The 136,159-nt window shown below is 39.4% G+C and overlaps 2 protein-coding genes across 6 annotated transcripts; one reads left to right on the forward strand and one right to left on the reverse strand.

Moving 5' to 3' along the window:
* Positions 1-422: 422 nt before the first annotated feature.
* MICU3 (mitochondrial calcium uptake 3) lies at positions 423-79,907 on the reverse strand. 5 transcript variants are annotated; one of them, XR_012087652.2, is made up of 16 exons: positions 68,437-68,882; positions 49,332-49,485; positions 48,421-48,452; positions 47,342-47,420; positions 41,982-42,029; positions 39,610-39,692; positions 33,268-33,339; positions 30,938-30,976; positions 26,528-26,623; positions 22,909-23,009; positions 22,042-22,213; positions 17,845-17,953; positions 11,298-11,455; positions 10,375-10,417; positions 7,370-7,448; positions 423-5,308 (listed from the first exon to the last, which is right to left on the reverse strand). XR_012087652.2 is itself a non-coding variant. In XM_020789638.3 (15 exons), exons 1-14 carry the CDS (start codon positions 68,812-68,814, stop codon positions 7,377-7,379), a joined length of 1,593 nt encoding a protein of 530 aa, XP_020645297.3. In that variant the 5' UTR covers positions 68,815-68,876; the 3' UTR covers positions 1,065-5,308; positions 7,370-7,376. The 5 variants fall into 5 exon arrangements, 3 of the variants coding, with proteins under 3 accessions (XP_020645297.3, XP_072857417.2, XP_072857418.1); XR_013545817.1 differs by lacking the exon at positions 26,528-26,623 and having other exon boundaries at positions 68,437-68,884; XM_020789638.3 differs by lacking the exon at positions 10,375-10,417 and having other exon boundaries at positions 1,065-5,308; positions 68,437-68,876.
* Positions 79,908-83,183: 3,276 nt separating this feature from the next.
* On the forward strand, positions 83,184-100,639 carry FGF20 (fibroblast growth factor 20). Its single transcript, XM_020789658.3, has 3 exons — positions 83,184-84,006; positions 87,256-87,359; positions 88,980-100,639. The coding sequence occupies exons 1-3, from the start codon at positions 83,709-83,711 to the stop codon at positions 89,223-89,225; spliced, it is 648 nt and encodes a 215-aa protein (XP_020645317.2). The 5' UTR covers positions 83,184-83,708; the 3' UTR covers positions 89,226-100,639.
* The last annotated feature ends 35,520 nt before the right edge of the window (positions 100,640-136,159 follow it).

Genomic DNA, 136,159 nt, shown 5'->3' on the forward strand with positions numbered 1-136,159 from the left:
GACCATTCAGTCATGTCATCTTCTGTATCCTTAAAACATTTTACTTCAATATTCTTGCTGCAAATTGCTGACCCAAGTTATCAGAACTGAATCTGTTTTAGCATTTTTCATTTATGAATAATGTTAAAGCAGTGCGAAGCTGTTGTAAATTATGGGTATAATATTGCACACAGTTATGTACCCTGTAATTCCACTGATTTTAGCGAACTTGATTCAGAAGAATCTGCTCTGTAAGCAACATGTAGGAAAATGTCACCAATTCCTCTTCCTCTGCAGTATATTGAGTTCACTGAAAAGGTGATGGGCCGCAACAGCTTTCAGTGCTGATGGGCCGTTGTATCTTCACAACTCTTAAAAGCCAGTTTTCAGAGAGTATAAGCAGTTGCTAATCTGAAAGGAACTCAATGATTCTAATTCAATCATAAAGGCAAAGTATTTTTTATATAAGTACTAGAATTTCTGGATTAAAGCCAATGCCAAACTTCAATATTTGTACATTACTTCTTTTCTACTGAAATTATTAGGTTACTTCACCATTCTCACTTAATACTGATATACCTTCCTAGAACAAATAGGAAAATCTGAAGATTCTCTGTGCATAATCAAATAGTATACTTCTCCCTTTCCCCTCTTGCTATATTTCATGAGTTGGCTGTTACCCTATGACTGTACACACATTCATGCACTCCCAAAGTAGCAGTGACGAAAGGAGTGTGATTCACTGGCTGAGATCCTGTTGCTTATCCTAATAAGTCGCAACTAGAGTAGGCTCAATGAATCAATGGCACTTATGGAGGAGTTGTCTCACCAAATCCCCACTGATTTAATGGGCCTACTCTGGCCCCTCACACAGAGCAAGGCAACAAAGAAAACAACTTACTTAGTCGCAACTTAATTTGCTAAGCAACAGAATTTCAGCCACTGTGTAGCTGGATCTAATATTATACAGGTGAAGAGAGTGCTGCACATTTCACTCCATATAAAGAAACTGTCAAGTACAGTAAACGGATTGTAGAATAGCTATGTAAAGAAAGCTGTGTTCTGCCAGGATCTACTATGCAGACTTTAAAAACTATATACTATATTTATTACAAAGTCACAAAAAATCAGCATTTGGTTTGCAGTTTTATAATAGTTCAGTGCTTGATTTCCCATTAATCACCTCATAACTGAGTGTGTTAAATACATGGCACTGAGATTTATCTTCACAATGTTCTGTAACTAGCTATGACTAGTATGCAGGTACGTACTTCCACAGCTACAAAAACTGAAAATAAGCTAGGAAACAATTTAAAGTTGTTTAGCGCTCTATGCTAGTTATCTAAATTGACATTGCATCAGTATACTATGCCATGCATTACATGACTAAAGTATATTCAGGAAAATTATTCATTTGTCTAAAGTAAGATATTGAATAGTAAATCTGGTCAAGTCTAAGAAGCCTAGTAAGTGATGAGGGATGTTGCAGTCCAACATCATGTCAAGAATTGCCTGCCCGTGGATTTTAAGAAAACATTTAACCTTGGATCCAGTCTTTCCTTATGGCAAGCTGAAGATGCTTTTCCTCATGCAGGAAAAGATCTCCTTGATTCTCTTCCTCTTAAACCATAGTGTCCTATGATGCTCAGAAGGAGCTTCGGGCACATACAGCTTTGAGGCTGCAACAAGGAGAGCATATAAAAGTCCAATTTTGCACCTGGTACTCTACTCACTCTTGTTACGATCAAAGCTATTATGTCAGGGAGCTATTATTATACAGCTATTATTTATACAGCATGGAATGAATAAAATAGGCTAGGAAACACATTTCTATTTCCAATACTACTCACAATTACATAGTCTAAAATTAGCACACCTAGATTAACATATTTAAAATTATACTGTATAAGCAATATTACTACCATCAAACAAGGGTAGGGTAATCTCCAGAGGTTTGGGTGCCACACATGATTATCTTTTGGCTTAATTATTAAACCAAAGAGCTAAATTTGATTTAGTTCAAAAACTGTTAAGAGAAACATCAAGATCCAAACAACACTTCAGCTTAAGGGATCTGTGAACCACATTGTTTTTTTAAAAAGCAGGCAGGTGAACACTTTCTCTTCAGGCAAGCTTTCCCTCAGTTGATTGGCTGCCTGAGTGGGATTTTCAAATGGATTGCTACGTCTTATTGCTCAGAATGTGTGATTTTGGTGTTGCTTTTGTTTACCATTTTATGTGGTATTTGCGTGATCCTTTTTAGTATTTGTATACTTACTCTTTTTAGCTTTAAATACTGTATTTTAATGATGAGAGCTGCCTTAGGACCTTTTTAAAGAGAAAGGCAAGGTAAATAAATAAATAAATAAATAAATAAATAAATAAATAAATAAATAAATAAATCAATCAATCAATCAATCAATCAATCAATCAATCACAAGTGTATAATATAATGTTATCAATAATTTAAACAATTTGAATTTCCACTTAATCTGTAGTGCAAGAGTTTGTTTTGTTATAGTGGCTAAAATCCTGTTGTGCAACTTTACACCATGCAATGATGAAGACATCATCAGCTACAGCTGCTTTTGGCATTTAAATGTTTCTCATCTGCCCAAAGGTTCCAAGACTCCCTTCTTCTTTTTAGCTTATTTATTTAAAATATTTATACTGCACCCTTCTCCTCAAGAGGACCTAAGCTGGCTTCCAATAATAAAAACAATATAAAAAATGTAAAAACAATATCAAGCCAAACCCAAAGCCGCTGTTAGGCAGTCAGCTTCTAAGAAAAAAGTCTGCCTGAAAAGAAAGGCCTTTGCCCTGTTTGTAGAATGACAGCAGAGGGAGCCAGTCTGGCCTTCTGTGGGAGGGAGTTCCACATCTTGGGAGCAGTGAGGGTGAAGGCCCTTTCTTTTGTATGTGCCATTTGCCAACTATGAGGGTGGCAGGACTGAGACAAAGGCCTCCCTGACCATTTTAAAACCTGGACAGGCTCATAAAGGGAGATACAGTCTTTCAGATAACTCACATCCAAGTTGTTGATGGCTTTATAGGTCAAAACTAGCACTTTGAATTTTGGACCTGGTGATGTTTCCAAACAGTTTGCAAAGGCAGCTGTGTATAGAGTGCATTAGGATGTAATCAAGGCATGTATCACCCAGGCCAGTGAATGGGCGCAGTGGGCACACTAATTTTAACTGTGCAAATATACTTCTGGACACCAGTAAGAGCTGGATATCCAGGTTCAAGGATGAATCCAGAAGCACACCCAAGCTGTAAACCTATGTTTGCAAGAGGAACATACTGTAACCCCATTTGGCATAGACTGAAATTCTGTTTGCTGATCTGCTTTTTGACTGACCAGGGCCACCTCTGTCTTGTCTAGATTAAGCTTCAATTAACATCCCTTAAGACAGGGGTGTCCAACCTTTCACCTTCCCTGGGCCACATTAGAAGATGAAAATTTGGTTTGGGCTGCACATAAATTTGGTTTGGGCCGCATGGGGGGGGCAGCCCTAGCCATCCTCCGCAGCCCCGCTCCAAGTGTGCTTACTGGCAGCTGCGATCTCAGACAGCAGAGGCTGCCAGCTTCAACTCCGGCAGCATTATGGGGCCAGGAGGGGGTCCACCTATTGACGGGGATGGCGCAATACAGTCACACAGCTCCCCTCCCCTCCCGCTCCTTCCTTCCTTCCCTCCCCCCCCACTGTTGTGACGTGCCCCAGCCACATTCCAGCCGCAAGTGCCAGCAGTGTAACTTGAAACTTTGGAATTTCTTTAAAAATAAAAAATTGCACTGGGCCGCATTATGAGCCGACCTGGGCCACATGCGGTCCTCGGGCCGCAGGTTGGACAAGCCTGCCTTAAGACTTCTTTTACCCTGTTAAAGCCTTCGTGGGGGCATGGAAGGAAGTCTTTGATGTTTAAAAATTGCAACTGCTGGTCCCAGTTGCACTGTTAGTATTGAAGGTGGCAATTTTCAAACATTAATTACTTCCTATCTGTCCTGTGGCCCCCAAAGGCTTATCCAGGCCTGAAGGGATGCCAAGTGAGTCTCAGAACCTTTGTCTGTGTGTGTGTGGAATCAGAATTTTTTAATTCCTGAAAAACAGCTGTCACTTCTGATACCATCGATCTTAAACAGGTTAAAGGTAACAGCAGCATTCCAGCTAGTATTTCACAGCAACCTAAATGCAGATTTATAATTTCTAGCTATCTAACTGTCTTCTGCTTCAAAATGAATTTCATTTCACACTGCTATTTAAAAACATGTTCACATTATAATATGAAATGAAAATATTTCTTCTATACATGTTTTTAAAGGCACATTTATCGACATAACACACATACAAAGAAAATGGAATGGCATTTAAGAACAAAATAAATACAACAGATCTTTTAAAAATTACTAAAATGAGTTCACATTTTTGTGGACATTTGTGATTAAAGTAAAACAGCCCCAAGTTTGGGTGCTATGGGAATCTGTTCCTGCTAGAAAAAAGAATGTATAAGTTTTTGAGCATTTATATTGTGCATTTCTATATGTGTAGTTTCCTTCACTGATCAAATGTCTAAACTTTGCATGTGAAACTTTGTCAAAATTATTAGAATTACATGATTCTACTTTTGCAGAGCTGTACTGCTCTGTCCATATCAAAAAAGGAATCTATGGAATTTCTATATTTTCAGCAGTGAGAGCTGCTGCATGAATGGTTTTATCTTGTTTATTTTAATGTGCGTCCCTAAGGGACTTGAAAAGATAAAACCAGATTACCGTATTAAATAATAACAACATTGGTTTGGGAGGGGGCAAAAGGTTTTTTAAAAATATATTCTATGGCTGCAGTTCTAGGCATATTCAATTTAGAGGAAGGCTCATCAAATCCACTGTAACTTATTTCTGAGAAAACATGCATACAAATTCTCTACATTGATTTGAAAATAATTTCTAATCATTAAAGAACATCCTTGCAACAATTCGCATGAACGGGAAAGGAGAAGAAGATTAAGAATTATTTATAGATAGCTCTCATGCTACTGACAGTCCTCCTAATGGGATCACAGTCCAAGTTGCTATGAATGGAAGATATTTCACTCAGTTCTTGGTTTGCTGATTTCTGCATTCAGTTTGCAAAGATAAAAATAGAGTGGTGGTGGGGGGGAGTGGAGAAAGAAGAGCAAATTTTAATGATGACCAAATGTGGACATGTCTTGTTATTTATCTCAGTATATCACAATTCCGATATTGCTTCCAAAGTTCTGTGAAGTCTTTTCCTAGCACAGTCATCACGCAAAAATGGAGTTTTTTCAACCCATATTTTCGCTTTCCCTGTTAACAAATTAACATATATTAAAGACATATTAAAGACAAGCTATCTATAAAATATAAAGCAAAACAAGAAAATCTCTACAGATTACAAAAGCTAGATAAATGTCAGCTATCACCATTACCATGCAAGATTAAAACAAACAAACTCAACTTATGTGGCTGCATCCGATCTGAAAGACATGGGAAGTCTTTCTGCCTAATGTAGTATGTAACTAAAAATTCAAAGTGAGAATATAATTTTTTCTCAAAGGATTTCATGGCCGGGATCCTATGGTTGTTGTAGGTTTTTTGGGCTGTTTGGCTGTGTTCTGAAGGTTTCTCTTCCTAATGTTTTGCCTGTCTCTGTGGCTGGCATCTTCAGAGGACAGGAGTTAGACCTCTGTCTGTGTTCTGGTGTAATATGTCAGATAGTTGAATAGCTGTGGGGTCTGCTTTTTGTACTGTTCAGGACACTGGGTGATTATGGTGATCAGGATGTTTTTTGTTGTGTGTATTGTAGTGATAAGGGGGGAGAGATGATCTGTCACTGTGATTGATGGGTGCCATTAGCTATCTTTTGTGTGCAGTGATCACGGGTCCTTGTGGCTGGGTAGAGTTTGTTGACCATTTGCAGGCTATATTTTTCAGTGCTGGGAGCCAGGCTTTGGTGAGTTTTAGACGTTCTTTTTTGTTGAAGCTCTGTTGGTGTTTGTGGATTTCAATGGCTTCCCCGTGTAGTCTAACATAATGATTGCTGGTGTTGTCCAGTACTTCTGTGTTTTGAAATAGAATTTTATGTCCAGCTTGTTTTAGGGCATGTTCAGCTACAGCCATTTTTTCAGTTGTTTTAGTCTGCAGTGTCTCTCATGTTCTTTGATTCTGGTGTGGATGCTGCATTTTGTAGTCCCGATATATACCTGGCCACAACTGCAAGGTATCCGGTATATTCCTGCAGTGGTGAGGGCATCCCTTTTGTCCTTTGCTGATCGTAACATTTGTTGTATTTTTGTGGTGGGCATGAATATTGTTTGAGAAATGTTAGGAAGAGAAACCTTCAGAACATGGCCAAACAGTCTGAAAAACCTACAACAATCAATATAATTTTTGTTTCTAATATTTTTATTAAAATATCACCATAGTCTTAAGTTTTAATAAAACATATAAATATTAACATAGGAAAAATAAAATTATTGGCCTAAGTCTAATTCTAGGGTGTGACTATACAGGGAGAGACCCAGTTTGCTTCTAAGCTTTTAAAACTGGACCCCTGCTGGTTTTTGCAGGTGCTATCATCGTAGCCATCCACACAAATATGATAAATTGTGGTGTTGCAGAAGTCCACAGGGGCAGAGGTAGAAAACTGTAACTGTGAGGAAAAAAGCCATCTTTGAGAAAATCTATAATTTTCACATGGGCCACCATTTCCTTATCTTCTTTTTATTTTTTTCATTTTTTCTGAAGTGACATAGCACTTGCCTGGTATAGAGCTATCTTTGGCAAGCATAATTTATAAAAATAGAAAATGTGTTTGGTGGAGGGGATACAAAAGGCATTCAGTTGAGAGGAATTGATGTAATAGGGCTCTCACTGACAACTCTGTGCAACTGTCTCTTTTCATGAAATCAAGTGATCACACATGCCAGAAAGCGGAAAAAGTGATGTCAGCTGAATTGGAGCACAAGAAATGACTGCCTGCTGAATGAACAAAAAGAGATGATTCCCAGTGAAAAGAACTGGGCTTCCTTGTGTTCAGACTTAGACCATGCAATCACTGTTTTTCCCCTTTGATTTTATCTGTGCCAAATCTGATGCAAAACTGTTTACTTTTGTGCAGGAGCAATCAATCAATCAATCAATCAATCCCACAGCAATTGCTAGTTCCCCCCACCCCCAGTAGGTTGTCTCGGTGTGTTCAGACACCCCCTTTTTGTCCGAAATGAGACAAATATATGTTAGGTCCCTTCAATAAATGAATATAGCTAAAAAACAATAAATTCTATTGTTTACTAGTTATCAGTTGAAAAGGCAGCCATGAGACCTGCTTAGCAGAAATCATAGAAGTGCCATACAGAAGAAACATACCATAGTTTTATCTGCTGCTGTTAAGTTCCTTCCTCACACAGGATTTGAAAGTTGTGTATTTCTGCAATCTTTTATAGCCCTAAGGAGTAGAAGACAAAGAAGTGTACAGTGCATGAAAGCAGTGAGACAGGAACATTTGGAAGAATAACGTGAAGATACATGAGAATTTGGGGTTTTAGCCGTAGTATGGAAAGCTGAGCAAATCTAATGTTCATGCATCAATGATGCAATTATTTATTCCACTGTAGTGAAAACAATAATAATTTTGATAAATATCTATATTAGACATTTATTTTTATAATAAAATATCTGAAATCTCTTTTTTAAATATTTCACTGCCTGCTTTATTGTGACTTATTTATAGTTATTAGAGATGGGCATGAACCTTGGTTTGGAGGTTCATGCTGGTTCACATGCACACCACCACAGGTGCCCTGAATTCCCTTTCCTCACTTCCCCAGCTGGATTCCTCACATCACCAGCCAGTGTGAAAATTTCTCCTCCTCTTTGGCTGTTCAACCAGTCTCTTGCAGGAGCATGGATTTCCCTGCCCCATCTCCTTAGCTGATCACCCACTCAGACAAGGAGGCGGGACAGGCAAACCCTCGCTCTTGCTGGAGACTGGTCGAACAGCCAAAGAGGAGGAGGAGAGCAGCGCACTCTAAATAATGAATGGACAATTGGCTGGGGAGGCAGCCAACTGATGCGAACCAAACCAGCATGAACCTCCCAACCAAGATTCGTGCTCATCTCTATTTACTAACATCCATACTCAATATGAAGACAAGGGTACTGCTGTTACTAGACAATTAAAAGATAGTAACAATAAATAAATAGATGTCAACTCTGCATGGCATGGGTCTCCGTTTTAGTGACCAAATAAAGGTATCCCCTACCCTTGCCTTTGGATTGTATATACAAAGACTACGTGGCTTTTCTCTTTTTTATCCATACTCAGTTATCTGGCAATACAGTGACTGTCCACACGATGGCAGTTAAACATTGCATAGGCATCCTTCAGTCTCAAGAGACTATGGTAACATGCTCTGAATCGAGGAGTGTCCTCTCCAGAGCATGAAGCCCGGGTAGGTTAATATGGAGGATAGGCTGTTACCCAAGCAGCAGATCCCCCCTCTCCACATTGCTGAAATGATCCAATGGAAAGGCAAGAGCCAATACAACTGGTTCCAGCAATGTCGCAGGAGTTGGCAGAACGACACATGCTGCCTTCGGGACTCCAGCTCCGGATTTTGCCTCGAGGTTAACTCCTGAAGCCTTTTCCATGAATGGATATAGCCACAAGGCAGTGGAGGTTTGAAATCGGAGTTTTCCTTCTCCTAGATGGGCTGCCTTCCATGGCTGACGAGCCCCACCTACCCGGCCTGCTCTTTAATAGTGCAAAAGTATGATCTGATCCTTAAAACTTTCCTGACTCCCCGGCTTATGCAAATCTAATTGGCTTTCCTATTTACCATATTAAGGCCAGATACAAAATTTGAGAATTTTGCACAGGCCATGTGCTCAGGAGACAAAAGGAAATCCCAGGAAAAAAAAAAAACTCAGCATGGCATCCATGCAAACAGACCTGGCCTTCGCCCTCAGCCCAGCTTCCTAGGGAAAAGGGTCCTGGGTCCTGGGAAACGCTCTTATAAAGCAGGAAGTCCCACCCCTAGGCCCCACCCCCAGGCCATGTGCTCAGGAGACAAAAGGAAATCCCAGGAAAAAAAACAACTCAGCATGGCATCCATGCAAACAGACCTGGCCTTCGCCCTCAGCCCAGCTTCCTAGGGAAAAGGGTCCTGGGTCCTGGGAAACGCTCTTATAAAGCAGGAAGTCCCACCCCTAGGCCCCACCCCCAGGCCATGTGCTCAGGAGACAAAAGGAAATCCCAGGAAAAAAAAACTCAGCATGGCATCCATGCAAACAGACCTGGCCTTCGCCCTCAGCCCAGCTTCCTAGGGAAAAGGGCAGTTAAACATACCGGATGAAATAATGGGAAAATTGTTTAAATTTTAAAAGCACACTATTAGTATTTGCAAATGACAAATTAATATTTAGAAATATGGAAAACATCTGGGTTTCTTTAGAGTAATTCTACAGGCAGATGAAAAAGCATATTCTAATCCTCCACTAGCTATAAAGCCAAGAACAAATTTCAGATTTGAAAAATATTTGGACCACAAGGAAGAAATGAATTTTGTCACCATACTTGAAAGAAGCTGAATATTACAAATATAGGTGGATTACCAATTTAAATGCTAAGAGAGTCTGAATCAGAGATAGGTCAAGTAAGTAGATGGTGAGAATCGGTGTATCCATGAGACACAGAGAAAAATAGAAGAACCAGCTGATGGAGAAAGGGGTCATCAAATCCCATAATTCAGTAGGAGATGACCTTTGCATAGTATCATTTGGCACTGAGGAGAAGCTTTTATAGCTACTCTCCTCATCAGCTGATACACTCAGGAGATGCAAGGAAGGACAAGAGAATCAAAGACAACGGGAAGCTGTTGGGAAAGGGAAAGGCGGCAGGCTGATTAGCTGTTAAAACTGAACAAATCCATCAAAGTTGTTCAATGGTTTGATTGAAAGTACCAAATAACCCAACTGATTTGTTAGCTATGCATATGCAAGCTTGTTCATCCCAACAATTAACTTAATATCTTTACATCAGATAATCTATTTCATGCTTTAAATTAAACATCTGAATTACTGTATTTTTGATGTTTTAGATGACTGCATGTAATTTAAAACTGTACTTTTACGCAATTATACTATAGTAGATACAGAATTATCTAAAATATTTTTGTGACAAAATTAATTTCCACTGAACTACTTAGCAAATCTAGTATCAGCAGAAAGCAGTAAGGGCTACAAATCAAACCTCTAAATCTAACGGATATGCTGTGGCATACAAACACTTCTAAATAGCAACTTCCCAGTCTATAAATTTTAATGAAATATTACATCTGCTAGAACCACTAGATAATGAACTGAGGACCTACTGCGTCAACGGCAAAGTGGACTGGACTGCATCTGTAGGCATCACTATAGAAGAAAAGAATCCAGTTCTATAGGAGTGGTACAACTAACATACATGGACATAGCTCTAAACATGGTCAAGAACAACTGGGAATTAAAATTATTTTAGAAATAATCTTAGTTAATTCTTGTTGTAGTTTTAGAAGTGGTAGCCTTGTTAGTCTGTGCAAGCATATCAAGCAAAAACAAAGTAAAAGAAAAAATAAAGAAAATAAAAATAAAGAAGACAAAATGTTTTGGGACCTTAAAGACTAACTGTTATATTTTAAGGTGAGCTTTTGTGGATTAAATACATTTCCTCAGATATAAGAGTGAGATTACATGGAAAATGTTAATACATATGACAACAATATTCTTTTTGTTGTAGTTCTTGTAATTGATAGTACTAATAAGCCAAGAAGGAAAATTACAAAACCACATTTATGAGGCACAATTTTGTATATTCTTTAGAGTTGAAAATAGGATATTAATTTATCTGTGAAGATTTTCACCCATCCAGGTGTGGTTATGTGGAAGTTGAGTCATGGCAAGTGGACTTCTTTCTTGTTACGTTGGAAAGTTTCACTACTCATCTATGTAGCTTCTTCAGTCTGAGAAGAGTTGGTAGGACACATGTGGTATATACATCAGGATATATCAGGGATCTCCTTCCAACTCTCCTTAGACTGAAGAAGCTGCTTGGATGAGTTTCAACCTAAAAAGAAAGAAATCCAGTTGCCATGACTGAACTTGCAGGACATTAATTGTTAAATAAAATAAATACATAAAATAATTTTGAATCAGTTATGAAAACAGCAGTGCTAAAGTTGTTTATACGATATTTACATTATCAGGCACAACTGAAGCACAAATCTTTTATGATTAAAGAGATAATTAACATTCTTACCCTGAATCCTCGGTGCAATCTGTCTTTCATAATGCCAATAAATTCTTTGTAGCTCAGCTGGTCATCTTTGTCTACATCAAAAATCTTGAAGACTGTGTTCACTAAATGTGCTGAAAGTTTCAAACCTGTAGCTACATACACGGCTCGCTTAAATTCATCTAAAGAAACAAGGCAAATAAGCATACTGCACTGAACAATCACATAACATGTAAATTATTCTGAAAAGAAGTGCACTTTAATACAAAGGATAAATACACCATGCAGCTCAGGTTACTGCTGAAGAATCCATGGGACAAGATCTAAAGAGCTATTGAATAGAAGAAAAAAATATTGGGTTCAGAACTTATGTTTTATAAACAGTTTGCTTTTTTTAAACAGTAAGGAAAAATTAATGATGATAAACCTTTTCCTCCTGACTTACAGTCTATCAATACAGAAATGATTTTAAGTTATGAAAGAAGGGGGGAAAGAGAAGGAACCACTTACTTACTTACTTACTTACTTACTTACTTACTTACTTACTTACTTACTTACTTACTTACTTACTTACTTACTTACTTACTTACTTACTTACTTACTTACTTACTTACTTACTTACTTACTTACTTACTTACTTACTTACTTATTCATTCAACTTGAATGCCACCCACACTCTGCAAGAGTCTCTGGGCGGCTTCTAACATCAATTAAAACAATTTAATGAAAACGAACACACTAAAAACCAATACAGTTAAAAGAAAAACAATCTACAAAAACAATCTAGATCCACGACTATCAACTAAAATTAAAATTAAAACCTTCAATTAAAAAACTTTTGGAACAGGAAGGTTTTAACCTGGCACCGAAATGTCAGTAACGTCGGTGCCAGTCAGATGTTGTTTGGGAGGGCATTCCAAAGACTAGGGGCATCTGCCGAAAAAGCCCTCCACCTACAGGCCATCCCTTTCCCCTCACTGAGGGACAGCTATTTCAGGAGGTAGCTTGCTGGCTAGATCTCATTTGCCGGGTAGTTTCATATGGAAGGATGTGGTCCTTCAGGTATCCAGGGCCCAAGCCATTTAGGGCTTTCTATGTCAAAACAAGCACTTTGAATTGAATTAAAGCAAGAAAAGTTTTTGAGGTGCTAGGGAGCAGGGAAAAGTTCATTTCTTCACTGGATTCTTTTTTTATCTAAACACAACAATTTATCTTCTCTTACATGCTTGGGTTTTCCCTCTTTCCTTTTTGTGTTCTGGAAAAAAAAACTTTTTTCTGGAACACAGAGAATATGGAACTTTTTAAATTTAAACATTTTTATGAGTTAACATTGAAATGTCAAAGCCTCACACATGCTTCTTTTATGTCACCCACCCTCCATCCATAACATTAACCATATATGTATAACATATGAGATTGACACTGCAGCACAGGGAATTTTCATGAGAATGAGTTTTCCATAACCTCTTTACATGATTCCAACTGATCTTCATTACTTCCTTTGGGAGATTTTACTTCTGTGTTGTTAGAACTGTTGATTTTTCTGTTCACAGAGAGCTAGCCTTTTCTGTATGGATTTTTAATAGCTCAAACAACAGGAGTTTTTAAACAGCTAACTGGAACACAGAATATTTTTCCACAGCTGGATTTTTATATTGTAAAGTGCTTTGAATAAATGGAGTTTCTCCTTTCTTGCTCCTTTTACTATTTTTTAAAATGGGGTTCAGACTTAATTACTTTTTCATTTAAACTATGTTCCTTAATCTCCAGATGGATTAATTTTTTATTTGGAGTTGCCTGGATTCTTTTTCGTGGATTCTTTCCAACATTCACCTGAGCCCACCAGAATCTGTCTGTGGGATCTCCATACTAAGGATCTATACGGTTTTATCTTTTCTCCCTTCAATGTCTCTAACAAAGAGACTGTTTTTAAGTACCTCAGCTGGGATGTATAGGTTAATCTAGGTTAACATACAGCTGGTGCTAGGTTTTCTGCAATAGTTCCTGCACATAAAAATGATCTTTCCTGATACTTGAATATTGTTTGAGTCATGGCTTTTAATTTCCAAGTACAGTCTAGTAAATAGTAGCTAATTCTTTTCGTGTAACACCTGCTCCATCTTGTGGTTTAACACTGAATGTTCCCATCTTTAGTCACTGCATGCATTTATGTACAGTATATGTTTTGTTAGTTGGGATATATTCTTATTATATTCTTATTAAACTTCAATATTTTTTAAAAAATATTTACTTTGGAATTACCCATGGGTCCTCCTGCTCCAATTATCTTCTAAATGGAAAAACAAAACAATTTTCCTCCATCAGAGCATATAAAAATTATCATTCTGATCATGGGCTAATGTTATCAATATTTATTTCTTAATGTTTTCCCTTTTTCTCTGAGTGGTATGATATTTGAGGGTTTCAATTTACTTTGGACAAAGGTCACAGAGACTACAATAGATAGTCAAAATCACTGTCCCAAATTAGATCTCCAGAGAGGCAATTAACATCACAAATATTCTTGGACTGCAGAGAAAAAAACCCTCTCTGATCGGACTATCCTCTCCTTTAATCTGCCTCTCCCATCTTAAACATCTTTTCACAAATAGGTCTAGACAGCTCAGTGGTTTAGGCATCTGGTTGTGGAGCCAAAGGTTGGGAGTTTGATTCCCCACTGTGCCTTCTTAGTGGAGGCTGGACTTTGTGATCCATAGAGTCCCTTCCAGCTCTGCAGTTCTAAGATGATGATGACTACATCAGTCCTGTGTAATGCCCTCTAGCCACTTTTCTGATTGCTTTTTTCATAGAACATTGCAGAGAGGTCCCACATTAAACAATCACAGGGACAATGCCATCTTTGCTGCTTTTAATGCTGCAATCCTATATATTTCTATTCTATACTGCACAATCCTGCAGTTAGACTACAATGGTACATATTGTTAATGTTACACATTTACAAGTGCTGAATTACTTTTATGGAGCAATCAATTTCTGAATATTGGGGAAAGCCTTTTTCATGAGCAATATGGAATAACTGGATAATTTTCATTTTGGATCAATTAATTTATTTTTTAAGCTTTTATTGTAGTCTCTTTTAAATGAAGTAAGCCATCTTGGGTCCTTTTTAGGAGAAAGGTGTGATATAAATATTTAAAATAAATAAAAAAATAAATTACTTATGACAAAACATTTCTTTATTTGTTAGGTTGAGGATTAGAAATAATTTGTGAGTTGTTGCACTGACTGGAAATATTCTAACTCTTCAGTGTTTTCTACATTTTTGGAAATGTTTATTGGATCTCTATGGAAAAAGAAACTGTTTCCAGATATTTGCTGTTTAATAATACCTAGATATTACAAATGAAGGGAACATATAATTGAATTGCTTTTACCTAATCTGTGGTCTTAGTTTCTAAATGTGTAACATTTGCATATCTTAAGCTTAGCTTATGGAGCAAAAGCTATGTTCTGTGTACACTGTGTACACAATGCTTTTTCAGTATAAATTAAAATTGGCTATTTCTGGTTTTGCAGTACAATTGATATGTCTTTCAAATCATGATCTGGTTGTGTCCCGTTATAGCTGCTTTTTGGATGGTGGTTATTAGACATGTATTGGAGCCATCTTTGAAATTTGCAGACACAGATGTTCTCTCAAATTCTCTATGTATGTCTTGGAAACTAGATGGGAATGGATTCTATGTGTCCTTATTGAGGCTTAAAGACTGCTACGGCAACATCAGAAAGATATACATTCATCTATTATTCAAAGGATTGAGGGCTTTACAATGTTTTCAACATTTGAGTGTGTGACATAGAGAGGACAACTTTGTATGGAGACTTATCTGGATATTTGGCCATCTATATACTTCAGTTAATGCACAGATTTTTCCCCCTATTTTCTGTTTTTGTGTGTGTGTATGTTTTTCTATAGGGACTGGTTTAGCTTTTCTGTTACTTTTTGGAAGTGTGTGTTTGTCCTTTTATTATTTATGTGTAAGTATAAAATTAAATTCTACTCAAAAGTAAATTCCACTGAATTCCATGTACCTATAAAACAACTAATTTAAAAACAGGTTATACCTTCTTATACCTTATCAAGGATTTGAATAATAGTGTATATTTAAAAAGTTATCTTTTAAAAGTTTATCTAAAATTAGAGTATCCTAGAATTTCAAATAAAGAGGACCACTGTATATTGCCAAAACCATTTTCAATGTCTAAAAAGTTTTGGTGCTTTCTCAGTTGTTGTGGTTTAGTTGTTAAGTCATGTCAGACTCTTCGTGACTCCATGGACCAGAGCATGCCAGGCCCATCCTGTCTTCCACTGCCTCCCGGAGTTTGGTCAAATTCATGTTGGTAGCTTCGATGACACTCTCAGTACCAGTCGCATAATCTAAAATATGTAAATATTTTCATGATATTTGACTTCTAGTGACATAATTAAACATGAAAAGTCATGAATTATCAATGAGCTCTCATCCTGTGACTTAAGCTAGATCTCTGTAAGTGGAAGAAAATTTAGACTAGGGTTTTGCTTTAGATACCAGAACTTTTTATTTTCAGGTAGATTATTAGTGACAACAAGGCAGGAGATCGTGAATGTGAACACTGGGGGAAATGGGAGGAACAAATGAGAACAATTAAATTTCATTAGAAGCTTGCAATCAGATAACAAAGTTTACTGGGGGGGATTTATACCAGCTGCTATCCAAGTTTTTAAGCTCTATTATTATTATTATTATTATTATTATTATTATTATTATTATTATTATTATTATTATTATTATTATTATTATTATTATTATTATTATTATTATTATTATTATCATCATCATCATCATCATCATCATCATCATCATCATCATCATCATCATCATCATCGAGTGAAAGTTACAACAGTAACAACAACAATAATAATTTATTCTTAATTTGTTTATTTATTTTTTCATCTTATTTTGTGTTAAAAAATAAAAATAAAGAGATTTGAGAAGACTGGAATTTTTTAAACAAAGCTTTTCTTGTGGAAAACCTGATGCGGCCCAGCCTCACCCAGACTCTGCCTCCAGCGGCCCTCAGGTAAACTGAGTTAGAAACCCCTGGCCTAAACTATAATTTCTCCCAAAGTGCTAGGTATTTGGAGAATTTGATTATCCCAAAATATAAGCACGTCTTCTCAAGAGCCCGATTTAACTGTCTCCAATCTGCAATTTTTAATGGGCGATATTCTGGCACCCCTTACGAAAAAGATTGTGTCCTTTGTAAGGATAGAGAAACTGAAACTTTGAAGCATGTCCTTTTTGAGTGTAATTTTTACAGAAATGAGCATATCAAATTCTTCAAGTCCATAATGAATGCCTTCCCAGGCAGGACTCTGATTTGGCATATAAATTATTCATTAAGAGACACAAATAAGATAAACACTGAATCAGTGGCCAAATTCCTTCTCTCTGCTCAAAGAATACGAAAGACAATCTTGACCTCTACCTAACCCCGTCATAAAAAACAATGTATGGGTAATCTATTTTATTAATTTATACTGTTTTAGCTATCTTGAAATGTTTTAATTGCTTCCATTTATTTTAAATATTACATGTATATACCCTATTGGGTCTGAGATAGCAAATAAAGATTGATTGATTGAATCAGATAACACAGGTACCATGTTATTAACTAGACTCAATAGCCATGTTTAGATGCAATGTTAAACTGTGTTTTCATCTTGTCAGGAAAAAGTTTCAGGCATAGTCATGAGGAGAATGGAAACCTCTGCCTCCATTTTAAATCCACGGTTAATCTCAGCAACAGCTAACTGAAACAACTGAGGTTCTATGGCTTAAAGCTGGATTATTTCAACATATACTTAAGATCAACTATGGTTTGTTTACGTAGGTTCACATGACATGGCAAATTATTGTTAAGCTGAAACAGAAGAAAAAGTTTTCAAACCCTGCCTCACAACTATAATATGACAAAAGATGTAACCCCAATGATTGCAGTGTCTTATTCTAATTATGCTAAACCATCACAGTGTTACATCTAAACATGGCTATTCTGTGTTTATAAGAATTCTTATTAAAATGTATTATACAATTTTTATACAAGCAGTAACCAAAAGGCAGCCAAATCCTACCTTGCACATAGTTATTTTATGTATTCTGTGCTGTCATGTTGGAACTGACTTATAGTGATTCTCCCCAAGTGAGTTTCCATGGCTGAGTGGGGATTTGAACTGTTTGCCATCTCACTATTCACTACACCACACTGGGAATCACATAATTAGTAGATATTTTTTTCCACATAGTTATTAGTAGGTGAAAAAAAAACTTGAGTAGAGGTAGACATATGTTAGTCAGAAAGCCAACATGAGCACATTTTGGGTTGTTGTTTTTTGAAAGGCAGGTAGCAGAAAGGTAACTATTTACTGTATTACCAGAGAGGTTCAAATCTACTGGAAAAATAACTAAAACAATATTCAGTGGTCCCAAAATGTGAAAGGGCTGCCAAAAATAGCAGACTTCCATTAAAAAACAAAAACAAAGTAAGAATTAAATATTGATATTCTCACCTTGCCCTATTGAACGGTTTGCAAAATTATACATTTGCATTGCAATTGCAAAGTCTTCTAGATTGTTCAGAAACTGGAAGAATGATCTGAATTCATCAAATGTGATGCCCTGTTAAACAAAAGAGTGCTGGTGTTAGTATCACGGAATGAACAGTCAAGGAACTGCATTTTGAACAGAACACAAAACACAGAGCATGAATGAAGATGCTATATGTAGCTAGCTAAATGACTTCACAGTAAGGCCAGAGAATTATTATAAGCTAATTTGGGCAAACTTCAGTTCTGCAATTATTTTGAAGTATATAGTAAATTTCACTGATTTCCTTGCATTTAATCATCTATCCTTCGAGAATATCTGCAGTGTGGGGAAATCCCCAGGGAACCCTGCTTGGGGACCAGCCAAGCAGCAGTTGCATGAAAACCAGGGAGAGATCTCTGATAAATGAAGACAGACTACAGTCTTTAGTTATGATGCATGTCACCGGTGAAGAAGATGTCTGCCTGTAAAATGTCTCCAAAAATGTCTCTAAAATGTCTCTAAAATGTCTACCCTCTTCTCCGGAGGCATGTCTTTTTTTATTAAGTACCATCATTTACATAAAGAGAAGATTTAGCCAAAGAGGGTCGAGAAACTTATCTTTTCTACACATTCCACACATGCACAGAGAATCATAGAACAATGCATCTTTATACTACAATAACTTGATTATGCTAAACACCAGTGATGTATCCCTTAATAGCCACAAGATGGAACTTTAGACTAAAACTTCCCACACTGCAGATTTAAAAAACAAAACAAAAACAGTCATGTTCCTTCTGCTCCTTAACATAGTAGCTCTGAGTGAAGATAACAGAAGTGATGAGATAAATCTGCTCAACCGAAAGACAGTAAACAAATGCTTTCAAATAAAAAAAAAAAGGTTGATCAATTGATCTACCACTTTACTTCCTATCCTGTCAGCCTGGTTTAGCCACAGCAGAAGATAAGAGATCAATTTGCTGGGTTGTTTACTCCAACAAATCCATAGTTTTCCAATTTATTTTCTAGTGATGCATGATGGGTGTGGGTAAGAACTGGCAAGACTAAAATAACTGATGGGCCTAGGGAAATAGATGGGTTTGCAAATCAGCACATCCAAAGCCAGATCTTCCCTCACTATGTAACACTCTGCTCATAGATTACCATTGAGGGGAGATTTCTCATTCAGCTATACCCCTCAGCAGAAGGGCACTACATACCATCTTATTTCCTCCCTGATTAAAAGTGATGCGTTGGGACTGCACTCTTATTTGTTTCCTTCAGTTTGTTCTTTGGAGGAGACAGGGAAAAGGCATTAAGGAAGCATCCCCTACAAAGAGTCCTGTAGCAGTTAAGACTAGCAAGTTTTATGTGCCATGAGCTCCTGTGAACTCAGTGCATGTCCAGAATGGTATGAACTTAATAGCCAGTTGAGGTCAGAGAAGGACTGATATGCCATGTGGTGCAATCTTTATGTCCAAATGACATACTGACCTCAAACATCACTGTTTTTGGTATCCTGAAGTTTAGGAGGGAAAAAAGGGGATGGGTTCAGGTATAGCCGAGAAGGACAGATACCAGAAGCAGAGAAATACAAAGAGATAAGCTATGCATGGTGGTGCTAGGAGAGAAAAAGCAGCTAGTTGCTAGCCAAAAGCACACAGATATTGGTCTACCCTTTGAGCTCCCATTTGACTAGACTGAGTTTGCAGAGGGGGAGGAAGGAAGGGGGAAGCAGAGAGAAATGAGTGGGACATGCAGAAAAGGGGTGTGAGCAATCTCCCACTACCACTCCAATTTTGTCAGTAGAGACAAAAGAAAAAGATCCCCTCCTTTTGTACCTTGCATTGTCCACACATACACAGAGAAGAAAAAGAGACAGATATTGCTTGGAGGGTGTAAAGCAGATTTAAAAGAAAAGGGTATATGTGTGTCTGAACAAGAGACCCCCCCTCCTGCAACAGGATCTCTGTGTCCATGTAAAAATAAAATATTCTTAATGTTCTGCTGAAGATCCACACACATCTCTCCATTTGCACTTTGCCTTCCAGCTGCACTCACTTTTTCCACGTCTCTTCTGTACATAACAGACAAGCCCCCATGAAAAAAAAAAGATGAAAAAGGAAAAAAAACCCTCCTAGTTAGTTTTCTTAAGTGTTCAGTTTGTCAATATCTTGAAGCAGCTTGTTTATTAAGCATTTCACAATACCAGAAATGCAAACCTGAATGAGCCTTGGCAGCTTTGATAGCTGCAAACCACTATTTTAGTCCATTTCCAGTGAATGCACATGCTGGGAATGGATTAAACTAGAGTATGCCAACCCACACCAAAAAAGTAGAAGCCCTGACAGGGGCTCAAAAAGGTGCTGATAGAGGTGCCTGGGGGAAAATTGGTCCACTTGTCATGTGGACACCAAAATAGTGAACTAATCCACCCCAGCAACGCATCAAACAAGGGACAAATGACTATCTGGACATATTTTCAGTCTGTTTTTGCTACAACTTAGTTTTGCTGACTAACATGACTACCCCCCTTATTCCTGTAAACAGCATTTATTTATTTTCAGTTTTTATGCTTGATTATAACATAATGGTTCTCCATAACATCCTACTTTAATCTATAGTCGTTGAAATGATCTGTATCATAGTATGTAGCTATGCAGGACATTTTCTCAGAGCAAGTTTGGAAATAAGACTAATGGCTAAAGGATGCTTACAGCTTTTCTTTAAAAAAGTTCTTCAGCCTAAAATACCAACACTGTCAAGATGTACAGCCCTTTGAAAAGAAATCAAATATTTGTAAGTACTTAAAAAACTGTTAAACCTGAGCCTTCTACAAATAAACAAAGTAAAGTAGATCTAAAGTATCCCATGCTTGAAGGAGTGCTTGTAACATCAATCCTATTTATTTGCATTGATGCATTCAGATTCTATTAGACCTCTCTGTTGTTAAAATTTACCACTGGAAACACACTTCCTAACAAACAGATTAGTGAATGACTTTTTTTATCTAAGCAACCACGCTTAAGTTTTTGAGGACTGTCTGTTTGGGCACAGAAAAATTGCTCACTCAACTGTGACCTTCCACAAATGATCCTCCCTTAAGAATATCAGTGAACCAGGTAAAAGGTGTAAAAAAATTTTTGTTTCTCACAACCTTTTTTATTCAGGCAAGAACAGCGTCATTCATATGGTGACATTCCACTCAAAATGAATGGCTAAAACAATAAAGGTTATGTATTGTGTTTGTAAAGTAGAAATCAAAGTCCAACAAAGCTGTAAGGCTGTAAAAGGGTCACACTATCATCGGTTTTAGAAGAGGGAAACTGTGTTAGTCTGTGCTAGCATATGAGGCAAAACCCAAAGAAAAACGTATAAAAAATAAAAAAGACAAAAATCTTGTAGTACCTTAAAGACTAAATATTCTAATTTAATGTGAACTTTTGTGACCATATTGAAATGTAACACCTAGACTTTAAGGAGCACACAGTTTTTTTCTTTTTTTCAAAGATTGTCTTTGGGTTTTGCCTGATGTACTATCATGTAGTTCTTTGATATTTTCTTATACTGTATAGGTTGTGTATTAAGAGGTTAGAATTGTGTATTACAGTCTATCTTACTCAGGAAAACTATTTTAAATACTGTATCTAATTTTGCAAATTACAAAATAATCCAAAGGACATAGATGGGCAGATGGATACTACTGTAGTAATCATGTGGCACTGGAATTCTCTAAATATCCAGTGTGCAAATCAAAGCCTTAGTTGTAACAACCTATATTAAACAGACAAACTGGATACTTTATGGAACATTAGGCTAGGAAGAAGAAAGGGTATACATTTTAATCATGGTGCAGTGCTTCAGCAGATAAAAGTTCTGGTTACCCATTGTACCCTGTGGTACAGCACTGAAGGTTAAATCCATCTTATGTGAGATACCACTGGTCCTGAACTATTGACTATCACCTTTCAATCTGTGGACTCATAATCTATCCAGAATGTCCTGTGCATGAATTGCATTTTCCTTTTTTTCTGAAAGCCAGATGCTCAGTAGCTACTGTTGTACTTATGCATAATTGTTGGTGAACAAATTTAGAGTGGAATAATTGACATTTACATAAAAATAACCACATTCTATGCTAATTTTGTTGATGTTCAGATCCTTGTTTGAAAGCTTACTTGCTCTTCTGGCATGCTAGAGCGCACATTCTCCAGATAGCTTGATGTATTTTCCACATTTGTATATCTTAACAGTATATGAGCAAAGTCTTCTTCACTGATTGTGTTCATCCCATTAGAGTAGGAAAGGAATTCTATTTCAAGAACTTCAGTTTGGAGGTTATCCATAAACCTAAATTATACAAATATTAATGACAGATTTAGGAACCCATTTATGAGATGTAAAAAAAATCTCATACATTTAAATTCTAATAAACAATTAGCACTGTACTTGTAACATTGTGGAACAACATCAATTAAATACTAATTCAGATACAGAGTATTAGCAGCAGTTCAACTGTAATATTATCCAGATCAATAACTGCTTGGCAAAAGAGTTTTGTATCTGCGTACATGTAAAACAGGATGTACTATCTACGTGGTTTTTCCCTTACAAACTGTAAGCTTGAAATATTTTAAGCAAAATCATACCATATAAAATTTGTAATGGATAATGTTACATTATAGTCCTCTTTCCTTCTTCCCTAAGCAGTACAGACTGGAGTAAATTCTCATCTGGAACAAAGGCCTGAGACTACCCTTTGCACTGTCATAATCATCTGCATATTTTGGAAACTTGAGATGAAAGCAGAATAAAGTTATGAGTTTTTTCTTTGTTTTGTTTCGATGGTGTGCAAAAAATATGTTTTTCAGCTATTCAAAACAAATAATCCAAGACAGCTTTTTTTAGGTCAGAAAAGTATATCCCAAACAAACAAACAAACAAAGAAACCATGTACACATACAGATAATAATCAAAGCATGCATTATTTTTAATGTCATATATGAAAGCCTTACATATAACCAAGGCACAAAAGAAGTGCTCACCTATAGAAGTCTTCAAAGTTAAGCTCAGCCTTTCCTTTCTTTCCAAAAAAATGTATCAGCAGAGTAGTGTCAGACAGTAAATTGGTGATATCATCTGCACGCTTAAAAATACATCACCAGTTGACATAAAACTTTGGAAGTTGTAATAGTTATAATGACAAAACAAAGACTGAAAACATTTTATCAATGCATTCTGCTTAAAAATCAGAGGTGATTTTAAGACTGAGTGAATTCATGCATCAAATTAATATTAATCAAAACTGTTTATTTGCAAAAGCAATTAGTAATATATTAGGTATATAATATGCAAGTCAAGTTAAATCATGCTTCAGCTCAAACATACAACATGCCTACATGATATACCGAAGATGATTTTAAAAAGAGGGGGCTGGGAGAAATTGGCAAATGAAATAAGGTAACTAAAATAAGTTTGTAAATTCTAAAATTATTATGATGGAAATTTAAAAGATCATTGCACTGTAGTTTTCTCTCTGCTAGTTTCCTTAATGGCAAAAAGTTAAAGGAAATACTTCATTGGGGAAAATAAAATTATGGAAGCCTACCTCAAGATGTTAGTGCATTTTGTTTTTGACATTGTGCTGTTCTCTCTGCAAAAATTTGTCCATGCAAAAAAGTCAAAGATTCCACCTCCTATGAGTTAAAACCTCAAGTATGAACAGAGGAAGAGTGGAATTATAAGAAACTGCTTTACAGGAAAGAATGTAAGTGTACACATTGAGGTATTTTAATTTTTATAGCATTTAAAATAAATTGTACTATGCTGTTACTTAATATGTAATCTAACTAGTTGACTTTTGGTTTTGTATAGCTCACAAACAAGTTGCACATATCTGTTACTAAATTCTAAAGTGGTGTATGCTTACAGTGTTATAAAGGAACAGGGACTGTTTCTATTTTTGGACAAACAGCAATCAGTGCAATGCCCTCCACAAACATATTTCTTTGATTATGATATCTTTTCCCCTTAGAAAATGCAAACTTAACCTAAGGAAGATATCTGAAATAGTCAGGACCCCAAAGACCATGCAGCAGGACTGCACTTGATTCAGAGAAATAAAACTGACAGATTCCCATTACAGCAATAGTTCCCAAAACCTCTGAATTGCAGTTAGGCACATTCCTGGAGTGGTGCAAATTCAATTTACAAGGCAGATGTCTGGTGCATGCTAAGACTTACATTCTCCAGGTCAACCCAGGTGACTACAGCAATTTCTTTGATCTAAAATTTTTGTGGGTTGCTGAGAAACATTTATAGCTGAATTCATGTAATTTTTCAAAAATATCCAGATTTTCCCTATCATTAGCAAGCAGAGAAGTCTATTTGGATGAATCTATTGGGTGGCTTTTCCAGTACACTGTTGAATATGAATAACAGAGAACATTTTGCAAAGGTACTAATTCCAATCATGTTTTTATCAAAGCCAGAAACTGGAAATCTTATATAGCACCATCAAGCAAACACCCCTTTTAATCAAAGCAGAGCTGGATATCTGAATATTAACTGCATGCGGTGCAAACTTCTGCAATTTGATTCAATAGGAATCTGGGGTGGACTGCTTTACCAGGCTTCCATTGGCCAGGGTGGCAGATGGTGGCAGCAGCTTCCTCTGTTTCCCCCATTTCCCCCCATTTATCCTTTAAATTATTTTCTTTCCTTCTCCTCCCTTTATTCTTTAAACCCATTTGGCTAACATTAAAACTAAAAATGCAGTTCAGATGCAAACTAAACTTTAAATAATATAACATCCTGCTCTGTTCTAATTAATTTAAAACTGCAGGACAGTGTCACTTGTTTTTGTTAGGATACAGGACTTTTGAATCATGTTCTACAAAGTGAAGGTAAATTCAGAGATTCTTGCTAATCTACAAGCAAGAAACAGATATCACCTACCTCAATTAAAATTAAATCACATGCTCATGCCCTTGGGAAAGCTCATAAAAATGCTAACAGCTCCTTTTTGTGAATGTGGGAAAGCATTCTGATATCACTTAACACTAATAGCCATGCTTCTTTGATAGCTTCAGTACTGCTTTGGTCCTGAAATAACACACAGATGGTGTTAAGCTGCATCGGTCTCAATGCAGTATCATTACTGAGCAGCTCTTACCATCATGCAGAAAGCATTTATCTCTTATCATCACAGGTATGGGGTGGGAGTACACTACTCGTTATATGATCAGTTGCTCATTAAATAACCAGAAATAAAAAAAAACCTCCCCTTATTTCTGGGTATCTGACTTTTCAGCCTTAATCCTCCAACAACAGAAGTTGCTTCTATTTGGCCACTATTCGACAAGAATGATTCAATCCTTTAAATGTGTGTTTGGGTCTCTTGATTTGCACCTGCATGTTTGTATTTTAAAGGCCTTTATCACCCAGCTATCCATGTCCTTCTCCTTTACTCCAGGAGAAGCCAGAGGAAGCAAAGTTGCTGGATTTTAAGAACAGGGCTATGTGGGCACATTTATGTTGTTTATGCTTGCAAGGTGGTCTGCAGTCTGAATACATGATGCAGGGATTATGCAATGGTCTCATGAAGACTGATGTTCAGCACCTATCAAGTAATACATCTGTGAACACACTAAAATATTTGTGTGAATCAATATTGTTGCAAAAAAACTGAAACAGCCCTACATAAAAACTGAATGTGCCAACTGATTTATATATCCTACAACAGACACAAATATCACTGTTCAAATTCATATTTTGGGTAGGAGCCAGCCTACTGGTTGGGTGTACATGGTTTATAAAATGCTAAAATCTGATTTGTCAGATAAAATGGCATCTCCTATAATTCCTGTAGGCTCAAGACAGTGTTTATTAATATATTCATTCCTTTAATTAAGAAAGAAACAAGTCTAAATATTTCTATGTCTTTGTGTGGAATTTCACATAAATATGAAAGTTAGCTTTCGTCTGTCTGGGAGGTCTGCTGATCCACCAAGTATTGTTTCAATCAATCACCAGGTTAGATTCAGAGCTTGTGTGAAATATGTTTTCAACCTGCTCTAGATGCTCTGTGCTTTCAGTAGTTACATGCAAGGGAGAATTTTGGTAATACAGTTAGTTCTTCATACAACAGTGAGAAGAACTGCCTCATTCAGATTGCTTCTTGTACAGGTCTACTAGAACTGGCTGTGCTTCAGTGATCACAAGTGGACACCTTTCAAATTTAAAATGTGTATTACTAGGCAGGGGTGCTTCTTTAACTCAAACAAAAAGCTTTAGTATCCAGTGTTTCATTAAATGGAATGCACTGAATCAGTCCAGACCCTTCAAATGGAAAGGTTTAACTACAGACATGGGAGAAGACTAGGTGTGACTATGAAAATATTTTTAAAACACAAATCTATTTCACTTCTAATACTCTAAAATTCTAGTTTCTTAAAAAATAGTACTTCCAAATTTGATTGAAATGGTTAATAAACCAATGTGCCAAACAATAACAAAGGAACAGAAATACTCCCAAATCAAGAGGGGGGGAAAGAGTTAAAACATATAATATTTACAATGGAGGGAAACAAAACAATAAAAGTAACATGGAGAAGATAAGTAAATGTCAGTTTTTGGACCAGCCATACAGAGGTTTTATTCTACCTCTGCAAGGTCCGAAAAGAGTGCCTGGCTTGTGCTACGCCTCAGAGTATCCCAATAGCTTCTTGGAACAAGGTCTTCTCCTTCTGTTTTTAGCACCTGTAGAATTTCCAAGATGCACAGATTTTTGGGAAGGGGAAAAAAGATCAAAGAAATCACCAACAGCAGCTTACACACTGTTATATACTATTCTTCAAAAATCACAACATACAGTTTAAGATTATGATTTTGCAAAAATGTGCAACATATTGCATAGAACTAGAGATGGGCAGGAACTGGCAGTTCAGTGGTTCATGCTGGTTCCGTGGATGGCCAAACACATGTTCTGTGGTTCAGTGCCCCTCTCCCTCTGGCAGGTGTCCATTCGGAAGCAGCACTCTGGCTTCCCTGCTCCACCTGCTCTGGGTGCTGCCTCTGAATGGGCGCCCAGTGGAGTTTGTGGGGTGTCAAAGTACAGAACACCTGTTTGGTCATTCAGTGAACCAGCATGAATTGCTGAACCGGTGGTTCACGCCCATCTCTACACATTTCCATTTTCAAAGCAGAAATGCCCCAGGACGCACTTCCTTAATCACCATGAGTTGCAAGACTTGCAAGAAAGATAGACTGCAAAGAGGACTACAAAAAGTATAGTTCTGCAAATTGAACAACATGTAGTTTTGAATGGAGTACAGTAAGACTGTGATATTTGGGAGGGGGGATCAGCTCCAAGCCCTCCCATAGATGCTGGAAATAGCAGATAAGCAAAGCATTTATTTTCAGTTATTTTGGTGTCCGTGCATGGTTGAGAGAGGGAGTCCTGGCCCACTCTTATAAAAAGACTGGGTTTCCCGCTTTCCTGTTCACAAGGGAGGCTCTGAAACCAGCAACTACTGCCTTCCCCTCCTCCATTTCACCCAAAGCTGCTTCCCTTGGAGATGTCAGGCCATGAGTGCATTTCCATTAAATCACCTGTATATAGCATAGTCTCTGGTTCCATTTGGTTCCATCCAGTCCTGGTAATACAACCTGGGAACATGTATTCCTGGGATTGATGGATGGATTGATTGATGGATGGACTGATTGATTGATTTTATTTTTTCAGGCTGCAGATACAGGCAGATATGGTGGCCCTACTTTACTAAAGTAGAAGCAGATGTGAAAATGTGTTTGGACACATTTTAAAGATACTACTATATCTTTGTCTTCCTTGACAGGATGAAATCCTGTTGGCCTAGCTTACTCCACAGATGTGGCAGTTTTTCAGAAATTAAAAATTCCTAATTCTCTATACCTTTGTAGGTGATTTTCAGAAATGAAAAAATCTCCTCATTTCATGGCCCTCATGGCTGCCCCTCAATGAAAGCCATTAACAAGAGGTCCACCCTCTAAATAATTATATACAGAGGTTGGAAGTAACAGATTATGAATAACTAGTTACTTGCAATTAGTTCCTTTCCTCAATAACAAAACTACATTACAATTGTAACTTGACAACAGATAGCTTTCCTTTGTTTATGAAGTAACTTTATTTATTTACTCATATAATTATTAGGGGCACTAAACTGAAAAGGAGAAGTATCTCATGGTTCAATGGCTGCTCTGTATGAGCTTTCATGTTCCTGCTGTGTGATCTGGTGTGGCTATTGAGACAACAAGGTGGATAGAAGAGAATGTGTATGTTGCCACAGGCCATAGGCTTGCAATGTTCAGATTTTTTAAAAAATGTAATATAGGTAATTATTCTAGTTATTTTTGGAAAAAGGGAAAGCAAATAGTTATTTTTGACAAACTGTAACAGTAACTAACTAGTTGACATTGTTGCTTTGGAGGTGGATCTAATAATTTTTAAAAGTAGCTTTTCATGTTTTGGTTCTGTAGACTATTCAACTTTTGATTTTGTTATAATAAAAGAGTAAAAAAATAACAGGTAGTATACCGTAGTTTCCTTCACCTTCAACTCAGGCAATGATTACAAACATGTTTTCTGTCTGACATTCTGAGGGTTATGGCGTACTGATCTCTAAGGAACATTTAGATAAAGCTTATGCTAATACAACATATCTTTTAGAAGCACCTATAACACAATCAACAAAACAGGGAAAGTAGTTTTGAGTTCTGTCTGCATCATCCCACAACATGCCTGTGTAGCAACTGTTACTCAGGAGTCATTCTGAGTGAGAAAAATGTATTTACTTAAAATATTCTAGCAATGTTTATTCTTCTTTGAACTTGATTTTATCCATTCAATTCAATTCTATATTGGTTAGTATTTTTAATAATTAATGCTTTATCTACAAAACATTATACACTATATTACAGCAATTAGCTGTAATACAGTCTGCGATTCATAAAACACATGCAATGCATGCTCATTGGGTGCACCAGAAAAAATCCAGAGAATACACCATACAGAAAGGACAGAAGTTCTTCTATTCTACCTACAGAGCAACTATATCTGTTATATGTTATAACCAAGTCAATTTTAGCCTTCACTATAACAAAAGCTTTGATATTAAAAATGACTGTACTCGTACTACCAACAGCAGAAGTATAACTCCTACACAATTCATAAATACTTTCACTAATACATCAGAGTGTAAATTCTCTTTGTGAAGGCCAAATGCTTCTAGATTGGAAATTCACTAGGTGAGTGGAACTGGTAAAACCACTCCTTAAATATCTAATTGAAAGCCCTATTAGGGCACTATAAGTCAACACATAACAAACAATTATCATATACAGTGGTGCCTCGCTTAACAATTTTAATTGGTTAAAAAAAACATCGCTATGGGAAAACGTCGCTAAGCAAAACACGTTTTCTCATAGAGATGCATTGAAAACCAGTTAATCCGTTCCAATGGGAACGAATTACTGTCCTTAAGTGAAAATCGTCATAGGAAACATCGCTAAGCGAAACGATGTTTCCCCCATTGGAATGCATTGAAGCCTATTCAATGCATTCCAATGGTTTTGCGATGTCCGTTTTCACTATTTTTAAAGTGTCTTAAAATGTTCAAAAACTGTTTTAAATGCTTGGGATCGTTAGTGCACCTTGTAAAACCTTTGCAAACCTAATTTGGCTTTGTTCTGACTCTTCATTAATTTTTGGTCAATTTTTTTCTCCCCCATTGGAATGCACTGAACTGCAGGTTTGACCAAACCTACAGTTCAATGCATTCCAATGGGGGAGAAAAAAATTGGCCAAAAATTAACGAAGAGTCAGAACAAAGCCAAATTAAGTTTGCAAAGGTTTTACAAGGTGCACTAACGATCCTAAGCATTTAAAACAGTTTTTGAACATTTTAAGACCCTTTAAAAATAGCAAAAACAGACATCGTTAAGCGAAACAGGGGACCTAAACTGTCATCGCTAAGCGAGGCAAGGTCCCGAACATCGCTATGCGAAATTTCCCCATAGGGAACATCGCTAAACGGAGCGCAAAATTGCTCCAAAAACCTAATCGCTAAGCGAATACATCGTTAAACGAGGCAATCGCTAAGCGAGGCACCACTGTATGTCCCTGAACCATCACTGTATACAGGGTCTGACTACTGCCTTTTGAATTTCAATGGAAAGGAAGGAAGGGAGGAGGGAGGGAGGGAGGAAGGAAGGGAGGAGGGAGGGAGGAAGGAAGGAAGGAAGGAAACCCAAGCAAGCTGGGCTTGTCAGATTGCTAACCAAAAATCCTATCCACTCCTCTGAAGGTTCCGACTTCAGGGAAGAAATCAACTCCTATTCTCACCTGCTTCCACCATTAACCTCCTGTGCTCCTACCAGATCACTGTACAGTAAAACTGGTGCCCTGATGGGTGAAAGAATAGGGCAGAAGGTGCTCTGGCTGCATCTTTCCTGCTGCCTCAACACCTTCAAAACTAGGTAGACAACTTTTCAGGTTAACTAGTAGCTAGAGGGCCACTTTAAATTGCGTATTTATTTATGCATTTTAAATAATACTAAACAATAAATTATGCATTAATTAATGAAATTATCTACTGATATACTTAAACAAAACAACAATCAGGAACCCCCACCTCATTCATGGGCACACATACATGACAAAGGCTGTACTTTGCATGCCTTAGATGAGGTTGAACTGTGATTCCCAGCTGAAGCCAGCCAATCCAACAGAGATGTGTGTAAAGTTACAATCTTGCAAATTCGGCTCGAGATGCTATGGTCATACTGCCTAGAAGATTCTGTAGTCCAAAGAGGAATAAAAAAAACCTTCCAACCCCTGATCTGAAATGCTAACATTGCTTAAAGAGATAAAAAAGATATTCAATTTTCAATTTGATAATCATCAAGCATGTAGCGTCTCCTGAATATTTTGTTTTAAAACAATATTGCAACTAAGCAATTTCTTCTAGTAAATGCCTACATTAAACAGATCAATGCTTTATACAGCAAAAATATTCAGAATATAGCACATACTGCATTTGTAGGACTGTGGTATCCATAAAGCTGGAGGCGCTGACAGCCGTAAAAATGAAGAGTTCCATTTCAAATAAGGGGAAAAGAAATAGAAAATAATAGATTAAGACATATAAGCTTCCCATTGAATGCTACAAAAGGCACTTTGCACTTAAAGTTACTTTATTTTTAATAAAGCCTTAACAATGTTTAAATATCGCTCAATATTAAAATATTAACAAAATTTTATAATGTGTATTAATATTGTTTTAATATTAAAATCTTAATAGATTCCAGAAAGTCAACTCATATTACTGTCACCATAATAATCAAATTCAGCAATATTAAAAGACAGTGCATAGTTCTACTTCTATAGAATTCACATGTGAACCAGTTTTCCAACAGGGCATAGTGGTTCCATAGCAGTTTCAGGACTTTTTCCATTAGAGTTGGTGTGGAAAGAGAGGCTTTTGGAACAGAAGAAGCAAGCTGTTTCGAGCCTCAAGAGGTCTCCTTCTTTCCTTCCTTGCTGAAGAATTCAGATCCAACAAAAGAGAAAAATGTTATCTGTTTTCCCTTGCTGGCTCTGAAGAATTTGGGATGCAACATGCCTCATAACCTAGAACATCCTAAGCTAAAAGCCCCTAGTTTTAATGAAGTTTTAAAAATATCTTTCTGGATAACCATCTACTGCTTCTAAACAATATTAATCTAGTGATGGCATTTTTAAAAATAATCTCTCTTACTGGGGCCAAGCATATGAATGGGTTTCACAATCCATAAGGAAGTTTTAGTGGAACGGAATAAAATACCAATGCTATTTCTTTTGGAGGAATGCCCTTCTTTTTAAAACACAGGAACACAGAGATATCCATGCTGAGAAAAGAAGATTTTTCTTCACTGAACAACTTCATGTCAAAGAAATTTGTTTAGTGCCATCATATAAACAAAGAAAAGTTAACAACAACATAACTGCTTGAACTCACTAACATCCCCAAATCATTCTGGGCAGACTGCTCAAAATACAAACACACTCACAAAATGAAAACAAAAACACCAGCACCACCCACACAAAAGGGTGTTGTTATTTAAGCCTCTCTGTTAAAGAGTTTGGTACTGCACATTACAAGGTGTTAATCACAAATGACCCCCCCCCCCCACAACTAGTTGATGCGCTGCTCAATTTCTCCCCAGGAAACAACATTTCAGGATCAGACATATTCAGCCAAAAGCTGGTTCTCCTCATAGGTGAGAATTTTCATTCCACAATTTCCAATCTAGATTGTTCACAGAGAAAAAAGACCAAAGTAGAAGCTTCAAGCTTTCAGAAGGTGGCAAGTTTGAGGATTAGAACTACAGTTTCAGTTATTAACAGCTAAATTTAACAAGTTAACAAAGGGGAAAAAACACATTCTCTCTTATTAGTTTCTCTGGGGGAGATAACATGAAAACTGTTCATAAATCATAACTATATGGTGGCTGGATCCATAGCATTGTCACAATCCATAACATGAACTTAGTAGTTCTACCCATATAACATCAAATTAAATTTACTTTATTTATCCATTATTATGGAAAAGACTGATTCTGCAATTATTGTGGATCATGTTAATCATGGATACTCAGCAGTGGTTTACCATTTTCTTTTTCTGGAGGTGCTTTTAATTTCCAACTTAACTTGGAATGAATTTAAATTCTAACTTATTCCTACTAGTTAATGCATAGTTTTAATTTAAATAATACTGAAATCAAGTTAGCCAAAAAAACCTAACTGTTGGCTAACTCCCTTTATTTTGAAAGGTTACTGTCAAGCTTTTTGCAAAGGATATAGAGAAAGCATGATGAGATGTTATAGCCTTAACTATCCAATCTGCTGCTACTCCACTCCATCAAAAAACCCAAATGAATGAGAAGGTTACTGAAGAAGTACACCCATCAGTAGAACACACCAACTGTAATTCTATTTGTAGTTTACAGTGAACAGTTAATGACTTATTAACATTAGGCACTCAATTATTCTTTTATCAGAACACACGTGTTCCTTTCTGACTAGGGAGGAACAATTGGAAGCAATATGTGTGCTCAGGGTGAGCAGGTTCACACCCTTCCGGCAGCAACTATCAGTGACTTGTCTTGTGCCCTTCCAGCAGAAAAGTTTTTCGCCCCCTACATTTCGGCACCCTGATCAAAGCCCAGGTCATCCTGCCCAAGTTTCAGCTCTGTGTCTACCCCTAAATCTTATAGTGAGCTTATGGGTCTTATCCCATATCAAATTTGAGGTCAAATATCAATTAAACAGAGACAGAAACACAGTCTACAGTTTTTTGCAAGTTTCTCTCAAGGTTATTTACCACCATAGCACGTTTCTCTTCATCACCTCTTCTTTCTTTTTTCTCATTTTTCTTTCTGAATATGTCTTGCAACTGCAAAAAAGAAAAAAAGCCAACTGAATCAGCTATATTTGTCCTAATATATTCAGATAGAAAAAAATATTCAGATGATCACCCACCCATGTGTTCAAATACAACCAACAAAAGCTGTAAGCAACAAAGCTTAGGTCAAACTAACTTCTGCCAGATTATATTGTTAATATGTGGTTCACTTTTAATACATACAGTGGAGTTTCTACACACGTTTTCTGTTTTAAACGCTCTCCTCTCTCCTCTAGGTAAAAGCAAAGCAATATTGCAAAGGATATAGAGGCTCGCCTAGCACAGAAAAAGCCTCTTAGACCCAGTGTCGATCAGCTGAGAGGCGGGGAATGAGCAGAGATGACCACAAAATGGTTGCCACCTCCCTGCTGGTTGCCAACTCTCCGCTGTTTGGCATTCTTGTTCTGGCTGTTCTGGGGCTACAAAGGCACTGTGAGGAGCGGGGCTCAGTCTACTGTACCTGGTAAATGACCTTTTGCTGACTTTTTTTTGGTTTCTGACTTTCTCCCCCCATAGGAATGCATTAATACAATTTCAATGCATTCCTATGGGAAAACACGCTTTGCAAGACGAAATTTTCGATAGACGGCATTAACCACAGAACAGATTAATTTTGTCTTGTGAGGCACCACTGTAAATGGCAACACCCACCATACTGGCAGTCTAGTTAACATCTTGCTTTCTCCGCAAAGCCCTTTACTTAGTGTCATTGTAAGGTATTGTGGCATTGGGGAGACAGCCATCAAAATATGGTGAAAAAAATGTGGAAAAAATTCTGAAAAGCAGCCTTCTGTTTTAATGGGAATAAGAAAAGAAAACATCTCTGAATGTTTTCCAGGAAAAAAAAAAACAAGTTTCCACTTGTTCAGCAATTTTTGTAATTCTTCAAAGGTTCAGTACTTCCCCAGGCCTTCAAGTGTTACATTTTTGAGGAATTATTGTAGATACATTTTGTCTCCACAGCAGATACAGAAGGATCCCTGTACCCTTGGGGGATCGGTTCCAAGCCCCCCTTGTGGATACTGAAAAGTGCGGATTATAGCTAACAGTCTGTTGGATTCAGGACTTCCCTGTACCTGTAATTTTTATCTTTTGGAATCTCTCGTTCCTCAATGTGCTGAAGCTTTCTCTCTCATTCCCTCCCTCACACATAAACAATCTCAATGACTCTGCGGGTTTTCTTCTTTAGTGACAATTAAGAATGCATTTCCTTGTTTGCCTGGAAGTACTGAGAAAAGGGCTGGCTGGAAGGTAGGAAGAGCAAAACGTGGGAAACCTTTTCCGAGAGGCAGTCTGGCTTAGGTTAGTGCCCCTTCTCCTGCCTCATCAGCTAATCCAGCTCTGAATTTTACAACAACGCTGCTCTGGAACATAGAGGAAGCTGCCTCAAGCTGCTGGGAGACTCAGTGAAATGATGGATGGTTAGCTTACGTATAGTATATGGTATATAGCATAGTGTCTGTTTCCTCTAGTGGCCTGTTCTGACAATTACATATTGAAAATCCATACTGTATTTCTAATTTTTTATGTAATATTTTTAATATCTATATTTTCAGACAGGGTAAGGAAATCCATGGATACTTTTTGTAGGCATCCTTCAGGCTCGAGAGACTATGGTAACGTGAGGTCTTGGAACAGTGTCTAGTGTGGCTGAGAAGGCCAATTTGAGAGTGACAATTCCTTCCATGCCGAAGACAAATGCAATCTGTCCCCTGTCCAGCTCCCTGATTTTGCTGGTTTCAGGACTGCCTCTTTGCCTCGGCCTGCTGAACAAGTGTATCTTCAAACTGGGAGAGCCCATGCTGCACCACCTGCCTCTAGGCTGAACGCTCAGATGTCAACGTTTCCCATCTGTTGAGGTCCATTCCTAAGGCCTTCAGATCCCGCTTGCAGATATCCTTGTATTGCAGCTGTGGTCTCCCTCTCGGGCAATTTCCTTGCACTAATTCTCCATACAGGAGATCTTTTGGAATCTGACCATCAGCCATTCTCACGACATCCCCGAGCCAGCGTACACGTCGCTGTTTCAGTAATGTATACATGCTAAAAATTGCAGCTCGTTCTAGGACTACTCTGTCTGGAACTTTGTCCTGCCAGGTGATGCCAAAAATGTGTATCCCACAGATAAGAGGGTCCTACTTTAGTTATAATAGAGCTATTTCTTTGTAAGCCCTTGTAGCAGGTCTGGGGGAGGACAGCTCCAGGAAAACATTGAATCCAGTACAGTACTGCACTATTTTTCTTATCCAATGTTTAGAAAATGTATTTCCTTATGAAAGAGGCTTCTATTCTTATGCTTTTTTCTCAAGGCACTTTAGATCCTCTTGACACCTGAGAAGCAGCTGACATATAGAAATATCATGGAATAGCAAGAATCCTCAAGCTTGAGTGGCAGCAGGCAGTGCATCAGTGAAGTGGTTCTATGGTTGCCCCAAGCACTCCACCAGCTCAGGCAACTGTACCACTGGGGCTAATGGCAGGGCTGGCCTGCTTATGATGTTCCTCTGGGCCCTAACAAGCAGTGCTAACTTGCAGAGTCACTGATACAGGTGTGTGGTACAGAAATAACTGTACAATAAAAAATCATATTAACTCACATCCATCTCATAAGCCAGGCAAGCACAATGATCCTAAATATTACCCAAGGTAATTCTTCTGAACGTTCTCTTCCTCTGAAATTCTTTTCAAAGGATATTTATTTCTTACATACAAAGCTAATAGAGAGTGGGTGAAATTCTCAAGGAAGACATTTCCAGCACAGCAGTTACAATGTATGGGACATTTGACAAAAATGTCCCAAAGTTCCATGGGGTTATGTGTAAATACCAAAAAGGCAGATATCCTTTCCATCAATCCTGCCCTTCTTGCATTTATGACATAAATCAAGCCTTAAATGGTAGACAGCTCTAGAACATTTTAAATTAACTTTGTTGTAAAGCAGGGACTAGACCAGCAATGGCGAACCTGTGGCTTGTGGAGCCCTTTCTGTTGGCACGCAAGCCGGATCACTACTCCCCGCCCCCCATGCAGCCAAACCTGAGAAGGCGGCTGCAGCCGTGGTGCTGGTGCTTCAGCAGGCGGATCTGGAACACCTGGAGCTGGCAGAGTGGGGTCTCAAGGCACCTCCGTGCTGGGATTCCCCCTTTTGCTGCCACTTCTGGTTCTGCCACCACCACTCCCGGTTCCGCCACCGCCGTGGCATGCCACCCACTCCCCCCCCCGACCAACTTGACCTTTTATACCTTCTAATGTTGCTGGAATAATGGGTACCTTGCAACCTATATTATGGACAGGAAGTTACTGTTATGACAGTATATGGAGAGATAGGATGGATTTCTATAGACAAAGATGTTAGACAAAGATGCATTTTATCCCCTTATCTGTTCAATCAGTATGTAGTTCATAAGGAAAGCCAAACTAGATTCAGAGGAAGGAGGAGTGAAAACTGGTGGAAGAAACATCAATAATTTAAGATATGCAGATGTCACCATCTTGCTGGCAGAAAGCAGCAATGACTTGAAATGATTGTTAGGGAAAGTGAAAGAAGAAACTGCCAATGCAGGACTGCAGTTGAATGTTAAGAAGATCAAAATCACAACTGCAAAGAACTACAAAACTTTAGTGCTGAGAATGAAGAAATTGAAACAGTTAGAGATTTTATATATCTTGGTTCAATCATAAATCCAAATGGAGACTGCAGCCAAGAAATCAAAAGATAACTGAGAATAGGAAGGATAGCAATGAAGGAATAAGAAAACATGAGCAAGTGTAAGGATGATTTACTAGAGACTAAGACCAAGAACATCTATACTCTTGTATTTCTGACCACAACGTATTGGTGTGATAGCTGGAAAGTAAAGAAAGCTGATAGGAAAATAAATTGTTTCACTGGAAATGTGGTGCAGGTGGAGAGCTTTGCTGATACCCTTGTTTGCCAGAAAGACGAACAAGCAGGTCCTAGATCAAATCAAGCCTGACCTATCTCTGGAAACAAAAATGTTGAAACTGAAGCTGTCCTACTTTGGGCACATCCATGAGAAGGCAGGATTCTCTAAAAAAGTTAATAATGCTGGGAAAGGTAGAAGGCAGCAGGAAAAGGGGAAGACGAAATATGAGATGAACTGACTCCCTAAAGGAAGTCAGAGACTTGAGTTTACAATAGCTGAGCAGGACAGTTGAGGACAGGACATTTCAAAGATCACTCATTCATAGGGTCGCTATAAGTTGGAGGTGACCTGATGGTACATAATAACAAAAAAGTCCTAAATCCAGTTGCTAGTTTCAACTAAAATAGACCTATTGAATCAATGGTCAAAGTCCTAGCAATTTGAGACTGCACACATAGTAGCGGCACTGAGGCAGCTATCCCTGAAGCATTTCTACCAGTACATTGTGCAGTTAGTTGTCCCTAGGATGCATGATTAATTGTATGATTTCACAGCACAATACTTTGTTGACAGGCATAAGATTTAGCACGTTTATGCTAGTGTAACCTTTTGTTATACTGACATGAACTGGACACTTGCCTATGAGACATATATAACCTGCGACTTATCATTCTGTAATTGATTCAATGGATCTACTATAAGATTAGCACTTGGATTTAGACCCTGATTTCCAATGACTAAAGCCATATTGATATGCTACATCTTAATGAACCACAGTCTTGTCAACCCAGCAAATCCATTTCACATTATGCATCCATGAACAGATAATGAGACACAAGGAAGTTATTATTTTAAGGACCAAAATTTTCTAGCATGGCCTTCTTCTTGGCATACGAGTTTTCTAAGTTCAGAGAATTCTTGATGCGTAAACCTTGAAACATGCAAACCCCCCTGCCCCAACATTCTGAAGAAACACAATCCCAGGAGTATGGTATGTACTTTCTGAACATTTGAAATAGCTCAAACTGAATAAATGAAAAACCTAAGGTCAGTCCATCAAGTAATGGTAAGGTGGGTGTAGATAATTGAAAAAGCAAAACAATCTTTAAAAAAACCTCCATGCTTTCATTTCCCTTACACAAGATACGGGGAGGAAGATCTGGTTGCACTCATCAATAAAGCTCATTTGATCTTCTGGAAACGAACCTTTTGTATAGAGGAAGTGCTATGGGATACTGCAGAATACGGCAGTGAGCATGAATTAATCTGAGAGCACTTTTCATAGGAACATTGTCTGAAACAAAATAATGGGATTGACTGTTGAAAGCAGAAAAGGACAAAACAACATCTCTTGTATCAAGGGAACAAAATCCTTCTGTTCTTTGACCTCAAATAGATGACATAAGCAAATACAATTTTTATAAGAATTTGTACAACATTTGAAGACTTAATTTGGACAATTTTGATGTCAGGAAAGTGGGTGCTGTATGCTCGTTCTTGTGACGTTTCACATTCATTGTGGAATGAGTCTTAATATGGATCAACATAAAAGGAGTACCACTGATTTGATTACACTGATTTGGTTTTTATGAGTGCTCACTTTGAGTCTATTTTGCTTCTCAGCAAACTTTAAAAGTACAGTTCAGGTTAATATGGCCGATCTTGGATATGTTTGATAGATTTTGAAGGTTCTGACCATGTAAAAAATATTCTATACTGGCCATTGAAAAAAGACATGTTGTGAGCCTCCTCCCTTTTTGGATTCTGATCTGCTCATTTTGGGGTTTGATCCTCCCCACTGCTAGAATGCAGCTCTTGGCACCTTCTAAAATAAGGTCATTTTTTGAAACTCATTCTCTCTAGTTTTTGTTGAGTTTTAAATATTAATAGTGACAATACAGGTTAAAAGCAGTGTCTCATTTTAAATCATTATAATATTTAACAGCATGATTCCATTTCTCCCTTAGCATGATTCTGAAACAGTTGCACAGCTGGCCCAATAATGGACAAAGAACCACTCCTTCATATCTCCAAACAGTTACCCCTAGCCATATGGCTGCAAAGGAACCAAAATAGTGGTGGCTATTTTCTTTCTTTCACAATATGGAGCCACCTACTGTAACTGAAAAAGTGACCAAGAAAAGACCACAGTATGCAAGCGACAAGTAGCTATAGGATATATATGCTAAGGGGATAAAATGTACAGATAATATAGTTAAGAAAGATAATGAGGAATTGTGTTTGCTTTACTATTTCATAACTTCTTCTTGAATGGTTCTACAATAAGGCATCTCCCCCCCCCCCCACCTTTTTGTTCACACACCTAGTCTGACACTACAGAAACAGGCAAATGGGTAATGTATAAAATACGTACCACCAAGAACTCTTTTTTGTCCACCATCTCATTTCCGTCTGTATCAAACATGTTGAAAGCTATTCTAAAACCAGCATGTGGCTCTGCCAAGATTTTTTTTAAAAAAGTAGAGAAAGACAAATACAATTTTAAAGGTTACACATTGACATAAAGGACCAAATCAGATATAACAGTAGTTTTGTGTTTGAATGCTAGACTTAAAAATTGCACAGAAAGAACGGGAAGACATCTGATTTTAGCAGCAGAAGGAATTCCAACTCTTTCTGTGTCTAGTGTAACTCATTTTTTTCATTCTTGCAGATGACAACAATATATTTCAAATCTTTTGATCTTTCTGAGTGAAATTATGAGAACTACGCATTTTTGCAGAAGCAGTTTTTTCACAAAACACAGCTTTTAAAACGAATTACATTGTGTGTGCGCAAAATACAATGCTTTTTGCTAATGCTACTGCTGATGGAAAAAAGGCAATACCTATCCTCTTTGATACAAAAGCAAAAAATCCCTCAGGGGCTGAGGTTTTTTAATATATATATAAAGAGAGGCATCCTTATGTGTTGAAAACCTTTTTCACTGAGGCCAAGAAACATAATGAATATTCATTACATCTGTACCTCTGATACCAAGTATGACATCAACTCAGTGAAGAAGGCTATAGTGAGCACTCAATCTCATTTGAATATTGCTGTTGCTGCAAAAATCTGTCTCCTACCCCATTCCCATCAGTATTCAGTGCTTCCACATGGAGAACTGCTCCTATTACAATTAATTAAAGTACTAATTAGTATAATAGATAGTAGGGGGGAGATATCTATTTAACAGAGCAATAGACCCCCCAAAATAAAGCATCATCCACAATAAATCAGAACTAGCATCTCTCATATCCAAAATTTCTTTGATACACCAGAAACCATTTGGAATGGCAAATTGCAAACAATATTCTAATTAGAACAGTTTTATTGTTTTAATCAATCCCATTTCATGTCAGGTAATTTGGCTAGAGGGCAGAACACATGAAATTTTGGGTGTTCACAGGAGAAATCAAAATTTCCATAAAAGGCTTACAGAATCCCACAGTGTGCCTTTCTGACCATTAAGAGAGGCAGACACTAGTCGTGGATATAGAAGAACCACATCTTTTATTCATTACAAGCAACATGCAATTTATTTTTAAACTGAGAAACATGCAGAAGGGGTGGAAGGGTATTTTGTGCCATAACTTGTATTTGCACAAGGAACTGATGTGGTGATCCATACAATTTTTCCTTTTCAGGCAGTCTGTTATGCATGAGACAAGCATGGGCACCATCTTCCCACAATGTCATGAGTTACAAATACCTTCCCATTCCTGGAAGGAGACAAGTCACCTGTGAAGTGCCCTTACAGCTCTTCTTCTACTCTGGCTCTGAACAGTGTGAAATTCTGTCTAGTTTTATGATCATGCCAACTTCCTAGAGATTGCTCATTCCACAAGCAGCAGCTGTGGGCTCAATGATGGTCTAGGCCTTTCACACTTAAGGCCTTGCCCCTCTGAATTCTCATCCAGAAATGATTCAACTGAACTAGCTCTTTGGAGCTTGGACTGTTCAGCCACACAACACTCAACTCTGGGCTCCAATTTAAAAGCATATCTGGCATTTGCTAAGGAATTCGTAATACTCTGCTGTAATTCAGGAGAGTGCACTAAGCGTTGTAGAAGACAATTCTAAATAGCCACATCAAACTACAAATCCCAAGACTCCAATGATGGAGCCATAGCTGATAAAATAGTATCAAACTGTTACAGACATGTGGTGTATCTATATTAGATATTGCAAAGGGAGTATCCTTCTTTAGGTTCCAGGGAACAGAACAATGTGTGCAAGTACTGTATTAGTATGCAGGTAGATTTTGAGAGGGGGAATCTTTTAGATAAGTAATCCTCCACATATATTCAGTGGTTATTTTATTTATTTTTATTTTATATTATTTATTTAACTTATATGCCGCCCACACTACAGCCTGTATCATATTGAGACCAGCTCTTAATATGGGAATAAAGAAGACAGTCTGAAATTCATTCTGTTATTATAACAAACAAGGCTGTTTCACGTCCACTGTTGTAACTGAGCTACATGGCAACAAAGTTCCTACTCTTAACCTAATTAACCAAGGACATTTTGCAGTACAGCTTTCACAGTACTCATGTAAATTACCTAAATAAATATTTTTTAAATCATAAAATTATTCTAGTAATTATTCACCAGAGGAAAACAAATACAAACTTGTAACAGGAATCAGAAAAATATTGACTTCTGTATTAACAACCCAAGTGATAAGATATATAGAAGTATGTGACATAAATTTGACTGAGAAGTAATTTGAATACTTACTTGTTAAGATGCATAATAGAAACAGATATTCTGTGTATGAAATTACACCTGAAAAAAGAAGGTCAACAAATTTGTGATTTATTCTCCAGCCAGACATCATAATTACCAAAATTTCCCCTAAGAATCTCAGGATGGCTTATATATTTTTCTCCCCACAATTTTATCTGCACATCAGTCTGGGGTATAAGGCAGCGGTCCCCAACATTTTTAGGACTGCAGACCAGCTAAGCCTCTGAGGAAGGCGCCCCTCGCAGATGCACGCGGGTGTGTGCGTGCTCTCGGGCACATGCGCAAAGCAGTAGGGGAATGCCCAGCCGCCAGGGTCAGCTTGAGTGCTTCCGGGGGGGGGGGGAGATCTGTCTTCGCGGCCCAGTCCGGCTCAGGCCACGGACCGGCACCTGGTATAAGGCACATTACAACTGGCTTCAGTATTTGAGCAAAGATGTGAACTTGGATCTCCAGTATTAATGGAGCATTCTAGCCACTAACAGTGGTAATTTATGTACATGTAATAAATGAAAGATCAATAAACTCAGAGTATACAATATAGTGTGCCCATGTAACTGTTCCCATTTGTATGCATAGCAGGTATATGCACACATTGCATTTCCTATAATTACAAACAGCATCTTGATGAGGGCTAATATTTTGCAGAACATACTTTACTGTTAACAAAATTAGTTTAATAATGTTCATTACTATTTTTTTAATTGACAACTCATTTCTGTACATGTTTACTCATAAATAATCCATTAATGACATTTGCTCTTGGGTTACTGTGTACAAGACTGTAGCCTACAGCACCAAGTAACATACAGTAAATCCTACTCATAGCTACTCAGAAATACATTCACTGAGTTCAATGATACTCACTTCCAGATATATAAAAAACATCAGCCTCAGAGACTATGATTAGGACAGAACTAGGGAACATTTTGAAGATCACGTATGCCTTTAAAGTACAGCTGTGGAGAGCTGCCAAAAGCAAGGCTTTAATTTGTATTCTTGAAGGCTTTCATGGCTGGGATCCGATGGTTGTTGTAGGTTTTTTAGGCTGTTTGGCCCTCTAGAACATGGCCAGACAGCATGAAAAACCTACAACCACCATGGGCTTTAATTCTTAACACATAATTTTTTTTCTGATGGAACACTGACACATAGCACTCTGCTGCTATTTAAATTGCTTGGGGAAAATATATAGTATAAGTTGAGTTTGAAGATTTGTTACGTTGTCAAGTAAGTATTGAGAACAGTTTGTACCAATGAAACTCCTTTCCAAGCACTTTCCCCTTTTATTAATTGTCTGCGTCATACTATGTCTTGAAGAATGTCAGTGCCTTATACATTCAGCTGAACTAGCTCTTTGGAGCTTGGACTGTTCAGCCCCATAACACTCCACTCTGGGCTGCAATACCCAGAAGGAAATCATCACAAGAGAACTGGTCAAATATTAATACTCAAATTTAACCATAATTAAAACTTTATATAACTTATACTTACTGAACTTACTAGAGTAACTGCTTAACATAAGGCCCTCCCAAATGAACCAGAGACATACACAACACAGGAGTATATTAGAGAGCTTTCCTTCTTTTCTCCTTGTGCCACAACCACCACAAAATAAGGAAATCAAACACACACAAGAAATCTTTCATATTCACCCAAGACACCTCAGTTCCAAGATTTTAATATTTTACTGTAAATTTTAGTCACATAACTGAAATTAACCTTTCTAATAAATATATTAACTTATAACTACCTATTTTAGTTCATCTTATTCCTTCCATATGCCACAAGCACTATTTTAAAGTGTCTCCAAAGGATATTCCTCTGGATAGAGAAAACAGCCCAGATAAAGACAGTTTCTTGTAAACTGTACTGCCCATAAATTAAATCCAAGTATCTTCATTCATTCTTTAATGCCATTTTTATAGCTGACTAAAGGAAAGAAAAGCTCTCTCAAAACTTGCCAAGCAGACAAAAAACTGTTATCTATGAAATCTTAAACACATTCCTGCCTTTTGTCTGTATTAGTATATCCATCCCATTGATAGATAGCTCTGGATGACTGATCTCGATGTTCTGGGAGAAAGATTATAGAAGGGCTATAGCACAGACATTCCAAACCTAAAGTCTATGTGCAATTTACTGCCAAATCTATTAGTTTAGCTATACATTCCTGTACAGATACCATATTCAGCACAAAAGACCAGGAATCTACTGTTTAAGGCCATGTTTCCCAAAATTTTTGTTTTTATTTTAATAGTATATTGTTAGAAAACCATGGCGTCATTTGGACCATATCTTTAAGGGTATTCAAAGCTCAGTGCAGACATCATTTTCCAGTTCTAATCTTGATTAAGACATCAGACACAATCACATATTTGTGGGCTCTCCTGCTTGTATGTTTTCTCATTTTCTTCCCATAGAAGAAAATGAAATAGAAGAAATGCTGCAGTGATGGTAATGCTGCTAATCATTACCTGGAACAAGATGTTTTAAACTATGGTTTGAAGCTAAGCATTAGGACTCAGCACAAATAAAACATAGCACTGTGATTATCTATAAGAGCAGAAGAGGGATTCATGCTTAATATGGAAGGAGAAAGGAAGCAGCAGCCTGCAGTTAACTGCCAAAATTTCAATAAAAGTTAAGACAACCAAAAATGTTACACCTGAACCAGACCTAGACTTTATTTGTTGGAAAGCAACAAATACTTGTTCATAATAAAGTGATGATTTTAATCCCTGTTTGACCTCTGTGGGTACTCCAACTTGAGAGGACTATTTTGTGGCTTTCTCAGGGCCCCAAAGGGTGAAATAGAAATATTTATTGATTTTATTTATTTAAAATATTTTACCCAGTCTTTATCTTTAAAAAGACAATATGTAAAAGCTAAAAACAGTATGTATACAAATATTTAAAAAGAATTAAATAAGTATTATATTAAAAATGATAAATAAAATCAATACTACAACATTTAAAAACAACAAAATACAACAACCCATTTTAAAAACCCTCTCAAACAGCCAGTCATGAAAGGAAAGCCTGCCTGAAGAGAAGGCGCTTTCCCTCCTTGTGGAAGAACAGTAAAGCCTGGCTTCCTGTGAGAGGGAGTTCTAGAATCTGGGAGCAGCCACAGAAAAGGCCCTCTCCTGTGTCCCCACCAAGTAGACCTTTGAGGGTGGTGAGACCGAAAGAAAGGACTCCCCTGATTATATTAATGCCCAGGCAGGCTCATAAAGTGAGATGTGGTCTTTTAGATAGCTTGGACCCAAGCCATTTAGGGCTTTGTAGGTTAAAACCAGCACTTTGAATTGTGCCCCGAAATGGGTTGGAAATAGAGATGGGGGTATTCGTATACAAATACCACCACATGGGAGGACATTGCGAGGGTCTGCTTCCCTGGGGCTGGGCTGTCCACTCACCCTTCCACTGCTGCCACAGGCTCCGCACTCCCTTCCTATTGCTCTGGAGCTCAACGCCGACTAGCCACTCCTGGCAGGAGGTGGGATGACGAGCCTTCCCATTAGGTAGAAGAGTGGCTAGTCGACCGAGAGCTCCAGACCAATAGGAAGGGAATTTGAAGCCCATGGCAGCAGTAGAGGGGTGAGTGGATATGCCTACCTGTGCTGGGGTATTCATATATGAATACAAATACCCCTACCTCTAGTTGGAAACCAGTGGAGCTGCTGTAACAGGGGAGTTATATATTATCTGTAACCACCCCCCCCCCACCGTTAACAATCTGGCTGTGGCATTTTGGAGTTGGAGTTTCCAAACACTTTCCAAAGTCAACCCCATATAGAGTGCATTATAGCAATCCAGCCAAGATGTAACTAGGGCATGTGTCACCATGGCCAGATCGGACCTCTCAAGAAAGGGGCACAGCTAGTGCATTAGTTTTAACATTGCAAAGGCACTCCTGGCTACCGCTGAAACCTTGGCATCCAGGCTCAGACATGAATCCAAGAGCACCCTCAAGTTGCCCACTTGTGTTTTCAGAGAGAGTGCTATGCCATCTGGCACAGGCTGTATCGTTGTTTCTTGATCTGCCTTTCAATTAACCAGGAGCACCTCTATCTTGTCTGACTTAAATTTTATTTTATTCACTCTTGTCCAGTCCATTACTGACACCAGACACCAATTTAGAACTGAAACAGTTTTCTTGGATTTAGATGGTAAGGAGAGATAGAGTTGGGTGTAGTCTGCATTCTGGTGATATCAAACCTCAAAACTCCAGACAACCTCTCCCACTGAGAGGTCCACCAGAATCAACAGGAACACATTCCTCTGTTCAGTTCCCAGCATAGTCATCCACCAAGGTAACGAAAACAGTCACTGTCCCATAACTAGGCCTTAAGTCAGATTGAAATGGATCCAGATTTCATCCAGGAACCCTTGAAGCTCAGATAGCACAACTTGCTCCAACACCTTGCCCAAGAATGGAAAATTAGAGAATGGCTGATAATTATCTAATACCATGAGGTGCAAGGAGGATGTTTTCAACTATGGTTTTACTATTGCCTCCTTTAAACATGCTGGGATCTCACCCTGCTGCAAGCAGGTATTCACCACTCCACACACTCACTTGGCCATTCATAAACATATGAATTGAAATTTCCCAAATCTGAATGAAAAAAAAAATGAATAGTTAATCAAACCTTGAAGGTAATGATTAATAATTTGAAGAATGGATATAATATACATTATTGAGAAGGCATTTCACATAATGACTACCAAAGCAAACTCTCAAATGTCACAATTGCCTCATACTTCACCTGAATGATAACTGTACCCAACAAAGTGCTTTTCTAGTGTCAAAGCAGGGAAGGAAAATGGAGGTGCACACTGAAAAGCCAGGAGCAGTGCTGGGAAAACCTTCCTGTGGAGTGATGGCTGTTGAGGGCACACGAACAAACATATGAACAATATTTTGGTACATTTTTAAAACCCTTATGTAGATGTGCTCTTCAAGATAGCAGCCTTCATGATTAAGGATATGAGACTGCATTGGTCCAGAAAGGTATTCTGTAACATTCAAACTGCAGATGTGTCTTTAATCTCTCTTTTACAGGCACTTAATCAGTTCCAAAAACAGCAAATGAGACGCTTGAGAAATGTGAAAAACATTTTTACTTTAAACTATTGTCTTAGCTATATTCATCATAAAAAGCTACTGAAAGAAATCTGGATGTTTGATTCTTCATTCTGTTTCAAAGGAGATTCAGAGATGCATTCAGTTCAATTAAAAGCAATAGCAACACTTCCTATCATTCACAACCAACAGGATTTTGACACATGACTTTATAATACAAAACATGATGCAAGGATTCTGCGAAAGAAATATTCCTCAGTACCTCTCTCCTTAAGATTCCGAAAAAGTTTTGACGACCCTTTCCAAACTGGTGGAGTTTCTAAAAGTATCTGATTCAATTCCTGTAAAAAGATAGGGTGAGAGGGAAAGATGATATTTACATAATAATGATCAGGTGATGCTACCATTTACTCAGAAGTAAGTTCCATGACATGAATAGGACTCACTTCAGAAGAAATATGCAGAGGCATTACAATATACTTTAAAAAAAAAAAAACTGACTGATATAACAAATTAATCAGATGAAGTTTAATTAATGCTATTTTTTACACATAAACTTTCAGAAAAGTAGGGTAGTGGAAGCATTGTCCCTTCTCATAAAGATAATAGGATTGCACTGTGTGTGGTGGCAGGGGGAGCTTTGGAGCTAGCAAAAAGAGCCAGATTAATTCCCAGGCTACAAAACACTGGAAGACACAGGTTACAACAATCTAGAAACCTAGAATTTAAAAAAGTGGGTCTCTGCAATACAAGATAAGATATGCAAAATAACACCTTATACTCTTTCACAGCAACTCCATAGTTAACTCCATATACTGAAACACAGTACACACTCCACCATCAATGATTTCACGCATGGCTGAGAAGAGATTGGAACCAAGGACTGTCAATTTATACCTTACGGCATTCAAAAACATTAATTTCTTGTTTAAGTGATCTGTGCAATCTAATTTTTCTGGTACAAATAGCCTAATTTTAACATTCATCAAGTACTTAACATTATACTATTATACTATATTACACTATAACATTATAAAGATTGTTAATTTAATAATATCAGGAATAAGACATGAAGTATTATGTTTTACTTTAAATGTTGTTACATTATGTCATGTATTCTGTTGCGAGTGACTACTGGTCAGATGGACAGTAAAATAAATAAATAAATACATTTATTACATTCAACTAGAGCTAAATAAGACACTTTAGAGAAAAAGAATCAGAAATCCCCACAATGCCCCTGATCACACACAAAATAATTCACAAAGGTAGAGTCTTTCAAATCACATGTACAAAAGAAAATTCTAATTATGTGTGCATGGAAAAACCCCCGAAGCTCACCTGTTTTGAAAGTGACTTCCATTGTTTTGGTCCTGAAATAAATTTAAAAAAATACTCTTTGTTGCTTTCAAATATTTCTTTGAAATATGTACAGATACAGACTACATTTTTCATTCGCTCAAACAATTAATTAAAACACCCATACAGCAGTTAAAAGAAAACACTAATACAATTCCACTAACTCATGTTATTAAATATCCAAAAGAATGTTAGTTCATCAGTTACTTCCTTCTTCAACAATTATGTGCTCAAGTTCTGAGGTTTTCCTCTGAATTCTTTCTTAGGACTACATGCCCTCAAAGCCGGGGTGATACAACATGGGCTTTCTCAGCTTCTTTGAAATACTCTCTTAAGGAAGTCCTTCTTAGCACAGACTTCTTGTTTGGCATGAGATGAACAATTTTTAAATTCCCCCAGGTCTTTTAAATTTTGCTGTTTTAATTCACCATATTAACTTGGCCTGATATTGGCCTATTGTGCATGTTTCCAATCTTGCCTTCCTCCTTCAAATCAGTTCTCAAAACCCATATTTTCTATTTAGCCTGTGAGCTATCTTCTAAATTCTCATTCCTAATTGTATCCAAAACTTAAATATGTAATTCTTCTTCATTTCTTTCCTTGACTACTCATTGTCTTTTTCAAACTCTTGGGCAGAGACTTGTCTGTATGCAAAAGGCACCGTGTAACATTAAGATTCTATAGTATTTTTACTCTTTATAGAAGCTGTGATTTCTATTTTACATTGCTTTTTTTTCTTATTTGGTGAAATTAAGTGGCTTTGAATCTGAGAACACTCATGCTAATATGTAACTGCAGAGATTCAGGAAATCTGAACTGAACCTACACAAAAGAGAAAATGATAGTTTATGAGCATTAGCTGCAGTGACATATGGCAGCAGGACCATACTTACGTCTTGGCTCATCATTTGTAACAGACTGAATGAAATCATATGGTGTCATAAACAGCTGCCCTTCAAATTCTAAACTGGCAAACATGCGAAACCGCTGTTCCCGGGAAGTTGCATAAAGATCCAGATCATCATTATTGGGTCTATTTTCTGAGACCTTTTTAAAAAGACAGAAGAAACCAGAAGTATATTATCTGATCTATTTTTTAGTGATTCTTTTGGCATCCTCCACTACCTCCCTCTATCCCACATGCTAAAGTAACTCATTTTCCCCAATCTCAAAATTTTATTTATTTTAATTATTTTTCATTCAATTTCCTCACTCTCATATTTTTACCTCTTTTTCAATGAAAGTATGATAGTCATGTGTACATTCAGTTTTACTATAAAATCAATATATATTAAAAAGGACATAGTGACCAATATCATTTATCATTATGAATGTATAGCTTTCTTATATTTGGGAGGGGGGGAGAGATGGCTAGAAAATTGGCTAACAATGAAGCTGCCTTGCTAATCACAAAATGGTTAAAGCAAAATGTACTTCCCTCACACACATAAATCAGTTTGTAAAACAGGGCAGGGAAAGAAAGTGTCTCTCACCATGTATCAGATTCAAGCCATGAATGTGGCTTGCTGTAGGAAAAAATGGCAGAAGTGAGCCTAGGCCATGCAGATCTAACTGTTTTTGTGCAACATAATGGAAATCACACCTGACAGGCCATGCAATGAGATCCAAGAAAGGACAAAAGCACTGGTGAGGTAATGGATAAGAGTCAATAAGGGTCCAGTTTCTATTCTTACTTTTGGAGATTATCTGATCCAAATCTCTTAGTAATTAGCGGCAAACCTCAAAAACGTTCATGAAAGCAAATCCCTATCAAAAGATGTTAAGACCTGCGTTTACTAATCTTCTTGGCAATCTAACAGTGATGTTGTATCATGTTATAGCTCAGCGCCTTTACAAAACTGGACATAGTCATTTCTCTCAAGTGAACTGTCACAAGTCCCTAACTAAAGCCATTACATTCCTGTTGTAAACAGTAGATTTCAGTTTCGTCTTCGGATCTAGGATTTTTCAAAAATAATTGACACACACAAAGAAAAAAAGCAGAGACATATTTGTGTTACAGCCACCCAGAGGTTTTAACCTATCCATTTAACATTTACATAGCAAGAAAGCAGTTAATGTATTAGAATACCAAATCAAGGTCCTTAAAAAAATCTCACTGGTATGAACAACTTAATGTTGTGATTGTATTCATGCCTACTCAGAAGTAAATCCTATCTAGTTCAATGCTACACCCAGCTAAATATATACAAGATTTGCTGCTAAGAAACAAAATCATGCATTTTTCAATACAAATAAACTAACTTCAGTAACCTTATCATTAGCCCATTAAATGCAATGTTCTGAGAACATATTTAAATAGCAGATAAAACAATAATCATATCCAGCATTGTTATATCAAATGCAACAACTCACATGTACTTTTCAAATATTCTGTTGTGTCCAGACAAATTTAGACTTGAACAGGGCAAAACAGTGCTTCCATTAGCTTATACTGCCATAGAGACAACATTGTCTTGTCAGCATCCTGTATTCTCCCAGCAGAAGAGTTGCAAGTGAAATGACACCACACCATTGTATAATTATTGAAACAATTCCCATAGTGTCCTTGTCAAGAATGGAAAGGCATATGTGTAAGACCCCTACTTCCTCTATTTGTGAGGCAGTGAAGGAGTCAATGCATCCAAAGTGATGTCCTACCATAACCCATGAGTGAAGCAGTTGTCTGGAGCTAAATGCAGATGTTAAGGAGCCAGCAGAGGAGACATCTATCCTAGATTCTAGTGGAATCTGTGAATACTGCTGAATACTCCTGAAACTGAGCACCACATCAATAGAACCTCCTGAGTCTGGCTACAACAGAGGGATGGGTCACTATCCTTCAGGAGCTTCATGTTCTTGGGAACTAATAGCAGCCTCAATCCCAGCTACAGGCCAGGGAGCTGTCCCTTTAAAGGTTCCTTTGTCGAGTATAGAGCCTGAATGGAGCAATCCTCAGTTTAGAGAGTAAAAGTTTCAGTTCAGCTCCAGTTCAGCTCCAGTTCAGCATACAGTATTACTGAGGTAATATGCTTGCTTGGAGCTCTCCTTGGTGCTGTATTTTCTGGTTGCCTTGCTGCTGCACACAGTTCTTTTGAGTAACATGAACAGATCATGACCCTTTTGCCAATAAGAACAGGGCAACCAAAGACTGAAACCAGAAGGGGTTCTCACTAGAGCTTATGCTGTTAGCTCATTGGACAGTGCACAAAAATGGAGAAAACATTTAGTCCAGTTGTGTCTGACTCTAGGGCGCGATGCTCATTCCTGTCTCCAAGCCGTAGAGCCAGCATTTGTCTGTAGACAGTTTCTGTGGTAACATGGCCAACGCGACTAGACACGGAACGCTGTTACCTTCCCACTGAAGTGGTACCTTTTTATCTACTTGCATTTTTACATGTTTTTGAACTGCTAGGTTGGCAGGAGCTGGGACAAGTGATGGGAGCTCACTCTGTCGTGTGGATTCAATCTTAAGATGGCTGGTCTTCTGACCTTGCAGCACAGAGGCTTCTGTGATTTAACCTGCAGCGCCACCATGTCCCACCAAATGGTACAATTAAGACCCGGTCGGTATATGTTTTGCAAACTTACAGCAACATCCGTGTCTGAAGTGAAAGAGGTAGAGCATGTAGAGCAAGAACCTACAAAGCACAGCCCACAGAGCAATTCCCTTAATTACTCTTCCACAGCAACCAGCAGGGGAAGGACACATTCCCGGTTTGCTCAGTGGTTTAGGTAACTGGTTGCAAAACCAGAGGTTGGGAGTTCAATTCCCCACTATGCCTTCTTGACAGGGTCTGGATTTGATGATCCACATGGTTCATTCCAGGTCTGCAGTTCCAAGATTTATTATTTATATTAAGATTTATTCAGCAACCAGCCCACAGACCAAGCCACAAACACCAGGTTCAAAGGGGTTCCAAGAAGAGATTTAGCCCTGGAGAACGGCACCAGTCTCATGTTATAGCCCTAGATGTAATCTAATAGGAAGAAATCCATAAAGCACTTCTAATCATGCCAGACAGACACTCCACTAACCTACTGCCTGGCTGTCACATGGCCCATGCTGTCTTTTATTGTGCACAGCTCCTGCCAGTATAGCTTCCCATCCAAACATCTCCCACAATGTTCCTTTGCTTAACCACCTCAGTCTACTAATTACTGCTCCGGCAGCTTTTGTTACCAGTACCATACCCCTTCACAACACCATGCTCACTGACTGCACCTCCCCAAGGAAGGTTATGAACAGCAACCACTGCAAAATCTCACATGTCTATGTGGGGAGGAAGTTGAACAGGTTAAATCTTGGCCATAAGAAAGCTGCAAATCTTTCCCATTCAACAACTTATCCTTGGCCAGCTGAAGAGAAAAAGGTTGTACTGTACTAGAAAGGAATTCACACTAAACTCATTAATAAAGAACCAAGAGTTGTACAAAATAATCACTTTTCTTGAACAACCTAAGAAAGCAAGTACTGTATGTTGTAGAAACAGGTATAGCAATAGAGTTGCCAACCTTCTTATTACAACTTCACTGAATAGCCACAACAGGTGTTGCTTAATTTCTTATGCAACAGTCTCAAACAACTTTCAAGGCTAAAAGAAAGTTGGCAGCCCATCAGAGGAAGAGTTAAAATCACCTTAGCCACTGCTTCAGGTCTTATGTTTCACTTTTCATCGGTTTTACAATGAAGGTGGGAAATATCCTTGCTTCTGTATGTGTCTTCACTGTGGTAAACAAAGAGAGACACAAAGATAGCAGCTGCAACACATAGGCCAAAATCCTGTTGTTTAGAGTAGTAAACCACATTAGAGTAGGCCTATTGACTCAATAAAGATTTAGTAAGTCAACTCTTCCATAAGTTCCATGTATTCAAATGGGTTTACTCTAACTGCAACTTACTTTAGCATAGCAAGCTGCAGTTAGAATAGGTCCACTTGAACCAATAGAACTAATGGATGGGTTGACTCACTAAATCCGCATTGATCAAAAGGCCTACACTAGTGCTATTTACTATGTCAAGCAACAATATTTTGGCCACAGTGCATAGACATAAAAGCACAGTGATTGGGAATGAATGAAAAAAGACAGTGTTCTCACCTACCTGCATTTCCAGTTCCCTTTTCTTAACCTCCAGCCCTCTCTCTTGCATTTATCTCACTGACCTGTGGTGCCTACATCCATAAATATATAAATAATAATTTGGAGGATATAAGAAAGCCAGCAACAACATACTCAGTGCTGTTATTGAATAATCTTCTGATGCTATACAGCAAGGTATAAAATAAATATGAGGAACACCCACCCGATAACATCTTCACAACTCATTGTTATTTTTCCATAATGACTATGAGTATGGCCTAAATGAGAATATGTAATATATCCTGCTTTTTGCTTTATAAGACATAACTAGATATTATCTACCTGTATCTGTTACCATGTCCATTGTCTTGCTGAGTTACCAGGGGTGCTCAAGGCAAAAGAATACTTTTCTTTGTCTCAGCTACAAATATTTAGCAATCAGAAATACCTGTTTTTTAATTTTATTTTGCATTTGTCATTCATCATATCTCTAGTTTCAATCCACAGTTCTTCTGGTTCCTGCACAACTGAGTTCAGCAATACAAATCTGCTTTTTATATGGACTTTAAATTAATCAAAATATAATTTATTTTTAAGCATTACAGTATAATGATTTGAGTCTTCTTTAGTTTTACTCTGATATTTGATATTAACTATTTTTGGTCTGCACCACATTCTTGTGTTGGTAGAGAATATAGTTTCTCCATCTTCTACTTCCAGTTATGTTGCTACGTAAAGGTACCGGTTCCCTTTGACAAATTGTCCAGTTGTGTCTGATAGAGGGCGGTGCTCAACCCTGTTTCCAAGCCGTAGAGCTGGTGTTTGTTCATAGACAGCTTCAATGGTCATGTGGCCAGTGCGACTAGACACAGAACGCCGTTACCTTCCAACCATGCTGGTACCTATTTATCTACTCTCATTTTACATGCTTTCAAACTGCTAGGTCGACGGTAATGTTATGTTGCTACTTTAACCTTAATCACTCTCTCTGTGTTATTTGCCATTAAGCTTCTTCTGACTTAGAGCAATCCTAATAGGTTTTCAAGGTTATGAAGTCCATTTGTTTTCTGTTACACTACATATGTACTGTCACTTGTTTCATTGCCTGTAGCATGTATTTGTAATAAACAATTGATTGGCTTCACAGAATCCATTCTTGCTTCATTTCTGACTGCTTTATTTCTCACTTTTGCATTCCATCACCTAGAATTATCAGCACATTCTGCTTTGGTGTATGATAATTTTTTCTTGGAAATTTATATAAAAGCTTTTAATTTCTTCCTTTTCAGCACTTGCAGTCAGAACATAGATCTGTATGATGATTATGCTGATGGATTTCCAAGAAGTCTAATTGACATTACAGTATTCAGTCAGAATTTGTATGATAGCCTCTGCTTATGCTATGTCTTGCCTCACAGTTAGAGCCACACCATTTCTCCCAAGTTTGTCATCTGAAACTTTAAGCACTTTGGAACCATCTGGCTGAAAATGACATTTTTCAATCCAACATTTGATTGTTCCACTTTTTGCTTTACAGTTTTCACTTTACTTTGATTCATACTTCTCTCATTCCATTTTTCAGCTATATAAGTTGTGCAGCATGGGATTTTCCTTTGCCTCTGTGCACATCAGGAACTAGAATTTCTTTTGTGACAACTCTACGTGTTCTTGTCCTTTGCCTTTCAATGCCAGAGTCATCGTCCAGTATTTTCTCACATTTTATTATGAATTGGATTGTAATCAAACAATTTTCAAAGTATAAAATACAGTGGTGCCTCGCATGACGATGTTAATTCGTTCCAGGAAAATCACTGTTGAACAAAAACGTCGTAATGAGATATTAAAAAACCCATAGAAACACATTAAAACCCAATTAATGCTTTCCTATGGGCTTCAAACTCACTGTCCAGCGAAGATCCTCCATAGCGCGGCCATTTTCGCTGCCTGTGCAGCGAGGAATCCGTCCCAGAAAACAGTGGGCGGCCATGTTTTTTACCCGGTGGCCATTTTGAAACCGCCAATCAGCTGTGCGAAAATCATCACTTTGCGATGATCGGTTACCAAAGCAGGGAACCAATCATCGCAAAGCGAAATCCCCCCATAGGGAACATTGTTTTGCCATCGCTTTTGCACTATTCTGCACAGCACTAATATGATTTAGCTTAAGTGTCTCAGCTGTTGTCTGTGAAAAATCCTCCAACAGCATCACCTTTCACTACTGCTACTGCCCAGTAAATGCCCCTTTTCTCTCCCTTCCCTCGTGGTTCCTATGTGTGCATTTACTTGCTCAAGGTCCTTTATTCCTGTGGTAAAGCCAAAGTTCCAATCTATCCTCTTGACCAAAACAAAGCCCATTCATTTAACTTATACTCATTACTTTTCTAAAGTATCATATAATCGTAGAGTTGGAAGGGGCCTAGAAGGCCACTGAGTCCAATCCTCTGCTCAAGGCAGGAATCCAAATCAAAGCAGATTGACAGATGGATGTCCAATTTTCTCTTGAATGTCTCCAATATTGGAGCCCCCACACCTCCCCAGGTCATTGGTTCCATCACCATACTGCTCTAATAGTTAGGATGTTTTTCGTGATATTTAGCCTAAATCTGAGGCAGAAGGTGATCCAAAAGAGGCTTTGCCACCTGGCATGCACTTAACATCAGATGTATACCACTGGATCTTGGCCTCTACTTGCAATTAGCTAATGTATTAATTGCTTTTGGAACAGTTTGCATACCACAGACTCTTCATAGTATGAGAGAGACAGTAGAGCCATCTGGTCACACATTCTATTAGAGCAGTGGTTCCCACTCTTGGGTCTCCAATGAACATCAGCGATTCTCCCTTTTTAAAATATAATGGCCAGTCAGAAAGAACCCAAAGCCTCCTTGTTCCCTTGCCACCAGTTATGAGCCAGTTAGTACAGGCAAGAAGTTTAGGCAATTGCTATGGATACTTCAATATAATTCAATAAACCTGTGCAGCCAGAGTTTATGAAATTTTTCTATATAAAACAAGCATTTAAAATGTGCCATATCTTCTAAACAAAGGATGGATAAACTTCAAGTATTAAAAAAGCGCATAGTAGGAATTATTTCCTTTTCAGGAAGTACTGATAGGCATTTGAAAAATAAGTACCGAATTGATTAAGAGCTGAGAAAAAAAACGCTAGTAAAATATGATTATGGGTTGGGAAGTTTTTTTTTTATGAAATGGAAATTAGAGCTTCAAAAGCATTTGTCCAACTTTCTCCAAGTTTGGCACAGAGCAAGACCATGCTATCTACAATCACTCTGCAAAGTATGATTGTGATTAAAGAAGCTGTTCAGAAGTTACAACATTTTGTTTGGACTGACCCCTCCTACCAGTATGGTTTAAGGAATGCTCTTTTGACTGGTTACACAATCTCAGAATTCATTCCTGTACACCTTTAATGAATACCTTGTACACAAGATGTCAGGCACTAGTTTCAAATGCAAGTATGTGACAATTCCACATAGTATAGATCTTCTATACGGGTATGTATTGGTATACATGTGAGTGAATGGCTTTTGACTGACAGTAAGTTGGATGTGTGCCAGGATAATCTGTTAAAGCCAGATGGGAGGGACAGATGAAACACATTTCTTCAGAGAAGGAAGTTTATTTTCAGACAATGCAAACTTATTTTTCCAGTCTTCCAAGAAGTATTTAACTACTGCATTAAAATGTAAGCAAGCAACCACCAACCAATCCACCCACCCTGCATAAGGCTGTTGATATCTTAAGCTGGTGCATTTTGGGGAGGGAAATTTTAAAAATTCAGTTCCCTCCCCCCTGCCCTCTGAAGGTCCTGAGGCTCTTGTCAGATTCCTTTCATCATAGCGAAGCTGTTGGGGACTGCGGGACAGGTTGCACTTTTTAATTTATGAAAAATCCCTGTGGCCTATTACATCCACCTTAAGTGGCATACAGCAATAGTATTTCAACCACAATGTTATATTGACAAAATGTGACAACTTACAAGTTACCATTAGGATATTTATGACATTTCAAGCAAGCCATCCATTTTATTGTGAAATAGAACCAAGAGCTTTCCAGTGAAATCAGTCCTGTTACTAAGTTGAAACAAATACTGTATAATACAGAACCCAGGAAAGCCATAAGGGTATAATTAGGGAATGAATTATTTTCGTCTTGCGAGACACCACTGTACAATGAAACACTAAGACACTGTGAGATGGTTGGGAATGCAGGCCAAAATTTGTATGCTAGTGGAATCGAAGATCGTCAATACATTACATGAAGAAGGAATCTTCACAAAAATATATCTTCCTTTACCTCGCATACAATGCAGTAAGGCTGAGATACTTTGTAACCAAGCAGTAATTCCATTTAGACATAGTTTTGAGACTCTTTTGCATTTCATGGAAATTGATACTGTTCTACAGCACATGTTCTTCCCGACACTGATGGCTTCACAAGAAAAACTATGTACTAAGCACAGCTTTTTATTAAAACAAGAGGAAACATCAGATATCATGTCACCCTTTTTATAAGCATATCTCTGCTTCCAACATACACTGTTGTTGATTTTCCATCTAAAATTAGGCACATAAAAGGCAGACACTCAATCAAGTTTGAAGACATATTAAGCCTCAATAAGTAGTTAGTTACTGTTACAGTTTTTAAAAGCAACCCCTTACTTCCCATTGCTAATCAGCCTGAGGGAACCCTGATACCTTAAGCTGATACAACAAATTTGCTGTTTCCATTTTATCTCAGATCCTGACATTGCAAAATCTAGCTAGGATAACTTTTCGAGTATTTTGCTTTTCTGCCAATCCCCCCTTCCCAGCTCTGCCATATCTACCTTGGAAGAGTCCTGCCAGGCTCAAAAGCTTAGTTGCACATAATGTTACAATGATCCAATACAAGAGTTACTTCCAAGAGAAAAAAAAATCAGTGCAGCTGATGACATCATCAGCCTTATGTGACATAGCTGCACAAACAGGATTTCAACCATTGTGCTGGCAGTATGTTAACAGGTTGTGTTAACATTAGAAATCATAGAATTAGCAACCAAAAGGTATTATGATTTCAGAGACACTTATTTTCAAGAGGCATAGTCTGTCCTTGGCTCTCTTGGGAATTTCAGTTGTCTACTCCAGCATGTCACTTTCCAGAAATGTCCATGTACACAGTCTAATGGCTGGGGATGGTATGGCTTGTAGATTGACACATTTTTAAAGTATGTGGACAAAACTGTCCTTAAAGTGTTACAACAACTCTCTAACCCGTGCAATTACATTTTGCTACTGATCTACTCTTCCTCAACCCCAGAATAATGTGTTAATCACTCAACTTTCTAAAAGCATGGATTGTTATAATCATACAAATAGAAAGATTTCTGTCAAATGTTTCCATAAATTTTCTTATGAAAACATAAAAAGCCTTAGAATTCATAACGTGGTACACAAAGATAAGTAACACTGTTACTACTTGTTACATTTTTGAAAGTTGTCTCCATTACAGTATGCTGTCTATACCAAAACATTTTTGTTACAAATAACCATTTATTTATTTATTTATTTATTTATTTATTTATTTATTTATTTATTTATTTATTTACTTACTTACTTACTTACTTACTTACTTACTTACTTACTTACTTACTTACTTACTTACTTACTTACTTACTTACTTACTTCCCATCTCTGCCTTTAGGGAGAAATTGGGAAGGGAGATGAGGCCATCTATAGACCTTAATTTTTAATTCTTAAAGATTCTCCAGCAAAAAAAAAAAAAAAAGCTCTGGGAAGACCTTGTATAAATACTGCTGTAACTATTAGACAACTCTAGCAATTATTAGACAACTAGAAATCAATGTTATATGGAGGGAACACATGATAATTCCAAACATGTTTCCACTGGTCATTAAATTAATCCTGGGGCTTCCTTAAGTAGACACAGAGTGAACTCAGATGGACAGAGTAGAAAGCCAAATGACATGGAAGATTTCAAGCATTCATCACAGTTGAATACAGTGGGGTCTTGACTTGAGAACTTAATCCGTATTGGAAGGCGGTTCTCAAGTCAAAAAGTCTGTAGGTCAAGTCTCCATTGACCTACAGTGCATTGAAAACCGATTAATCTTGTAACAGGCTGTTTTTGTTCCATTTTGGTTTTTTTCTGGTCTGTAAGTCAATTCTCAGTCTGCAAGTCAAACCTAAATTTTGTGGCCAGAGAAGTCTGTAACTCAAAAAGTCTGTAAGTCAAGCCGTCTGTAAGTCAAGGGTCCACTGTACAAGGATGAGTTCAAGTTCTTGAATGACTTTTTTCTTAAAAGGTGCCTGGTATGAAGCAAAAACATGCCCTGCCTAGAATCTTCTGTAACAATGCATGTTTCAAAGTCTGTTTTAGTGTGTACAGCAAAAACAAAGCAACGGCCATATATAATTTCACCTTAAAATGGTAAATAATCTCACTGACAAAAATAGTCAGAGGGTGGGGCTGAATGAAATGCACATTATTAACATAGGGAGTTAACCTTCAGAGTGCTGATTACATAAGTATCCTGGCACTAGACAGAGCAATTAGTTACAGTAAATCATCTGTTGGATAATACACAAAATTAGATTGCTCTCTATGAAGTGTTGAAACACTGACCTCTGCTTTTAGAAAATAATCAATTGTGCTGAGGCCACAGTTCTGTTAAAGAAAACAATCTTTTGGTTATATACCAGGCTGCAAAAAAATATTCTTATTCAAATATAGACAGCACGTATATTGTTTGTACAGGGCTGTAGTTGCTCAAACAAGATGGTGAAACATTAGAATTAGAGATGAACTTTTCTTAATTTTACTGCCATTGTCTGTTTTACTACATTTATTTTGGTTGAAAAGCAGAATTGCTTCCTGGAATCTGCCTTGCTGCTCCATGAGAGAGTAGTTCACTGAGAAGCTGCCCTTCCCATGGAGCAGTGAGGTGACTCTCATCAGGCTGTGCAACTGAGGAGCATTACTTTCTGCTTTCCAGCAAAAGTATGTGTAGCAAAGCAGACAATAGCATTAGGAGGACCTTTAATTTCTCATTTTCTTTTTCTTCCCTGAGTTTCAAAATTCCCATCCTTAGTTAGAGTAAATGGGGATGGGGAACCCAGGATACGTGAAGAATAACTAGCAACCTTGTGGAGTAATCTGAATTTTAGTAATCTGAAGCCTAGGGATATGTATACTAATAAAGAAAATATGTACACTAGAAATTTATTTTGAAATCTAAGGATGAACATTATTTATTTATTTATTTATTTATTTATTTATTTATTTATTTATTTATTTATTTATTTATTTATTTATTTATTTATTTATTTATTTATACTCTGTTTAACCCACATTTCTCCTTAAAAAGGACCCAAGGCAGCTTACAATGGTTAAAATGCAGTATTTACCGGTAAGTTACTAAAGTTATAGTAAAGTATAAGTCAGTTTACAATCCTAAATGGGTCAATGAATACATTACCAAAAAACATTAGGAACACCAAAACACATCGAATGCAATAAGGTACAACAATCCATTAAAAAAAAACACCACTCAGGAGCCATTTGCTTAGGGAAAGCTTGCCTGAAGAGAAAGGTCTTCACCTGCTTGCAGGTGGGTAGTAAAGATGGGGGTCAGTCTAGCCTTCTGTGGGAGGGAGTTCCAGAGTCTGGGAGCAGCGAGAAGGCCCTCTCCTGTGTCCCCACCAAACACTGGACTGATAAGAAGGTCTCTCCTTATGATATTAACACTTGAGCAGGACCATAAAGGGAAATATGGTCTTTGAGACAGCTAGGACCCAAGCCATTTAGGGCTGTATAGGTTAGACCCATCACTTTGAGTTCTGCCCAGAAATGGAACAGCAGCCAGTGGGGTTGCTGTAACAGGGGGCTTGTGTTATCCCTGTGTCCAGTGCCAGTTAACAAACTAGCTGCTGCATTTTTGGACCTGCTAAAATTTCCATAGGCATCCCCATGTAGAGTGTGTTACAGTAATTGGCCAAGATGTAACTAAGGCATATGTCACTGTGAACAAATCAGACCCCTCCAAGAACAGACACAGCTGGTACATTAGTTTTAACTGTGCAAATGCACTCCTGGCCACAGGTGAAATCTGGGCATCCAGACTCAAAGATGAATTCAGGAGTACCCCCAGTCTGCACACCTGGGTTTTCAAGGGGAGCGTAACCCCATCAAACATAGGATGCATCCCTGTGCATTCTTAATCCATTAAGTGGTAAGATTATAATTTGTTCATATGCATGTCATTCTGTCCTATTAAATTCAATGGGGCTCATTTCCATGTTCACTGGATACAGAGCTGCAGTCCTACTTGCTTAGAAACTTTCTGATAAATTAAAATGGTGCACCCATTATCCACCAGTCTAATTAAGAATATATAATACAAATTCAATTTTCATAAAGGAATCATGATATTCTTGCTCATTTTCATAACTCATATTTTAACGCAGAATTGAAACTAAAGCCATGCCTCATATTGAGTTAAATTCCAGGAACACATGACATCACTTTTTCCTTCAATTAAAAAAGAAATAGAAGAAACAAATGGTTCATTGCCAGGAGTTAGTTTCATGTTTCCTTAAGGTCAGCTATTCAAAAGCTTCACTCCAAAGAAAAAATATATGTGATTTTCCCACGAAGAAAAAGCCAGTACATCAGATAAAAGATCTGGCTCATGGAAACTGATGCCAACAGTGGCTAAGAGATGTAACTCAACAATTATATCCATTATCAATAGTCTAAAGCATTCATTCTATTTAATCCAACCACCAATATTGACACATGATCATGTTAAAATGCTTCCAAGTCTAAGTTAATTATCACACATTATTTGATAGGGGGGAAAGAGAATTCAGCTGAAATTCTGATTGAGATCAGTATAATATGAAATGAAAAGTATGGCCAAAGAAGCTACTAGTTGTAACTGATTGGAAATATAGATAAGAATTATAGTTCAATGATACTGATTCAGGTATATTTCACACTTTTATCAAAAATTTAAAGCTCTATGACTGTAAAACATGTTCCCTTCAAATTCCAAAGGAAATTAGTATATTCACCTTTCAAGCCAAGTTCCTTTAACTTTGATCTAAATTTGTGATTAAAGCATTTCTTTATTTTAATTGAGCAATTTTCACATTCCATGATACAAAGTAAGTTTTTCTGAAATTAGTGTGATTTGCTAAAAATAAAGGAAAAGAAAACACTTTTAAAAAGTTGTGCTTTACTTTGCCCCAGGCCAACACTGTATGCTCCCAAAGTAGATAAAAGAGACACAATTTTGTTTGCATGTTGGGTGGCCAAAAGGTTAAACATCAAATTCTTAGTGTGGGAAAATCCCATAGCAGACAAAACTGTTTTGGTGCTTAGCAAACTCCATAGTATAAGGTACCACTAATTCTACTATTTGATCCTGTTGATTTAAGGTTTATGTAAATATTTAAAATGCAGCCAATTTTATTATTCAAGCTTTCTAACATAATTTGAAAGAGAAGAAAGGAGTTAAATCTAATCAATCACATATCCAGTAATTCAGAATTATCCTCCAAATGCTCTTGACCAGCCTCTGCCACATTTTCTGTAAATTTATTATACATTAATCTTGCACCAGGAAATTCTTACTTTTGTCGGGTTTCCAACAGAGTTTTGTAACCTTGCAATATCTGCACTGTTGTAAAATGATTTAGCACTTCCATATCATAACCACAAGAAACTTGTAATATTCAGTGGTCTTTGACAGCATATTCATACATATCTCTGACACTTTCTTGATGAGAAATCCGTTTTAATTTTTCAGAGAAGCAGATCTCAGGATGTTTCTAGGATATTTACTGTACGTATGATGAACCAGTGTTGCAAATAACAGTTCATTTCCATATTTGATTGACCATAGCTTGTTATGTTGGCTGAACCTATAGTTAATCAAAGCAAGCTAATGTCAAACCACTGACTCACTTCCACTAACTTCGGTTAAGAGTAAAACTTCACTTTAGGATTTAGATCACATATTAGCTATGAGTTAATCTAAAACAGTAGCAGAATCTTCCAGTTGTGTCTGGGCCAGAGGAAGAGAAGTGGGGGTTGCATGGAAGCCCAAGCTTGTTCTGCTCAGCTAAAGCAAAGTTTAATGTAATACTGTAGTAGCAATACAGTGGGGTCTTGACTTGAGAACTTAATCCGTATTGGAAGGCGGTTCTCAAGTCAAAAAGTTCTCAGGTCAAATCTGCATTTCTCATAGGAATGCATTGAAAACCATTTGATCCGTATCGGCTCTTTTCCGTCCATAGAAACTAATGGGAAGCTGCTATTCTGCCTTCGACCACTAGAGGGGGATATTTTGTTTCTTTTTTTCTTAGGTCAAGAAAGGTTCAGGGAAGGCAGGGAAAATACAGTCCAGGCAGGACAGTACCAGGCAGCCTGAAGACTGTCTCCCAATCCACTCTCTAAACGCTGGGAGGAGTGAGGAAGCAGACAGGCACCGTTTTCACTGGCCAACAGTTAACTGAAAGTTCAAATTTTGCACTTTCCCTGCCTCCCACGTGGTTTTTTTCAGTTCTTAACTCAAATCTAAGTATGTAAGTCAAGTCAGTATTTTCCTATTAGAGTGGTTCTTAAGTCAAAATGTTCTTAACTCGAGCCGTTCTTAAGTCAAGACCCCACTGTACTATGGCCCTGGGTAAGCTGTATGCTGCTCCTAGCACTTGTAGAATCCCCCTTTACCTCTAGGAGCTGCAATTCATGTTTTAAATAGGCCACAAATTTTTAATGCTAACAAACACCACATTTCCAAAAACAGAAATGGATTTACACTCTTGCTTTCATTTCCTGACAGTCTGGACAGTCCTCAGGGCAGAAAATTGCCTTCCCAGATGTGTCAAAGTTGTCAACCCCTGGTTTAGTGTTATATCCAAATGTGGCCAAGGGGAACACTTCTGGATATCTATCTGTCAGGAATAGATATAATTTTCTTTTAAAAGCTGAAGAGTCACATTGTATTTCATAACATACTGTTTTCATGTCCACGTACTATATTTCATTCAAGTCCCTGTGCAGAATGAAAAGGCAGAAAAAAATTCCAGTGTTTGTGCTTAATAACCTTTTCAGATATCATTTAATTTCATTTACTAAAAACAATAAATGTGTCTGTTCATAAAGCAACCAATACCAATCCTCCAAACTCACTTAACTAGTCAGAAACAGTTGCGGTATATTTGTTTATTCATTTTTTAAAATTAGCCTTTCTAATACATGTACTGTATTAGAAAAAAGGTATGCCAGGAAGGATAAGTTTGTTTGACTTATTTCCAGCACCATACCTGAAAATAAAAACATGAACATGATAAAATTAATGTCAAAAATACATTTTCTTCAGGTAAGCTATTCTGTTGTTTATTCAATTGAAAAGTTGTATCAGGTTAGCAATCATAGTTCAAAGCCTCATCTATTCAAACATTTTAATAGACTGTTCTCATAAACCGAGCAAAGCTGTAATTTCATTATTTGTCAAGATTATAAAAAAGTAAAGGTGATGGCATTTTTATACAGCCAAGCAGAATGAAATGTCAGATTATGAAATGGTATGCTTCATTGGTTTACCCAATATCTTTCTGCGGCTTTAGATGTAGCAATGTGAAGTCTACAAGGCAACTTGCTGTGCTAGTTATTAGGGACTTTGGGAATACAGTAGTACTTTCATAGCTTTCCTCAAATCACTAGAATCATGCATTCTCATTTTCTGCCAGTACCTGTTCCCATAGCTTTTGTGAATTTTCTTTAAAGTTTAAAAAAACCAAAAAATCTGAATATTATTTTCACTGACTCTACTTCATGCTTGTTGTTACCATTCCCTACCCCTGCTGCCAAACACATAGAGCCAGGCCTTTCATGTTTGTTTGTCCTTGAAAAAGATCCAGAAAGAAGGGGAGGGGAAAGAACTAAACATAAAAAGTAAAAACATAAACTCCAGCTGGAAAGTCAAATCCCATCTTGCTCCTTGCCCTGTGAGACTCCCAAACTGTCACACTTTCTTTGGTCTAAATTAAGTCTCCATGCCCTGCAAAAGCTGTGATATGAGAGAAAAATACTGATACTGTACATTTCTGTCTAAATGTTTTGCCAAAATGATCCAGTACTGATACTGTACAGTACTTTTCAGTCTTATTGTTAGCTAATGAGTGAAACCACTGACAGTTTGATAAATAACACTTTTATCAATATTTAATAAGAAGCGATGTTATTAACTAAATAATTAATTTCAAATTTATTATTAGCGGCAAGATTAATGGTATCAAGGAACTAGAAAATAAAATTTGATTTTCAATTAAATGAATGGTATAAAGAGGTTTGGAATATAGCTAATATTACTTAATCTGTAATATTAAATTAAAGAAGGGATTGATAAATAAGAATTTTTTGTAGATTTTAGGGGAATTTATTGATTTTGTATTAATGAAGGGGAAGGGACATGTATTTTTACAAGAGTCAATACAATTCTGAAAGGTGAATGGGGCTCCGTAAAGGGAGAAAAAATCAGTTACATCTCCTAATGATCCTGCTGGGGGTTGGTGGGTGGGAGCTTGTTTTGTACTATTGTTTTTGTTGTTTTGTGTTATAAGATTTTTTAGGTTTGTCTGTTTTTGCTTATATTTTTATGTATAATTATTCAATAAAAATTAAAATTAAAAATGGACTAAGACTGGGTTTAAAGGTAAAGGTTCCCCTTGACAATTTTTGTCCAGTCGTGTTCGACTCTATGGGGCGGTGCTCATCCCCGTTTCCAAGCCATAGAGCCAGCGTTTGTCCGAAGACAATCTTCCGTGGTCACATGGCCAGTGCCATGTGACTGGGTTTAGATCTTAATATACACACAACACCAACTGTAACACATTTGTAATGTAAAATCATCAACACCTTGGTTATTTGTTGTAAATGTAAAGCAAACAGAGATACCAGCCTCAGCTGCCCTTATTATTTATAGCAGATATGGCCAGTATAAAAAAGTGGATGAAAACTGTCCATCCTGTAGAATTTTTCCCTAGTCAACAAAATTTTGGTGGTTTGGGTGTGTGTTAAAATGGTAACTGGGGAAATACATATGTTTGTTGTTAACCATTTTACCTCCTGCTATCTGCTAATTTCTCTTCTTATTGCAACAAATTGCATATCTCTTCCACACTGTTACTCTTCTGCCTTCAGTCTGGTGACTTGCCTACTGTACACAGTGACTGCCACTCCCATGTGGCTATTTTAAGGGAATCAGCACATACAGACATGCCTGTGGCCACCAGAGCCTCTTCACCCCATATGTGATAATTCATGACACTACCATGCTCCAATTATGTTATTATGTCATTATTGCATCAGGGAAAGTACGCAAGTCAAATATACCATGAGGCCAGAACCTGGCACTGAAGTGCCAAGCCACATGCCCAGGGTCAGTCATATTTTACATGTTGCTTTACCAACATATTATGATCATATATAAAACCAATGACAAGAGAGGTAAGACTAAATCAGTACTGGAAATGCATGGATGTACTCAGGTTAATAAATAATAGGATTTTGTTCCCCTGTAATGAAGGCAACCTTCTGATGATGGGCAGGGATGGTGGTAACATCTAGGCAGACATGACATACAAGGGGGTGTATCCTTCAACAGATGATGACACCAACTAGGGATACCTGTGAAGCACATAATCACAGCCTGAAGCAGAACACACCCACTGGAATACCAAAACAAAATGTGATAGGAAAAACAAATGCTCCAAGTATAGTTCATCCTGTTGCTTTTTGACAGTTAAATAACACAGTGCGACAAAAAAGTTCATGGTATTTCATTGCAAAACATAGGTGTATGTCATCTGTCTTCCAGAAACCCTCCCCATACTTTGCAAGGCTAAAGTGTAATAATGCCCCCATCTGCCTTCCCTTACTGTTTGAATGTGCTAATGCGCACGGGCAGTTGACAAGTGAAAATACAATAAACTTTGACAAGTGACACTTCACAAGTGAAAATAGATTGCAACTGGGCAGACATTACTATTCTAAACATCATTTCAAAACACTATGAAAGCATTTTCTAAAATGGGAAGCACATCAAACTGCACACAGCATGCATACAGTATCTACTTTGCTGCGCTTGCAAACACAGCAGCAAAGCATGATCCATCACAAGCTCTCTTATTGTGTGCGGGCAAAACATTTGTGTAAACATCAAACGCTATTTTTAAAAAGGTGACACCCCCCCCCCCATGATCATAGACAAGCTGCTCTGGAAAGGCTTTTCAGCTGAAGAGTGGAGTAAAAAATCTTTCAATAAACTTCCTGTATGAACATGCTTCCTTCCCACCATCACGTCTGAAACAAGTTCGTGACTATTAGGGAGGCAGAAGGACTTCGAAACAACAAGTCTGTTTGTCCCATGAGCATCTACGCCAAGGCCACTGCAACCTTGCCAGGGAGTCTCCTCTGCTCGTCATTTCCCCCCCTTCTCTAACAGCAGCTGCCAAGAGAGGCGCTGACCCAAGTAATCCTCCCTGTTGCCAAGTGCGTGGGGGGGGGGCTAGGCCCTCCTTGCAAAGGATGAAAAAGAGATACAGTCGCTGCCTTATTCTCCTTGTGCCTTTCACAGGGGCAGCAGGACAGCGAGCCGCCATTCCGGGGCTGCCCTGGGGCCACCAGAGATGGTCTGTTCCTCTCCGAGCATCACTAGAGACAGACACCTTGCTGAGCCCCGCCCCTTGGGAGGGGGGGAAGGAGGGAGGACGAGGCGGGGCGCTCCTTCGCTCACCGTCCCTCTCTCTGACACACACACACACACACACACACACACACACACACACACACACACACACACACACACACACACACACACACCCCTACCGTCGTCTCCTTGGCAGCTGCCGCGACCGGGATGGGCAAGAGTCCCCGGCCTTGGCCAGGCTCGTCGGCTTCTCCTGGCCCGCTACGGCCTCGGCCCCCGCCTCCGCTGCCGAGCATCCGTGGCGGCGGCCGCCGTCGGGCTCCTTCCCGCTCGCGGGGTTGGCCGTAGAAGCGCTGGCACAGGAACCAAGCGAGCGCCCCACCGGCCGCCCCAGCGGCTGCGACGCTCAGCCCGCTCGGCGCTCCGTCGCCGCCCGCCGACCCGGCAGCCCTGAGACCCCATAACGGCCTGCGGTGAGGCAGCTCCGGGCCGCCCCTGCCGCCGCTGGGAAGACGACGGCAGCGTCGCCACCCGAGGAGCCCCCTCAGCGCTGCCATAGCGCAGCCTACGCAGACTGACAGGACAGGACCCTGGCGCTGAGGCAAGGCGCTCGCTGCGGCGGGCCGAAACCTCGCGAGAGCTGCTGCCAAGCGCGAGACGCGGACCCTAGCTTGCCAAATTCCCGTTACTCCCGCCTCCGCTCTCTTATTTCCACCCCCCTCACCTGTTTGTCTCTTTTCTCTCTTCCCTCTGTCACGTGGGTCAGGCCGCGTCTTCGCGCGCCTCTCACGAATCCCGGTCCTCACAGGTGTAGGTTTCAACCGTGGTTGGCCAAGGAGTCTTACAGTATCCAGGGGCCAATGCAACAGAGGACAGAGGGCTCTTCTACCTTAAGGATGAGGAGGGGCTTCCAGCTGATGTGGCTTTTCAAGTTGGTTGACATTTCCTCTTCTACACACTGTTAGGAGCCCTGCTTTTTTTACTCCTTTTGCATCTGACCACCCAGAGGATGATGTATCTTTTCGCATTGTTGCAATGCTCCTGAATGTGAAGGTTCCATTCGCTGCAGGGAGTGACTCAGAAGGAAAACCTATCCCTGAATTTGTCAAAATCTGAGTTAGAAGCCGTCTCATTTGAGAGCAAGATCCACATGAACCTTTGTTTCAGTACTTCAGTATCGAATCCTCCTGTTTTCCAACCTTTGTACACATGATGCCTGTTTCCATGCTGCTAGAGCCCATGGAGTCCAGTGGGACAGATAAAGTATTTCTGGTTTATTATGGTACAGTATTCACTATGCATTAACAACCCAGTGTCTTTATCTAGATTAGATGGAGCCCATGGATCATTTGGCAAAGCCTGGGAAGGGACTCACCTTGCAAAAGGAGCAAAAGCCAGGTAGCAGGATACATTGCTCAGTAGGTCTCATCAGTGTTGAAATCCTGAAGCAGTAGAGAACAATTCGAGCTATAAAAGGAAAGTGTCCTATACTTTTCCCTGAGGAAAACATATCAATAGTTGCAGGAGCAACATCTGTATCTGGATGTTCCTAAGACCGTCCCATTGAAAATTTTGTCCAAGAACAGAAGTTTATTTTAATCACATGAGATTCTAACTTGATTGTAGATACTGGCTGAAATTCTTTTGCTTAGTGTAGTGAGTCATAACTAGTGTTGAATCCCCATTGAATCAGTGGGGATTTGGTGAGTTAATTCTATAAATTTCATTGATTCAATGGCCCTACTCTATGACTTAATACACTAAATAACGATTTCATTCAATATATGCCACTCAAAGTTCATAATCGAAATGAAGCAAAATGAATTCTTGAATGATTGTTAGAATTGTTGTGAATGAGGTCCGAATGAGAGTGTGCCGTCTCGGGAGACAGAGGGAGAAGTGGGAGTATTGGAACAGGTGAATATTAATGTGGAATGGAACCCAAGGGAGAACGAGACTAGAGAGTGAGAGAGAGAAGGCACGGAGAGAAAGGGGAAGGTAGAAATATGTCTAGTAGAGGAGGGCAGGAATCAGAAGGGGGAGGAGCAAGAACTGACCGTTTGGGAGGAGGGTATAAGTACTCAAGGGGAGTAATGGTTTGGGATGGAACTAGACAAGTGGAAACGTAAAAGAGAGCTGGAGAGACTGCGGGAGTACAAGAGAGTGAAAACACAGGAGTTATTAAGAGATTCCCCAAACCTAAAGTTAGGGGGATTGCTACCAGATCCCCCACTTAAAGAGGCAAGAGACACTAAATATGAAACTTTGGAGTGGACGGTGGTTGTATTCCCAAAGGGGCAGGGAAGAGGACGGCAAGTGATACGACCTCATTCAAGATTTAATACTCCTCCACCTGAGAGAGATTGGGCCCGGCACCCATGCTGTGGCACCATTTGTGCAGTGAGGAGCGCACCCCTCCAGAGACCCACCAACGAGGAGAAGTTTGGCCCAGCCCCCCTGTGAATTTAACAAACTTCGGGCAGGAGTTCACTTCTGACAGTTATGGCTCGTTGCCGGAGTTAAGTTGTTTTGACCTGATGATGAACAGTGTTGATCCTTGCGTAAGCAATAAAGATGTTAAAGTTAAGACATCTCCTGTGATATTTCCTGTGCAAAATGAGTTGTCAAAATTTGAAACTGAACCCGATCACAATTGTAGTTAAAGAATTAACAAACCAGCAACTGAGAACAACCAGTGCTCCCATAATTTTAAAACAATGAGATATAAATATATTTAGGAATTCACACATCAACTAGAAGTAGAACAAGCTGTTGCAAGAAAAACATGGAGACTCGAGGTTGGCTGAGGCACAAAACTGTCAGTCCTCAAGATGTTTGTGGACTACATTTCCCATCATCCAAGATGCCAGGTCATGGCAGTTGGTATTGCTGAATGTGAAGTCCAACAACCTTTGAATGCTATCCATATTGTTATCCTGGTTTGGGCTGTAGTAGATTATGCTACATTGACAGGGTCTTCATTTGGCTTGTTGTGTTGCAAATCATGTTGGCCCGTTTTAATGGTTAGCACTTTGCTTTTTTGATGGACATGTGGATTTTTTAAATCAGGGCCTGTCCATAGATAGCTTCATACTACTGTGATCCCTGGTTTCTGATGTGCTCTTGTTCCTTTCTTAGTTATCTATGCTCACTTGTTCTTCTTGTTTCTATTGCTGCAATCTTTTGCCTTTGGTCTTTCCTCCCCCCCACCAATAACTTTTCAAAACTACAAGTCTTTCATTCTTCATCATCTTTCCCTGCTGGTTCTGACTACCTGTGTATTATGGATGACATGAAAAGTCTAGCGCTATTAGGATATGCAGAGTTATATGCAAACATTCTGTGGGGATAAATCCTTGGCAGTAGCATTGCACATTATATGTTTCCATTTTTTAAAAACAGAAGCAGGATAGGTGAGACTCCTTAAGTCAAAAGGAATGAAATATTCGCCAGTGGGTCATCCAAGAGGGGGGTAGGACAGGCTTATCCCTACCATCTTGGGTTGATGCACCCAGCATTCAAACCACAAATATCTAATTTGACTAACATGGATATCTTTGTGTTCATGCTTTTGTTTCTGGCCTTTAGCCTCTTAAAGAGTACTTTGACCATGATATTTAGGAAGTTGAACTTGCTATGTGTGCAGTTGTTCACCCATAGCTTTCTGTTACTTACTTCCCCAACAAATACCATGTTTGGTTGTTGTGGGATTTTCAGGCTCTTTGGCCGTGTTCTGGAGGTTCCAGAACATGGCCAAACAGCCTGAAAAAACCCACAGCAACCATCAGAACCCGGCCATGAAAGCCTCCAAGAACACAAATATCACGTTTCTTCTTTTCCATTCAGATGTCTGCCATTGTCAAAGATACCATCTTAAAGTTATGTGATGACATTACAGCTATAGGTATTTCAGTTGTCATTCTACAAATTAAGCTTTTCCCCAAAGAATTAACACCATCAAAGCTACTATCCTCTTCTATTCTGAAAATAGTCACTAAATCACCTTTGAGAAAATACCGTATACTATTCTTAGAAAACATACAGATATGCATTGCCTGTTCAATTCATACTATTTACTAGCTGTGGATGTTGTAAAACAAAGCAACATAAACCAAACCTGGATCACCAACATATTTATTCAATGCTATTGAAGATTTCATTTGAGGAAGTAAAGGGAAAATGATTAGATTGTGGTGTATACTTGAAGTAGAATAATGTGTTCTTGCAAAAGCCCTCTTTGGATATGTTTAACTTTCCATGATAGGAAAACAGAAGAAGAAAAAGTATGTATTAGGTGTTATCTTTTCCTGTCACATGATTAGTGCAAACAGCAAGGTGAAAAAAGACCCTTATCATGTTTTTCCCAGTGCTTGATAAAATGGCGTAACTGCTTCCGAGCTCACACTTGAAAGGCTATACTTGAAAGAGGTGAGTTTGTTTTATATTTCACTTTCACTCGTATTCTACAAATCTGGATGTTTGCTTTATTATGCTGCACTTGCAATAAATCTGCCTGCCAAGGCGGCTTTTCAGTAAATTTATTGATGGTACTTAATTGCATCATACTGTGATCTTTCAACTGTTCATTGCCCATTGGGATGCCCATTGCCCATTGGGATGCAGACCCGCAAGACTTTTCCAGCCCTATAATTCAGCCTCAGTATGAAGTTAGTAGAGCAAGAACTGACAGATAGGATTCAAAATAGCCTTAAAAAGGGTGAGGTTGAAAAGAGACCTAAAATGAGAGAGTGGTTGCTAGGACTTGGATGATCTGGCTTCTAGTCCTCACTGAGCTATGAAATTCTTCTTTTGAACCTGGGCCGGTCATTTCCAGCCTGATTTCGTCCCCAAGATTGCAGTAGAAATGAAATGGGGAAGAAGAGAGCCATGTAGGCTGCCTTAAGCATACTGAAAGAAAAGCAGGATATCAGTGTAACAACTAAATAAATAATAAAATAATAAACAAATTCAGTAGAAGGTGTAGATTGCATCTCTTCATTTATTTAAGAATTTCTATGCTGCTCTATATCAGGAAATCTGAGGATAGGATCTGTCCAATAAAGTCACCTTACAACAGGGTTGGACAAAATATGAGGGCATCTTGTACCTCTTCTTTAAAGCTTTCTCATAAATATTTTTAAATGGGGCAACAAAAATTAGCAATATGCTCCCTGAATCCTCCATGGGGATAAAATTATTGTTTTATGAATATTAATTATAAATCCTGCAAGGCTTGAAGATTCTTTGTTGAGTTGCCTTGTGGAATCAAAGCAAACTGTGTGCGTATTTTTTATTATGATTATTATTTTGCTGCTGGGAGACTTCTACTTTTTCTATCTCGAATGTTTTGAACTGTTTTCCCCCATGTGGTTAGTCGTGATACATTGTAAAGATGGCGGTTGTTGTCTGTAGATGGTGTTTTTGGTGATGTAGTCAGTTAGGGCATGATGATCAGGACCAAGGGAACATGCCTTTTAATTCTTTCCTCTCTTCCGCCTAGAGTGGTCGTAATTGACCAGATAAGCGGGATATAAATATAAATATAAATATAAATAAATAAATAAATAAATAAATAAATTCCGATTGTCCTCCAAATTTTTATTTTTTATTCTTACATATATGAGATTAATGCTAGATCACCCTATCGCGTTCTCGCTGGGTCATCATCATCATTTTCCATATTTATGCCTTTGTCAGTTCTCTATCAGACTGATAGAGGTGGGACCAGAGGAAGGAGGGATCAGCAGAGGCAAGGTCAGAGGAAGGAAGGAAAGACAGAAGGGCTGTGGGCTGAAATGCGAATTGTATCCCATTCAGTATGAACAGTGAACTCTAATTAATCTGCTGCCCCTGTGCGAGCACTGATTGCCATTTCAAATGTAGTATAGACTGTGAAACAAACCATATTTTCTAGTGTACTTGCAGCCTTAGTTGTAACTATTTTGCCTTTGTTTATGTTGCCAAATTGAAGAGACACTTGTTCAGCAGGCTGAGGCAAAGAGGCAAAATCTAACCCTAACCCTAACCTAACCCTAACCCTAACCCGAAACCAGCAAAATCAGGGAGCTGGACAGGAGACAGACTGTATTTGTCTTCAGTGTGGAAGGGATTGTCACTCTTTTATTGGCCTTCTCAGCCACACTAGACGCTGTTCCAAGATCTCTATTCGGAGCACATTACCATAGTCTCTTGAGACTGAAGGATGGCAACCCCCCCAAAAAAGTTGCCAATATTTTGTACTGCACTCCCACACCAATTTTTGCTGGGTCCCTACATGTCATTTTTTTAAAAAAAGTATTTTCTATATGTTCATTTTTAATTCTTTTTTCACTTATTGACAAAACTATCTTTAAGTGCAGGCTACCTGCACAATTGGTTCCTCTACAGATTCAGCAACTTTGATGTACTGCTTTGATTTAGCCCTGCAATTAAGATGGTTTGGTTCAAAGCAAAAGCCCATTGGTTGATGTTTTACACTGATGTGATAATGTTTACACAGATGTGCTTTGAAAGCTTGATTATGGAGGATTTTTTGGGACCAGCCACATGACAGGCTTCTGTTATTTGAAAGGTAAACTTATATAACATTTATCTGCAATAGCTTTCCCAGCAAATCTGCCAGCATGTGCTTTCTCTCCCTTCGAAGTGATTTATCTGATCATTGTATTTAACATTATTTGCATTTTGAGGTTTTAAATCCTTCCACAATAAATCACTTGCTTTCAACAATCTTCTCTTTTTTTAAGTTCTCAGGTGCACACAGGGCAATGCTTAGGACTGCTGTGATGAAAAGGTGTTGCATTACCTGCTTTAAGCCACCTGCCAATTAATCAGCCCCAAACTCTCTTCAGCGAATAAAGCAAAGCAGCCAAATCCATTTGATCTCCCAGATTTACATGGTGACTAATAAGACACATGGTAAGATTCAAAAAAACAAAAAAAAACCCACCACATTATTATTTCCCATTGCTTTACAGCTTCTTTTTGTCATTTAAACAATAATGCAAAGCCACTGAATGATTGCCTCTCACAGCCCTTTCAAGATCTAATTCTGAATATTCTCCAATAATGTAATAAAATGTATTTAGAAAAGAAAACATGTTATATTATGGCTGTTGAGTATACATGGTGCAATACTAGTGTTACATCAATACATTGAGTCACATGGTAGCTAGTTGTGTCCAGTGGACACCACTGGACTGATGACTAGTAACTAGTAACTGGATTTGGGGTTCACACATAAATAAAGCAGCTTTGGCCACTTTCTGACCACCATGTTTTCCTCATCTGTAAAAATGGGAATGAGCTGTCATGGGCTTTAAAGAATAATCAAATGATAAAGCATTTTGTGTATGAAAGTATGATCAACAATGGTGTGCTTTATTCCTACTATCCCAATCATTCTCCAAAGCACTCAACATAGCCTATATGGTTTTACCTCTTTTCTTTTCAGCAGAATCCCATGAGTTACCTTGAGCTGTAAGATAGCCAATGGCTCAGTGTCAGCCACTGCTTAAAGCCTTATCAGTCATTTGAACCCCAGTTTTCCTGGTCCTGTGGAAGAGAACCTTCCTCTTACCTCAGGCCTAACCTAGTCCATAGAAGGACTGAATCTTAGCTACAAATAGTTAAAAGGAGACTTCTTAACAAAGCCCCATTCTCTGAAGTAAGATTCTCCTATGCAGCTCTTGTCTTTCAATGGGAACACTAATACAGTATTATCTCCAACGACTGATCAGTGGTAACAAGATTTATCTTCCAACCCAGCTCACCTTTCTAGGTAAGAAAGGCAAGCAAATTGGGGAGAAGGTACCTGATAATATTGATTGGAGATAATGAGATTCTATCCTACCCTGTTTCTCTTACTCTTTTGAAAAGTGACCTTACGACCATAATCCGTTTCGGAAGATGAATGTAACTCGAAATGGTCATAAATCGAAGCACCATACAATTAATCTGTTCTGGCCAAATAAAAAAATCCCCCCCAATCACTGCAAGACTCATTAGAAACACGATTAATCCCTTTTGCCCGAAGGGGACAAAAAAAGAGAAAAGAAAAACAAGCGAGCAAGACCCATTGGAAGTGCACAGAAAACAAACAGGGCAGATCGGAAATGCACAGAGAACAAAGGGGGCAGGTTGGAAATGCAAGGAAAACAAAGGAAAAAGCAAGGGAATCATGCAGGACTCATAGGAAATGGGGGAAAAATACAAAAAGCAACCAAACCCCTAAGACCCATTGGAAATGGGGGGAAGCCAAAAAAACAAACAACCCCCCCAAGATCCATCAGAAATGGGAAAAAACCCAAAAGCAACCAACCCCCCCCAAGACCCATTGGAAATGGGAGGGGAAAAATTCAAAAAACAAACAAACCACCGAAGACCCATCAGAAATGGGGGGAAAAACAAACAAAAAATAAACAAACCCTCCAAGACCAATCACAGCACAGAAACCTAATCCCCCCAACTCAAAACCACACTGCAAAAACATCCAGAACAGTTTTTTAAAAGCAGAAAACAGCACCTTACCTTACCAGGCAGCCCGAAGCCTCCCTGCAAACACACACACACACTCAGAATCAGAAGGAGGCAGTCCCAAGTCTCCTCCGATGCACACTCTCTAATTGCTGGGGTGAAAGAGCTACAAAGAAGCAGCCTTGTCGCCACCTACATTTAGAAATTTGAATTCCCTGCCTTTTCCCCCTGCCTTTTTCTGTTCATAAGCGGAAACTCTGGTCTCAAGTAGAAGGAAAATTTTGCAGCTGGAGCTGGTTGGAATTCGAGATGGTCGTAAGTAGGGATGTTGGTAAGTTGAGGCACCACTGTAATCATCCTGTTATTTCACATTAGTGTGGAGAGATAACATTGGGGTACTCTTTGCATATGTTGGATGGCATGGACTGTGCAAAGAGACTTTCTTTGGATCACGAAACTGGAAAGAGTCGATGAGAAGTACAGCCAGTTGATGCAAGGATCAGAGCTTGTGCTTGAGCCCCATTCACACACATGGTCCCACCTGCAACACTGGTCCCAGGAGGCAGTGTAGGGACTAGAACATTTCACAACCTCTGCACTGTGCCAAGAGCAACACTGTAAAAAGTGGACTGTTCTGGGAGTGATCAAGTTGATACTGATAGCTAACCCAAAAGCAATGCCTCTCCTTTCCCCCTCTTTATCCTATTTGTTTCTCTCCTAAAGGGAAGAGAAAGGAAAAGTGCTCAGAGAAACCTGATTTGGAGATGGGGATGTGCGTTTAGGAATTATTAAAATTTCAAAGCCGAGAGAATGAAGAGATAAAAGGAGACCAAGGAGGGCATTATATTGAGATTGAGCCTTCCTTGCTTCCCAACCTTGGGTCCCCAGATAATTCTTGGGCTACAACTCCCTGAAATCCTGGTCGGCACTGCTAGTGGTTAAGGCGTCTGGGAGTTTTAGTCCAAGAAACTAAACTGGGGACATGAAAAAATGCAATTGCAGATTATAGAATAAAAATGGGACTTTTGGGGGGGGGGTTGGAATAACCAAGGCATTCTACAATTGTTCAGAATTACTTAAGAAACAGGAAAAATCATAAAGCAAATAGCATTCTGGAATTGATATATGAAATTTGATCAGGCAAGGAAAACACTGAATCTGAGAATTGCTATAGCAGAATATTATACAGTGCATGCTCATAGATACCTGGGAAGGGAAAGACTTGGAAAGGGAGGGAAGAGATTACAAGAAGGAGGAGGAGCCAAAGGGTTCACCTGGGCAAGGCTGTATCACTGATGCAGAGAAGGAATAATGAATTGATCACACACTTTGTTGTTGGAAAAATAAAACTTCATTTGGAGAAATAAAACTTCATTTGATTTAAAATGGCACAGCCGCAGCTGGGGAGTGCAGAGGTCTCTCCATTTGGAAACACCCTAAGTAAGCAGATAGTTTAATATATGAATGTGTTTTTCATCAAGATGTATTACATCTGAAGCTATATTAAAGAAAACTGGTTCTGAGGTAACCTGAAGCTGGTGATGAGAACCATCCATCAAGGGAATTGAGCACCACTAGAAGAGAGATAGCTCTCACCTGTAGTGCAGTAGCTACACCTGTAGAACAGTTGGGACTGATAGTAAATCATCCTGTGTTAATCTTTAATCAAAATGTGCTCTTGACACAAACTTTCACACTATCAATGAAAAGTTTGGTCTTTGCTCACTAACTGACCCCCTAATTCAGCAGTGGTGGATACAGTATCATTATTACTGAAATACTTCCATACATGATAGGAAGCTACAAGTAGGGATACAGTAGTCCAACAAGCTCTGATTACTGCAAGGTCTGAATGCAGGCTACTTTTAACTCCATCCCTTAAAATCTGGGACATAAAATTTGCCTATGAAATATGACATACATTCCAATTCTGTGCACAATCACTTGAGAGCAAAACATATGAACTAGCAAAGAGAGACTGATAGCTTGTGAGAACTTTGTTATTATACATTTTACAGTAATTAAATTCATATAGGGAAAATAAGAGATTTCTATGAGCAGTCAGAAATATGCCCTGGGAGGGGGAAAGAAAGATTCTAGGGCAAGCTAAAAATATAACTACATTTGAAAAATGCAAGGTGCTTTTTATTATGCATAGCAGCATTTTTATATTTTAAAGACAAACAATCTGGCAAAACATTATTTTTGTTTAAAAAAATCTCCAGTGCTGCTAAATCTTACGCTGTTCTGTAGCTGTTGTTTAGTTCAGCAAATAGTATTTGGATAGTTCCTGGTTGATATAGTACAACTCCATCATAAAGTTTCATGATTACTTTTTGCTCTTAGGTGGAGGAACGTGCAGTATACAAATTTGGCTTCTCCATTCATCTCTAGAATGTTATGCCCATTTCTATAAAGTCAATAAAAATATTCTTTTTAAAATATTAAAAATCTATTTGTTCCTGCAATCTGATACGGCATAATTCAGTCCAAAGGCATCTTTAGAGCTCCTCATAACACTGGTCAAGCCACATAAATGATAAAATGAGTAAGCCATAAGACAAGAAAAATGCAACTGAGGTATAGTAAATATCAACACAGGATAACAATAAAATCAACACACCCAAAAGATCTGAGAAAATAGTGAAGGGGTTCACCTTCTCCCAAAAAGAGATCCTCTACTCCCCACCTGGGAGTAATGAGTCTAAGCAGACATATATAAAACTGCTCTGAAATGTAGTGTTAGGCGAGCTTGCCTGCAGAAACTGTTCTTCCAAGAATTGGGGTGTCTCTACTAAAAAGATTCTCTCTCTAGCCACCAACCACTTAATCATTAAAGACACCAAGAGATATTTAAATACATTGGCATGTGCATATGGAATTTAATAATAGTAATAATATTGTGCCATCAAGTTAATTCTGATTTATGGCAGCCCTTTCCAGGGTTTTCTAGGTAGTAAGTACTCAGAAGCAGTTTACCATTCCCTTCTTCTTGGATATTCCTGGGACTGCAGCTTGCCCAAGGCTACCCAGGCCAGCTCTTCCAGGATTCATAGTAGGGGAATCAAACTCCCAACCTCTGGCTCAGCAGCTAGATGCCAGATGCTTAAAGATGGACATGAACTAAAGATAAGCTTAAACAATTGTGTTACTACTTAGGGATGTACTAGTATGTGCTCCAGGGCTGGTGTAGTTGAAACATAGGCCAGTATCCTACTGGATATTTCCGCATATGCAATTAATGTGCACAGGTATTTGTGTTATCTGGCAGTGTATCTATTGTACAAATCATTCTGCAACCTGTTGTACAATCAGTTGCCAAAGCAATTATGCAACAGTCACTTTGCACAGTGTTATTTGCACACATAGAAATCCTCAATAGGATACTGGCTTTTGCCATTATGCAAAGAAGACATATTTGAAGTGTTGGAGTATTGAGGCCATGGGGAAAAAAAGGGAGAAGAACAGAGAAAACTAATTAATACATTCATTCCAACTTGACTGCTGGCATAGAAGAAAGGTATCTTTGCACCAATTTTTCTAACCATCGTATCTATCTACCAAACAGTCTATCCCTTCAATAGTCATATTTCCTAGAAAAAATCCTGTTGAGTTTAAAGGAGTGATGCCTGCTGATTCCAGTAGTGTCAGGGGTGGGGATGAATCCACATCAACTTTTAGTCTGAACATTACAGGAGCTAGACAAGTGCTGAAATCTATTTCTCAAATACATTCAGCACCTTGCATAACTCTTTTGAAGTTCAAAATAAAATGTAGAGAGGATTTGTTGCCCTGTGACACAGAGTCATCAGGCTTCACTGGCCTAAAGGCTTCTGTTTAAGCACACATGCTTGATGCTGCACTTCAAATTACTTTAAAGGCTTTAATAGATCAGATGTCATTTCCTCATCTGGAAGCAGTGCTCCTTAAGATGAAAAGACTGTCTGTTTATTCTAATATGAACTTGTCTCCATCTGCATTTGGCAAACGAGACTGCTTTTATTTTCTAACTTGTCAGCAGAGAGATATCACAGCTTTGTTTGCATGTCTCATACAGTATCTCAGGGATATAGCACCAAAGAACTTTCATGTCTGGAGAAAAACACTGGAAAAATAAGAAATACATATTAGCCTCAACATGTGATCTGACCCTTGTTGACATGCATGCAAGCATGTCGCCAGTGGAATAAACAACCACTGTGATGAGATGGTTAAAATTCTACACTGAGTCTCAGGAGACTGAGTTTCAAGTCCCCACTGAGACATGATACTCTTGGCTGACCTTTGGCCAGCCGCTCTTAGCCAGGTCTTCCTATGAAGGTTGTTGTATAGATACGATGAGGTAAGGAGAGCCTTCTGTGCCTTCCTGAACTCACCAAGAGGAGGCAGAATATAAATGCAACAAACAAGTTGTACACTAATGTACATATGTTGAAATAGGAAGAGATATTCTACCTCCCTGTTGTCCTATTTTGTGCAGGCGAGCATGTATGGACGTATGGGAGATTCTACCAGTAATGCAAGGATTAGGTGAGCCATTCAGACCAAACTCGGGGGGGGGCATTCCTTCAGTATTTTAGGTTATGGTGATGAGGAACTGCTGCCAAGGTTGGGTGGTGTCACTTGGGTTGGCATGATATGGGTCTACAAGTGCCATATTGGTCTACTTTGTCCCTCATATGTGTGCACGGATATATGTATTTCATAGAAATGGCAAAACTCTAGTGAAGTTTAATATTTTGCTTGTTAGTATCTACCACTGTCATATGGGAAATGTGGGTTTTTTTTGGCATGATATGAATGAGAGTGACTTTTAAAATATATATATTCTCATCAATATGTTTCATCTTAATTTATATTGTGTGTTCCATCTCTTTCCAAAAATATGATTCTTGTATTGGGATATGAGAGTGACATTTATAGGAACTTACACTGAGTTGTCATAGAATCATGGATAGTGAAGTTGGAAGGGGCCTACAAATCCAATCCCCTGCTTGATGCAGGAATACAAATCAAATGATACCTGCCAGGTGGTTGTCTAAGTTTCTCTTGAATGCCTCCAGTGTTGGAGCACCCACCACCTCTCACGGTAATTAGTTCCATTGTCATACTCCTCTAACAGTTAAGAGGTTTTTCCTGATATTCAATCGAAATCTGGCTTCATGTAGCTTGAGCCCATTATTACATGTCCTGCACTTGGGGATGACTGAGAACAGATCCTGCCCCTTCTTTGTATGAGTTCCTTTCAAGTATTTGAAAAGCCATATCATATCTCCCCTCAGTCTTCTTTTTTTCCTCAGGGCTAAACATGCTGAGTTCTTTCAGTTTTTCCTCAGAGTTTGGTTTCTAGTCCCGTGATCATCCTTGTCGCCTTGCTCCAATTTGTCAGCATCCTTCTTGAAGCGTGGTGTCCATAACTGGGCACAATAGTTGAGGTAAGGCCTAAACAGTGCCAAATAGAGGGGCACTAGCACCTCGCAAGATTTGGAAACTACTTCTTTTAATGTAGCCTAAAATAGCATTTGCCTTTTTTTTGTAGCCACATCACACTGTTGGTTCATAGCTCTCCACTGGAACTGGCATTTTTCTCTAGGCCACCTCTATTCCCTAACACTTACCAGTCAGTATTCAGCAAAAATCAGACCTCTATTCGAATTGATTCTCATATTACAGATAACAGATGATACTGTTCACCAGTATTTGAAGGCATACCAAAACAATACTCATGTGACACGTCTGAGATAAATGAAACATAAAAGAAGCAACATTAAAGAAAGGGGAAATCCCGACTCACGATGCCAATTTATTGGGGGGGAGGGGGAATCCCCCTCCTTCTGCTTCTCCCTCTTTTCCCCCTCCCCTTCTGGAAAGGTAATGCGATAAAAGAAAAGGGTAATGCATGTAACACTTTTATGAGTGTTCTGAAAATCTAGGAGTCGAACTGTTAGATCTTTTGCTTTATTCTCTCTCTCTCTCCCTCGCCAGCTCCCTCCTTCCACTCTTTCATGTGTGTGTCTGGGCAGGTCTAACCCCCAGGTAAACGCCCTTTCTCCTGCTCCCGTTCTCTTTCCCTTGCCTTGCACCTGTCCACGTAACGCACTGCAAAATTTCCAGGATCCGACCCTTTTCTCTCCCTCCGCACCGCCACCTCCCCGCGCCCAACTCTTGCGATTTCCCACTGGCGAGAAGTTTGAATGTTTTCTTATTCAAAAGGGAAGAAGAAAGGATAGGCGAGAGACGCCCCCCCCACCCCACCCGGCATCCTGGCTTCGCGTCCACAACCTGTGTGTGTGAAGCGGGAGGGGAGGGTCAGGGCTAAGGGAGGGGGGTGTTTCCAAGGTTGCAACGTTGGAGGTGTGTGTGTGTGATTAGCTGGGGGACATTAGGAACTCCCCTTCGTCATTTCAGATCCAGGAGGAGGGAAAAGGTGTGAGGAGGGGAAGAGAAGATCGGTTTAAGATTTCAAACGCCGCATCTCTCTCGCTCTCTCCCCGGCCCGCATTGGCTTCAGTATTAGCATATGACAAAGGAGGGGGGGGGAGAGAAGCAGAAAAGCCCCTGCCCCGAGGTATATATAGGGAGCGAGTTCTCCCACGCGCGCTGTTGTGGCGCTTCGCAGCGAGCCGTGGCCTCCCTCGACGGGCTTCTTCTGCCTTCCCAGCACGCCGCTCCTCCGAAGGCATCGGCACCACCTGCAGCGGCTGCCGATGTTGATGCGAAGCCCAGCCCAGCCCCGCGACTCCCCCGATGCCCGGGGAGAGCAGAGACTCCCAAGACAGGCAGTTGCTATCTTGACGCCCAGACCGGCTGGCGGGAGAACCTCGAGCGAGAGCACTTAAGCCGACGATCGGACTCTATACAGTCTCCCCCTCCACTTAACCCACTCTGAGCAGCCCGACCATCGCCACGAATCTCCTCTTCCTCGTCGTCGTCCGCCTAGTGCTCCTGCCACACTCCCACTTCGTCGGGCTGCTTCATGGCTCCCTTAGCCGAAGTCGGGGGCTTCCTGGGCGGCTTGGAAGGCTTGGGCCAGCAGGTGGGCTCCCATTTCCTCCTGCCTCCGGCCGGGGAGAAGCCGCCCCTCCTAGGCGATCGCTTGGCCCAAGGCGAGAGGGGCTCCCGAGGGGCTGCCGCCGCCGCTGCCGGGGCCACGGAGCTCGCCCACTTGCAGGGCATCCTGCGCCGGAGGCAGCTCTACTGCAGAACCGGCTTCCACCTGCAGATCCTGCCCGACGGCAGCGTCCAAGGCACGCGGCAAGACCACAGCCTTTTCGGTAAGGCGCCCCTCTCAGGCCGGCTCTGTCTCTCTGTCTGTCCTCCCGCTCAACCCGTCTGCTCCTTCCTTCCTTCCTTCCTTCCTTCCTTCCTTCCTTCCTTCCTTCCTTCCTTCCTTCCTTCCTTCTCAGGGTGCGTCTTTTCTGCAGCTTCTTTTTCTTCCTCTTCCCCTTGCAACGGAAGCATCCTATAGCAACAGATGGTATAGCAACGGATCTCCGGTTGGGAATTATTATTATTATTATTATTTAAAAAAGAATAACATCATAAACATTTAATCCCAGCTGCAGGTGGACACCATCTTCCAGCCATGTTCCAAGGGGCAGAAGATGGAAATAGGAGCGCAATAAAATTGGGGAGGGCGGAAGTAAAACAATAACACTAGCATCTCTTTCCAAGGCTTAATTTGAAGCCAGGCACAACTCTACTGAAAAAATCCTGGGGGAGGGCTGCGGGGGTGGGATTAACAGAGATTGTGTGATTTAGAGCATGGGCAGAGTGCCTTTTTTGCATCATGGAGAACCATTTCACACACTGTTGCATGCAGGAAGAGGGGAATGGAAAAGTTCGTATTGGATGTATGGATTGTTGCACCTGACAAATTTCTAAGCATATGTGAAGCTGTTCTCATGTGCGCTTGGAAACGATGGCTGAACACAGCTTTCCATGTCACCAAACATACATTTGCAGTAATTTCCCAAATTTGCTTATTCAGACAGAAGTTGTGTGCTATTTCCAACATAGAGGTAGTTCTAACATTGAAGTACCTAGTTATTTTATGCACATGAGGGCTTCCAGGTTAGAAGGTGCCTTCGGTTTTGGAAACCAAGCACTGCATATTTGCTAAGTCAGTAGCTATGCTTAAGTGTGATTGTACATAGAGAGCATCTGAGCCTTAATACAGAGTTATATGCAGTTGTACACATTCCTGTACATGAGGGAGGAAGAGGAGGAGGAGGACATGCCAATTTCCACTACCGTCACTTCTCCAGTGGGTTTAAAGAAAAAAAAGTTGATGTGAGCTTTACCCTCACTAATGGTTTTGCATGCAGCTAGGTTCTGATGCACTGCAGAGGCAAACATGCACAAATAGATGGATACAAGCTGGCACCTTGCACAAAGTGCTTTTTCCAAATGAAACTGCACTGAACTTAGTATGTATGTTCAACACATTGATATCTCCAGCATGCCCAGAATTGTAGAACCCCCACTCTACTCCACTCTGCCTAGAAGTCTTGCATCAAAATAAAATGAGCATATGAAAGCTATGTGAACTGAGTGTTGTGTTCCTGCCAAGCATTTCTGTCAGTCAGCAAGGATCAGATTGGGTTGGAGATAATTGTATTATTCTCATAACAGCTCTGTTAGGCTTCCGCTATATCAATCTTTCTTTTTCTTTCTTTCTTTCTTTCTTTCTTTCTTTCTTTCTTTCTTTCTTTCTTTCTTTCTTTCTTTCTTTCTTTCTTTCTTTCTTTCTTTCTTTCTTTCTTTCTTTCTTTCTGCCTTTCTGCCTTTCTTTCTGCCTTTCTTTCTTTCTGCCTTTCTTTCTTTCTTTCTGCCTTTCTTTCTTTCTTTCTGTCTTTCTGCCTTTCTGCCTTCCTTCCTGCCTTCCTGCCTTCCTTTCTTTCTTCCTGTCTTTCATTTTTTCTTTCTTTTGAGTTGAAACCTTCCAGAAGCTCTGATGAATCTGCACCATTCTTGCTGAGGCCAGTGGAAGTTATACTCCAAAACATTTGGAGAATATCTTGTTGGGAAAGCCTGCACCATATACCTATTTTGCTAACTGGAAACAGAAGTTAAGAGAGAGTGACTTGGCCAAGGCTAGGGAGTTCATGGCAGAGCAGGTTCTTATCAGCTCCCCACTTCAGATGTACTAGATGCATTGAAGTACAGTTTCCACATGATCCCAGCCAGCATGGTGACTACATATTCTGGCTGGGGATGATAGGCAGTGTAACCCAACAAATCTGGAGGCTACCAGGTTGGGGATGCCTTGGGCATCCCAGACCCACAATCTGAGATTCTGGTAGCCACTAGATTGCCCTGTTGCTTAGGTTACAGCTGTGAACTAGTAAGAAAGGTGATTTAAGCACAGGAATAATGGGTTGTGGATTGTTGGAAACACAACCTTGTCAGAAGAAATCTGCTTTTGTTGACAAGTGGCCACTGGGGGCTTTGTATATGAACAGCCATCAAGGGGGACCAAAGAGGATTTCTATTGGGTTTCCCAAGTTAAAACAACCTGTTGCACAAGGCTCTTAACTGATTTACAGCACACTGAAAATGCCAGTGTTTTCAGAGCGAAAGGAACTTTAGTTCAACAGAAGGCTCTGCATTGAAGGGAAGCTTCTTACACCATGTAAACATGGAATAATTACGAAAAAGAAAAAAAAGAGAAAGAGATTTGAGATTGAGATCAAACATTCTTGGTGCCTCTTTATTCTATTGCCATTCTCAATAGGTTTGTCTGATGTGGTCTCTTTGTTGATTGAATCACCTGCCTATTATGATTTGGGGGGTGGGTGGGAGTGTGGAGTCTGTCTTTGAAAATGATATTAGAAAGACTGAATACCTCCCATGTCTTTCAGTGGGACTTTGAATATTGGGAACTCCAACATCACTGATGATTTATTTGCAGTGGAAAGATTGATTATCTGATCTCTGTAAAAGATTTGGCTGGGCTGCCATGTCATGTTACACAACAGGACCCCCAATGATTTTTATTAAAACTCCAGAGGCTGCAAAACATTGTATGTTCATTATCTTTCTTTGGAGGAAAAGTAATTCAGAAAAGAAAACACTGTTGATAACTATGTAAGAGATATTCAAACCCATGGCTAAAATCAGCCGTGGCACTATTTCAAAGAAAATATATATATATATCAGTGTATGGTTTCTTTCCAACAATCCAAATATTTGATCACAGTTATTATTTAACAGGGAATACCATGATCCGGGCAAAACTGCACTTCCAGGCTTCAAAGACTACAACATGTTTAGCTCTCTCATTGAAATCAGTGGGATGTCAAAGTATTTAATTTTGGCTGGATCATACCCAGTACATGGAATGTGATTACTGAGGGCTATGTATTTGTATAGTGTTGCTGCCTATGCTTCATCAGAGTATTACAGTGATATTGTTAACAGAATGTGTCTTCTGCCTCTGGTTTTATTTTATATATTATGTTTTGATACTAACATGCATAATTAAAATTAATATTCAACCTTTGCCTTTTGTTTTAACACAGGTATCCTTGAATTCATCAGTGTGGCAGTGGGATTAGTCAGTATTCGGGGAGTAGACAGTGGTCTTTACCTTGGAATGAATGAGAAAGGAGAGTTATATGGCTCTGTAAGTATTACCATAATATTTCATGACTCATGCTATATAACTACAGTGCGTTTTGATCCTCCTGAATCATGTTTATCAGTCAGAATGTTGCCACTGGTGACAGGGAAAGCTGGAGTGCATGCCTGCATTATTTAGTTTTAGTAAAAAAGTTAAAGTACTAATCTAGGTAGCGCAGAGACCACATAGATCTCCCATGGTTATTTTTGCAACCTCTGTATCTGCTAGCCACCCAAAGTAGACTTGTGTCTAGATGGGTGGGGTATAAATGAATGAATGAATGAATGAATGAATGAATAAATAAATAAATACATTCTCAACAATGTGAAAAAATAAACCTATAAACAGCAGTTTTTATGTAAAACTGGTGTTACTTAAATCCCCCAAGGTGTCTAATTAAAACTGGTGGTTTTTTTTTTAAAAAAAAAACATAATGTAACATTTATGGACCTTTTGCTCCGCATTGATGCTCCCTGGCCTGAACTGTACAATAACACAAGGTACAAAGTCTCTGTGATGATCCCGCATGGTTATAATCTGATGCCATGTGCTTAATACCTAATTATATAAGACAATGAGCCAAATCCAAATAGGATAGACAAGTCGAATCAATGGAATTTGCATATTAATATGCATTTTGTGGGCTCAGTTGAGTCGGGACTAAATGATTCAGTAGTTTTCAAGCCCCATTTGAAACATATCAAGCATTTATCAATGGGAAGATCAATGAGAAACATACAGAGATCGATTATCCTGCATTAGCTAATTTGTCCACCTAGTTCCGTATTATCTGATGTAGGGGTGAGGAATGTTCCCAACCCTTGGTCTCATGCTGGCTGTAGCTAGCTGTAGCCTTCATTTTCTTTTATGTTTTCTTTCCCAGTATCTGCTATGTGATCCATTTCATGTGTTTTAAGCTGCCTTTCAGTTTCCCTGAGGAGGTTCACAATATAGATCTTACAACTCAATGGAACAAGATTAATAGAATGTTAGATTACTTTTAAATGTGAGAATGAACCGGTTAAAGGCAAGCTAGGCTCTATATTTGCCACATAGTTTGCCCTTGTGAAATTGTGTGTCTCTTCCGCAGATAGATAGAAATCAGGGAAGAGGAGCTTACAAACATCCTTTTTGCGACCACAGCATTCAGAGTGCCCCATTCTGAATGGAAGCGGTAGTGGTCCAAAAGTCCTGAGGGAAAACTGAAGTTAATCCAATCTTTATTACGGTCATTGACCAGTGTAGAAGTTATTTAGTAGCCAATCTTTCCTTACAAGTCAGTTAATGCAGGAGCATGGACTACTTGTAATGAGGCTTACTGCTCCATTGGGATTCAGCAGGTGGAAATCTGTGATATTTCCTTTATTTCTTTGATAATCCTTTAAAGAGTGTGAGTCTTTTATTAAAGCAATGCCTTTTCTTATATACCATTACTTTATTGTAAACATGGAGGGGGTGTACTTCCAAAGAAATCCATTCATTATCCCACCATTCTTATTTACCTCTGCTGTTGAGGTAAAACACTAACTCTGCTTGTTCTGCTATGCAAGTGCCTCACAAAGAAAGCCATTTTTGGGATTCATGTTTCTTACCACTTTCTCCTTTTTATTTTTTTCCTCATAGGAGAAGCTCACTCCTGAATGCATCTTCAGGGAACAGTTTGAAGAGAACTGGTATAACACTTATTCCTCCAATGTATACAAGCATGGGGACTCAGGTCGGCGGTATTTTGTAGCTCTTAACAAAGATGGCAGCCCCAGGGATGGCGCAAGGTCCAAAAGACACCAGAAATTCACTCATTTCTTGCCCAGGCCAGTAGACCCTGAAAGAGTGCCTGAACTTTACAAGGATGTGTTAATATTCACATGAAGCCAGACAGAGGACAAGAGTGGAATTGTAGCTTCAACAGTCTCAAAAGCAGGAAGAACATCTGAATGCTGAGGAATTACTGGGACCAAGAAAGCCAGGAATCAGTGGAGCTGTGTAGCGATAGACAGGCCTCCATGCCTAGCCTCTGGATTTAGGAGAATGAGGCCTAAAGGCAAGAAGGCCCACCTCTTTTGGTCACCCTTGTGTTACTTGCATAGACAAGAAGCTGGAACTGGATTTAAAACCAGACTGCTCTGGATTATTTCCTCCTTTACAACTACCTAAAGGTGTGTGGAGCTGGATCATAGAAAGCTAGAAATGTCAAAGCAAAGAATAAATGACAAACTAGTAAAACAAAAAACAAAATAAAACAAAAACCACCCCAAAACAACTAGCACTGAAGAGGACCAGCAACATGAAGTTGCAGTGACTGTGTGTGAACCTGAAAGTGAAACTTTGGACTTGCTTTCCTCTTCAGGATGGACCTAATTTATAAACTAGCAGAGCACATATATTTATTTTAAATATTTATTTATTGCAGAGTTTATTTTTTACTGGGCCATGAAGAGAGTACAACTTTTCACCCTGATAAAATCATTTCTGTGCCAATATTTACTCCAAGGTAGTATCATGGTGCAAGAAAATGAACAGAGCAGACATCGCCCCCGTAGTACAAATAAACTTCCCTTGGATATCATCGTTATGAGGTGATTTGGGCTCTGTTTATATGCACACACTATTGCCTGCTGAATAGCCTTAAAAATAACAAAAATCTTGGTTGCCTTATAATCTATGGGACAGCACCCACTCCATTTTGTACTGAATTAAAATGCACATTCAAAAGGGAATTAAAGATATAATTGTATCTCTTGGTTTAACTGTCATTCTTTAAGACTATTGCATCCTCACGGCTTACTCTGGGGGTAGGGGGCAGGAGGAAAGGAATTACATTGGGTTTACATTGCATGTGGCTATTGAAGCATTCTCTGTGTTAGGTGTTTGTGAGAAATGGGGGGAAAATGGAAGAAAAAAGGTGGCCTCTGTTGATAGCACAGCCATACTTATGATGAGATACAAGAGAGAGAAGAATCACTACAACCACTCTTGAAAGCTACTGCTTTGTGTTTTCATTTTGAACCGGAGGGGGCGCGCGGTTAGAGTCCCACTGTGAAACACAGCTTCCAACTGTCTATATCTCTTTGGTGCTGCTTCTGAAACATGAGATAGTAGCCCATTGAGTTTAGTAGTTCATGAGACTATCAATTCTAAACATACTAATTAGTGTTTCATGATCGATTTCATAATGTTTTCAAACAAAGTTTGTTGTTGTGTGCTGTCAAGTCACCTCTGATCCTACGAATGAACACTCCAAAATGTCCTGTTTTCAACTGCCTTGCTCAGCTCTTGTAAACTCAAGCCTGTGGCTTCCTTTAGAAAGTTAATCCATTTTGTATTTGGTCTTCCTGTTTTCCTTCCACTTTCCCCAGCATTATTGTCTTTTTCCACAGAATCCTGCTTTCTCATGATGTGCCCAAAATAAGATCAGTTTCAACATTTTTTGCCTCAAGAGATAAAATTTGGTTAAATTAAACATTAAACAGCACTGCCTCTGCTGCGGCCTCTTATCTCCTAGGCCTGAAACAGTGGACCATGTCTCCCATCAGTTTTCATGTTTGTGCTGCCTTTTTCCTAGCAAAGGGGCCCAAGATAGCTCACAAACGATTAAAAAACAAACTAATTAAAACACAACAAACTGTTTAGATTAAAAAACAAACATACGGTAGTATTAAAACTCTTATGAAAAATCCATGAAAACATACATAAAATAATGAAGTCCGGCACGCAAAATCAACTGCTCAACTACTTCCTCTTCCCTTCCGGGGGGGGGGCATCTTATTTAGGGTACATCTAGTGGTTCTTTGATGTTTTTCCACCTCTTCTCTTTTAAGTGGAATGCAAATGAAAATAAATGTTAAATATATAGTTTTTCAAGAGTTGCCAGGATCAGCCAACCCTGCTGGGCTGGGGTAGTGATGACATTCTTCTGCTCCATTCTGCTTTCTCATTTTATCTTTAACAGAATCTCTTCTCTGGCAGTCCTCCTTTCTATGCTATCCTTTGATTTGTCCCTGCTCAGTACATGATAAAGTTTCCCTCTTGGTTTTGTCAAGTGAACGCTATCTGCTGTGCATTTAAATTTATGGTGTGGACTGGTGTTTTCTTTTGTTTAAGTGCCTTCTATTTGTGTCACATTTGTTGTCCAGTGTCCATCTGTACCTGATATAATTGTGGGTTATCTCGCTGTATTGCCGTTGTCTTGTGCCAGATTCTGTCACGTTGTGCTAAAGGCTGAATCCTCACTGTGCCCCTGGCTCTATGCCTGCATAATCTCTGACTGATTTTTTTAAAGGGGCTCTGTCTCTCTTGCTTCTGCCTCTGTAATCCTTCTGGGGACCCCTTGTGAATCCAGGCTCCGACAACCTCCAACTTGGACAGTTCCAGGAAAGGAATCAGAGAACACTCGAGAGGCCCTTTCAATTTTTTTAAAAAAAGTTTGTGTTCTTTTTCCATAATGTTCAATGTTGTTCTAAAACTCTTCCAGATTAAAAATAGTTAATATGCTATAAGAATGAATTCATTTTTGGAACTGAGATTTTCACAAATGCTGCTTTAGGAACCTAGGAGAGCCTAGAGTTGTTATTAGTAGTATTGTCAAGAAAAACTGCGCTTGATTATCCAGCATCCCCCACCTCACGCCTTACTATAGGCAGAGTCTGTGAAAAGACAACTGTAGTGCTAGTCTACTGTAGCCTTCCCTTGCCTTCATCCAAAGGTTTTTTAATGGCACAGTGGGTGTAGTTACAGCTATTCTCAGTGGATTGACATCGGAGACATCTGAGAATTCAGTCTGGAAGTTTCCAGTGTAAGGTTTGGCAGTTTGAGGCAAGAAAAAGCAGAAGATGGCATTTCCCTCGTCACAACATGTGTACATTCCACCAGCACCACCACCATCATAATCTCAGAAATGCAGAACTAGAAGGAACTCCATTGATAATCAAATTCAGCCCCTGTCAAGGAGTTGCAGTGAGGAACTGAACTCCCAACCTCTGGCTTTGACTTCAGTCTCCTGAATATCAGTAGGATTTTGGCATGCCTTGAGTGCAAACTGAGTCCATTCAGATGAACACCAAAGGTGTATGGAGCCAATTTGAATCTTCTCTCGCTAAGCTAGAAGAGGGGAAAGGGTGGCCTGTGAACCACACGTAGTCTCCATAGGCATTTTTGTGTAAAAGGCCACCTCAGAGGCTCCCCACTAACTTTATTAAAGTCTTCCTTTAGTAGGGTCCAGAAAGAATCTGGCTTTTGAGATAACCAACCTTGTCCATCCCTTTGTTAGGTACTTGTGTAGATAAGTAACATTTGAACTTTCAAATGATGGATACAAAATCTAGACGTTAATAGGAATGCATATTTCCTCTGATGCATCGGTTTCCCCTCCCACAATGGGATTTTCTCAGAGATATGTGCCAGAGTAATTGAAGCAGTTAATTAAGCCCTTCCCATGACCAACCAGAAAACAAACCATGCTAAATGCAAAACATATACTGTAGGTTAGAAAATGAGGTACTATGACAAACAGATGCCTTTCACCATTTGAGGGAGCACCGCTTCCAAAACAGGGCCAAACATATTGTCTAGTGTGTCCCAAGGTCAGCAGTAATTCCCATGATCTCCACAGCATCTCCCCTACTCTGTCCATGGGAATTGTTGATGCATATTTGTGATCCACAGTTGATAGATTAGAATCTTCTGCCAGATCACATACCTTGCAATGGTTGAGAACATTCCATGCAACAAATGAACCAGCCAGCCTCCCAATGAGAGTGTAGTATGTGAACAGACCACACTTTTCTCCAGAGTCGTATGCTGTGTGTCTTGAAACAGACATAGACCTTTTCTTTTTATACTTTCACAAGCCAGAAAAGTAAATGACACAGGACAGTTGTGCTTACATCTGAGAGTTCTGAGCTGCAGACTTTGAAAGATTTCAGCCTTGTCATAATTTGGATGGGTTGTGAGAGAAATCATGATGCTATGCATGATTTGCCCTACTTACGGTGTCATCAATTAAGGGAGCATGTTCAGTGCTACTCTTCTTTATACTGGAGCCAGATGGTGTCATTTGCTTGCCTGACAATCTTTGGGTGCTGGATTTAGGCCAGCTGGCTTTGTCCCAGTACGCATGAGATAGTGGTGATACTAATGGACAGAGGAAAAGCATTCTGAATAGCTTGCCAAGCCTCCGACAGCATGCTAAGCTTGCAAAAGCTCTATGAGACAAGAAAACCTGCCAAAATGCTCTTTTCCCTTAGTGAGTCAAAAGCTATTGGATCTGGAGTCCTCTCCTATATACGTTTATAAAAAAACTAATCAGAGCTTGGGGATACAACGTTTTGGAATATTACTCCAAGAATCTGCCAACAAGGATGGCCAGTGGCAAGACTGGCTGGTGAAATTATGTAATGAGACTCTGGTAGCTGTAGTCCAGGAAGTGCCTTTCCAAAATTCTGGCTAAGAGCCACTCTACACTTTATGAAGGATTAGGATGGAAAGCAGAGTGAAAATTCTGGATGGTACCATTTCAGATGGAGAGGTTATTCAGGGAGCAGATGCTGGGGAATGGACAAGTCAATGGACATCCTCTGTTTTGTTTTGTTTTGTTTTGTTTGCCCCTGTTGTCTGTTGCACAAATGACTGACCTATTATCTGAAAGGTATGTGTGACACATTGTTTTTAATCTGAAGTGGCACAGACCATAATTTCACCCCCTGTTCTACATCTGTACACAAGCTGGCCTTATGCCCTCAGGCCTGGGGACGTTGTCTCTCTGCCAATGTTGAAGTAAGATTCAACTGTTAGCCTGTCAGTTTCTGTACGTGAAAGGGAGGAGGCACCATTTCGTCCTTTCACTGAGGTAGTAGGATGTCTCGGCCAATCCTGTTCACTCATGTGATAAACCATCACATGGAAGACTGGATTACACTAAACCTTTCTCCTTGAAATTGTACTTTAGCACATGGATTTTAAAAAATGAAACAAAAGTTAGCATTCAAATTTAAAACTCCACCTAAAATGGTACAGTCCAGAATCCTGCCCTCTATTTCTGGATAATATGTACAATGACTCTGAAAGTGAACATTTAGCAAGTAAAGGAGGCATGTGTCCCCTGCTGATGTTCTTAGATTACAGCTTTTAGGATCCCTCACCATGGGCCATGCTGGCTAGGGCTAATGGGATTTGTAGCCCAACAACAACAACAATGAGTTCAGCCAGTGTTTTATAAGGGTCAGGCCACTGTATTAACTAGCCAATATTATCTTCTCTCTCTCTGTGTGTACACTAATGTACACGTCTCCTTCACAAGCCTAGTCAATGTCTCTGCTCATTTTCAGCCCTGGCTCCCTCCACCCCTCTGTGTTCATCTGTCTCGTGTGCATTTTTTCTATCTGTTGTTCTGTGCTAGTGCTATTCCAGATTACAAGAAATAAGAAAGCTAAAATTATTTAAAAAATAACACCAAAGCAGCAGTGGTAAATAGCTGTGAGAGACAGCTAGCATGAGAGCAGGTGGGTATAGGATAAAGTCTCAAATGCAATGGTTCTAAAAGCCCGTGTAGCCCCTCAACCAATATAAAACACAGTTTAAAAATGGATTTAAAATTTTCCCAAGAGTATGCACACACTGACCCAAAAACCATGTGACTACTATGTGACTTCAAATCAAATGTATAAAAGCCCAGACCATCACCTGATTTATTTCAATAGTGTAACTACACCCTGAAGTGTTTGTTTTAAATACCTCTTCACAGCTTGCCACACCACTGCAATGCATTTAAAACAAGCAACATATACCTCCAGTTGCTTTGAATTTTGATGGTTAGAGTGTGGTCTACAGCAGGTACTGGGAGGAACAATTTGTTCCTTTGACCATTAAAGTCTTTTAGCTGTCATGTAAAGTATGTGTTATGCCATTTACTCACAGCTTTTTCCCGGGCAAATTATTGTTTAGATGACAAAGTATAACTTCAATATCGTTATGGAACTGAGGCATTCAGTTTAGAAATGTTGCATTTAAATTTTTCTTGGTTGCCATAGTTTCTGCTATAAAATCCTGGGTGGAGCTTTCAGTTATCCTTCTTCCCCTTCCATTCCAGTGCTTTCCCAGTGGCTGGGGTGGGAGCACCTGAAAGCTGGTCGCATGAGACCATCTGGAGCTCAGGTGCCCTGGGCAAATGTCCCCTTCCCTGGTTATGAAGTCAACATGGTAACAAATGTGAATTCAGGTGGGAAAATGCACTATTGTTTCAATTAGCATACCCCTTTTATGTGATGGAATTGCCTCAATATGTCTCTAAAAGATTTGGTTGCTCAAACATCCCTGAGTTGTATGCAGATGCTGAAACAGGAGTCTCTTATGATGTTGGCCAGCAGTGATAAAATTAGCATGTTTTGATCCATATACAAGTTGTTCATAAAGAACTTGAAAGGAGTCATCAGGAAAATCCGAATGCTGAAATGATCTCAGATATGCTTTCTGCTCTGAGGTTTGTGTGATTGTCAGCCAGGGACTATCACAATCAGGTTAGCTTGCCAATTCCCTGCCACAGACACAATATTTATTAGTGTAATGGGGATTTCCTATTAGAGATCTGAAGACATATAGGTTTAAACAACGCATTATTCCATATCACCTATAAAAGTCAGCAGAAGAGATTTGTTGGTAAAGTAAATAGTCAAAGGGAAATCTTTCAGAAAGATTATAATTGAATGCACTTTATAAACTTTATTTGTGTTTGTGCAATCTATCTTTTTAATATGATAAATCTATATAAATTAGGAAATCACATTTATATAGGGCATCAAAATGATCAAATGTTATCCTGTCATAACCCTTTGTCAAGTAGTTCAGTGAATCCCATTTTGTTCCTGTTCTTATTGTCATATAAGGTTGAATCTAATAAAATTATGTGATATTGTGGTATTTTACTGTCTACCTAAGTGAAATGACACAAGTTATTTTAGTTTTGTAGTCTGGCAGTTGTGCTACTAGGTTCATGGCTAATTGTGCAATTGATTGCACAAACAGGACACAACTGAGTGTGCAAGGGACAGTCTAGAGGATAACACACATAGCTTGAGCAATTCCCTGACACACTCTGTGAATGCAGCAGTATAATGGCTAAACTCATTTAGGAAAGACAGGTTTCTACCAAAGAATTCTAGAAACAGTTTCAATGCATGTTGTATAGCATCAGGCAATGCATGTCATGCATGGCGGTGTTGAAAGTTGCAATGATGAAACTAAAGCTTTTGACTATGACTGGCTATCTATCCCAATGTTACAGAGGAGGCAAAGAAGGTAAAAGAATCTCTGGTTGCCATTAAGTCAATTGCTCACATTGTAGAGAACTGGGAGTAGCAGCTGGACAGATAGTAGATTTAGTGCAGATGTCCCAAACTATTTACAAGATTTGGCAAAACAGTCAGATCATGCAGAAAAACAACAGGTGCAAACCATAAACTAATGCACAGATTTGTGGAATGACTCTAAGGATAAGCAGACTTTATCTTTCCTTGATAAAATTCTGGATGATTCTCTCATGCCTCACAGAGCACAGCTAATGAATCTACCAACGGCCTACCATCAGTACCTCCTTATTTTTCATGGCATGCCATTCTTTGCTTCTCATTAACTGTTTTGCCCAGTCACCCTGATCCAGCTGGTATAAGCTGGGCAGGCAGGGATGCTGCCAGCTTTTGTGTACCTCTGCAAAGTTACAACTCTGCCAAAGGGAAAGGCAGTGGATTTCCTCCTAGCAAGCAAGTATTCAGTTCTGAGAAGGAAAGAGCGTTCCAGAAAGCAAACTGGTTGGTTGGTTGTTTATTTGATTTTTATACTGCCCGTCTGGCTACCCAGGCCATTCTGGGTGGTTTACAACTTACAACAATACAATACAATTCAACACAACAGAAAAATAAGAGAAATAATCAATTGCAATTTAGGCAAAAATAAAAATAATACCAATAAAAACATTTTTTAAAAAAGCATGGTAGAGGGTTGAATGTACTATATACTTGTTACAGCACTGCCGTATCAGGACGTTATAGAATCCAGGAAGGCTTGTCTAAATAACATGTTTTTCATGATCTTTTGAAAATTCCCAATGAGGGGGCCAAGCAAATTTCAAATCCATTCCACAGATGCGGTGCAACCACCAAAAAGGCCCCAGCTTCTGGTTGTTGTTTTCCAGGCCTCTCTTGGGGTCAGAACTTGCAGCTGCCTGGCCTGGGAAGATCTTGCAGGACAGGCAAATTTAGTCAGAAGGAGGCATTCCGCCAGATAACAAGGTGCCAAACTGTTTAGGGCCTTGTATGTTAACACCATCACCTTGATTCTGGAACGGAAATGAACAGGTAACTGGTGCAGGACAGCCAGGGTGGGAGAAATATGTTGATGTCTCTCAGTAGTCTGGCTGCTGAGTTTGGACCTGCTGAAGCCTCCATAACAGCACCAAGGGCAGCCCTGTTGACAGGAAGCACAGTCAGTAACACAATGCAAGCATCCTCTTAAGGATCTGGCAGCCTAGCAGGCAGTGTTTTTTTTGGTCTGACCCATCAACTACATTCCCTCATGCTTCAACATTAGGGTTCCAAAAAATCAAGAGGTAGCTGTGCTAGTTTGTTCCTGCAAAAGCATTAAAGAAGCTGTGACACCTTAAAACTTGTAGTTTTTATTTGGCATAAACTTCAGAGAAAGCTTATATCGAATAAGACCTGTTAACCTTTAAGATGCCCCAAGACTCTCTTTTCTTTTCTTTTTCTCCAGTAGAATCCAGTTTCTGCAATGCTTTATCCACAACAACCTATGTTTGTGCCCAGTCTCTAGTTTGGCTTTGCTAGCTCTTGTTCTACCTCATGGCCTCGCCGAGGGAAAGCAATAATTCTGAAATCATAAATTGGCAACTTTAATAACTGCCAAAGAAAATAATGTAGCACCTTCTTTTCATGACTGGAAAGGAAAGGAAGTTGGAAACTTTTGTTATGGTTCTTTGAGTAGGCTTACCTGATGCTCATTTTGAATGTCATGATCAAGAGGTAAAAACCCATCGTTCGTTCATTAAGTCGTTCAGTCGTGTCTGACTCTTCGTGACCCCATGGACAAGAGCACGCCAGGCCCTCCTATCCTCCACTGCCTCCCGGAGTTGTGTCAAATTCATGTTGGTTGCTTCGATGACACTGTCCAACCATCTCATCCTCTGTCGTCCCCTTCTCCTCTTGCCTTCACACTTTCCCAACATCAGGGTCTTTTCCAAGGTGTCCTCTTTTCTCATGAGATGGCCAAAGTATTGGAGCCTCAGCTTGCGGATCTGTCCTTCCAGTGAGCACTCAGGGCTGATTTCCTTCAGAATGGATAGGTTTGTTCTCCATCCAGTCCAGGGGACTCTAAAGAGCTTCCTCCAGCACCACAGTTCAAAAGCATCAATTCTTCGGCAGTCAGCTTTCTTTATGGTCCAGCTCTCACTTCCATACATCACTACAGGAACAACCATAGCTTTGACTATGCAGACCTTTGTTGGCAAGGCAATGTGTCTGCTTTTTAAGATGTTGTCAAGGTTTGTCATCGGGTTCCTCTGAAGAAGCAGATGTCTTTTAATTTTGTGTCTGCTGTCTCCATCTGCAGTGATCATGGAGCCCAAGAAAGTAAAATCTGTCACTGCTTCCATATCTTCCCCTTCTATTTGCCAAGAGGTGATGGGACTAGTGGCCATGATCTTTGTTTTTTTGTTTTTTTGTTTTTTTGATGTTGAGCTTCAGACCATTTTTTGCACTCTCCTCTTTCACCCTCATTACAAGGTTCTTTAATTCCTCCTCACTTTCTGTCATCAGAGTGGTATCATCTGCATATTGGAGGTTGTTGATATTTCTTCCGGCAATCTTAATTCTGGCTTGGGATTCCTCCAGTCCAACCTTTCGCATGATGTATTCTGCATATAAGTTAAATAAGCTGGGGGACAATATACAGCCTTGTTGTTCTCCTTTCCCAATTTTGAACCATTCAGTTGTTCCATATCCAGTTCTAACTGTTGCTTCCTGTCCCACGTATAGGTTTCTCAGGAGATAGATAAGGTGGTCAGGCACTCCCATTTCTTTAAGGACTTGCCATAGTTTTCTGTGGTCCACACAGTCAAAGGCTTTTGCATAGTCAATGAAGCAGAAGTAAATGTTTTTCTGGAACTCTCTGGCTTTCTCTATAATCCAGCACATGTTAGCAATTTGGTGTCTAGTTCCTCTGCCCCTTCGAAACCCAGCTTCTACTTCTGGGAGTTCTCGGTCCACATACTGCTGAAACCTACCTTGTAGGATTTTGAGCATAACCTTGCTTGTGTGTGAAATGAGTGCAATTGTATGGTAGTTGGAGCATTCTTTGGCACTGCCCTTCTTTGGGATTGGGATGTAGACTGATCTTTTCCAGTCACTGCTGAGTTTTCCAAACTTGTTGGCGTATTGAGTGTAGCACCTTAACAACATCTTTTAAGATTTTAAATAGTTCAACTGGAATGCCATCACCTCCACTGGCCTTGTTGTTAGCTGTGCTTTCTAAGGCCCACTTGATTTCACTTTCCAGGATGTCCGGCTCAAGGTCAGCAACCACATTATCTGGGTTGTCTAGGATATCCAGATCTTTCTGGTATAATTCCTCTGTGTATTCTTGCCACCTCTTCTTGATGTCTTCTGCTTCTGTTAGGTCTCTCCCATTTTTGTCCTTTATCATGTCCATCTTTGCACAAAATCTTCCTTCAATATCTCCAATTTTCCTGAACAGATCTCTGTTTTTTTCTTTTCTATTATTTTCCTCTATTTCTTTGCATTGTTCATTTAAGAAGGCCCTCTTGTCTCTCCTTGCTATTCCATGGAAATCTGCATTAAATTTTCTGTAACTTTCCCTGTCTCCCTTGCATTTTGTTTCCCTTCTCCTCTCTGCTATTTCTAAGTCCTCATTGGACAGCCACTTTGCTTTCTTGCATTTCCTTTTCTTTGGGATGGTTTTTGTTGCTGCCTCCTGTACAATGTTACGAGGCTCTATCCAAAGTTCTTCGGGCACTCTGTCCACCAAATCTAGTTCCTTAAATCTGTTCTACACTTCCACTGTGTATTCATAAGGGATTTGGTTTAGAGCATACCTGACTAGCCCAGTGGGTTTTCCTACTCTCGTCAGTTTAAGCTTGAATTTTGCTATGAGAAGCTGATGATTAGAGCCACAATCAGCTCCAGGTCTTGTTTTTGCTGACTGTATAGAGCTTCTCCATCTTTGGCTGCAGAGAACATAATCAATCTCATTTCAATATTGCCCATCTGGTGATTTCCATGTATAGAGTCACCTCTTGTGTTGTTGGAAAAGAGTGTTTGTGATGACCAACTTGTTCTCTTGACAAAACTCTATTAGCTGTTGTCCTGCTTCATTTTGAACTCCCAGGCCAAACTTCCCTGTTGTTCCTTTTATCTCTTGACTCCCAACTTTAGCATTCCAATCCCCTAGAATGAGAAGAACATCTTCCTTTGGTGTCAGTTCTAGAAGGTGTTGTAATTCTTCATAAAATTGGTCAATTTCAGTCTCCTCAGCATTGGTTGCTGGTTCATAAACTTGGATTACTGTGATGTTGAAAGGTCTGCCTTGGATACGTATTGACATCATTCTACCATTTTTGAGATTATATGCTATTACAGCTTTTCCCACTCTTTTGTTGACTATGAGAGCTCCTCCATTCCTTCTATGGGATTCTTGTCCACAATAGTAGATATGATAATCATCTGAATTGAATTCACCCATTCCTGTCCATTTTAGTTCACTGATGCCTGGGATGTCAATGTTTATTCTTGCCATCTCCTGTTTGACCACATCCAGCTTCCCAAGATTCATAGATCTTACATTCCAGGTTCCTATGCAGTATTTTTCTTTGCAGCATTGGACTTTCTTTTCACTTCCAGGCACGTCCACAGCTGAACGTCCTTTTGGCTTTGGCACAACAACTTCATTAGCTGTGGAGCTACTTGTACTTGTCCTCCACTCTTCCTCAGTAGCATGTTGGACGCCTTTCGACCTGAGGGGCCCATCTTCTACCATCATATCTTTTAGCCTTTTGTTTCTGTTCATGGGGCGTTCTTGGCAAAGATACCGGAGTGGCATTGAAATTTCCTACTCTAGGTGGATTGCGTTTAGTCGGAACTCTCCACTATGACCTGTCCGTCTTGGGTGTCCCTGCACAGCATAGCCCATAGCTTCCCTGAGTTACTCAAGCCCCTTCACCAGGACAAGGCAGCAATCCATGAAGAGGCAACAACAACAACAACAACAACAACAAAACAAAAAACACAAACCCATACATCTGTGCTAAAATGACAACTGGAAATGATGCAGAAGAAAGTCCAACACTATGGGCCCAATAACATTTTCAAAAATTGGAAAAACACTTAACATCTGTAATGTTAGCTCATGTCTTACCTTGTCTTTCTGTTGATAGCAGCGTGTTGCTAAACAGCAGCATTCATATTCATACAGGTGATGTTTCAGCTTGAAAACAAGAGCCAGCACGTTGTGGAAGGCCCTTTACAGATGCCCCAGGTGTTTTGAGAGCGCAAGTAACTTGAAATCATATATTAAGAGTCTCATAAAAAATTACATAAAATATCCCAGTTCTGTTATACTATTGTCTATTATCATTTTGTGACTTCACATGGGAAGAGAACAATAAATACGAGTCAAACAAACCTTCTGGACTGAACATTCTTTGGTGGAAAGGGATCTATCTATTTTCATTTTATTATTAGTATAGGGTTGGGGGGTTTCTTTGAATAAAGAAATTCTGTTAAATGTGTTTTACTCTAATTGTATTGGACAGATAAAGAAATTCTGTTAAATGTGTTTTACTCTAATTGTATTGGACAGATAATAAACAAATATTCTGTTGGTTAAAAATTAATTTTACCATTAAAAATGAGATATCACAGAATGAATACTAAAACATAGAAAGAGTCACTTAAAAGTTTCTGTTTGACAACTCCAGATGGAATACATCAATGTTTTCCACTCTTATGAATAGGGAAACAAGCTAAGGGTGTATTTTAGAAGAGGAGTTGAGACCTGAAAATGTAGATTACAATGTTGTTATGTGCAGCAAGTCAGGTAACTTATAGGGACCCTAGTAGTTTTCAATGAGGCATTTAAATAGTGTTTTTACCAGTTCTACCCCGGTGGGATTTCATGACAAAGCCAGGGAACAGAACCCAGGTCTCCTGAGTCTTAGTCCATTGGTCTATCCACTACACTGCTCTGGGTACCCTGTAGGTGACAATACTTCTCATACTTTTCATCCATTATTTTTACACATATATCATCTTCTGTGAAAAGTCAGACATTAGGAAAGCTCGTTTTTTGGTGTTCTTACTGGAGCCTGCTAGTTAGTATAGCCAGGAGAACTTTGGACAGTTGAAATCCTCGAGAGTTCCATGATCTGAGAAAGGTTTTCTTTCTAGAACTAGCCCTGTCCAACCGAAATGAGAATGAGTAGCAATAAGGATGAGCCACTAAAATCAGCAGCTGAGGGCAAAATCAGGTGATACTCTCTCACCTATATGCCGGTAGTAAAATCCATAATTTGTGCACACACCTGGAAAAACAATGCTAGGTTGTTATGGTGGCAGTTAAGATGGGGGAACTCCAACCACCCTGAATTTAGAGCACTGCTTTCCTATTCATGTGAGGTGATTTCCAGATTATAGGTTTTGCTGCTGCTGACCCTACCCATCTCTTATTTGGGGCCTCATTATATCCCATATATCCCCCAAGACTCCATTCTGCATTTTTGACCCTGTAATGTCCATATGTGATGCATTTGTTATATTTCATACAAGAAGTTTATGATTTAGACAATAATGCTATCTACATTTACCTGGCAGTAAGCTCCACTGAAGTCAATGGAACGTAATGTTTGACACAATTAGTAGTGCTGTTAGTCATTGCAAGAAGGAAGCATCATATCAGAGAGTATAATGATATTTTTTAAAAATGGATAACTACTGTTTTTGTTTTCATTAGAGCTATTTCATACAACTGCTTGGGCAAAAAACTAAAAATTCATTGTAGTTCTTGCTGGAGAAAGCTCACCAAAGCCTGGATAGGTAGTGACTAAAAAACTCAAAGAGATTACTATAGTACTCAGAGGAGTTGAGATCTGAGGCTTGTACAGGTTTCATTTAAAATGTTTTATGTTCCAAAATTGTTTTGTACAGCGTTGTAACCTGCCCTGAGATCCTATGGTACAGGTCAGGCTATGAGCATTTAAATAAAAAATAGTACAGGAGTGAGCAACTTGTGGCATTTTAGATGTTGTTGAACTGCAGCTGTTTTTGGCCCTTGGAAGCTCCATTTCAACATCAGTTGGGCAAAATGATACACATTCTTGTTGTAGTGGGTGGAACTGGGACTTCTCAACAAAAATCTTCCATTTCAGCGTTCCCCAATGTGTTGTGCTCCAGATGTTTTTAGACTACATCTCCCATCAGCTCAATCAAACAAGTTGGGTTGAACTAGGGATGATGTCTCTACTTAGAGACTGCTCAGGCAATCTTGTATCAGCTGATATAAGAAGTATCAGAAGTAAGATCTGCTGAGTTCAGTATGGGTCAGATAAGATTGCAGAGGGGTGCTGCCGTGCACTGTAAATGCCAAAACACATATAATTTCTAGTTTGCCCATCTGAAAAAAAAATCCGTATGTTCTGTTTGTGCTTCCATGATTTTTTTGCATAATGGAGGACACCCAGTAGTGCCGGTAAAAAAGTACAGATGTTTGTGAGAAAAATGTTTTCATACATTAAAAGAACTTTACCGGGATGTTGAATCTTAGTTCTTATGTTTCAGTGATGAATCCAGTCCCCATAAAGTAACATCATGGTCAATGAGTGTAGTGGATAGGGTCCTATAGCTAAGTTGCACACAGTAAAACACTTGCACGCCTGGATGGGCAAACAAAAGTGTTGAGTTTATAGTTCCCTACTAAAATAACTCTTCAGCCAAAATGCATTAAATAGCAGGAGAAATGCATGCCTAATTATTCAGGAAAGGAAGAGAAACCTTACAACTTGATACAGAACATCGATGGAACAAGAATGCCAGTGAGATTCTTAGAAATGCAGTGAAAACAAAGCTGATGATCAAGTAATAATCTCTCCTTTTACTGCAAGCATTTTTAACACACTAAAATTGGTGTGTGAATGTGTGTGTGTGTAATTTATTGGATTACTAAAATATAATGAAATAGTAAGCTTTTGAGTCCTCCTGCAGTATTTTTTTTATCAGGCTGAGTACTACAGAGTTTAGGATAGGAAGGGCACAGAAAATTCAAAATTCATCCTGGGTGGGTGTTGAGCTGCAGGAATAAGAGGGAAAGTTTCAAGGTGGAGGTCTTGTAGGTACAAAGTAATCTAACACTGGGCAGAACTGTAGGGTAGAAGTTGTATACAGGTATAACATAATTCCTGTGACATTTAGCAATGTGAAATTTAGCAGTGTGATGTGTTGAATGATGGTTGTGCTGCTTGAAATCCAGGGGTGCTCAAAATAGTGGCAGAGATATTTCAGCCCTATGTAAGTCATGTCCAGGTATTCTTCAGCCTAGTGCTGTGAACACACTTTAAGGGGATTGCTTGGTCCCCTTCTCCATCTTCACATTGTTCACCCATTCAGCACTGGGTCTGAAGCAGAGAGGTATCTCCTTGTATGTAGGTTCTACATACAAGGAAGAAGCCCCAGAAAAGCTGTATTCTTGCTCACATTTGGAGTGTACATGTTAGCAGAAACATTCCCTTTTCAGACCAGCACTGTAACCATGGAGAACGTGATGATGAGGGAGACAGAATAGGCATTCTCCTTTAGGTGTGTCCACAGGACTGGGCTGAACAACACCTAAACTGAAATGATCAGCCTGGTTACAAAAGAGAAATTAGCCCCTGACACACACACTCCTTGTTACATTGCTCATATAAGCACTGAAAAGTCTGAATATATGTGTACAGTTGTGGTAGTTTAATACTACTTTAACTGCCATGGACACATGCTACAGAAAAGTGGGATTTATATTTTGGTGAGGTATATAGAATTCTCTGCTAAACCCCTTCTACTTTTTGGATTATAACTTGCATAATGTGTATTGTAATCCAGAAAAAGTAATTTTTCCCAGGGACTGGTACAGTGGACCCTCGACTTACAGACGGCTCGACTTACAGACTTTTCGAGTTACAAACTTATCTGGCCACAAAATTTAGGTTTGACTTGCAGCCGGAGAATCGACCTGCAGACCAGAAAAAAACCAAAAATGGAACAAAAACGGAACAAAAACGGCCGGTTACGGGATTAATCTGTTTTCAATGCATTGTAGGTCAATGGAGACTCGACCTACAGACTTTTCGACCTGCAGCCACCGTTCCAATACGGATTAATTCTGTAAGTAGAGGGTCCACTGTATATCTGATCTTTGCTGGCTGTGACTTTAATTGCATGTGGTGAAGAGTGCCTCTTGTGTGTGTGAGTGTGAAGGATGCTGCTTTCTGCAGTTGACTAGCAAAATGTTAGAGAAATACACTTAATGTTCTACTCTGAATTTACTTGATATTTTTCCTGTCAACTACATGTCATTCCTCCAGTCTTGACTGGCATAGTGGCTTTTCCTGCAATTTTCTCTTGTGCCTTTCTGGAGCGCTCTGAAAAACCTCCCATGAACAGGAAAATACAAATGACTATAACTGGGGTGGAGTTTGCACAATAATTCTGGCAGAACTATATCTGGCAGAATTATTTCCTCACCTCCAGCCCAGAAAGCACAAGAAAAAGAGGAGCAGGAGACAGGTATTATGAACTATGCCAGCAATAACTGCCTTGCTGGCAAGAAAAAAGAAACCAAAGGTGAGGAGACAGACTCTAACCATCCTAAAGTGATGTTTTAACTAAGAACAAAAATTAGGACATTGACACATGCACATGCAGTAGCACAGCTAATTAAAAAATAAATAAAAAAATAAATTAAAAATATAAAAAGTTGGCAGGAAAAGGCCCATGCAATATGTTATATAGATAGATGTCCCTCACGTCACACTGTAACGTACATACATATATATACATACATGGCTCTCAGGATATATATATCCTGAGAGTAGCTGCTACCATCTGGGGACCTCACTCAGAGATCCTACATAATGTCTTAGCAATTGGCGTATGTAGAAATCTTGGCCTTCAATGGGGGATGAAGCAGCCAGTCTCCCTTTAATATGAGCTACGCATCCTCTTTTTAAGGTATTGATAGTTTTGATTCCCCTTTTACCATTTTCAAAATCACATTGCTTTCTTTGTAATTTGACATTTTTAGCCTCATAAATGCTGGATTAAACGCAAAGGATGCATGGTGGATTTTACTCCACCCTGCACGTGCCCCTGAGCTCTCTGCTACAGGCTGTGGCAGCAGCATTGGAAATGCACAAAGCACCCTGATTCAGTCAGTATTCACACATTGGTGGGAAGTCAGGGCACATCCCTAGTTTTGTGTTGTGTTTCAGTTCAGTCAGTCCTAACTTTGCCATGTGAATTGCCATTTCCCCAAAGGATAGAGGAATGAAAACAGTTGGCAGGATCTGCAGTTTCTAAATTAAAAACCAAAACATTATTTACAAACCATTCATGGACTTTTGCTTTGAAGGTTACACTGCCATCTAATGATACAACTATAAATTACATGAAAACATTCCTCTTTGCAATTTTACTATTGTAGAGACAGGACTGTAAAAATACTCTGCAGTGTTGTGTAGACTGTAGAGTGTCTAGAGTGCTGGAGTTGGATGTAGGAAACCTAAACCCATTGCATGGCTTTTGTGAAGTAATGTAAAGTAACAGGTGAGAAAACGGCTTTTTAGACTACAATTTTGTGGTATGTTTTAGACGTTTTTGGATTAAGACTTCTAGAATGCCACACTAAGCAATAATAATGACCTATAAAGCCCTAAACTGCTTGGGTTAAAGCTGTCTCAAGGACCACATCTCCCTTTATGAGTCTGCTTTTAAATGTTGTCTCTTTATGATGTAAGCGGCCTTGGGTACTTTTTAAGGAGAAAGCTGGGGTAAAAATAAGAGTGTTGGTTGTGGGAATTTGGGAGCTGTGGCACCAACATATAGCTTTTTCTGTCTCTGAAGTTACCCTGAGATGCCTGAGGTGGAGAAAAACCTAGTAAAGTTTGAGAATAATTTACTGCTGAATAAGGTAATAAATAAACAAGAAATAATTAGCATAATTTGAAGGAGCTAAGTTGGATATTTCCATGATAAAACAATTCATCTTCTCAGAATACCACTGACTATTTTATTGTCCAAGAAGGCTCCTCTAGGGACATTTTACAGTGGGGAAAATGGCATCTGCCATTTCCCATTCCCTAGAATATCTGGAATGTCACTTTTGCTGATCAAGGCATGCTTGAGTGGCTCTTCTCCTCACTTCCACAGATGAGAACCTGCTGTTAATTTCTTGGTACTGCAGTATCTTGACAGAAGAGAGGATCAAAGAGGTACATTATTGTTTCTGTATCTAACTTTATGGGACAGATGGAATCTACCCTAGAAGACCCATGACACTTAAGGAGCAGATTATCAAAAGTATCAGACACTAAAACCTATTAATGCATTCAAACCTTTATCCCCACACTTGTCAACACTTTTAAAACTCTGTTTATGGGGAAATGTTAACTACCTCAAAAGTTCACGTTGAGGTGAAGTGACGGCTGAGAGGGTTCAAACATTCTAACTAAGTTTGCAGGCCTTTTCTCTCTGTGTTTTTCATTCCTATCTGAAATGCCTAAAATGTTTGTAAAGCAGCTCCACTGAAATCAATAGGACCAATGATGTGTCAGATCTGAGCTATTTCTACTAAAGTATTGAACCATACATTTGCAGTTCTTTGTAAGAGGAGAATGATCAAGGAAGTTTCCAAACAGCTGATTTGGGGGAGGATGTATGAAATCAAAGCTCAACTGGCAGAAAGAAGAATTGCTGGGAAAAGCTGCTTTTTAAAGAAGAATTGGGTTTTCAATTTATTGTGTTGCTTCTTCTGTGTGGATGTACCCCAAAATGTTTTGTACTTATAATATGGGGGGGGGGGAGGTGGTTAAACGTGAGGCAATGGCACAGAGCCAGGAAAAAGGTACCTTTCAGTCAACAACTCATACAATCCCTATATAGCATAAGGAATTTTTGGGAGAATACCCCCAAAAAATAACATTTCCATGCTCTGTGCAAGTGCTGTGCAGGCATCAGGAGTAAGCATTGGAAGCCCATGTCTGCCTCATGATGTCATTGCTAAAATCTTACTTACTATTATAGTGAACAGTAGCATGCTTCTCCAGTAAGAAGTGGCATTGAAAAACAGGAGATAACAGTCACATTTCTGCAAAACAAACATCTTTTCTTGCACCCTAGTACTAAATGTGTTGACCACAGCTCAGTGATGGAGTACCATATTTTTGTGTGGGCTGTATCTCAAGGACAGAGCACATGTTCTCCACAAGGTTCCAGATTCAGTCTTGGGCATTTCCAAGAAAGGTTGACCAGAACTGAAATCTTGTGTGACTGACCATATCCACTGCCAGATCCAGGCAAACAGTGTTTAGCTAGATCAACCAATGTTCTCATGTGATATAATAAAATTTCCTTTGATGAACAACATAAGAAGTGAGAACAACATTGGAATCTACAGTATTAGGAGGGATCAATCAATCAAGAAAAATTCAGCCTGCTGAACTGTGCTTTGCAGAAGACAGCATTTCCTTTTTGCAGCTTTTCAATTAGAACAGTTAAAACATAATTTCCCCATTTTAAAGCAGAGGTATTAAATGAAAGAGAAAGAGAAGAGAGAGTTAAAATGTGCTCTCTCAAGCAGGTGTTTGGGTGAGCAAACATTCTGCCTCCTCCCTTTTTTGGCCACTGGTTCATTGCAGGTGTTGACTGTCAGCATTTCCATCCTGTTTGATATCTGGGGCTTTTGTGTATGTCAGCTGGGAAACTTTTCTTACTCAGTCTGGAGGAACCATCCCCCTTCCCTTCAGCTTTGTTGTTTAGCCTGAACAGGATGAAACAGAACCTGTTTCTAATGAGTCCGGAAGTTGAAAAGACTGGGACAGCTTGAGCTTAGCAAATGGGGTTCTTCTTTTTACTTGGGCTTCTGCATGTGCGCTATCCCTTTCTTAGACAATTAACTTGATCAGGAGGTGCAGAAGAAAAATAAAGACTGGAAGTTTGAAACACACTTAGGAAAAAGTAAGTTCTCTTGAGCACATTAGGGTTTACTTCTACACAAATCCACACAAGAGTACAATGCTTCAGTGGTATACAATTTATTCATCAAAACCAGGGGTGGGCAAAGTGCAGCCCTTTAGATGTTGTTGGACTGCAGCTCTAATCACTACATAGAGCTTATAGGAATGGCAGCTCAACAGCAGCTGAAGGGTACTTTGTCTATGCCTGGTCTGAGATTGGGTATAGAGTCTGAGAAACTGATGCACTTTCAGTATGTGAATATATAAAATGGTGGAAATAGAAACAATGACAGCTTTACAATTAGAAGCAGAGATACCTTGAGATGTAAAAGATCTCCTATATACCCTTTCTGCAAGTCGCAAATTCATCTGCTTTTCTTTGAGGATTGGTCATCGGAAGGTAAGCAACAGGCTTCACATGCATGTTGATTATGCAAACATAGCAGCTAGAGATAGACATGAACCGCCAAGTTCATGCCAGTTTGGCTGATGGCCCAGCAGGTGTTCTGCCATTCAGTGCCTCATGCCCGCTTTGGTGGTACCCACTCGGAGATCAGAGATGCTTAGAGGAGGTGGGGCAGGGAAACCAGAGCACTGTCCTTGAAGGGCCACTTGCCGGAGAGGGCAAGGTGCTGAATTGCAGAACAACATGAACTGACAAACAGATGGTTTGTGCCTATTTCTAATACTGTGAGGAAGCGTCTCTGGAGTGATAGCATTTCATCACCTTCTATTTGTCTGGCTGCCTTCTTTTCTGTTCCAGTGCTGTACCAGCAATGGGGAACATACATATATTCTTGGAGTACAGCTCTCACCTGTTCTAGCCAGCATGGCCAGTAGTGAGAATGGATGGGACAAAATCTGAAGGGCCAAATGTGCCTCATCCCTGGCTATGTTATGCAATTATGTGGAACATCCTGTGACTGAGACAGGTAATCTACTGTATGTATATATGCTGTGGAAGTTGTGAGGCAGTCAATGGTGCAAAAAGGATTAATGGGGAGGGTTTAGTTTGAGAAGAAGAGAAATGTTTCTTTCTTGAAGAAGTTATTACATTATTAGAGTCCAAAATATTTGTCTTTGTGTTTCCCCATATTTGCTTCGGTTTCAAAGTTGTGTCTTATTCTGGTTCAAGCTTTGCCATGTTTTGGTGAATTACTGAAAAATTTGCAGAAAAGTTCCAACTTAAAATATCTAGACAGAGTCACTTTCTGTCTGGGGCGGGGGTGGATTTTTGTTCATTTGCTCTGATGATGAACTCTGCTCGATACCAGAAGAAGGGTACCTTTGGCTCCCCCCAATCTCTCTTCAGTTCTCATTAACCATGGGAGTCTTCAGGCCACCTATATGGCTATGGGGATATATGGTAGTTTCTAACTTGTGAGTTAACTCTAGAAGGTGATGTTGAGAGGCAACTGCTTGTCTCTGTGGAAGACTGTCCTATAATGTTCCACCTGGTCTTCCCTGCTGTTTCATATACAAATGAAACTACTGGGTGAAATTCTTCAAGTGTCAGGCACACAGTGTCTTCAGTATCTGCAAATAATAATAATAATAATAATAATAATAATAATAATAATAATAATAATAATAATAATAATAATAATAATAATAATAATAATAATAATAATAATAATAATTTTGCGGGGGGGATGTCCTTTTTAAACTGTACTCCCTCAGTGTGCTGTCACCCAGAAAGGAAATTTTTTAAAGCTATGTCTGGGAGGTTGCATTTGTGCCCATATCATGATGTTTTGCATATGTGGTTAGGATGACCAGATGAATAAAGGTATAGAATTCCTGTAGCTTTTATAGATGTGTGGAGGAGGAGATTTCAGCAGCTATAATGATAGTAACAGTAATGCGTTATCAAGTCAGTTCTAACTTATGGCAGCTCTTTTCTCAATAAGAGTACTGAGAAGTGGTTTACCATTCTCTTCTTCTGGGGGCATTCTGGGACTACTATACAGCTTGCCCAAGGCTACAGAGGCTGGCTCATCTTCTGCTGGGTGCAGTGGGCAATAAAACTCTGAACCACTGGCTGTGCAGTCAGGTGCAGCTTACATTAAAAGATACACCTGCTGAAATATCATCTCCTATGCATATATGAAAGGTAGGAAACCCTGCCATCTCTTTCATCTGATTCCAGTGTGGTATTATCGCAGGCTTTGCAAAAGTTAATATTTTAAGCTTCAGTCTCCAGCATTTAGCATGCTGCCAGGGGGATTATGAGTGATTTCTTTCTTTCTTTCTTTCTTTCTTTCTTTCTTTCTTTCTTTCTTTCTTTCTTTCTTTCTTTCTTTCTTTCTTTCTTTCTTTCTTTCTTTCTTTCTTTCTTTCTTTCTTTCTTTCTTTCTTTCTTTCTTTCTTTCTTTCACATTGCCTCATTAATGTTATCACTTGGGTTATCACTCACACAATATACAATAAAACATCATGTAATAAATACAATAAAAATATAAAAACATAATAAGCCATCACTAGTGAAAACATTGAACCTACCTTTAAATAAAAACACACGAATTAAAAGCCATTTGAGGACCTCAGGACAATATTCACACTAGCAGAAAGCAGCATTATATCATTCAGTCTTACTTAGCTTCCTGAGACCAGAGAGGGATGGTGCCTAAAGAACTTCTGTAGAGAGGTTATTCCTGAGGGAAGGGGCCACAGTCAAGGAAACCTGGTTCCTAGTGCTGGCTTTTGGGGCTTCCTTGGGTATTACAGTTCTTAATGTCAAGGACCAGAAGGATCATGTAGGGGTGCAGCTAGGCAATCAATCAAACTCGATAAAATTTGTGTTACCAAGAAACTGGGTACTGGAACATTCTCAACTGTGTGGAACAGAGACTGAAGAGTTAAATTAAATGTTATTAATGAGATCCAGCTGTTCATAAAATGAGGCTCAATCAATAAGTGAAAATGGTCACCTATTAAACTTGTTTCTGTCAACTAATTTTATGCAGGACTGAAAAAAAATGATTCCTAATTCTTTTGAACACCAAACATGCAAATGCATTCATCATTTTAAGGTTCTGTTGCAGACTATTTTGCCTAAGGACCTAAAACATCTGTTCATATTGGATCAGCTACTATTGTTGTTAGCTGCACAAACTGCAAGAGGAAGGGAAGTGAATATCTCTGCACTGATTCAGTGCCTATGGATCTTGATAGAGTGTCACGGAAGGTCTAAGACAGGTATAAGGAACTTCATAATTGTATTCCTCTAGTTTATTTACTGTCATTTATTCTAAATTGGAAAAGGTGATGTCAAAAGTTGTTGTAGCCAATGGCCACATGGCTTGGATCTTTTGGTATTACTAGATACGAGCTGCGCAGAAGATCTACATGCTGCGATAACTCCCAGTACAGTGGTGTTTTGCATAACGAGCGCACCGTTTAACAACGAATCTGCATAGCGATCTATTTTTTGTGATTGCTAATGTGATCGCATTGCGATGTTTTGAATGGGAAAACATCGCATTGCGACGATCGGTAAGCGTTTCGCTTACCGATCTTCGCATTGCGATGTTTTTAGAACAGCTGATCGGCGGTTCCAAAATGGCCAACAGGTGCCCAAAATGGCCACCACAAGCTTTTTCGCACGGTTTCCTCGCTTACCAAGTCAGCGAAAATGGTGGCGCTATGGAGGATCTTCGCTGAACGGTGAGTTTTTGCCCCATAGGAACGCATTAAACAAAGTTTAATGCGTTCCTATGGGGTTTTTAGTTCCGTTTAGCGATGTTTCTGGATAGCGACGATTAATCCGGAACGGATTAACGTTGCTATGCGGGGCACCACTGTACTATAAATGTAATATCACATGGATTCTTTAGAAGTATTCTTTATCTCTAATTTTGTTGCCGTATCATCTGTTCAGGAGAACAAAACAGAGCCTTTCACCTCTCAAAATTCATTCATGGGACAAATATAGCCCTGTTCAGGCCTTAAGCCTGGAAACATGTGGAGTAAGTGTATGATGATGAGACAGAGATATAGCTCAGCTTCACCTGTCCACCTGACGTGGAAGCCAGGCAGACCTTCATATGGTTATGCATCAAGTTCTGCAGAAACGCTTGTGAGCATGTTCAGGTGAACATGCCAACAGCTTTTTCCTGTGATAGGGAGCTCTGATAAAGCAGAAACTACATGATTGTGGCCTTAATGCCAAAATTGGCCTTATGTTTCTTCCCACTTCTATCAAAATCAGAAGATTTTAATCTCAAGCTTTAAAAATTCCACTTATGAAGAAATTTGTTAATTAGAGTAGATGCTTTTGTGCAATCAGCATATTGAAATGTATGAAGTAAAATGTGTGCCTTTCAATACAAGAACGAACCCTAGTTCAGTAAGTTTAGCTATTTCCAGTATGGAGAAAATCATGACGTACCTGTCAGCATTGTGACTGTGAAAGATCAGGAGCCAGTCAAGGGGGGAAAAAAGCAGAAAAAGGAAATGGCAACTCTAATTCAACAACAATTAACAAAATACATGGCTTAATAATACACAGGGACTGAAAAATCAGATTTTGAAAAGCTAATGACTGAGAAGCCTGGTGCCTAGATGAACAAATCTGCCAGTTCCACTTTTCTTTATATCAAAAAATTTAAAATATTTTGGGTTTTTTGTTCATGTTTATGAAGAAATTTGCAAATTTGATATAATTTTTTTTTTTGTAAAAACACACACAAACCAAATGAAATACTTACCTATCTCCCAATCTGTATTAAATCACTTTGTCAGCAAGTGATTGCAATCTGGTCTCTACCCATGGCCTTCTTCTAGGATGTGATTAAAGTGAGATCTTTAACCTTCTGATAGCCTGAGAAGCATTTTATGTTTCCTCACACGCAGCAGTTCTATGGGGTTGTACACTGGCCCTGAAGGTCCAGTGGCTGAAACCCTTTAACTGATACACTTTATTAGACTATTAGAAATGACAACATAAAGTATATAAATGCTTCATATAGATTAGCAGGTCATTACCTGGCCTCTTTACTCTCAAAGATGAAGCCCCCTTGATCCTACACTATAAAAGGACTTCTGATTTCCACGGAGATTCTCTTTGATTCCTCCCCCATCCCCCTGGTATCTTTCCATTTTCTCACAGTGTCAGTGTTCTGTGTTTCATTAAGGAAAGTCCCCCCCCCCCCCGCAGTTTATTTTATTTCAGCATCACCACTTGCTTTGAAGGTGCCTTTCTAAATTGCCTTGTAAATATTGGGGCTATATCTGAACAACTGAACAATAAATCAAAATGATGAACATGTTTTAAATATATAATTATTACTATTGTGATATTATTGTCCTTTCAGACTAAGATAATCTTACTCTACTTTTCCTAATACATTTCAAAAAGCAAATATTGATCTACATCGGAGTGGACAGCTTCTGATCTCCAGGCTCTTTTTGCTTACTTCTGGGCCGTGGAAGCCGTACAGGTAACCATGGCTTGGCTGATCCTGTGGAAAAGAGGGCAGGATTCTGCACTTTCAGTAGTGGCTTAGAAGAGGGAATTCCAGCAGGTGCAGCTTTTAATGCAAGCTATGCCTACTAATAGCTGGCTGGATAGCTCAGTGGTTTAGGTATCTGGCTGCGGAGTCAGAGGTTGTGGGTTCAATTCTCCACTGTGCCTCTTATGCCTAGAGCCAATCTGTGTGGCCTTGGGCAAACTGCACAGTCACAGGGCACCCCCAGAGGAAGGGAATGAATGGTAAACCACTTCTGGAGAGTCACAATTGCCTGCACTGATCTCTTAGATAATTCTGTCAAACCCTGGCAATTTTTGTCATCGTGTAATGGGCCTCTAGTCTAACTCAGCAATCAGATCTAGGATGGCATTGGTTTTCAGAAAATAGCTCATCCATTTCTCAGCTGCCCCCACTAAATATCACCATATAGATTGGTGGCAATCAAGGATACAGCTGAAAGAGAATCAAAACTCATTTTAGTATACATATCAGGAAGAAGGGCAGGTTTGATCTTACAATCTGGTGGTGCTCCTGAACACACTGTTGTTAAAGTGCTAAAACACTGAAGTATTTGAAGTGTTAAAATGCTGCACTGGGGCACACAATGTGATGATGTGGGATTTCACATCTGACTGCCACCACCATCAAGACTGGTGGCCCTGGTCATTCTTCCACCACCACCACCACCACCACCACCACTATGGACACAGACATTGGAAGTGTTGTGTGAACAGAGTGGATAGCATTGCATTGTTCCCCTTCCAGGGCTCTCTATTTATAAAAGCCTTTCCCCTCTATGTGTGCAAACACAACGGTCTGTCTATCAGGATATGAATTCTAGTGTAGTTCTGCTGCTACCATACTGTCCTAAGAAAACTTGATGTTTTGAAAATGAGACAGAATAAATAATCTTTTGCTTGGTCACATTATAAGGGACAGGTGAGGCTGAAAGTTTGTGTCTCCGTGCTGTGGAGTGAAAGTTGCTCAAAGCAAAATTTTCCCAAATTCTCCACTTCTAGAACAAAAGTTTAAACTGGATAGTTAGAAATAGAAAGTATTCAGTTATTTTATTGATTGATTGATTGATTGACTGACTGACTGATTGACTGATTGAAATGATGCCCTGCCCATCTAGTGGCAAGCCACTACTCTGGGCTTCTACAAAGGAAATAAACACTGGTACACAAAAAACAAAGATTAAAACAATGAGCAGGGGGAAAAATCCATCAAAAAAACCAATTATCTAACAGGCATAGGGAAACTCTTAAAACTCTTTCATGCTTCCCATATGTTCTGACACAGTTGCCAGTTCAAAAAGAATATACAGTAATCAAAATGCCATTAATATTTGTAAAAGAATACCTTGAGAAATGTATTAAGTGCACATTTCCATGACAATTAAAAAACAAGCAAACCACTGCTACCACCACGTGGACTGATGCAGAACTGGCACACATATGGTGAACACGTGTGAAAGTGTCATGGAATCTAGACTCATCTGTAATATAGACTAATTTGCCAATCCTTGTTGAGGCGTTAGGTGAGCAGCTGGGGATTTTGTGCTGCATTCCTAAGTGTACAGAATTATAAAAATAAATGTATAGTTTGTCAAGTATGTATAGTTTGTCAAGTAGAAGGGGGATCTTTATATGGATGTCAGGAACGTAAGCATTACATTGTGATCCTTGCATACTATTACTGTGATAAATGATGGCGAGTGCCAATGACAACTGGATTAGAGCCAGCAAGTGCTTAGAGTAATGAAGATAATTTCCCTCCTTTCAGTGTTTCTGGCTGAGTAGTAAAATATGCCTTAATTTAACTTGTCAGATAACGTTAGTGCAACACGCACACAATTATGGAACACACCAATGGGATTAAAGCTGACAAAGTCTCATATAACTGTGGCAAGTCTTTACAAGTAGCTGAACCATCCACACTGCTTTCCTTTCCTTATGTGTCCTCTTTTAAGTTGTTCTTCTTCCCATTTTTCAGTTTTTTTCTGAAATGTCCTACGAGTAATACCTCCAAATTTGTTGCAAAGGGGGTGTTCTTTACCTGGGGCAATGAGACAATTAGTTGGCAATTGTCCAGTGCATCACCTTATGTTGTGGATCCTCTCCTGTTCCAGTTTGTGATTCAAGAATATACCTCCCTTGCTATTTTTCCAAGGCATGCCATGACTCTCTTAGTGCACATTTCCTGAACAGTGCCCAACAATGAGTCTTAGAGGTGCAATCAATGAGTTCATGTGGTGCAATAAAATTCAGGATATATAAATATGAAAGTCACAGATAATATGTTGGCCTGCCTTGTTGCTATCTGTTCTGTTGCCCCCTGCAATGATTTGCACTGAATGCATTGCCATATAGGATTTCATTCTCAGCAAATGCAGTGAGAGCCAGGAGTCAGGAGTTTGATTCCATTCCCACTGTGCCTTGTATGAGAAAAGCCAGCCTGTTTGCTCTTGGGAAAGTTACATGGTCTCAGAGCACCTCCAGAAGATAAACTATTTCTGAGTACTCTTTATCCAGAAAACTCTGAAAAGTGTCACCAGAAATTGGAATCTGTTTGGTGACTTGTATGCATTTTTACTTACAATAGAAAGGCTCGGGAAGAGTCTAGATTTTCCCAAAAGGTGTCACACAGAAAAATCCAAAAGATCAATAATCTCTTTAGGGGAAAAACATAATTACGTATACTTGGAAACTTCTGTTTCTAGTATTCCTTGGCCTCAAGAAATCTGTTGACCATTAAAAAACATCTGGAAGCCTGCTTCTTTTTAATTCAGCCTCCAAACAATGACATTACTGATATTCTGTATAATTTCAGAAGCACTTACCTTTGTGCTTGTCCTTCATTTCTAGGCACTGAACTTGTTTCTTTCCTTTGTTGTTGTTTAGTTGTTTAGTCGTGTCCGACTCTTCATGACCCCATAGACCACAGTATGCCAGGCCCTCCTGTCTTCCACTGCCTCCTGGAGTTGGGTCAAATTCATGTTGGTAGCTTCGATGACACTGTCCAACCATCTCATCCTCTGTCAGCATCTCATCCTCTGTTGACCATCTCATCCCCTGTTTCTTTCCTAGGACATGTGAAATCTTAAATTAAGGAATGAAATGAAATGTTACAACTATTCAAACTCTAGATATCAGCATGGACGTCAGTAGGGGTGAAATGATGCAAAACAAGGAAAGAGGAGAGAGAAATACTGTTTTGAAGGGTGACTATAAATTGGGCTTGCTTGGTTTATTGCTTTTTGTGGCTTTTATGGCTCATTTGAAATATTGCCCTTTGAAACATCTATGGAACTCATCTTTAATGTCCATTTGTCAGTGATATCTTTTTGTACATAGATTAAGTGGAAAGGCAACTTTTTCAGCTTGGTTAATGATGGCAACTGAATGAGTGTGCTTATACATTATTAAGACCACCATAACAGAAATGCTATATAGAAATTCAGAGCTGTAAGCACTGAGACCTCAGATGTAACAGAATAGTTTGGTTTTCACCTGTTTAGAAAGTAGTCATTTGCTGAGTCAGCACAGAAGAATAAATAAGACACAACAGGCTTTTGCTGTAGTTACCATATGGTCATGCAGAGTGCTTGGAAATAATATAATACTAACAAGTAGGTACAATAATTAGCTATTCATAATTAATTCTTTTTCTTTTTTTTATATCTAGGGCATTATGCTACAACTGTAATTTACTCATGGATAATTTCACTCCTCCTGCAGTGTAACTGTAATGAGTTTGATAACTTTTATGATTACAAGGTATGTGGCTTCGCTAAGCGGGGGAAGAAGACTATGAGATGGGTTAAATATTGGCTTATGTTGTATCTCATGCTTCTGCCTTGTGCTTTTTTGTGGATGTTGAGATGGTAAGGTAGACAAGAAGAGCATGTGCTTTGTACCACAAGTCAGGGGCTTTCAGTATTCAGGGTTTTTTTTTTAAGGCAGAAGAAAAGCTTCTGTTACTTTTGAAAAGTGAGAAACTAAATAGTTAACATTAAAATTACAGCAGTAATGAACTACCTATCGAATTACAGCTGTATATAGTGACTTTCAAAAAGTAATTGTCCAAACTCTGAATTTGTGCAGCTCCATTATTTTGTAATTGTAGTTATTATACCCCAAGTGAAATGTCTGCTTGCCAACAACATACTGAAGCAACATGATACTAGCACAATATATAGTTCTTAATTTTTCAGTACTATTTGTTGATTTGTTCTGTCTATCAGTGCAATGAACACAGCATATATGATTTGCTATTCATCCAAACTGTGTTCTGATTCCCTGTGGTTTTGTGCATTGTGATAAATCATGTTGATTTGAAAATGTTCCTATTTTTCCATAGCAAGCTTTGTATTTGTGTTTGTGGATATGAGGTCAGAAATATACACAATATACAGCAGCAGCAAGAACAACAACAGACCAAGCAAGAAACTGCTTCTTAGTATAACTGTCCAGTCATGGGAGTGCTCCTATGTAACTCTCTTTTTCAAAGAATTAAGAAATGCAGCTGTTCACACTATTTGGTGTGTTGGAAATTGTCCAGAGAAGTCATGACTTTGTCACCACAGTTTTTTGTAACCAGTTGCCCAACAACTTCTGGATTATTCAACCTGTAACAGAAAAAGAAGATATGTGTGTCTTCCTTGTGCTATTTGAAAAAAACAATCCCTTAATAAAGTGTTTTGTTTAAAAGAAATTGATACAAGGGTCAATACTGGAGAGGAATAGATTTTTTGTTCAGTAGATTACAAGATTTAGTCTTAGAGCAGAAGGGAGAATCTTCTGGCTCCAACAGTTGCTGAACTCCAACACCCATAATGTCTATCATTGGACATACTGCCTGAGGCTCATGGGAATGGGAGTCTACCATTCTCTGGAGGGCTGCCGATTCCACACTGCTGCTCAACAGGTTTAAAAGGGAACTGAATGTGCCTCCTTAGAAAGGACCATCTAGTTTGTTGAAAATTGAGGCCCCAGAAATGGGCAGTGTTGTTCCTCAGGCCCTCTCTGGGCAGGTGTGTGTGTCAAAAGGGCTTTAAGGAAATGATATGGGAGCTGTTCACTTATCACAGATCAACAAACCCTCTTTATTAAATATCACCAGTTCTCTGCTCCCACCCTGTCCCTAACAATCTTTTGGAGCAGTTCTATTTGCCTTCCCTGGCTCAGTCTCAGTCTCTATCTCAACCCACACTCCTTGAAAAAGCCCTAGGCTTGTTGTCCTGGGTTGGTGCCATGGCTGCAGTTCCTAGTCATTATGGTGCTGGAGGTGCCAAGCCTGTCTCTTTCAATGCCAAAGCCTCTTCTGGGTTGGTTTGGTTTTCCTACCATGACCAGTAGGTAAGAATCTCCTCAGGAATTATCTTTGGGCTGTGTTACCATGGGAGACCCACAAAGGCACAATCCATGTCCCACTGTTGGCTGGGACACACCCTTCCTCCTCATAGACTCATTATCTTCTCTTTTTACAATCTTTCTCACTTCTCTCAAGGTCTCTTTTCCTTTTACAGTGGGGTCTTGACTTGAGAACTTAATCCGTATTGGAAGGCGGTTCTCAAGTCAAAAAGTTCTCAGGTCAAATCTGCATTTCCCATAGGAATGCATTGAAAACCATTTGATCCGTATCTGCTCTTTTCCGTCCATAGAAACTAATGGGAAGCTGCTATTCCGCCTTCGACCACTAGATGGGGATATTTTGTTTCTTTTTTTCTTAGGTCAAGAAAGGTTCAGGGAAGGCAGGGAAAATACAGTCCAGGCAGTACAGTACCAGGCAGTCGGAAGACTGTCTCCCAGTCCACTCTCTAAACGCTGGGAGGAGTGAGGAAGCAGACAGGCACCCTTTTCACTGGCCAACAGTTAACTGAAAGTTCAAATTTTGCACTTTCCCTGCCTCCCACGTGGTTTTTTTCAGTTCTTAACTCAAATCTAAGTATGTAAGTCAAGTCAATATTTTCCTATGAGAGTGGTTCTTAAGTCAAAATGTTCTTAACTCGAGCCGTTCTTAAGTCAAGACCCCACTGTATCTCCCATGTCCTGCCTGTCTCTGGCTCCTCCGCCTTACCTGACACCTTCAGGTGTCCTAAACTAGTAGAGGATGGTGTCCATGCTTGCCACTTAAGTGGCTCCTGGTGGAAGGGTCAGGCATCCCATCTTTGGAGCTGCAACCTGGCTTGGAACCTTCCTCTCTGTCTAGCCACACTAGGTGTCACTACAAGAGGGGTTTGCTAGCAAGTCCAGTGGTAAGTTCAGAGGTGGGCCAGGCCAGGCAGCCCTGCTGACCTTGGTACAGGTGATTAACTCCCATAATGCCTGAGCAGACATCTGTTGATTATGCCTGCTGGAGCTGAGTTGCAGTCCAACAATAGCTGGAGAGCCATATGGTTCCTATCCTTTCTTCTACAGAACTAAGCCCTGAGAACACTGGAAGGCTGAGCAAATGTTATACATAGTTCTACGCCGCCAACTGTCTGTACAATAATGTCTCACTTCAACTGGTGCTGTGGGTTTGTAATGTGAAGGAGAACTGGCTCTGGGCATCATCTTCCATAACATATCCTAATGCTAGTTGAACCTGGCATTATATGCATTGAGCTATGTGTGTGGCATCTTAGCACCTATAGATCTTCTCTATTTTGCTTTCAGGTATAAGAAACTGGTGGCTAAAGGACTGTGGTAGAATGTAGATTTGTTCGCTAAATTAATGGGGAAAATGTATTACAAGAATATATGTGGAATTCATTATTTAAAGAATTATTCCTTTTGTTAAAACATCTTTGCTAGGAATGTTCATTGCCCAATAAAAAGAGGGACTTTGATTGAGGACCTGGGCAGATTCAGTGTATAAACACAGGCAGATACACAATAATGAGAATTCATATGGGTCAGTGATCTTTAGATCCATGATTATTTAGTGTGCTATTAAGTAGTGCTCTGCTTCAGTACCTCTACATTTTCAATAGTCAATTCTTTAATAAGTCTCAGAGGATAGCTCTTACTTCTATATTTAAAGGTCACATTACTTCTATCAATTCATTCATATGCATAGAGCACAACTTATTTTCTTTTTAAAGAAGAAGCTGATAAGCTCTCATAAAACTGGCCAGAAATTACCAGAAAATATTGCTAAGTGTTAATTGGGAAATTGTCTTTTCCTCCCTCTTTCCAGCACTCTTGATGCTGTGGATGAACCAACAAAGGAGAGCTGAATATGAATACCAATTTGAAAATATACATCAATCAGTAGCCCCAGGCCATTCTAACATGGGTTTGTCGGTGGGTTTATTGGTCACAGAAACATAAAAAGAGTCCAGACTGAACATCCATGTAATCCTATTTTTCCTTTGTGAACAAGAAACATTTCTGGCAAACCCACAAACAGTCCACTTAAACAACCTGTTTTTCACAACACTGGCCTCCTAACCTGAAAGTTCCAGTCAACACTTAACCTGATACCTCTCAATGTGGAGGCTCCCTTTAGCCCCTCAAGGATAACAACCACATGCAAGGATTTCCTGTGATTTCCTTTTTGGACAATGATTACCTGAACACCCTAGCCAGCCTTACAAACTGGATAGTTCTGGAAGCAGATAATAAAAGTAACTTTTCCAAGCTCCGAAAGGCACTTGTGCAATTCCACTTTAAATTAGAAAACTTCTTCTAAAGGCAGATTAGCAAAATGCTGCTGAAAGTCCCTGCTCTTCTCTGTCCTGAATTTACCGTGGATCAGTTTGTGACCCAGAGTTCTAGGTTTATGAAAGGGGAGGAAAGATTCATGTTTTCTACATTATGAATAATATTAAGAAGTTTCAGATGATAGGTATGATGGTGGTGGCAGTCGTTGTTGTTTAGTCGTTTAGTCGTGTCCGACTCTTCGTGATCCCATGGACCAGAGCATGCCAGGACCTCCTGTCTTCCACTGTCTCCCAGAGTTTGGTCAAGTTCATGTTGGTAGCTTCGATGACACTGTCGAACCATCTCATCCTCTGTCGTCCCCTTCTCCTCCTGCCTTCACACTTTCCTAACATCAAGGTCTTTTCCAAGGAGTCTTCTCTTCTCATGAGATGGCCAAAGTATTGGCGTCTCAGCTTCAGGATCTGTCCTTCCAGTGAGCACTCAGGGTTGATTTCCTTCAGAATGGATAGGTTTGATCTCCTTGCAGTCCAGGGGACTCTCAAGAGCCTCCTCCAGCACCACAATTCAAAGGCATCAATTCTTCGGCAGTCATCCTTCTTTATTGGCCAGCTCTCACTTCCATACATCACTACAGGGAAAACCATAGCTTTGACTATTCAGACTTTTGTTGGCAAGGTGATGTCTCTGCTTTTTAAGATGCAGTAGCAGGGGCTATTTCTGCCTGATGCCCCCATGGCCATTTCTCCTGGGATTTAAAACTTTGGTCATTGTGGGAGGGGGCTTTACAGATATGTATCAGTATGCTCAACAAGCATGAGTTCTAATTCCCCATGTGAATTAGAACTCTGAACTGATCATATGAATGAGCACTGTAGCTATACACCAATATACTACTAGAGCAGAGGTGAACAAGATACAATTTCCTGACTGCATGTGGTGTTCCAAGACTGTTTCTGCAGTCCTCAGCCCTTGCCTAGCCACCTCTTCTGCTGGAAAAAATTGGTGAACCACAGTCAGCAGGTCTCCCTGAGCCACTCCCAGGACTGGTGACTCACTTTTTAAATAAGACATAGCTCCCTCTCACCTAGTAAACACACCAAAATAACAGTAATTCAAAACTTGCAGGGCAGTTATAGCCATTTTCAATTTGATTCTTCCCTTCCCCCTTCATTTTGTTTTTGTTTTTGCTTTGTTTTGATGCTTTGTGTGGCTCCTGATGGGTCACGGTGGCAGAAAGCCAGAAGACTTGCCAAAGTTCCCTCCCTCCCTTGCAATAGAGCCACATTGCATGCAAAGAAATGGGTAGTGCGTAGTATCACACATCAGCAACAGGAGAGGGGATTTGGTAGTACAGCCTGATGTCCCCTTTATACATTATTTCAGAGTTTGCATGGATTATTCGAACCCTCCTCCCTTTATTAATCTGGATGTAACCCAGCAGTTTCTGCTGTAGCTTAGTAGTGATTCCCATGCCCTCACAGAACCCAGACCATAAGGTTTACGGAACAGGGGAAAGGAATTAGATCTTAAAATGAAGGGCCAGGTGCAAAACAAGGGCCTGCGTGGAGACTTCTTCAGTAACATCTTCAAATTACAGTAGTACAGTCCGTGACTGAAGAATGTGTTGCTACTGCCCCAGCATCTGGTCCTGAACAGACTAACCACAGTGGTGAGGCACTCAACCTGATACTCCTCTAGGTCTTACACTTCACACAAGTGGATCAGGATTAGACTTTACACCAGCTGCTGTGGTGCTCCAAGCGTTCTTTCTTGCCTTTCAAAAAGAGCACTGATTTATCTTTGAAAGTTGAGGGGGTTGGGCCCCTTTGGAAAAACATCCCACTTTGGGCAGAAAAAAGAAATACTTTCCTGAGGTAGATTTGCCAATATGGAGAGAGATGAGGTGGTTATTGGTATGATACTAACAACATAGTCCACTAAAATATAATTTTTACAGAGGAGAGAGGGAGCACAGATAGCATCTATCATTAAAACAATGGCTCTGATCTGGGCTATTTTTCTATCTTATATTTGGCAAAATGTATACAATCACAAATCTGACTGGGCCAAGAGGTGAAGCTTCACTATTATAAAGGGAAAGCCAAAAATGGCCTTTTAACTGGGGAGAGATGCACTCTAAACTGTCAGAGTGAGGTCCTTCTGAAATGCAGATCACAAGTTTCTGATAAATGTAGTACTGCAAACAATTGTCAAAAGTTCCAATTTTAACATGTTGAAGCTTTTGCACTCAACGTGCACACAATTCTTCCCCTTTCTTCATCTACCCCCTCTCCTGGCTATACAGTACAATGTTACTTTCTTGTTTTTCTAACACTGTGTGTATTTGAATTCTGAGTTCACTGTAAAAATTAACTTCTGATGGTCAAAAGTTACTCAATACCCTCAGTTTACTCTGCAAAATCATCCACACGTAGCAAGACTTTTATCCCAAATGCCATGATCATAGGATAATTCTCCCTGTGAAAACAAGTGTGTTGATGTCATTTGGTCTTATTTGGCCTGTTCAGTTATAAATTACATCACTTTAAAGCTAAACATAGCCATTCTCATGTTTTATTATCTGGCATGACATAGATTTGAATGGATTTAACTTACTCAAGGAAATCTATTATGTATCATTTACCTGTAGAATACGTATCTTTTCCCAGAGTTCTAGTTCTGCAAGGATTAGCTCCCCCCACCCAAAGAGTCAGTGTTAATTAAAGTAGACATTTTTCCATCTGTACCAATATAGTTCAGTCTATGTTCTGTATCTTTGAACCAGATCTCTCACAACCATAATCATCTAGGATTTCCATTAAACTTTTGCAAGTTTTTCAGAGGTTAATCTTACCTCAGTTTGAATTAGATAATTATATATTAACTTCAACCTGAATAGCCCATTTCCTACAAAGTCTTCAACAAGCTACTTTTCCATAGATATGCTGACTTTGCAGCTGTCATCTTTTCCCTGCCTTTGGCCAATGAAGGCCTCTTTTGTTCTACTGATAAGCGGCACATTGTTTGCCATTCAGGTGCTCAGGACAAAATGCATAACAGGCATACAATGAGCTTCTCTCCAATCCAAATCTTTGTTATTGGGGGGGGGGGGTTCAAGTTAAAATCATGCTTAACTTAAGAAATTTTGTTTGGAATGAAATTCATCCCAGGTCTGTAGTTTGTCTCTCTTTCTTACATTTCCTTGAACAATGAACCTGATTGAATGCCTATCCATTTGGAAATGAAAAAAGGCCACGTAAACAAAAGGCATCTGCAGATACTTGGGAGACTCATTATGCAGAAAATTTGCTTTGTTAAAACACCCTATCAGCTGTTGGCAAAATTCAGTGGGCCTACAAAATGCAGAAAAGTCCGAATAGTCAAAGCTATGGTTTTTCCTGTTGTGATGTATGGAAGTGAAAGCTGGACCATAAAGAAAGCAGACCGCCGAAGAATTGATGCCTTTGAATTGTGGTGCTGGAGGAGGCTCTTGAGAATCCCCTGGACTGCAAGGAGAACAAACCTATCAGTTCTAAAGGAAATCAACCCTGAATGCTCACTTGAAGGACAGATCCTGAAGCTGAGGCTCCAGTACTTAGGCCATCTCATGAGAAGAAAAGAGTCCTTGGAAAAAACCTTGATGTTAGGAAGGTGTGATGGCAAGAGGAGAAGGGGACGACCAAGGATGAGATGGCTGGACAGTGTCTGCGAAGCAACCAACATGAACCTGACACAACTCCGGGAGGCAGTAGAAGACAGGAGGGCCTGGCGTGCTCTGGTCCATGGGGTCACGAAGAGTCGGACACGACTAAACGACTAAACACACACACACACAAAATGCAGACAGCAGATGAAACCAAAGCAACCCGGTTCAGGTATTATAGAATTTAGTGTTCCCAACATGTGTAGAAGGGAGAACCACGTTCACTCTACTTTTACTTTCTTCAACTGATGTGATCAATAATGAATTCAAAGAGGAGAGATTCATGCTTGCATGGAGACTCCCCATACAGGCAAGGAATCTAGAAGATCTGAGCTTTTCTTTGTGTGGAGAGCTTACACTTTATGAACAACCTTTTCTTTTCAGACTTGCCTTTGATCATGTAAAGAAATGGACAGCACAGGTGGTGGGTCCAAGTGCCTACTCTAAGCCTACTCAGAAAGTCAGACCCTATAATGCCTTGATAGGGCTATTGGGAAAGGGAGACTTTTCTGCCCTGAGGACTTGCTGCACCAGCTATGCTGAAACTAAAACTCCCCTGAAACTAAACCAAAAGTGACTGACCTGGAAGTTCATTTGTCGTTTTATAATTCATTTTTATAAAATGCAGTAGCCTGCCTAAAACAAGACACAACGAGGAAGGTTTATCTGGTTCTCAGAGAGAACACTTCTTCTGGAGACTTTATCTGATTTTTTTTCCTTTATGGGTGGATTTGGGGGGGGGGATGTCAGGATGCATGCAGCTTACAGGTCCTACGTTTCCCATTTCAATCTGAAAAAAATGAGACATCAGGTAGAATGCATGTTGTTAGCGAGAATGGTGCCAGCACTGAATATTAAATATGACCTCCCTCAAAGGAACACAAAGGGCAGGAAGAAAAGATGACTTGACCTTGATGGCTTATAGCAATCATTGTTGAAAAGAGAGACGGTTCGGATGTGCCAGGTACTCAAAAAGCCTCCTCCTTTGCACAATACAAGGATACTTCAGTCTATAGAAATGTGCGCCCCACCTTTATACAGTTATCAAATGGCCGGGATCTGGCAACCTTTTATTGCCAAATAGATCTAATATAGCAGGAGAAAGTTAGATACTGGAAAAACAGTATTTTCATCCTCTCCTACCTTCTGAATTGCTCTCCTTCCCAGATTATACTATCCGTGCACAAATTTGCCCTCATGGGCGCACTTGATGGGAACATGGGAGAGGGCCTTCTCTGTTGCTGCTCCCAGATTTTGAAACTCCCTCCCACCAGAGGCCAGTCTGACGTCATCTTTGCTGTCTTTCTGCAACCTTTCTCTTCAGGCAGGCTTTTCCTTAGCGGCTGGCTATCTAGGATAAGATTTTTAATGGAGGCCATATAGCCCCCTGGCAGGCCTTGGCACATTTGAAGAGGATCAGACTGGAAACAGTTCTTTCACAAGCCACTTTTTAAGGTTCGTTAAGTGACTTGCACAATCCAGATCTGGTGTATATTTCTTTCAGATTGTGTTTATGGCTGTGGCCAAAACATGGTTGAAAATGGCTGGTCTAGGGGACAATGAACAGGTTGCTTTATATTTTGTTGTTCCTAATTTTTGTTTTTTTTTAAATAATGCTTCTACCTAGCATTTTTAATATAGTGTTATTGATTCTTTAGTATTTACATTTTGCTGTTTTTAGCTTTTAATTTTGTGTTTTTAAAGACACAAGCAGCCTTGGGTCCCTTTTTAGGAGAAAGGTGGGTTAAAAATATTTTAAATAAACAAATAATACATCCCTATAGCATGGAGATTTTAAAAAAATGCTTGAAGAGGGAAGAAAGCCCCATGAAGGGGAAAGAAATTGTAGAACTGTCCAGTGGGGACAGAAGATACTCAGTGAAAACAGTATGCTAAGCGTTAGGGGCAGGAGTGGAAAATTACATGGGGGAAGGAATGAAATAGAGTATCTGAATGAAGGGCATGGCTGAATGACTAGAAAAAGAAACAGCTGTATTCCACACTGCAATAGTGTGTTGCAGCAATTTCTGCTTGCACATTTTAAAATGTTGTGGAAATGGGTTTTGAGATTCCAGGGCTGTATTATGAGGTATGTGGGTTTCAGAGGACAGCATGTTTTACAAAGGCCCATTGGATCAGTTGCCTTCAAATGTTTATGTGTCTTCACCCTGAGAATCAACAAAATGCCAAGCATTATGGAGATAGAAAACAGAGTGGTAGGCCAATGTAGAAATGGTTTCTGTAGAACAGGAAGCTTGAAATCCACCGATAGGGTTCCAGAAGAACAGGAAAACAATTGTTTTTTTTTTTTTTAGCATCTCTTCTGTCCAGAGAAAGTGTCCATTTGAATGCACGGGAAATTCCCCAGCGAGTAAGCTGGGGAATTACTTTTCAGTTTTGGACCACCTTGTAAGCAGGCTTGTTCTCTGGAAAGTAATAGATATGGATTTGTAGAAGACTTACAACTGTCAATAGAGATTTTCACAGTTAATGACTTGGTAATTTCATCAGTTTGGTAATTTGCTTCCGCTGGCAGGTGAATTTTGTGCATCTCAAACAGCTGCTCTCTGAGCTTAAGCATAAGCTTCCAGCTTCCAAAGGGCTGAGCAGAGGCTCCAATCTTTGATCATTCTGTGAGCCTGTCAAGGAAATGCAATGGTAAATCCTTAAATTTCTTTAGCATCAGTTTAGCTTCTGAGTAACCCCACAGGTCACTATGCCCAAGCCCCCCCCCATGTTTTAAATGTTTTCAGAAAAACAACAACATAGCTGGAATCAAAGGTCACTGCTGGATTTGGGAGGATAGGAAGATACATGCATGCCACTCCCAGTGGCATAACGTAACCCTGGAATGAAAGGAAACACAGTTTATTGTAGCAAACCTGTAGAATGTATATGAAAATACAGCCTTGTGTGACTGAAACCTTGGACAATATTGCATGTTGCCTACACTTCCCTTGGAATTATGCTGGCTAGATGGCAATGAGATCGCAACTCAATCCTAATCTGGGAGTACCTTTCATTGAACTCAGTGGGATTTACTGGTGATCGGAACGACTAGATGGGCGGGCTATAAATGTAACAAATAAATAAAATAAATAAATATAGTTTAGTGGGAGAGCATTGGGTTTGCATGCAGAAGATTGTAGGCTTCATGTTCCATCCCAGAAGCATGGCTTTTAAAAAATGCCAGCCCTTAAGGAAACAACTTTCTGACATCTGCCTGCTTTGCTGCATGGATATTGCTTTAAAAAATCTCATAGAAGTGTACTAATTATATATGTTTCTCACTAAATTGGCCTTTCCTGGCCTTTTCAGAGTTGGTGTTTTGGAGTGAGCACCAGCTTGCTCACCCATCTTATACTGGATCTTGCGGATGTAGTAGGGTGAATACTTGCACTGCACCAAAAAGAAGGGCATGCGTAACCAAATAGAGGAAAAAAAGGGATGCAGATTTAGATAAAATGGGCACTGTGTGCCCCCAGAGGGACCCATGGGCCCAGACATAAGAAGAGGAATCAAAATTGCTTTTCAACACAAATTTAACAACTGATCCAAAGTAACACAACATTATCACTACAATTCTAATCCCTCTCTATCTTCCCCAGTTTGGTCATGTTGTGGACTGAGTTTATGTCCCAAATTGGGGAGTGGTTAATGCTACATACCCAAAGTCTCCAAAGGGAGAAGAATCTTAGACATTCCACCTCTCTCTCCATAGGTTGTTGGGGTAGTAGAGATTGTTGGGATGGGATAGATGGGAGATTGATTGCACCTTCTCTGGGCTATAGCATCTGTCAACTGGTTTAAGCAAGAGGCTTGCAGGGCCTCTTTAGGTGCATCCAGACAGTCCATTCTGGAGCCTCTACACAGGTCTTCCCCCCTTTGTCTTCTCCCATCTCCCCATCAAGTGTTTGATGCCGTCAGTCCTCCTCCTCTTCACACCCCTTTCCATTTATCACTTTGTTGCTCTCTTCTAGATTCTTGCAACGTTTCACTACTTCCAGAAAGTTCCTCCCTCTTTGGACACTCAGGACAGACTCCTCCCAATGCCCGCAAGTCCTCCAACTCCACAGATTACTCTGGAGGCATTGTTAGTGTTTCTGTCTGTGGCCTGGTCATCTTCTAAGGATAAGGTTATCCCAGGGGGAACACCCTGGGGATTGATTGGTGTGGAAGGCATGGAGGTTAGCCGAACATAGAGATCCTCTGAGACCCTTCTACACTTGGAAAAGCAATGGTCAGATGTAACCTATCTACCTGCTGTTACATCTGCTATTTAGGTGCTAACAGCGATTAGGCAACTTTGGCATCTCTGATCTACTGCCTTATTTTTCGTTAGCTCAGGCATGAACTGGAAAGTCCTTCAACTGGAGAACACTTTCAAAACAAGGATTGTTTTCTGGCAGCCTTTCAAACTGAGGACTGTCCTCCCTGAAAGAGAATGTGTGGCAACCTTAGATGTAGGTATAAATAACTGTACTTTTGAGCAGTGGGCTACATTTATAGTACTGGGACAAAATCTGTGAGTAAGATTAGCCTTTCTGGCTGTGATATTCTGGGATTTGTAGTCCAAAAAGTGATTCTCAAGCATATATGCCTTTTTGTCTGATTTTCTTTCTCCACTTTCCTCCCTCAAATTTTGCGTGCTATGAACTTAGCAAGCCACACATTCTCCCTTGAGTGGTTGCTGCTTTGGAGAATGGTAACCATGTCTGACAGGTTATTGCTTAGAGTTCTGATCTTGGCTAAGTTGGCTGGAGTTCTTGACACATCTGATGATGAGGACTGTGGGATGTTCCTAGGTGGTAAACATCTCTAAGCTTGCCTTGGCTTCATTCCCAGGACTGGCCTTGGCGTGTGACTCCAGGGCTAAGTCTTGCCAACGTAGTCCTGATCTAAGGCATCGGGTATGTACAGTTCAGCAGGCACCCATTTTTGCATTCCTTTGTGAAGTTGATTCAGAAAAACCTGTCAAGCATAAAATAGTTTGAATCTGAGGTTTGATGTGCTGTCTTGCATCTTTTCCTGCCCTGAGTGTGGGTTTGTAACCAGACACTCAAAGGTCAGTGCCCTGTGTCTCTCTGAGAATGGAAGCAAACTTTTTTTTAAAAAAAGTTTAGTTTCAATTCCCCTTTTCTCCACAACTGCCTTCCATATGACAGGGACAGATGTTACTATATGTTTAAAGGTGATGTTAAAAGTATGTCTTCTTACAACGTAGTAACAATTTTACAGCTGTTTATGGATTTCGTATAATCTGAACTAAAATAATTATGAGTATATCCAATATGGTATAGTGGATAAGAGTGAGGATGGACTAGGACTGATGAGATTTGGGTTAAAATCCCTGCTTGGCCATGGAAATTCACTTTGGGGTGGCATTTCAAAAATCTCTTCTTAAATAGCACATTTACCCGCAAAGCCCTATTACAATTGCTGTAAACTGTTTCCAGCTTGATGACACATAACAATTGTTGTACAAAAATAAGTCTCATCTCTTTAATATAGTAAGTAATATGGACGTCAGTACAGGGAAGATTTTCTTCCCAGGACCAAAATTACTTGTGATATAGATTCTCGCTGGTCATGTGACCCTGGAAACTGTCTATGGACAAATGCTGGCTCTACAGCTTGGAAACGGGGATGAGCACCGCCGCTCCCTAGAGTTGGACATGACTGGACAATTTATCAAGGGGAACCTTTACCTTTATCCAGATTCTCAGTCATCTAGGTGTGGTTATCCGGAAGTTGAGTCATGGAAACTGGACTTCAAACAATGTGGTTTGAGAGAGGGTTCAGGGAGGCCATACATGTGCATATAGAAGATCCCTCACTCAACAGGGGTGAAGGCCTTAGACACAATCTGTCTCCTATTTATTATGCTGCCCTTTCAGCCGTCCTCAGATTAGGGGACTACACACACCAGAAAGACCACTGTTAACAGTCGTTAACAACCCGTGACAATGGGTTGAGAAGGATTGCAGAAGTGGGACTATCCCTCACTTCCAGTCCCTTGTCTGGAGGACACATCAGGGATCTCTGACCACTTCTCCTTAGACCAAAGAAGCTGCTTGGATGAGTAGTGAAATGTTTCAACCTAACAAGTCAAAATCCTATTAGTGATGTATGCTGGCACAATGCAATTGTTATAAATTTCAGCACCAAATTGCTGAAAGGTAAGAAGTTAGAGAAGGATGCATTTTATCCCCGTATCTATTCAATCTGTATGCAGAACATGTCATACTGAAAGCTACACTAAATTCAGATGAAGGAGGAATGAAAACTGATAGATGAAACATCAGTAATTTAAGATACACAGATGACACCATCTTACTGGCAGACCAGTTCCCTAATCATCCTTGTTGCTGGCAGAAAGCAGCAATTACTTCAAATGACTTTCAGGGGAATGAAAGAAGAAAATGCCAATGCAGGACTGCTGCTGAATGTTAAGAAGACAAAAATAATCACTACAGAAGAACTCCACAACGTTAGTGTTAAAAATGAAGAAATTCAAATAGTTAGAGATTTTCTCTACCTTGGTTCAATCAATTGAAATGGAGACAGTCACCAAGAAATTAGAAGAAGACTGAGACTCTGAAGGACAGCAATGAAAGAATTAGAAAAGATGATCAAGGGTAAGGATGTGCCACTGGAGACCAAGACCAACATTATCCACACTCTTGTAATCTGACCAGTATGTAAAGGTATGAAAGCTGGAGAGTAAATGAAGCCGACAGGAAAAATATTGATTCATTTGAAATATGGTCATGGAGGAGAGGTTTGTAGATACCTTGGACCACCAGAAAGGCAAACAAGTGGATCCTAGAGCAAATCAAGCCTGAACTATCTCTGGAGGTAAAAATGTTGAAGCTAAGGCTGTCTTATTTTGGGCACGTTATGAGAAGACAGGATGCTCTGGAAAAGACAAAAATACTGGGAAAGATAGATGGCAGGAGGAAAAGAGGAAGACCAAATATGAGATGGGCTGACTTCCTAAAGGAAGCCAGAGGCTTGAGTTTACAAGAGCTGAGCAGAGCTCTTGAGTACAGGACATTTTGGAGGTCTCTCATTCATAGGGTCACCATGAATCAGAGGTGACTGGATGGCACATAGAAACAACAACAAAGGAGTTAGCATAGGCATTTCTATTGTTCCTGAATTGTACTTCTTGCTGCACTACAGCAAATGCCTATGCTGACTTGTTAACATGCAGCAATTTGCCACCAAGGTTTACATAGATTTCATTATGCCAGTATAAATTCATAACAGGATTTGGGCCACTGATCACGAACACATTAATATAAGTGCTCCTAATGGCACCCTGTTGGATCCATTTGCTTTCTGTACCATAATACTTTCATTTCATTATGCTTCATCTGGCAATTTAACGATATAATGAAAGAATAATAGAATCACAGAATAATTGAAAGGGGCCTATAAGGTCCTCGAGTCCAACTCTTTGCTCAATGCAATAATCCAAATCAAACCAGATCTGACAGATGCTCATCACCTCCGGACAGAATTGGTTCCATTGTTGTACTGTTCTAACAGTTAAGAGGTTTTACCTGATATTGAAATTTTTCAGAAATTTTACATCTCTAGAGGAAGCCTAACCAGTGCCGAATAGTGGGGGACTAGTACCTCATGGGATTTGGAGAAAATACTTCTGTTAATGCAGCCTAAAATTGCTTTTGCCTTGTTTTGCAGCCACGTCTCACTGTTGATTCATATTCAGCTTGTGATCTACAACAATTCCAGGATCCTTCTCACTTGTAGAAAGCTTTTAAAGAGATGTCTTGGATTGAAGTGTGAAGGTCTAGAAATAATGGGGGAAGGAAAGGAAGCCTTCCCATTTCTGCCTCTGAAACATGTGGAAAACCTTTCTCTTCCTTCTCCCCCTCAAGGTTTTCACATTTCTCCTTTTGTGTCATAAACTGTACAGTACTTAGAAAAATCCATAGTAACAATGATTACATGTTTGAGATCAAGGACCTGACCATTGCAGGAAGACCAGTTTTATGTAAAGTAAGCTAAAATGGTTTCAAGGGGAATACAGAGAATACTGTTTACTCCAATCAGGCTCATATATTGTCAGCCAATTCACTCTCGGATTGGCCTTCTCAGCCACACTAGATGCTGTTCCAAGTCCTCCATACAGAGCACGTTACCATAGTCTCTCAAGACTGAAGGATGCCTAATCCAATCTAATTGTCAGGAGTCATAACTAATAGCTATTAAGAAATAGGATCCACAGATCATTCTTTCACCCTGTGACACATGCATACTTTCAGATTTGCTCTGTCCTTGTAGCACAATTAATAACTTGGCAGATTAAAGGAGGGGATGCTCAAGAATTACAGGAAAAAACCTCAGGGGAGTTAAAGAAAGACAAATAATTTCCATGTTGACAGGCTGACAATCTGGAAATGATATCTTACTTTTGGTATGAAAATACAAATAGGTAGGCTGTTGGATAGGATTCAGTTTTTTTTAAAATTCGACACCACATTTATACATTTGAGAAGGAAATGGCCATATGATGGACAGAATTAAGCACCAGTTCACACAAAGCCCACAACCTGCAAGGGAAACAGACAGACTAAAGTCGAGCAAAGGAAACAGAAGTTACCGTACATGTTCTTTGCCCACAAGGTTGACCAGCTAAAGAGAAACAGACTGGAAAGAGCCACATGGTTGTGTGCTAGACAGTATGTAGAACTGAGGAAGATCTAGATTCAAGGAGCTGCTTGCTCATGAAGTTTATTGGTAGGGTTGTCAGCTGAAGTCTCATAGATTTACTATGCTTCCCTAGGTCTCTAACTAGGAAGACAAATCTCAGGTCAACTAGAGCTGGAGGAGGAGGAGGATGTTTGAATTTATAGTGTGTAGTGGAATTAATGAATGAATGACTACCTATTTCTTTTCCATTCTTAGCTGGAGCCAGGGCTCTCTGGCCCAGCGTAAAAGTGTTGGGATTTGCACCATGTTAGAGCCCAAAAATGTTAGGAGGGAGGGCTTGTCTGTCCCTTTATGTGACCATCACCCTTTGAATTCTCTATGTTTTCAGGTTTCATGTTTTAGAGCTTGTATTTCAGTCTAACCATCCTCATAAGAGTGTTGTGGTGACAGATCCATGGAGGATGAACTATGTTACCACCCTGACCCTCTCGGAGGAAGGCAGGATTTTCTATTAGCCATTGATGAATATGTCATATGTTGGCTGTAATCTTGAAGAGGATTGGACATATATAATTCTTCAGACAGTTACACAAAGTTTATTTTGCAAGATAAACTGCACAACAGGTACAACTCCCAGAATCCTTCAGCTTGGCCAGTTAAGACACAATACACCCAGTTATTTAAACTGGGGTCTCAGTGGTATCCCACTTTTACTGATTAAGAGATCTGACAGTTTTGGTTAGAAGACTACAGTTCCTAGAATCCCCAGGCAGCATGGCCAATGAAAGTATAATGTTTCATTGAAACTACAATGAAACTATAAAATGGCTCTCCCCCCTTGCAGGGAGCAGGGACCTATTGTCATGGTCCGCCCTCGAAGGCTACTGGATCCGGTTGGATTCCAGGATGCCATGAGAGGTGTTACGGCTGACCTGGCTGGCGCTCCTGTTGAGGCTCTGGTTGACGGTTGGTTCGCCGCCACAGCTAGGGCTGTAGACATGATCGCTCCTAAACGCCCT

This window comes from Pogona vitticeps, chromosome 5 (genome assembly GCF_051106095.1).
Source record: "Pogona vitticeps strain Pit_001003342236 chromosome 5, PviZW2.1, whole genome shotgun sequence".
NCBI classification, from domain to species: Eukaryota; Metazoa; Chordata; class Lepidosauria; order Squamata; family Agamidae; genus Pogona; species Pogona vitticeps.

Excerpts from the sequence above, each read along its gene's own strand:
- MICU3 (XM_020789638.3), bottom strand. The coding sequence starts at position 68,814 with ATGGCAGCGCTGAGGGGGCTCCTCGGGTGGCGACGCTGCCGTCGTCTT. Across the intron at positions 26,624-30,937 it reads ACCACAGTCCTACAAATGCA|GTGCTAAAAACAGAAGGAGA; the intron begins GTATGTGCTATA and ends GAAATTCTACAG. Across the intron at positions 23,010-26,527 it reads TCTTTTCGGACCTTGCAGAG|CGTGCAGATGATATCACCAA; the intron begins GTAGAATAAAAC and ends TGTATTTTTAAG.
- FGF20 (XM_020789658.3), top strand. The coding sequence starts at position 83,709 with ATGGCTCCCTTAGCCGAAGTCGGGGGCTTCCTGGGCGGCTTGGAAGGC. Across the intron at positions 84,007-87,255 it reads GCAAGACCACAGCCTTTTCG|GTATCCTTGAATTCATCAGT; the intron begins GTAAGGCGCCCC and ends GTTTTAACACAG. Across the intron at positions 87,360-88,979 it reads AAGGAGAGTTATATGGCTCT|GAGAAGCTCACTCCTGAATG; the intron begins GTAAGTATTACC and ends TTTTCCTCATAG.